At 35.1% G+C, this 139,409-nt stretch overlaps 16 protein-coding genes, 2 long non-coding RNA genes and 4 pseudogenes across 31 annotated transcripts; 13 read left to right on the top strand and 9 right to left on the bottom strand.

Moving 5' to 3' along the window:
* LOC147950004 (uncharacterized) overlaps positions 1 to 700 on the bottom strand; it is a 1,996-nt pseudogene extending 1,296 nt beyond the window's left edge.
* Positions 701 to 15,825: 15,125 nt separating this feature from the next.
* On the top strand, positions 15,826 to 16,962 carry LOC104709278 (NAC domain-containing protein 1-like). The gene is made up of 3 exons (XM_010425922.2): positions 15,826 to 16,105; positions 16,204 to 16,472; positions 16,576 to 16,962. The coding sequence occupies exons 1-3, from the start codon at positions 15,826 to 15,828 to the stop codon at positions 16,960 to 16,962; spliced, it is 936 nt and encodes a 311-aa protein (XP_010424224.2).
* A 1,214-nt stretch (positions 16,963 to 18,176) lies between these two features.
* Positions 18,177 to 20,056, bottom strand: LOC104793487 (putative fucosyltransferase 10). The gene is made up of 2 exons (XM_010519844.3): positions 19,861 to 20,056; positions 18,177 to 19,771 (listed from the first exon to the last, which is right to left on the bottom strand). Exons 1-2 carry the CDS (start codon positions 20,009 to 20,011, stop codon positions 18,318 to 18,320), a joined length of 1,605 nt encoding a protein of 534 aa, XP_010518146.1. The 5' UTR covers positions 20,012 to 20,056; the 3' UTR covers positions 18,177 to 18,317.
* A 3,440-nt stretch (positions 20,057 to 23,496) lies between these two features.
* On the bottom strand, positions 23,497 to 25,454 carry LOC104793497 (putative fucosyltransferase 4). 2 transcript variants are annotated; one of them, XM_087460037.1, is made up of 3 exons: positions 25,110 to 25,341; positions 24,598 to 25,011; positions 23,497 to 24,289 (listed from the first exon to the last, which is right to left on the bottom strand). In XM_087460037.1, exons 1-3 carry the CDS (start codon positions 25,273 to 25,275, stop codon positions 24,216 to 24,218), a joined length of 654 nt encoding a protein of 217 aa, XP_087316163.1. In that variant the 5' UTR covers positions 25,276 to 25,341; the 3' UTR covers positions 23,497 to 24,215. The 2 variants fall into 2 exon arrangements, with proteins under 2 accessions (XP_087316163.1, XP_010518159.2); XM_010519857.2 differs by having other exon boundaries at positions 23,497 to 25,011; positions 25,110 to 25,454.
* Positions 25,455 to 26,694: 1,240 nt separating this feature from the next.
* Positions 26,695 to 28,931, top strand: LOC104766718 (DNA-directed RNA polymerases II, IV and V subunit 3). Its single transcript, XM_010519866.3, has 3 exons — positions 26,695 to 27,416; positions 27,621 to 27,858; positions 28,474 to 28,931. Exons 1-3 carry the CDS (start codon positions 26,968 to 26,970, stop codon positions 28,744 to 28,746), a joined length of 960 nt encoding a protein of 319 aa, XP_010518168.1. The 5' UTR covers positions 26,695 to 26,967; the 3' UTR covers positions 28,747 to 28,931.
* A 6,371-nt stretch (positions 28,932 to 35,302) lies between these two features.
* On the bottom strand, positions 35,303 to 36,619 carry LOC104793514 (protein IRX15-LIKE pseudogene; annotated as a pseudogene). Its single transcript, XR_015562674.1, has one exon. The product of XR_015562674.1 is annotated as a protein IRX15-LIKE pseudogene (transcript).
* Positions 36,620 to 39,310: 2,691 nt separating this feature from the next.
* LOC104793525 (uncharacterized) lies at positions 39,311 to 41,299 on the top strand. Of its 4 annotated transcripts, none has more exons than XR_015596239.1 (7): positions 39,311 to 39,457; positions 39,656 to 39,749; positions 39,989 to 40,047; positions 40,268 to 40,372; positions 40,515 to 40,667; positions 40,814 to 40,864; positions 41,065 to 41,299. It is a non-coding gene; the product is annotated as an uncharacterized LOC104793525 (long non-coding RNA). The 4 variants fall into 4 exon arrangements; XR_015596240.1 differs by having other exon boundaries at positions 39,317 to 39,457; positions 40,535 to 40,667; XR_002037426.2 differs by lacking the exons at positions 39,311 to 39,457; positions 39,656 to 39,749 and adding an exon at positions 39,764 to 39,876.
* A 7,762-nt stretch (positions 41,300 to 49,061) lies between these two features.
* LOC104709298 (uncharacterized) lies at positions 49,062 to 51,973 on the top strand. 2 transcript variants are annotated; one of them, XM_087509151.1, is made up of 8 exons: positions 49,062 to 49,240; positions 49,445 to 49,649; positions 50,378 to 50,427; positions 50,616 to 50,705; positions 50,795 to 50,874; positions 50,977 to 51,066; positions 51,175 to 51,318; positions 51,450 to 51,973. In XM_087509151.1, the coding sequence occupies exons 4-8, from the start codon at positions 50,619 to 50,621 to the stop codon at positions 51,763 to 51,765; spliced, it is 717 nt and encodes a 238-aa protein (XP_087365277.1). In that variant the 5' UTR covers positions 49,062 to 49,240; positions 49,445 to 49,649; positions 50,378 to 50,427; positions 50,616 to 50,618; the 3' UTR covers positions 51,766 to 51,973. The 2 variants fall into 2 exon arrangements, with proteins under 2 accessions (XP_087365277.1, XP_087365279.1); XM_087509153.1 differs by lacking the exons at positions 49,062 to 49,240; positions 49,445 to 49,649 and having other exon boundaries at positions 50,291 to 50,427.
* Positions 51,974 to 60,522: 8,549 nt separating this feature from the next.
* Positions 60,523 to 61,564, top strand: LOC147950005 (uncharacterized). Of its 2 annotated transcripts, none has more exons than XR_015562675.1 (2): positions 60,523 to 61,124; positions 61,290 to 61,564. It is a non-coding gene; the product is annotated as an uncharacterized LOC147950005 (long non-coding RNA). The 2 variants fall into 2 exon arrangements; XR_015562677.1 differs by having other exon boundaries at positions 60,526 to 60,896.
* A 5,074-nt stretch (positions 61,565 to 66,638) lies between these two features.
* Positions 66,639 to 68,491, top strand: LOC104793532 (UDP-glycosyltransferase 73B5). Its single transcript, XM_010519895.3, has 2 exons — positions 66,639 to 67,768; positions 67,878 to 68,491. The coding sequence occupies exons 1-2, from the start codon at positions 66,778 to 66,780 to the stop codon at positions 68,339 to 68,341; spliced, it is 1,455 nt and encodes a 484-aa protein (XP_010518197.2). The 5' UTR covers positions 66,639 to 66,777; the 3' UTR covers positions 68,342 to 68,491.
* Positions 68,492 to 71,461: 2,970 nt separating this feature from the next.
* On the top strand, positions 71,462 to 76,299 carry LOC104793539 (methylmalonate-semialdehyde dehydrogenase [acylating], mitochondrial). The gene is made up of 19 exons (XM_087460061.1): positions 71,462 to 72,043; positions 72,138 to 72,214; positions 72,302 to 72,373; positions 72,468 to 72,629; positions 72,712 to 72,790; positions 72,878 to 73,032; positions 73,139 to 73,202; positions 73,530 to 73,609; positions 73,782 to 73,847; positions 74,119 to 74,169; positions 74,257 to 74,408; positions 74,736 to 74,826; positions 74,960 to 75,040; positions 75,258 to 75,335; positions 75,417 to 75,452; positions 75,556 to 75,599; positions 75,684 to 75,762; positions 75,852 to 75,942; positions 76,034 to 76,299. The coding sequence occupies exons 1-19, from the start codon at positions 72,025 to 72,027 to the stop codon at positions 76,138 to 76,140; spliced, it is 1,584 nt and encodes a 527-aa protein (XP_087316187.1). The 5' UTR covers positions 71,462 to 72,024; the 3' UTR covers positions 76,141 to 76,299.
* A 240-nt stretch (positions 76,300 to 76,539) lies between these two features.
* Positions 76,540 to 77,357, top strand: LOC104709307 (glycine-rich RNA-binding protein 8-like). The gene is made up of 2 exons (XM_010425947.2): positions 76,540 to 76,854; positions 76,948 to 77,357. Exons 1-2 carry the CDS (start codon positions 76,597 to 76,599, stop codon positions 77,203 to 77,205), a joined length of 516 nt encoding a protein of 171 aa, XP_010424249.2. The 5' UTR covers positions 76,540 to 76,596; the 3' UTR covers positions 77,206 to 77,357.
* A 6,022-nt stretch (positions 77,358 to 83,379) lies between these two features.
* On the top strand, positions 83,380 to 89,628 carry LOC104793544 (dynamin-related protein 3B). 3 transcript variants are annotated; one of them, XM_010519912.3, is made up of 20 exons: positions 83,380 to 83,972; positions 84,074 to 84,356; positions 84,461 to 84,489; positions 84,604 to 84,705; positions 84,958 to 85,026; positions 85,191 to 85,250; positions 85,652 to 85,765; positions 86,104 to 86,152; positions 86,250 to 86,359; positions 86,947 to 87,039; positions 87,157 to 87,249; positions 87,334 to 87,471; positions 87,723 to 87,836; positions 87,918 to 88,013; positions 88,166 to 88,208; positions 88,383 to 88,522; positions 88,619 to 88,765; positions 88,968 to 89,020; positions 89,112 to 89,211; positions 89,291 to 89,628. In XM_010519912.3, exons 1-20 carry the CDS (start codon positions 83,601 to 83,603, stop codon positions 89,420 to 89,422), a joined length of 2,337 nt encoding a protein of 778 aa, XP_010518214.2. In that variant the 5' UTR covers positions 83,380 to 83,600; the 3' UTR covers positions 89,423 to 89,628. The 3 variants fall into 3 exon arrangements, 2 of the variants coding, with proteins under 2 accessions (XP_010518214.2, XP_087316198.1); XM_087460072.1 differs by having other exon boundaries at positions 83,416 to 83,972; positions 85,199 to 85,250; XR_015562698.1 differs by having other exon boundaries at positions 83,432 to 83,972; positions 86,947 to 87,043.
* Positions 89,629 to 89,768: 140 nt separating this feature from the next.
* On the bottom strand, positions 89,769 to 91,358 carry LOC104793556 (uncharacterized). Of its 2 annotated transcripts, none has more exons than XM_087460077.1 (4): positions 90,962 to 91,358; positions 90,520 to 90,691; positions 90,236 to 90,352; positions 89,769 to 90,095 (listed from the first exon to the last, which is right to left on the bottom strand). In XM_087460077.1, the coding sequence occupies exons 1-4, from the start codon at positions 91,069 to 91,071 to the stop codon at positions 89,922 to 89,924; spliced, it is 573 nt and encodes a 190-aa protein (XP_087316203.1). In that variant the 5' UTR covers positions 91,072 to 91,358; the 3' UTR covers positions 89,769 to 89,921. The 2 variants fall into 2 exon arrangements, with proteins under 2 accessions (XP_087316203.1, XP_087316205.1); XM_087460079.1 differs by having other exon boundaries at positions 90,187 to 90,352; positions 90,962 to 91,230.
* A 476-nt stretch (positions 91,359 to 91,834) lies between these two features.
* LOC147950006 (uncharacterized) lies at positions 91,835 to 92,222 on the bottom strand (the record flags this gene model as incomplete). The annotated part of the gene is made up of 2 exons (XM_087511852.1): positions 91,835 to 92,002; positions 92,142 to 92,222. Coding segments are annotated over 2 exons (249 nt in total), but the record flags the coding sequence as incomplete, so codon positions are not given.
* Positions 92,223 to 103,485: 11,263 nt separating this feature from the next.
* On the top strand, positions 103,486 to 105,150 carry LOC147950007 (uncharacterized). Its single transcript, XM_087511855.1, has 4 exons — positions 103,486 to 103,720; positions 103,799 to 103,897; positions 103,971 to 104,515; positions 104,608 to 105,150. The coding sequence occupies exons 1-4, from the start codon at positions 103,486 to 103,488 to the stop codon at positions 105,148 to 105,150; spliced, it is 1,422 nt and encodes a 473-aa protein (XP_087367981.1).
* Positions 105,151 to 111,793: 6,643 nt separating this feature from the next.
* Positions 111,794 to 113,284, top strand: LOC104793566 (uncharacterized). Of its 2 annotated transcripts, none has more exons than XM_010519955.3 (4): positions 111,794 to 112,166; positions 112,317 to 112,402; positions 112,517 to 112,719; positions 112,874 to 113,284. In XM_010519955.3, the coding sequence occupies exons 1-4, from the start codon at positions 111,892 to 111,894 to the stop codon at positions 113,012 to 113,014; spliced, it is 705 nt and encodes a 234-aa protein (XP_010518257.1). In that variant the 5' UTR covers positions 111,794 to 111,891; the 3' UTR covers positions 113,015 to 113,284. The 2 variants fall into 2 exon arrangements, with proteins under 2 accessions (XP_010518257.1, XP_010518265.1); XM_010519963.3 differs by having other exon boundaries at positions 111,797 to 112,166; positions 112,520 to 112,719.
* On the bottom strand, positions 112,904 to 113,805 carry LOC104709322 (uncharacterized). The gene is made up of 2 exons (XM_010425958.3): positions 113,411 to 113,805; positions 112,904 to 113,039 (listed from the first exon to the last, which is right to left on the bottom strand). The coding sequence occupies exon 1, from the start codon at positions 113,690 to 113,692 to the stop codon at positions 113,423 to 113,425; it is 270 nt and encodes an 89-aa protein (XP_010424260.3). The 5' UTR covers positions 113,693 to 113,805; the 3' UTR covers positions 112,904 to 113,039; positions 113,411 to 113,422.
* A 1,357-nt stretch (positions 113,806 to 115,162) lies between these two features.
* Positions 115,163 to 117,487, top strand: LOC104793580 (salicylate/benzoate carboxyl methyltransferase-like; annotated as a pseudogene). The gene is made up of 4 exons (XR_015596242.1): positions 115,163 to 115,287; positions 115,755 to 115,830; positions 116,238 to 116,891; positions 116,970 to 117,487. The product of XR_015596242.1 is annotated as a salicylate/benzoate carboxyl methyltransferase-like (transcript).
* Positions 117,488 to 117,768: 281 nt separating this feature from the next.
* Positions 117,769 to 123,024, bottom strand: LOC104793587 (putative DNA helicase MCM9). Of its 2 annotated transcripts, none has more exons than XM_087460096.1 (20): positions 122,818 to 123,024; positions 122,637 to 122,731; positions 122,453 to 122,561; positions 122,215 to 122,353; positions 122,050 to 122,116; positions 121,692 to 121,866; positions 121,427 to 121,526; positions 121,051 to 121,148; positions 120,818 to 120,883; positions 120,633 to 120,725; positions 120,288 to 120,404; positions 120,124 to 120,196; positions 119,757 to 119,823; positions 119,547 to 119,628; positions 119,216 to 119,337; positions 119,040 to 119,107; positions 118,794 to 118,903; positions 118,404 to 118,451; positions 118,156 to 118,308; positions 117,769 to 118,018 (listed from the first exon to the last, which is right to left on the bottom strand). In XM_087460096.1, the coding sequence occupies exons 3-20, from the start codon at positions 122,541 to 122,543 to the stop codon at positions 117,963 to 117,965; spliced, it is 1,725 nt and encodes a 574-aa protein (XP_087316222.1). In that variant the 5' UTR covers positions 122,544 to 122,561; positions 122,637 to 122,731; positions 122,818 to 123,024; the 3' UTR covers positions 117,769 to 117,962. The 2 variants fall into 2 exon arrangements, with proteins under 2 accessions (XP_087316222.1, XP_087316218.1); XM_087460092.1 differs by having other exon boundaries at positions 122,637 to 122,739; positions 122,818 to 123,019.
* Positions 123,025 to 124,688: 1,664 nt separating this feature from the next.
* On the top strand, positions 124,689 to 130,169 carry LOC109127739 (uncharacterized). The gene is made up of 14 exons (XM_087460101.1): positions 124,689 to 124,963; positions 125,804 to 126,658; positions 126,741 to 127,106; positions 127,198 to 127,347; positions 127,441 to 127,529; positions 127,621 to 127,713; positions 127,800 to 127,994; positions 128,072 to 128,185; positions 128,280 to 128,477; positions 128,568 to 128,633; positions 128,748 to 129,034; positions 129,121 to 129,199; positions 129,290 to 129,687; positions 129,763 to 130,169. The coding sequence occupies exons 2-7, from the start codon at positions 125,807 to 125,809 to the stop codon at positions 127,891 to 127,893; spliced, it is 1,644 nt and encodes a 547-aa protein (XP_087316227.1). The 5' UTR covers positions 124,689 to 124,963; positions 125,804 to 125,806; the 3' UTR covers positions 127,894 to 127,994; positions 128,072 to 128,185; positions 128,280 to 128,477; positions 128,568 to 128,633; positions 128,748 to 129,034; positions 129,121 to 129,199; positions 129,290 to 129,687; positions 129,763 to 130,169.
* A 1,539-nt stretch (positions 130,170 to 131,708) lies between these two features.
* Positions 131,709 to 133,374, bottom strand: LOC104709329 (uncharacterized; annotated as a pseudogene).
* Positions 133,375 to 139,409: the final 6,035 nt, after the last annotated feature.

Consider the following 139,409-nt stretch of genomic DNA (forward strand, 5'->3'; position numbering starts at 1 on the left):
GAGCTGCGTTCATCTCTAGCGGCAACTCCCCTGTCGCAAAGAACTCCAGCACAAAGCGAATTACCGAAGGTCCAACAACATCCCAACACTGGTGATAAAAAACCGGCTGATAACCATCTGATCCTGGTGCTTTAAACTAACTCATACTACAGACTGAAGACTCCACTTCCCCACCCGTAAATTCCTTGTTAAGATCTCCCAACTCCTCTCTTGTTAAGTTAACAAACCCCACATGCGGTAGCTGCATGAACTCCTGATCCACATCATCTAAAGAGTAGAGACGCTGATAATAGTTTATAGCTAAATTTTCTAGCTCTTGTGTATTTGAGACCCATCTCTCCTCATTATACTTTAACATCTCAATACGATTCCTCCTACGTCGGATAATCGTCGAAGTGTGAAAGAATTTGGTGTTTCTATCACCTAGAACAACCTATTTTTCTTGAGATTTTTGAAACCAAATTAACTCCTCTTGTTCTAAAACCTCCTCCAGCTCTCGCAACACAACCTCCTCCCGTTGTAACAGAGCATCTGATTGATCTACTTGTATCAAATCCTGAACCATTTTAAGCTCATTCACAAGAGTCTCCTTAAGTTTTTGAACCAAGCCAAAAACTTCTTTGTTCCATTGTTTCAGTGTATCCCTCAGTCCTCTCAAGGCTTCAGGTGTTGTTATATCTCCATTCCAAGAGTTCACCATTAAATCCTTAAAACTGGTATGTTTTAACCATGCGACTTCAAACCGAAAGGGTCGCCGACGGGGATCACCTTTTCCTTTCGGCATCAGTTGTACGTAAAGGGGACCATGGTCAGATTCCATAAATGGCAGGTGCGTGACCACTGCTTCCTGCCATTTCAAGCACATGAGTATTACACATCACCCTATCCAAACGCTTAGCAATGAAGGTATTCACCACACGACCTCTCCTCCATGTAAACCTATTTCCCTTAAATCCCATATAAATCAAAGACATCTCGCTGATCCATTAGCCAAAAGCTAGTGAGTCAGTAGGCAACATACCGTTTCCTCCAGTCCGTTCATCTAACCGAAGAATCGTATTAAAGTCTCCTCCGATAATGAACGGCTCAGTAATCCCTTGAATCACTTCCCGAAGCTTACCCCATAAACCACTTCGCCGACTCACAGTCAGTGCTGCATACAACACAATTATATGCATTACTTCTTGACCACTCTCCACACACGCATGAATAAATTGGTCCGAAGACTCCATTATATTAACATCCCCACCCCTGATCTCCCTAACAGCCACAACCCTCCACTATGACCTTGCGCATCGACACGGAAAGAATTTTCAAAACCCAAACCTTGACATATACGACTCGCCTTATCACCTCTTGCATGTGTCTCGAACAGAGCCAACACATCCGTATTGAACTTTTTCAACATATAACGTATCAAATGTCGAAAGTTAGGTTTATTTACCCCCCGGAAATTCCACATTAAGCAATTCATCATGATTAAGCAATATATTTCAATCCGAATCACCGGGGCGCAGCATTATGCGACAACTTCCCCTGCTGCGTCGTGAGATTTTTCACCCCACCCAACCATATCAGTAGAGATCCCCTCATCCGACAAACTTGAATGTGAATTATTCATCTCTGCAGTCCTTAACAAAGCTGAAGATTCCCCATTAACATCCGCCAAAGCAGTTCCCAAACGCACATCACCAGGACGCCCCACAGTTCCCGTGTCCACTCTTAAGTCTAGATTGGCAAAGCCGAGAGGGGAGCAACAACGGTAAGCAGCTGAAGCAGGGGCAGGGAGCAGGAAACTGTGAGCGGGGGCGGGAAGGAAGACCTAATTTTTTTTTAATAAATAAAAATGCTTGAAACAAATTTATTTATGACTAATTTTATTAAAAAACAAAATTATAAAAAACATCTTGTTCAGAAACAAATAACGAAAGAAAAAAAAAATTAAATCATCTACGAGCTCTCCATATATGCTCCATAAAGGAATATTGAAAGCATATTTGAGTATATTGTTGATTATTTGGACTCAAGTCAAATATTTTTTTACCAGAATATTTTTGTTTCAAAATTAATATATTTTAAATGATAATTATTTAAAAATAATACCCCAAACTCTCTCAAATCCAGCGTCATAACGCTTTACTTTTTATAGCAGTTATCATTTTCTTTAACACGTGTGAAAGGAATAAAATTATTTTTGATTGGCGTTGAGCATGGGCGTTTGACACATAACGCTTGCAAAAACGCTTTTGCCAATCTACCTATTTGTCTCTTCCCCAACTCAGATAACTCCAGTTTACCATTTGTAGGCCCAAAAACCAACCCCTAGTGGGCCGTGCAACATGTTTTGGCTTAGTGCGTGGCCCGTTAACTCTGGACTGGGCCCCTATTGCCCGTTTAGTAGAAGGCCCATTATCACCGCCACTCTTCTTTGCTATGAAGTGAATACCCTTACCCTCTCTACCTTGCGGCACACGCTGATTAATTTGTCCTCGGTTATCAGTGATTTCATTTTCCTTATTCTCCTCCATCCGAATATCCCCTTCCCTTATCCCCGCTTCCAAACTACCAAATTTGTTAGATATCACAATATTCTCATTATTATTCTTTCCCGAAATATCCCGGAGATTACGACCCATATCTGAATTAGATCCACCATTCACTGGGTTGACCGGATTCTGCACTGGCGTTGACCGCCATCGTGATCGCTGGACAACCGTGAATCCCTCCTGGTCATGTGTCGAGACTCTCGTGATTCAACCACCACATTCATTGGTGGCGACTCGATCTCCTTCCCCCGCTCTCGCCGGGGACATGAATGCACCATATGACCGTACAATCCACACAACGAACATATATTCGTTAAACCTTCATAAGAGACAATATCTTTCTCCATTAACAAGCACTGTCCCTTTCAAAGACCTCTTGAGATCAACCTCCACGCAAACTCTTGCAAAACGAGCTCTTCCAAACGTCAGTGTCGTTTCATCCACTCGGAGAGGTTTACCCAAACCACTCGCAATACTCATCAGAATTTGTCGATGGTAGAAACTAAAAGGAAGATTCGATAAACGGATCCAGACCGGTGTCGTCACAATGTCGTCCCGCAAATGGGTCGAACTCTGAAGACCACACTTTCACCATGAGATAGCTACCAAACGCTCTCCACGGCCCTCCCGTCAACGCCGTGAAAAACTCATCCTCTAACTCAAAACGAACCATGAAATACTGCCTTGGTAGATCCATCACATACATCATACCTTTAGGTTTCCACAACTCTCGCAGCTTACGATTCATAGTCTCAATAGAGATATTTCTCCCCAGCACCTTCACCACCATACACTGCTTCCACAGCCCATGCATCGCCTCCAACACCTCCGAACCAATCGTAATAACCGGTTCTCCATCCACCCCATTTGGGAACTCCAAATTAACCCGTGATGAAACAAACGCATCGTCCAACACCGACTCCGGCACCGGCATACCACCGACTCCTCATCCAGTCACCTTCTGCACCCACAAGCCCGGCGTATCCGGAGGATCCCCCGGTGGTCGTGACTTCGCATCAATCTCCATCATCATCGTATCCTGGCTCGTCATCATCGTATCCTAAATTTATTAATATTAAGGTATTCATCTAGTTCTAGATATATATTTTAAAACTGAGACATGGACAGAGAAAATTTTCATATTATGTTATTAAAATACAAATTATGCTTATTCTCCCTAATTGTTTTCAACAAATCGTTTTCTTAAAAACTATTGTTGATAATATAGATAAGTATGAAGTAAATAATGTTTATCCTTGGTGGAAAATATAACGTTTTCATGTTAGACTTGTGAAAATTTAAAATTTATATACTAATATTAGAAATACCTTTTTAAAGGTTAAAAAACTTAATAATAGTAACTAAGGCTGAAAATATCAAATCCTAATCTTTTCAATATAATTATTTTATAAATACATAAATATCTTAATAATTTTTTAAAAAAAATGAATAATTAATAAAGTTGAAAAAATGAAATTTCATTTTAACACTGCTATTTAATTTTATTTAAATCGAGTTTAGAGAAGACCTTGGAGCCATGGAGTTCATCAAACATGTCATTAGCCGAAGGGATACGAAAACGATCCTTGAGAGCTCTTTAAGACCATGGTCATCGGTGGTTGCTCACACCAATACTCTTAGTAAAATAATAATAAAAAGAAAAGAAAGAAGAGAGAGAAGAAAAAAGAAGAATTGATTTTTCCCATAGCACTTTAAGAAACGGTTCTCAAAAGAAATGAGTCAGGTGTCGCTTATTTAGTGGAACACATACTAAAACATAAATAAATAAAATAAAAAAAATCTGTAATAAAAACAAACTTTTTTATTTTTTTGAGAAACATTAATTGTTGCTCCCACTAAAAATGCCCTAACATGCAGAAACACCAAGAGCTGTCCTTCTTCTTGACCAACAGTATCAAGGATGAATCTGTAACGTCCGCGAACCAATTTTTGGAATTTTGGTTATGGTGTCGATCGACACCACATGTGGTGTCGGTCGACACCGTTTGCTGACGGTTTGATTGGTTCGATTTTAATCGTCCGGTTTGCGTGGTTGGTTTAAGAGAAGCCCTAAACTCGAGTTTAAAAGGGGAACTCGACTTATTTCGTCCTTTTAGCCGTTTTTGGACAGAGAAGCAGAGAGAAGAAGGAGAAAACGTTTTTGAGAGAGATTTGTGAGATCCTTTGTTGTTCTTGAGAGATCTATTGCTGTGGAGTGAAGATCTTGTGTTAGGAACGAAGGAGAAGGCTTCTAAGTGTCGGATTCGTCGTTGTTGAGTGAGAATCTTCCTGCAAAAGAGGTGAGTGTTTGACAATGGCTGATATAAGCCTGGGATCTCTGTTGTTTTGGCTGTTTCTTTGTGTTTGTGGTGTTTTTCTTGTGTGGGTTGGTTGTTTTCATGTTCCCATAGGTTCCTGAGAAGTTTGGAAGAGTTTGAGAGGGTTTGGAAGCGGTTTGGAACGGAGGTTCGTCGTTCGGCTTCGTGAAGATCGATTCTGCAAAGGTGGTGTCGATCGACACCATGTTGGGTGAGTGTTGGTCGACACCGACCTAGTGTCGGTCGACACCAGTGACGATTAAGCGTCGGTCGACACCGACTTAGTGTCGGTCGACACCAGACTTAACCGAGTCTTGTTTTCCTGGTTTGTTGTGTTGTTTGTGTTTTGGTTGTTGGCTTTAATAATAGAATCTCAGTTGCTTGTGTGTATAGCCCAGTAGATGGGAGGATAACCTCACTGAGTGTTTATTAAATACTCATGCATCTCAATTTGTGTTTGCGGTGCAGGTAAAGACAAGTGTGAACGTGGAATCATGGCGATGAGGAGGAGGATGATCTAGGGTCTCATTTGTGTGTTGTTGGTTATTTATGGTTATGTGTTGAAACCTTGGTTAGAGTTATGATAGGTTGTTGGATAGAATGGTTATGAATGTTATTGTATTAAGGATATGTTGGTTTGGTATTGTTTGTACGTTTCCGCTGTGTAAGATGGTTATGGCTGGCTTAAATGATGTTTTGTGGTTTGGGTTGATTTAATTAAGTAGTATAAGATGCTTAATTATATATATAATATTTTTTTTTTTAAAAAAACGGGTCATTTCAGAATCAACCCCAACGTCAACATCTTCGTCACTTGGTGTTCAATTTCTTCTTTTTGGAAGTGGGCATAACGATTATGGCGGACATTGACTGGACCTGAGTGTTCCACAACACCAGTGCAGGCCCAACACTGTTGTCTGCCTAAAGCAAATTATTTTTTTTGCCCTTTAAGTAAAAAAAAATTTGCAAATATTGCTGCTACGAAGTTTCGAACCATCAACCTAAACACCTAAAGAAACGGCAGACAACCCCTATACTATAACGGTTTTCTTATTTTTGATGCCCCAAAATGCTGTATATATTTTGGCGCCTAAAGCCCTTGCTTCATTGGCTTTAGGTTAGGGCCGACCCTGCACAACACAATTCGATATTCAATCTAACGTTTAGGTGGCAGCTGTGCCAGGCCGGAGAAAATACCAGCGAAATAATGGAGGATATTTTGTAAATCCGCAGACAAGGTAGAATCGGTGCCATTTTCCTAGCTTTTGGTTTGGACACATAATGTGAGACAACAGCCATCAAACTCCCTCGTTTGATAGATCGACAGATTCGCAACAAACTTTTGGTGTCTGGAGATGGCTACGTGAATGGTCTCCAGACTTGGCTGGCAACTCGTGGCTAAAACACTTGCTATCAACCACTCTGTTTTTTCTGAAACTCTATTGTTTTGTAAAACAGTTTTAATTTTTTTCTACACCTTTCTAAACAGTTGATGTAAAAAAACCATTTTTTATTTTGAATATAATTTAACATCCCTACTATTATTTGATAAACATTTGTTTTGTAAGAAATTACAAGTATATGCCATTGGATTTATGACCTAATTAATTTATTTTTTAAAAAAGTACAAGATAATTTGAGAAGATATAAAAAGCATATTCTCTCTTTATTCCACTGTATTAACTACATGTTCGACTTTTATGGCTATTTCCTAAACAGAATTAAAAATAAATAATTAAAATACTTAAATGGTTGATCTTATCTAAAATATTCTGGTTTCTCTCCAAGTTTTTCAATAGACAATCAACATAATACCACAATTATCTAAGTTCTCTGTAAATATAGAGTATCATTAGCTATTTTAACTCATCAAGCAATCAACTTACTTCATAGTAAAAAAAAAAAAATCTTTCGGCATCGCTCGACTTCCACAGAGGTGATAGCCAGTTTTGCCGTCGGCGCTTCTTTGCCGCTTTTGATTTTTTTTTTGTTTTTTTTTTGTTATGAATAAAATCCCTCCACTTTCGATTCGAATTCATATCCAAATCTGATTTTCTTGACCAAAAATGTTGTGTTCGAAGGTTTTTGCTTTCGTTTCTTCACTTTTATGGTCCAGATCTGAGATGGTGGATGAATTGGGATTCGATAGCCGGTGGTTTTGATTCTGGTGGTTACTGTCAGAATCAAAGGATGATGAAGACACCCCTTAAAGAGCAATAATCAATTTTTCAGTTATATGATTTTCATGTTTGGTTTTCTTTCAAACGGTTAATTGTTATACTTATGTTATGTTGGAGATTACAATTTTGAGATCTTTGGAAAAATATGACGAACATCATATGATGCATCATCCTCTCCACTAAACTTTAAAAAAGGTAGAAATGTTACTGTCAGAATCAAATGTTACTTAGTCAGTTAGTCGTACTTAAAAAAAAAAGTACATGCATCATATATATTATATATGTTCTTATATAATGTTTTCATATTTATATTTTCTACTACTAATTTTATATCTAAATTCTTAAATTAATTTGATTTTGAATTTTGCAGGAAAAGTTTGTTGGATTCTCTTCTTTTAATTTGATCTCATGTTTTGCGCTAAAAAAATTGATCTCATCTTTCAAAAATGTGATGTGCCAATGATTTTCCTTTAGACAATAAATAGAAAATAATATAACAAGATTAATAAAAATCTATGTTTGATATATTTTTCAATCCATATATTTAGTATTTTTTAGAATATTTTTTTTTCACAATATGTAGTATGAATTAAAAAACTATAATTAATAATAAAAACATAATTAAAAGTAACAGTTTTTTTGAAGTTAATGAGAATCGTATTAATTAAGATATGTAATCAAATAAATTGTTTATTCACTAGATATATAATTTCGCATTGATTTAATATCGTAAATTTAAGTAAACCAAAAACCAAAAAATCTTGGTTGTTCCTTAATCTATGAACAATTTTTCGAATATAAATAATTTGATTGGATAAAAGTAATGATGATAAAATCAATATCATATGTCGGCAACTAACATAACAAACATATTTAGATTTGTTTACAAAAAATAAATATTCGATTTTATATTTAAAACAATTATCATTAAGTGCACTTAATATAGAGAATATAATAATCTTGATTTGCAAGTAAAATCATGAATTTTTGTTAAATATCCTACGGCTAAAGCTAAAGACATGTCATAAAGTTTATCTTTCTCTACATATAAACAAAAATTAGCATTCAGTTTTCATGATGTAAAACACATGAGGATAATGGGGAGAACAGATACCCGAGAGGAGACGAGACTACTGTTCCTTGACCCATAAAATTAGATCAAACAGAAATATATTCAACATATAGTTCCCAAAATATTAAATTTCAAACTTCAAAACTATATAGTTCTTAGTTGCAAAGTCATTCTAAAACACTTTAAGATTTATTTATAATACATTGGTAAATATAATAAACATTTTAAAATAGGTATTTACGGATCAAGTAATGAATTTAATAAAGGGTCGGATAATATGATGGATTTAAAAAAATGAATATTTGATATTCAACATTTACCCTGAGGTAATAAAATTATAATACTCTTTACTCGACACTAAGATTAAAGGTAATTTTCCCGAGACGGAATGAATATGGGTAACGAGTATTAGTGGATATCCTTATACAACTAAAACTTATAACCCTAAATCAATTTATGAACTTGATGAATAAACAAAAATATGAAAATAAACTATTATTTTCATAATTTTTTAATCCTAATTTTGTTCATATCAAGGATTATATTGATAATTATTTAATATAAAATGGTTATGAGACATAAAATTTTTAATGGGATGGTTGGGACGGGATAGGATGGGATGGGATTGGATGAGATTTAACACCCCATAACAAAATTACTTTAATATTTTCAACAAACACGGGCTATCTTTGATTATTATGGATGGATTGCAAAAAATTGTATAATTTCCAGCTGATAAAGATGATGATCATGTTTATTTTTGGTATGGTTTCGATATCTACATATATACCAAAATATTGACAAAACACCGTAAAAGAGTTGCCAACTAATTTTTATGTAAAAATACTATTATTATACAATTAAATTTTTCCAACCAAAAATGATTTATTATTTCACTGAATATCTGTTGTTTTTTTGAAGTAATTTAATTTACTAATTAAGTACATATATTTTAAGAAACAATAATAAAATTTTGAGAAATTCAAGTATATATAAACTGAAACGGGTAAATTCGAATAATGAAATATTGAATAGTTTTTTGTTTTATAAGGAAACATAAATTTTAGATTAAAGTACAAAATAAAAAATATTGATAGATAAATTCAAGTATCAAGCTTTTACTAATTTGGATAAGGATCGACTATACGGGTATTTTTGAAAATAATTATATACTTTTTGGAAATTATAATTTTTTGGATAATTTCAACTAACTAAATTAAAAAAATTAACGGAGAACTCTTTAAGTAAATATTGTCTAACAAATAATTATTTAAAAGAGAACGAATATAAGACAAAATTTTTTGAGGAATACGGGACAAAACGAGATGAGACAAGAGGAGATGAGACAGGATGAGACGGGACAAGATGAGATGAGTTAGGAAGTGAGGGAATGGGACGGAACTGGACGTGCTTCGAGTTCTAGAGTAAATATGTCTAGGTTCAATTTTTTTTTTAATTTAAATGAAATTAACGCACATGTGCTATAACACTTGTGTTAATATAATTTTCTTCATTTTACGAATTCAACATTTATATGAAAATATTTTGTCCTATGCTGTAGCACGGATTACTACCTAGTTTTATTAAAAAAAAAAAACAAGCATGTCCCATTCACAGTTCTTTAGAGAACTCATCGGGTTTGGCTTGGGAAATAGAGTAGGGCTGAAGTCGAGCTAGCGTATGTTCCTGACCAGCCAACACGAACTTCATTGTCTTTGCTCGCCTATCACAAACCCTCATATCCCCAATTGCTCCAGCCACTGGATTTTGATAACTACATCGAGTTCAGTGAGAGGAAGCACAAACATATCGAGGATGAAATTCGTCGAATCCATCTCAGCAGAGACCTTCCGGTAAGTGCCCTTGCATCAAAGGGCATGGTGGTATACCACCTTGACATGGGGGTCGATTTTTATGGTTCTTGTTGGCCATACGCTCACTGACAAAATTGTGTGTCGAGCCGCTGTCAATAAAAGCGACTAATTGTTGATGGTTGATCATTGCGTGAACCCGAATTATGTGTGCCGAGTCCCACCCGGGCAAAGCCGGCAAATGATTTCAGATTTAACAGCTTCATGAAATTATTCCTCTGTGTCATATGATTCGTCGTCTTCACCGACCATAAGAAACAGTTGAGTAGTTCTGCATAGTGTAACGTTCGTCGCAACTAAAACAAAGGCCAAGGCTACGTTTGCGTTTCATTTCCTCCCAACTCAGTCGTTGGTTTTGATTATGGAATCACGCGAGTGTTAGGAGGAGGCATTAGTGTCGACGGAAGTGCGGCCGGTGTATACGTGCGAGGACTGGATTTCTTCTTTTGCGCTTGTAAGTGGTCATCACTTAATTGAGCCAAATAAAAAACTTATTGGAGTGTCTTCCGAGAAAAGATACAAACATGTGTAGCAACTGCCTAATGAAGGCGTCCCAGAAATGTTCCCACAAGTACCTCCTCCGACCAGTTAGTGACCCGATTCAGCAAGCGTTCAATTTTGCGTTGGTACTCTTGCAGTGAGCCGGTTTGCTGAATTTTGGATAGGACTTTGTGGGAGTGTGGTCCCCGCATAGAACCGAGGCGTTTCCAAAATTCAGCTTCAAAAATCTCCCAAGGTGTATCGTGGGCGTTGGTGCCAAGACGAGCGGATGTTGCTTGCCACCACTCATTAGCCTATCCAGTGAGATGATAAGAAACGGGCTGAACTTGTTGTTGTGGCGGTATCGCATGATAAGCAAAGTATTGCTTGTCCATGATGATCCACTCTGAATACCAATTGATAGTTGTGTTTCGTCGTATCACTACATTAATTAGTATCAAGAACAAGAAATAGAACATAAACAAGAGAATAAGACTTGGTTTTTGGGCAATTGATATTGTCTCTTTTTGGCTTTTATATTTCTTTAATTAGGAAACAAATACAATGAGATGGAGGGATCACCACTCCTACGATACAGGAAATCATGGAAAGATGAGAAAATGGATCCCAACAAATAGGAAGACCAATTCCACTTATTTGCAAAACGATTAAGAAACAGAGACTTATTCTCTTCAATCTAAAAACTTCTTGTTGGGCCTCCGAAACCCTCTTGGACTGTCTTCTCGGTGGCTACCTATTACCAAACCCAATGTCTTCATCTTCAATCTCATTACTTTGGTACTCATCATGAAATAATTGAATTATCAATTAAAAAAATATTTATTTGTTTCCAATTTTCCCAAAAACCATCAACCTATAAAAGATATTAGTAACGGTCCAATATTTCTATATCGAATATGAACATAAGTGGTAGTCCAAAAACTCATCATAATTAAATAAATTCACTTAAATTCTTCTTCTAAACTCTAGTGGTATATTTAAGTTATAATCCACTTTTTTCTCTTGGTTCGTCCCAACTGATTTTGAAAAATAAATGATGAGTCAAATTGAGCAAACAAGATTTCCTATCAAAATTATTCTATTAAATTGTTATAGCAAAGTGATAAACCTCCATAATAGACACAAAGTTATAGGTGATGAGTGATTCTTTCTTTGACATACTTGATAATGAGCTTTAAAGCATTGAAATGAGTTTCCCGGAGATAATACATTGTTAAATTTGGGTTTATTTTGGGCTTTCAATTAAAAATCAATTGACAATTACTGAATTGACTCTACCCCTTTATACATAAATAAAAGTTCTTTCAAACTTCTGATGTTGGATTTGGATTATATCCCAACAATCTCTCCTTCAAACCAAGGACCACATGTGAGATCTTAACACGTCTCCTCGAGATGATAATTCCATGTCAAACCGATCTCACTTGGACTGATAATAAACCTCTTCTTGGGCCCCCTTTACCTGGGTTAACAAGAGACATGTCCATATCCACTTTTCTATGTCCACCAGAACTTGAACCTTGGGTTCTGATACTATGTTAAAATTGGGTTTTTCTTGGGCTTCCAACTAAAAAACAATTGATAATTATTGGACTGATCCTAACCCTTTATATATTAATGATAGTCCCTTCAAACTTCTAATGTGAGACTTGAATTGTATCATAACAATCTTCCCTTCAAACCAAGGACCACATGTGAAATCTTTGCTAGATGGCATGAATGTGAGGTGCTTTGATACAATGCTAGATCATCAACATGTGGGCTTCTAGTTGAAACAAGCTCTGGCATACTGTCTTCGATTCCGTCATGTTTGTGCGGTGAGTGATGTCGGCGGTATATTTTTGTTTGTGAGAAAAGTCCTTTTACATTTCATGCGATGGAGATTCCAAGGAAATGATGCAACGGTCAAAGATCGAGAGACAGAGGATCAAGTACAAGAATAAAAAGACCAAAAAGAATTAATGATACAAGAGACGACAGAGACACCGTGAGATATATATCATCAACGCAAAGGAGAAGGTAGAAAATGTCTGGAGAAAGTTAAACAGAGAAGATCGAGAGGCAGAGAATCAAGAAAAGAATAGTACACAGATGGATCGAGGCTTGGCAAAGTAAATTTAGGGTTCTTCTAATTTTGCTCTTATACCATGTAGACTCATTAAACTACATAATATGGAGGTGATGGTGAACTGAAGTAGAAGGATTAATAAAATTAACATAGTAGTGTTAAAATGAAATTTCATTTGTTCAACTTTATTGATTATTCATTTTCTTAAAAATTATTAAGATATTTTTGTATTTATAAAATAATTATATTGCAAAGATTAAAATTTGATATTTTTACCCTTAGTTACTTTTTTTTTAAATTTTTACCCTTAGTTACTATTATTAAGTTTTTTTAACCTTTATCGTGTAATGGCAATTTCACGTAATTTTTTATTTTAAAAATTAGTATTGAAATTTTCAATTTTTACAAGTCTAACGTGAAAACATTATACTTTTCACCAAAGATAAACATTATTTTCTTCATACTTATCTATAATCAACAATAGTTTTAAGAAAACGATTTGTTGAAAACAATTAGGGATAATAAGCTAATTTGTTATTTAATAATAATATGAAAATTTTCTCTGTCCATATTTCAGTTTTAAAATATATCTGGAATTTTAGATGAATACCTAAATTTTAATAAACTACGGATGAGAACCCGCGCGTTGTGCGGAATTGTATGCTAATCAGTCCTGGCTTAAATTCTATGTAGACTCAGATGTATATTATTAATAAAAAAAACCTACATACATACTGTTTTATGAAATTATTTTAATTAACATCTTTTTTTTGGACCTAGTGTGTTTACACCCTTAGCATATGCATGTTCTTAGCCGGTATGATGCTAATGTATCTTTTTATGTATTTTTTTGTTTTGTTTTTCTTTTATATTTTTGATATATATGTATTTGTACATATGACAAATTGGGGATTAAAAAATATATTTGAGATTATATGTTCCCATGAAAGTGATATTTATGTGTATTTTTGTATTTTTTTTTAACTATGTTATTGTAAAGGATAGTATTTGGTCTGGTTTACCATTTGGTTAAAATGGGTCATGTCCTAATACGCAATTGTGAAAGCTTTTTATTTCACTTGATGGGCCTATTTGTTTTTAGTATTCCCAATGGTGCAATGCGGTACATCGCATGACTACTTTTTAACAAAAATAAAATATTATTTGTTTTGTATATTAACTATATTAATAACTGATATTTCATTTTTATTTTTTAAAATGTACAACCTTTATATATTAGTTAGTGTAAAAAGTATTTTGTTTGAGGTTTATTGTTTTATATTATATGAACGACAACATACAATTAAATATTGTTTGTGTTTATAGAATTAATTCATATTGTTTTGTAAAATTGGAAACTTAATATTAATAAAATTAATTATAAACTTAATACTTAATGTTAAAGGGAGTGGTTCCTATTGTTTTAGAAATTTTATTAGGATGGAAAATCTTGTTTTCCAAAATTAAAACTTAATATTAATTAATTAAATGAAAAACAAATTAATAATTAATGTCAATGGCATGATTGTAAATAGGTTCCAACTTCAGGATTTATTTGCTAAATGTCTCCAAAAATGTATATATAGATGGCTAATCTTCACTTGTTTATTTTAATAAAAATGTGAATTTTTTTTGAAAAAGAACAGTGTAAGAATAACAAACTAAACAGAGTTTGAGTTAAAAACAGAGGCCACAAACACAGTTCTAGCTTCAAAATGATAGCCACCATAGTGAATGAGCTTTCCAACAAATTTTATCATGAACTCCACCATTTGGCTTGTCCTATTAGTTGTCTCCATCTATCAAACCCTCTTGGTATAACATGCTTAACAAATCTTAACATGTAAATTTAAAAAAAAGAAAGGTTTAGCTAGTAAGAAGATGCAAAGAATAAGATATTTAATACATCAAAACATGTAAGAATATCAACCTTTTCATCGAGTAAGAGAAGGATTATTCCTATAAATTCATTATCTTTCTTGATATGTGCGAGCATCCCAAGAATGAAGTTGAGGGCCAACAACTTGTTGGGAGGAACGACCAAGTCGTAAACCATCAAAGCTCACATAATTTGTCTCAGCAGGAATCCCAACAACATCAACATCAAATATTTTCTCAAATATAAAGTTTCAGTTTTTTTGTATCAAGATGCAAGGATGAATTTGTGGTTGTGGGTGGTGTGATAGTATTTATAGTAGTCCTATAGAAAAGCTAATCGACATAAGGTGGAGTAAGAATGATTTATTCCAATTTCCGTTTTAACTGTGGACAATTAAAATCTCAAGCACGACATGAAAGTCAAGTATTGGAGTTTAAAATAGAAATGAATACATGATATTAAAAATCTTACTTGTGTATAACGCTTGATAACTGTTGATGATTCATGTATTTAATCAGATACATGATTATAGAATCGACCAAAGTGTATATTGTTTTTGTCAATGACGTGTCGAGAGTTTGGAAAATGTTTTCTAGGATTTCTTTTCCACACAACTTGGAAAAAAAACTTACCCAGTCATGGGACCTTGACGAAGAAAACTTAGAAAAAGATCATAGAAGCAGAATCGTTAATCAGATGATCTGGGAGACGACAAGACCTTTTCTTCAGCTCTTTGATTTAATTTTATCATACACGACCTTTTCTTCAGCTCTTTGGACTTTAAAAATTATATTTGGGCTTATATAAAGTCCAACAGATTTGTTAAATTATGCTGCTGACGTGGACACCTTAAATGAGAGAAAACTCTATTATTATATATTCCTTTCGTTTTATATTACTTGTCATTTTAGACAATTTCACATATATTAAGAAAACAATTAAATTTTTTATTTTATCTCTCGTTAATACACTATTTCATTTGATGTAAGTAATTAATAGTCTAAAAGTTAGAAGTAAAATTGAAAATTTAATACATAAAATTGCATCGTAAATACAAAACAGACAAATAATAAAAAAACAAAAAATTATCTCTAGGAGGGAGTATATGATTAAAAATAAGTCTACCACCAAAATCTTAACTTATGTAAGAGACATAATGTAATCTTAAATCTCTAAAGATCAATTCTTTTGTTTCGTTGTGAATAATATGAAACCTTTCTCGTTCCACACATCTTAAGATTGAAATATATATAGATGTATATCATAATTATAATTTATTGAAATTATATCCACCGTCACAAAACCCTTTACAAAAGGAGACATATATAATGTAAAGCTTATATTTTAAGGTACCACTATTTGTTTTACCTTAACGCTCTAGAGTTTCTTGATGTCGATGCCTTCAAGAAACAAGCGCAAAGAGAGATCAACACCGGAACCGCAAACGCAACCACCGTCAGAGATTGCCTCTTCTTCTTCTTCTTCTTCTTCGGCTGCTCATAACTTACCTTACCTTTTACCTCCAGGCTTCAAGTTTACACCAAGCGATGAGGAACTCTGTATTGACTACTTGAAATCTTTCTCACCAGACAGGAAATATTATTACCCACCGTTTAATATTCCTATCCATCACGTCAATATTTACAAGTCCAACCCATATCAACTTTCAGGTTTGTCTATTTTGATATATCTTTCTTTTAGTTCTTTAGGTTTTATATATTCATTCATATATGTAATTATATATTTCTATCTTTTTTTCCTTAACTAGTGGAATTCGAGAAGGGTAATGATGAAGAATGGTTCTTTGTAACGGAGAGAAACAAGATTGGTAAAAGTGGGAAAAGGCAGAAACGTGGTGATGACTGTGGAGGATACTGGAATGCAACCGTAGGTGCCAAGCAGATTGATGCTGGACAAGGCGACGTCGGCTACGTGACCGCACTTGAATACTGCGTTGGGAGACCACCAAACGGCGTAAAGACGGATTGGTTAATGCATGAATACTGGTTTGAGTCGTCGTCTGATGATAACGACAAGGTATGCATGTATGTGTTTCTTGGGTCCCAAGTTATTGAGATTTTTTTTCACTTTTGGATTTTCTTTTTGATTTTTGTTTCGATTGTTGCCTCTGTGTGTGCAGGTGGATTATGCTTTGTGCAAGATTTATCTGACTCCGTCGGCAGTAAAAAGGATGAAAGCAGAGAAAAAAGAGAAGCTGAAGAAAGGAAAAGGCGTATCAAAAGAGGAGGTTAAGCAGCTGGATTTGCAGCATCAACAGGACCAGTCGCAGCTCCAGCAGCCTCATGATTCTTTACTCACAGCACAGCAACATGAGCCGCAGCCACAGCCACTTGTGATCCCACACGATGATAACTTTGATGACTTTGATGAGCTCCCACAAGATTTTAAAGATTTCTTGGCTGAATTCATGAAGCCAGATTCACTCGATGGAGATGAAGAACTCGACGATAGTGATTTTCTTCAAGGCTTCGTCACAGATGGAATGATGAAAGATTACACTAACTGATCTCAGCCTTCATAATTACAATTATTCATTTTGCTTTTGAGTTCTTAAACTCAGAATCTAGCTTTATGCCTTTTAATTGCCATTGTTTGATCTTCTAAAACTCAAAATCTTGTAATTATTTTTCTTCTTCTCGCAATAAAATTTCAAACAACACAGAAAACGAAAAACAGAGATAAAGATAATACTCTAGTATTTATTTTAAGGGAGATTCTCAAAAATAACACAAAAATAATTATTTTTTCCAAACTTAGCACAACATCTCTAAAATTCCAAAATAGCATCAATTAATCTTTTAAAATTAAATTCTAAATTCAAAATACTAAACCCTAGCCCTCAAAAATATACCCTATATGTGAAATTGAAAACCCAAATCTAAAAAGCAAAATTCTAAAAATTAATTTTAAATATTTCAATTTGTTAAATAGTGCTATTTTTTTTTTAATTTATGGATTTCTATAGTTGTCAATAAAACTTATTTTATTGCTATTTTAGAGTATTTCTTATTAGTAAATGTCTTATCTTGTTAGACTTCAAACATGTATAATAGGAACAAAATGCAGCTTGAAAATCGTTGTTTTAAACAGTTTCATTGAAACTTTAGGAATTTACATGCAAATTTTTGTTTTTTAGAATTTAACATGGGTCAATTGAACCCCTTACCTCTCAAATAGGTCCGCCAGGCGCCAGTGGACACAAAAGTGCTTGTAAATTGTCGGTTTCGAGCAGAGTCTGTTAATCAATGTGTTTGTGACTTTGCCATTCAGAGAAAAAGATGAAGCCAAAGGGGTGGTGATTGATAGAATAACGAGAAAAGGAAGAACTAAAAATATATTTCTTGTGACACAAGAGAAAGCCATTAATATTGTGTTTGATGTGGATTCTTAGATGTGGGAAGTTCTTACACTTAAAAAGTGAATATTTTTTTCTTTCTTTATGACCACCAAAAAAAAAAACAGATTTTTCTCTCCAAATAGAATTGAATATCCATATTAAAAATTACCTTAAACTTACCCAATAAAATTATATTTAGGAATTTTAAAATAGCCTAATGTTTAATAACAAAATTAGAAAGTCGCTTAGAATTTTTCTAAACTAATAATGCAGCTACCACTCTATCTCGGTGTGGTTAATTGTTGACTCAAAGCTAGTTGTGTTTGTGTACTCTGTACTTTCCTCGCCGAGATTTAGAGGCTACTCTATGTGATATAAGTAAATGTGAATTGCTACTTACTATTTATATATTATAAACCATACAAAGCTTGAAATACAGAGGATGCAATTGTAACAGTAAAGCTTTTCTCCTTTGATTTAAAAACTCATTAATCCAATAAAATCAGATGTGTGATAAACAAGAACTAAAAATCATCATGTAGCTTAAGCCCTCCATACATAATATCCTCACAATGCCTAACAAAAGGAAGAATCTTCCCCGAGTTAGTTCTCCAGTCGGCTTCACATCCATGAGACGGAGGAGTAAGGAAACATGGCTCCATCGACGTAGATCGAAGACACGGCGGATCAGGAGTTGTGAAATTTGTTGGCTGATAAAGTAACCATGGCTTTAATCCTCCAAGACTATAAGAAACATATCCAAACGTAGACCTTGCGCTTGTGACAATGTTATCGGTTGAGCTCAAAAGATACATCTCAGCAAGCGCCTTTTGGTCGTGGATCTTCGTGTCTGTTTGCTGAACTCTTTCTCCACTTGGCTGATAAACTTCAACGATCTCTCCTGTCGAACTTGGTTGCTTCCAATACATTTTCGTTAAGTTTTCAGAGTACTCTGGAAAGAGAGATGTGACAAGAACAGCTTTAAGTTTTGGTGTTTTTGATATATTGACTTTTGATTCTTCTTGTGTATCTAGTTCAGGCAACAGTTTCTCTCTTTGCGTGCATGCTACGATCTGGTTCATGACGTGTTTGAAATATCCAGCAGGGTCTCCGAAAACCCGTATTTGAATCCCAAGTCGCTCGTCAGCTTTGGATAAATGATCATTGTAGTACGTAGTGACCATATCCCAGACTTGATTTGTCGGATGAAAAAGATACCGAGCCAAATGGTGAAAGACGGATTCTTTCTGTGGAAACAGCTTAGTTAGTTCGGTTTGGAAAGTTGGATTAAACCATAAAGATGGAACAAAGTAAACATTGGCTTGAACAATCAACCAAGGGACTTTGTTGATCAAATCCTGATCCTTTTGGCAGAAGAACATCTTATCACTCTCTCTTGAATCATGGAGGATATGCAGATATAAATGTGCCGGGATTGAACTCGAGTTGATGGAATGATTGTTCACCATTGTTCCGTAACAACGAGGGTATTCCTTGTTGTAGCCATAAACATAAGGATATTGCATCAATTTGAAGTCAAGAGGAAGCAACCATGAAGTACCTGGGAATGGCTCGCATAAGAGATCACTAACATCCTTGCGGTTGTCAACAAGAATGATTCTCTCTGTCAAGAGAGCGTAGAGGAACACAGAAGCAAGAGTAAGTATTCTGTTTCCAAGCCCGTAACCTGCGACCCAAACAATGTATCTACATTCACCATTTTCTTTGCTTGCATAATTCTCATCACGATTAAGACTCTCTGTTGCGTCTTTGTATGCTTTTGTGTCTGGACCGCAACGTCTGTGAAGCATCTCATAGCTTCTAAGCTTAGAGATCAGATATTCAGAAGGCTTGTATGGGGAAGGCTTGCGGTACAAGGAAGTTTTCTGATACCTACTCAAGCAAGAACCTTCATGGAAATCCGCTGTTAAAAGCCCTCCTATCAGTGTATCCCTCGGTGTTTCAGATTTCTTTGCATCTATTACAAGAAAATTGATATATAGAGTCAGAATGAAGACTCTTCGAGTCAGCAATAAAACACAAACGATGAATGATTTTATTTCTTACCGTTGGTTGTAGCATCAAGAAGTTGGTTGTTGAAGTTCTTTGAGAATGGTAGTATAATTAGTAAGCAACTAAAGACTACTATTATCAGAACTTTCGTCTTCAACCCCAATGCCTTGAAAACTTTGCCGTAGATCTGAACTTTGTGATACATGTTGACTTTAGTTTGATCGGCTGTAACTATGAGATGATGCAAAAAGAGTTTACAACTCTTATGTAGTAGCTTGATTACAACATCTATTGCCAATCATAGAGATCAATTAAATAAGAAATTTTAATATTTTAATGTGTCATTGTTAAGTTGTGACTATCAACGAACTTTTGAACGTGATTCTACAATTTTTTTATTGGAAAAATGTCTAGATTCCAAATTATGATTTTGTATGTTTGTATTTGATAATTAACGAATAAATTGCCAATGAAGAGCTGTTGTGAATTATTAACGGGCGTTACAATGTCGAAATCTTGGAATATAAACAAAACTAGGGATTGTCTGGCACATTGTGCAAACTTGAATTTATATAGTGAAAATGTAAAAATATATACTGAAGAATGAATTAGATAAATTCATGTTTATTGCTTAAACGATTTACCATAATCAAAGTCCTAAATTTAATTAACCAACGGTCAAAAATTACAAAACAATTGCACATAAGTCTTGAGACAATCTGAAATGGCATATGAACTTGAAAAGATCTAACAAAACTATGGTGCGGGTCTTGATTTATATATATAGGTTCACTAAATGTGTACATGAACGTAGCATCGAAGTCGCAAGTGATAGAGACGACTAACATAAAAGACTACTTACGAACATAAAACCACGCAATTCATACGTGTTCATAGGTAACGATTATAGTTTTATACTCCATTTTAATATACGATATTTTAATTAAAAACACGCATATTAAAAATGACTATTTCAAAAAAATTTAACTAATCATAAACAAAACTATATAATATAAATTATTAAACTAATCTTAAAATTATATAGAAATTTTAGGACATCCTATATTATAAAATAAAATAACTTATCTAAAACATCGTATATTACAAAACGGAGGGGATATAAAAATAATCATCATTGATTTGGTGGCGATATCTATTTTTTTTTCTCTCTAAATAAGTCATAATTTTGCCAACATTATTCAATCATTGATGGTTGTCCCTGCATCTAATAATTATTTAAGTTGACGCACTAGAGAAATATATATCAAATGTGGTGTTATGGACCATGATTTATGAACATTTAGAAAAAAAAAAAAAAAAATCATGTATAGAGGTCAATATTTGAAAAGATAATATTCTCTTAAACAGGACCCTAAAACATATTCAAACCGGATGGAATCATCTCTAACATATAATCCATCTAATGAATAATCAACAAAGCATGTACTAGATTTAAGCTAGTATTTTGTAAATAGAATCATTTTGTAAACAAGATGTTGATGATGTTGAAAACCATTGGATGTTCTAGGCTGAAAGTTGAAGATGCACTTTGTATCTCAACAATCAAAATCAATGTACACCCAAAATAATATATATCATATCTTATATTTATATACTAATATCATACTCTCTCACTTTTTTTTTCTTACATCTAACCAGTTTCTATTCTTCTGGAGAGATGGTTCCTCCTGGTTTGAATACATATCATCTTTAGCGCATGTTATTTATTAAAAATCTCTTGAACAACATTTCTCTTACAAATGCTTAAATGTTCAAAATTTGATGTTCTATGTCCTACAAACTTTTAAAATCTTGATTACTAAGGAAATGGGCTTCCTCCAGCTTGAAAATGTTTAGGAAAACCTTTAATAAAACATTGCAATTGATCTTCATATTAATTACGGTTCCCCACCGGATGCATGAAAATTTTTGATATTTATTGTATAGTTGAATTTGTGATATATGATTTGTATAATTTGATTCATTTGGTGTATATAAATTCAAATGACGGATAATAAAAATATTTTCAATGGATCATTAATAATTATTAAAAAAAAATATCTTATATGAAACTAGAAAAATTCTCACGCGATGCATGGGTAAAATAAACCTAGTAAAATATAAAGTATTCTAAACTGATATATATTGAAATGTATATAATTATTTTAATATAGATTCAATAATAAGTAGCATAGATATTGTGACTAAGATATAGGTATTCATTGTAAACTAAAAATCTATTAGGTCTAATGAATTATGATTTAAAACTAAAATTTTATATTAAAAATTTATCAAATAGATAAAAAAAAATTGCAATATTGATATCGAAATAGGAATTCCAAACAACATTTACCAACTCCAAAACATGAAGAAAAATTAGAAACGGAAGGTACAGAAGATTTGACATACCTTGTGTCACTTATAAAAGTGAGAATGTGTCATGTGCCTAAAAGTTTCTTCATCTCTCTCTAAATAAAAACCACATTTCCCATGTTAGCCCCTACATATGCTCCAAATTTTGGCTTAACTTATTTGTTTCAAGGCCAACAAAAATCACATAAAGATAAAAGTTAAATAAAAATTGATATAATAAAATTAAGAAAATTATGTGAGATGTTGAATATGATGTTTGATGAAGACTTTGTCTTGTTATTTATAGAGAAATTTGTGGTATCATTAATATCATGAGAGGGTTTTCAGGTTTTTTTTGGTCAAACATCATAAGAGTTATCGTTACATTACAAAGATTAAATATACTATATAAAACATAAATTGTATTTGATTTAATATATTAAAGTGTATTCATATGATATAAAAAATTATGTTTTGAAACATCATGGGAGTTAGATTTTAAAGAATTAATATGCGATAAATTTTGATAATGATTATTATTAAAAAATATATCCTATATTTTATTATCTTGAAATTATTTAAGGAAACGAGAATTGACCTTTTGGTTTTAAAAATATATATCAAAAAATTATTCTGAATTCCTAATTTTTTTTTTAAAAGTAAAATGTTATGGTAATTATAGAATATATTGATAAATCATAAATGATACCTCATAAGTTTTAATTACAAAATATGCTTTCCAATAAAAAATAAATTGTAGAGTAATTAATACATTAATGTGTATTAAAATGGTTATTGTTGTTTTCTAGAAAACATTATGAGAGTTACATTTAAAAAATTAATATACAATAAATTGTGATTATGATTATAATTAAAGAAAAATAAATAGTCATGTTACAGATTTTAAAGAAATATTGAAGATGTTTACCCTTTATTTAAATATAGAAATATTTTTTGAAAAAAATAAGGAACAAAATTCACTCTGTTGATTAGATGTTTAAGATAGAAAAGAGTGATATATAAATGTAAAGAGGTTTCTTTATAGAACTATTGTCAATATAATCAAAAATATTGTCTTTTCTATCCGCACTCTAAGATGTTTTTTTTAAAACAAAAAACAAAAAAATACCATTTCATTATCTTCGAAGGGGATAGCGTTACATAGGAGAGCTCAAATATTGGAAGCTGTTGAAAGTACATAGAAAACCATTGGAAAGTCATAAGGTCAAGTAGAAGTTTTAAGGAACTTGGAAGTGGGTGAACCGTAAGCATCCTAAGGAGGATGATTTGGCGAAGGATTACCCATTTCAGAGCGATCTAACATGATAGAAGAAAAAATAAATAAAAATGATGATATTTCTCCTATGTTTTAATAACTCAATAATCCAATGAAATAAAATGTGAGAAACAATATCTATAATTCATCATAAACCTTAAGCCCGTATATATCCTCACAATGCCTAACAAAAGGAACAATTTTTCCCGAGTCAGTTCCCCACTCGGCTTCACATCCATGAGATGGAGGAGTAAGAAAACATGGCTCCATCGACGTGGATCGAACACAAGGCGGATCAGGAACTGTGCGATCATTTGGCATATAAAGTAACCATGGCTTTAATCCTCCAAGACTATAAGCAACATATCCAAATGTAGACCTTGCGCTTGTAACAATGTTATCGGTTAAGCTCAAAAGATACATCTCGGCAAGCGCCTTTTGGTCGTGGACCTTCGAGTCTGTTTGCTGATATCTTTCTCCACTTGGCTGATAAACTTTCATAATCTCTCCTGTCAAATTCGATCGCTTTGAAAACATGTTCTTTAGTTTTTTAGAGTACTCAGGAGACAAAGATGTGACAAGAACAGCTTTACGTTTTGGGATGTTCGTTATATTGACTTTTGCTTCTTCTTGCGTAGGCAGTTCAGGTAAAAGTTTCTCTCTTTGTGTGCAAGATACGATCTGGTCCATGACGTTCTGGTAGTATCCACCTTGATCCCGAAAAACTCGTATTTGAATCCCGAGTCTTTCCTCTGCTTTGGATAAGTGATCATGGTAGTACCTAGTTACGATACTCCAAACTTGATTTGTCGGGTGAAAAAGATACCGAGCCAAATGGTGAAACACGGTTTCTTTCTGCGGAAACAGCTTAGTTAGTTCGGTTTGGAATGTAGGGTTAAACCACAAAGATGGAACAAAGTATACATTGGCTCTAACAATCAACCAAGGGACTTTGTTGATCAAATCTTGATCCTTTTGGCAGAAAAACATCTTATCACTATCCCTTGAATCATGGAGGATATGTAGATATAGATGCGGCGGGATTGAAGTAGAGTTGATGGCACGTTTTTCCGACATAGTTCCATAACAACGAGAGTATTCCTTGTTGTAGCGATAAGTATATTTCATCAATGGAAAGTCAAGAGGAAGCAACCATGAAGTACCTGGAAATGGTTCGCATAAAAGATCACCAAGATCCTTGCGGTTGTCAATAAGAATGATTCTATCTGTCAAGAGAGCGTAAAGGAAGACAGAAGCAAGAGTAAGCATTCTGTTTCCAAGCCCGTAATCAGCTATCCAAACAACGTATCTGCATTCACCAACTGATTCGTTTGCGTAGTTTTTATTATCGTGACCAAGGTTCTTTGTTGCTTTCTTGTAAGCTTTTGTGCCAGGACCGCAACGTTTGTGAAGCTTCTCGTAACTTCTAAGCTTAGATACCAAATATTCAGAAGGCTTGTATGGGGAAGGCTTGCGGTACCAGTAAGTTTTATGGTACCTACTCATGCAAGAACCTTCATCGAAATCAGCGGTTAATAGCCCTCCTATCAGTTTGTCCCCTGTTGTTTCGAATTCATCTGAATATATTACAAGAAAATATGAAAACAGAATAAAGTTAAATGGAGGATTCTTTAAGTTAACAATGAATGAAAAAAGATGGATTAAAAATATTTACCGTTGATTGAAGGATCAAGAAGTTGATTATTGAAATTGTTTGAGAATGATAGTAACATTACAGACAGAATTAGTAAGCAACTAAAGACGAAGACTGTTATCAGAATTTTCGTCTTCAACCCCAAAGCCTTAATAACTTCGCCGGAGATCTGAAACTTGTGATACATGTTGACTTTAGTTTTTTGATTGGTTAATAATTATGAAGATGGTTTCAAAAAAAAGTTTTCAAGTCTAATATATAAGGCCCTGATTACAACTCGTATAAATCATTAGATAAAACTTTGAATATTCTAAAAATGTGTCATTGTTAGTTGTGATCATATCATCAACGAACTCCAAACGTGACTCTACTTTTTTTTTAGTGTATGGAAAAGTCTTTAGTTCCAAATTGTGATATTTTGTACTTAAGAATTGACGAAGAAGTTTCCTCTAGTGAATTATTAAGAAGCGTTTAAAAAAATGAATTGTCATGCACGTTGTGAAGACTTGATATTAATATACGAAAAAATGCAACAACTTTTTTAACTACGTATTATATTGAGAGTCATGCCCAATGAAAACATACAATCATGTGCGCAAGTGACTTTTAATCGTTACCATACTCAACGTCCCAAACTAGATTAACCAACGGTGAAAAGATTCTAAAAACAAATACAAGTCGGCCACGAAACATCCTCCAAAAGGCATATGTAAATGTAATGGTTTCAAAAGTCATACGACGTCGACTCTTAAGGCTCAAACTGAACTTTTAAGGTTCTAACAATAAAGTTATGGTCCGGATTTTCATTATATTATGTAATAGGTTCATGAACGTAGTTGCAAAGTCACAAACGCGCAATTGATATGAATCTCGATGTCACGCGCTTCACATAAAAGATCCATGCGTTAGTGAGGATAATTTAATCCCTAGAGTATACAAAATGATATGATTGAATTGGCTCAGTTTCAATCTAAGGTGTCTTTAGAAATCCTCAATCCTTGGTACTACTACTAGGTCTGGTCTGGACACTACGAAATATCTGAACATATTATAAATTCCATATCCACAAAATAAAGTAAAACCGAACCAAAAACTGAATAGGTACTCGAATAATTCGATATATAATTATATATACCCAGAAAATGTTAATTATTTTTAGATTAAATATAATCTAGTTATCCAAAATTATAATTCTATATCTAAAAATATTAATTGTTAACTAAAATAGCAAAAATAATTAAAATAAATGAAAAATCTTAGTTATATTTGTCAAAAATTAACCAATTATGTTTTTTTTTTCAAATTTAACCAAATTTTTGATATTTTTAGTACCCAAATCTAAATTCTAAAATATCCAAAAGGAATTTAGAGGCAAAACGGAATCATCTGCCTGAATTATCCAGCCCTACTCTATATATTCTGCCAAAGTTCAACTTGCATAAATAAAGATGAGTCTTGTGAGTTGTGACCATTAATTTAATGTTCAAATATCACAATTGTGATTGGACGACAATGATTCTGATCCATTCATATACATATATATATATATACATACAATAATGATTTTTGTTTTATATATAACCCACCATACATCAAAGTCGTATGTAGTTAGAAGAAACTTAGAATTGTATTCGTCGAGAAGTACAAAAGCGAAACGTATGAAAAAAAGAAAAACTCTGCTAGTTGAACCATTTCAAAAAGGTATATAAGAGAAGTCCGAAATAGGCCCAATAAAAACAATAAGTCAGGCCCATTTAGGCCCAACTTAAATCTCCCACAGAATCGCTTTCTTCTCCGGCGAAGAAACTGAAAAATTCATTTCTCTAAAACCCTAAAAAGCTCCAAGAGTCGTCAGAAACCACCAAGCTTTTTTTTAGCAATGGACGGTGCCACTTACCAAAGATTCCCAAAGGTCAAGATCCGTGAGCTTAAAGATGACTACGCCAAGTTCGAGCTCCGTGAAACCGACGTTTCAGTGGCCAACGCTCTCCGTCGCGTTATGATCTCCGAAGTACCCACCGTTGCAATCGATCTCGTCGAAATCGAGGTTAACTCCTCCGTTCTCAACGACGAGTTCATCGCTCATCGATTAGGTCTCATTCCTCTCACCAGCGAGCGTGCTATGAGCATGCGGTTCTCTCGTGATTGTGATGCTTGTGATGGAGATGGACAGTGCGAGTTTTGCTCTGTTGAGTTTAGGCTTAGTGCTAAGTGTGTTACTGACCAAACCCTGGATGTTACTAGCAGGGATCTCTACAGTGCTGATCCTACTGTTACTCCTGTTGATTTCACTGTCGATTCGGCTGTCTCTGATTCAAGCGAGCAAAAGTATGAACCTTTCATCATTGGTTCTTGTTTTGCTGATTATAAGATTCTCCATTTTTGCCTTACGAATCGATTGGAATCTGACAGTGCTATACAAAATTTGATATTGTTTAACCTTTGCGTGACTCTTCTTGCTCGTGGTTGTTTGTGTGGGTGTGTTCTGCTTACTACTCTTTGTTAATGAAGCTGTTTTTGTTTTGGTTTCAGGGGGATTATCATTGTGAAACTGCGCAGGGGACAAGAGTTGAGGCTTAGGGCGATAGCGAGGAAAGGAATCGGGAAAGATCATGCGAAATGGTCTCCTGCAGCTACTGTTACGTTTATGTATGAGCCTGACATTATTATCAATGAAGATATGATGGACACTTTGACAGAAGAGGAAAAGATCGACTTGATTGAGAGCAGCCCAACCAAAGTTTTTGGCATTGACCCGGTCACCAGACAGGTTAGTTTCGATGTTGTCAAAGAATGACTTCTTATCAAGTTTGTGGCTTTGAGACTTGCATATATTTTGTTGTATGAGTTTACTCTAGGTGTTTAGTCCGCTCAGGTCATTTCTTTTGTTATCTATCTGTTAGATAGCATTAATGAGCTCTTTAGTACCAAGTTAACTCATTGGTTATGATATTTTTAGGAGACTGACTTCAGTCATCCGAATGAATCTAAATAAGTGCTAAACTATTTGTAACATCTTGATACATCTTTTTATGTCTGTTTTTCACTGCAAATTATATAAATGTCAATTGATTGGGGATGGCATGAATGTCAGGGAAAGAGGATAGAGAAAGGAGAAATGTGTGTTTGAGATTTCATGTTGGTGTTTTAGTGTGTTCATCTTGAAATTTTTCTATATTTTTTATTCGTCCAGCTATTACTAGGACTCGCCACAGCTGAAGTTACTTCCTTTGACTTGCGTGAAAACATGCATATGGATAACTTGTTGAAATTTTGTCTGTCGTTACCTTTGTGGTCTATTGTTTAAATTTTGTAGCTAACGTAGCCTATTTATGTCAGCTTTTTTCTATCATTGCGGTTGTATTTAATGTTCTTTGATTCTTAGGTTGTGGTGGTTGATCCTGAAGCTTACACTTACGATGAAGAAGTGATCAAGAAAGCTGAAGCCATGGGGAAACCGGGACTCATTGAGATCCATCCTAAAGATGATAGTTTTGTATTCACTGTTGAATCCACAGGTGCAGTGAAGGCATCACAGCTGGTACTAAATGCCATAGATATCCTAAAGCAGAAGCTTGATGCAGTGCGTCTCTCAGATGACACTGTTGAAGCAGATGATCAGTTTGGTGAACTTGGCGCCCATATGCGTGGAGGATGAACTCGTGGTTAATTCAAGCTCTTTGTTTTACCCGGTTGTTTCGGGGTTGAGTTTCTTCTAGACCAGACTAATATATTAACCGTAGCGGCACTGTCTTGTTAGATAACAACATTGTGTGAAGTGGCAGTCTTCTGTTTGTCTCGGATCTGTTCCTGAATCTTGTTAAGCTGGGTTATTGTTAGTCACTAGACTTGCTCGTAACGAAAAAAGAAATTGAATAGGGTTGAAACTATCAACGTTAAGAATTTAGGATTAAATTCAATAGAATGTGGAGAGCATTAGCAAATGGTATGGTATGGTAGTGTTCCAATTGACTAAGAACTGGTTTATATTCTTAAGTATGTTTAATTTAGAAATTTTACACTCGTTCCGAAAAAAAGAAATATCGAAACAAAACCAACTAATTTTTAAGAATATACCATATTCAAGTTGTCTAATCGTTAATTTCATTATTTTAGAAAAATTTAATATTAGATATAATTCGTATGGTTTAAGTTTTAAACTTTTGTAACTTAAAATAAATTACATATATATTGTCTGAATTATTATATTCTTTTTGGTAGAAGAGAGGAAACAAATATCTCCCCCTATTTAATTAAAACAAACTGAAAATTACAATCCGTAGGAACTCTGTCACATTAGCATCCTCCAACAAAATTGAATGGACTATATCATGACATGAATCAAAATGATGAAAATCTAACTGCAAAGAGAACGCATAGTTTGCTAATGTGTCTGCTAAATGATGAGTCTCCCTATATACATGGGAAATTAGGACTAACTAATTAGTTATGGCACAAACATAGCAAGAAAGCTAGCGGATGAACATTACTAATTCATGTTATAGGTATGAGTTATAATCAAGCATTTAAAGTGACTTGTGTTAACATAGTAAAAAAAATTATTACTATTAACTTATGAAATTTTTAAAAAGTCTTCTAATATTAATATACATTGTTATTGACTTATTGGAAAATTTCAAGCACTGGGTTTGAAATGATTTTAGGGTGTTTAATATTTTCTTAGGTAAAACTTAAAACTACAAAGATTTAAATCTCATGGCTTTAAATGAAATTTACAACAAATCATCTAACTTCCTTAAAATCACTCAAAATCATCAAAATATGAAAAACCTTTTTAAGATAAAATCAAATCATCTAAGTATAGAGTTGAATACACCCACCTCAATGTTTAATATTTTCAATAATATTACATTTCGTGTACCTTATAAAGTCTTGGGTTCAATAGCATTAAATATTTAGAAGATTTTTAAAAAATTATGATTAAAATAACATGATATATTATTTTAATGCAAATCATTTTTCAAATATTTAATTGATTAAATACATCCCATATTGTTTTTGTGTGTTTTTATTGGTATTTAAAATATCCAAATGCAACTACGTTATATAAGGTTTTGCAACTATCACATTAAAATCATCACTTGCAATGGTTTTTTTTATTTTCCATGTTTTGAAATCTTATCCAACAAACTATCCAAACCAAAATGAATCCAAACTAGTGCCAAGCTCGCAAGTTCGAAAACAAACCATTCCTACAAATTTGAAACCATCAACATGCTTTTGATACTTGAAACCTTGTCCTTCGTCCATGTGAAGATTTCTAGTCCCAAAACGATATTGACAACTTCAAATTTGTAGTTAAAGTGTTGTTGCAACATCTTTTACCTACATTTCTTGTGTGTGTGTGTTTATTTTGTTTTATCATTTATGTTGAGGAATAAATGAGTCTTTCAGACACCATACATCCCTATTTATAATTCAATCAGAGATGACTACATCATTTTCAATCAATACAATCTTTTTAGATTTTTTTTGTATCTATTTCAGTTTTGGACTCCATAAACTTAAAAGGGTGGAATCAATTCAGTGTAATACATTTTTATTAATATATCTATTATGTGTTTCTATATATTTATATATATGGAAAGTAATCTACGTTTCATTTGTTTGAATTTCTTTTGTAAATAATGAAAATATTTATTATCCATTCTAGCATGAAAATATAATCTTCTTATTATATAAATCTTAGTTTACAAAGTTAGTAACTCATATGATTTCAATATGAGTAAAATTTATAGATAACATATTGACATGTGTCCAAAAATTCATAGTAAACACTTGGTTTTATGTTAGTAATTAACATGATCGTAACACATGTCAAATATATTGATCAAAATTTGATATATGTCAATTATAACGATCATATTTTGACAAATATCAATATTCTAACTTGGTTTCAAAGTAAGTCATTAACATGAGCCTGACACATGTTAAGTTTACCGATCGGATTTTTACACTTGTCAAATAATTTTCTTACGAAAGAAGGAATACTAACTAAAATTGACATTTGGGTCAAATGCTTGTTTATAAGAAAGTTGGTGTTGTGAATTTTAATTTATTACAATCTGGTTTATATTATGAAATAGATAGTTGAATTGTATTGCAAAATAGAATGTATAAAGTTGAAATCCAGTTTAAAACAAAATTTATCATATTTATCTAAATACAATTATGTCGCTTAAAATTCAAATATCAATTTTTTTTTGCATCTGTGTATTTATGCGGGCCCTTATCTAATAATATATAAAATTATATTATTGTTTTCAAAATTGCAGTAAACACATGAAAACATATTTTTAATTTTTTTATTAGATTTTTGAACATTAGTTATGGTAGAAACATCAGAAACTCCTAATCAAAATGTGTAGATAATTAAACAGAATTTGATTTACACTTGCAATCTAAAAATAATCAGGATATGTAAGATTTAACATGGAGTAACTAGATTAGCCGAGAAGTAGTCCGATTAGACGGAGGATACTCATATAACTGATTTTTTAAAGAGATTATTCATTAATCATAGCGGATAGTGGGGGTCTAACGACTAGTCAAGAGTAATGGGAGCTAGAGAGAGATTTTTATAACAAAGATTACAACATACATAAGCCAGAAAAAATAAAAACATCTTCGGAAGCTAAATTTCAGTTAAGTGAAACATATGGAAACGAAGAAGAAATGGAGCAATATTAGAAAGAAAAATGGGAGATAGCTAAAGGATCAAAACACAAAAACTGATTTGTTGAAACGAAATCACAACACCAACTTTCTTATAAACAAGCCTTTAACACAATCTTCAATTTTAATTAGTATTCCTTTTTGTTAATAAAAATATTTTAAATATTTTTGATACTTGTCAAAATCTTATCATTAGACTTCACATGTGTCAGATTCATGTTAATGACTAATTTTAAAACTAAATTATGAAATGTATCAAAATCTGATTAATATGGTAGACACATGTCAAATTCTAAATATATTTAACATATGTCGTGATGATGTTAATGACTAATATAAAACTAAATTTAACATGTATCAAAAAAATTCCAATAAATTTTACACATGTCACAATCATACGATTACTAACTTTGTAAAATAGATCTTATATATAATCAAATTTAGCATTTTTATTAACAAGGTTAGAACTATACATATATATAACACCATTTATATTTTTAATTATTAATTTAATAAAATAGTTCAAAAACTTGCTTTTGATTAACCTTTATTTAATCTTCGATTTTCTTGTTATGCGGGCTAGGCTTAACTCAAGCATCTGACTAGTGTTTAACCATTGTTTGAACAAGAGTTGTAACTGAGAACTTTATTATCAATCAACGAGATGACAAACAAAAATTAGAAATATTTTTCGATGGATACTCTAAGGCAGATAAAAGAGTTTTAAGTACTTTTGCAGGCATCAATTTGGGAACCTTTCCTACTGGCTACCAATTGGTTTGCCTATCAATCCAACCAGAATCTATTTTTCCACTTTGCAGCCTTTCCTTGAGAGAATCACCAACAAGATACATTCTTGGACTGAAAAATTCCTCTTCTTATGTGGTTTATGGTATGGTAAGTTTTTAGAGTAGCGTCTTGGTGCTACCGAAACACTTTTATGCCTAGGTGGATTCGTTGTGCTCTACTTTCCTTTGGAAGAATAAAACAGGAGGAACAATAGCACATAAGGATATTTGTATACAAAAGGATGAAGGGGGACTTCGTATTCGTTTGTTGGAGGATTTTGAAAATGTTTTTAGGCTGAAGGAAACATGAACTTTCTTTTTTAATTCAGGTTCTCTATGGGTTGCCTGGCTAAAAGAGAATATCTTCTTGAGGAAAAGTTACTGGTTTAAAAGGCCAAACGTTTTTCAAAGACGATAAACAATATGTTGCAGCTAAAATCAACTATGATTGAGTTTCTCAGCTACCACATATATTAATTCTTCCTCACAATCTTTCGTATCAAGCAAAAACCACCACTATCCTCAAGCTCTTCTTTCAAACAGTGGTCTTTTATCTTTGGAGAGAGCTGAATTCGAGGGTCTTCTCTGCTGATCTTTCCACCACCGCAGCTCTTCATTTCCGTCATTGATCCCGTGATGAGGAATCAACTCATGTTTTTCTCGGGTCCTAACTTGCAAAAATTTTCTCTTCTTTAAACTAATTTTAGTCGTACATCTTTTTCTTTTATAAATCTGTTTATAATCTCACAGGTCTTATGATTATTATCAAATGTTAGTCTTTATATTTTGTAACTTACAATTTTCTCTTTGAATGAAATCTTCATATTACAAACCAAAAAACAATAAACAAAGTTACAAAAGTCATTTTATGAAATCTTCACATTACAAACCAAAAAACGAAAAACAAAGTTACAAAAGTCATTTTATGAGATCTTCACATTACAAACCAAAAAATGATAAACAAAGTTACATAAATCATTTTAACGTGGAAAAAAAAAGCTTAAAAATACCTGAACAATAATAAAATGAAGTATTTTTATTTTAATAAAATAATATAAAGTATTAAGTTTCGAAATAAAAAAATAGATGGGTATTTTTAAGTTTTTTTTTTTTTCTTTTTTAACGTGCGTTAGCCCAACCAAAAATCTTCACAAACTGGAAAGAAACCTAGTGGGCCATGTATGGCCCATAACTATATAGCTAACGAAGATCTCAGACCATAAAATGCACTCTCGCAGTATCACTGTCATTAGTGTCACCGACACCTATATCTTCCTCACTCAGTAAGTCAGTATTCTCAAGCTTACTAGATACTAGTCACGTGTAGCACGTGGTAAAGAGACCAAGAGTGCAGCTTAGACTAACCTTTTAAGACTTGAGACCTGTTCTCCGATCCACAAGTAATATTCTTGAAGAAGGTTCTTCGGTTCTTATCCGCACGCGCTTCCATGCACTCAATAATTTAGATCATAACTTATATTGTTACCTTTAGTTGCGCGTCTCCGTAGCACTCTTAAAGCTTGTAAAAAAATCACATTTTTTGGTATCACCTAGTTCATAAACTTTAAAACAATTTCATCACTTATTTCAATATTTGTACAAAGTGGTGTCGTCCATCGATCACACCGAGATAAGAACTCGTCATGCACAATGTATAAGGTATTGGGCTCCTTAACTTAATTTTGTAATTATTGTTGGTGGGTTATCTAATACTAGTAATGATTTGGATTGTGTCCCAATAATAAAGGTTTATGGATCCACCATCTCAACTAGTGGCATTCAATTTTTTTTCATATAACCGGAAAAAAACATGAATGGAACTCAACCCATCTCTTATTTATAAATCGAAAACATGATTAGTTGTCACTTATAATAACTGTGTATGGGACGAAACAAATAAATATGTTTTTTAGTGTTTCTACAACGAAATCGAAAGTGGTAAAATGTAGTATGTGATAGAGCTGGAAAAGGAGAGGCCACAATGCGAGATAAGTCCCGCTTTCCCAGGGACTTTTGTCACCACCGACACATTTTTAGACCATTTTAAAGTATATACTTCCAATCTACAGTAAACAGTTTGACCCCAAAAAAAAAATTTGATTGCAATAAACCTTACACATGAAATTAGTGACCGAGATTTGAAGGTTTGGTTCATAATCGGTTTATAGAAGTGAACCGATTAACAACTTTGTGAAATATGCCTGATTATAGAACGGTTCATCGAAACAACCTATTAACCGTTTTTTTTCTTTTCTAAACCAATATACACCTAAGTCTACAAATTATACCAAAATTTCTAAAAAATTGTTATCTAAATCGAACTGAAGAAAAAAAAAGTTGTTATCTAAATCGAACCAAACAATCTGAACTAAACCAAACCGAATCGATCTATTTAGTCCAGAATCGCAAGCCTAGTTAAATATGATCAAACTTTCTTCAAAAAAGTGAAAAAAATAATTCAAGATAACATTTAATGGGTAATTTATTATGGGAGTAATATTTTTAAAAATTTATAGATTCAGGCATATAAATACGGTCCAAAATTAATTACTACACTCGAAGTGGTCTTTTTCCCAATTTAATACGAAGTAAAGTTTCGTCACAAGTTTGTGATGCATTTCATCAGTAGAGTGACATTGGTGCATTTTTTTTTTTTCGAATTTTGGTTACATCTTAATTCAAGTGTAACCGTTCTACGAAATTCAAAAAACAAATGAAAAGTCAAAAGACTAAACAAAACCAAAAATAAAATAACAAAAGACTTCAAAAGCTAAATTTAATTACAAAAGAGCCACCAAAAGTAAAAAAAAAAAAAGAAAACAAACCCACTTTGACACTTTCTTTCACTCATCATCAACACCAACCTCATCGCCACCACTCACCGCCGTAACACGCTCCCAAAATTTCGTCGAGTTCCAACAAAACCCATTACCAAAACCCTCCCTTTCCTCCTCCTCCGCCGCCGCCACAACAAAATGCCCTAAATCTCCGACGACTTCACTCAGATTCTCTTCACATAGAAACTCATCACTGTAAACTCTCTCAATCTTTCTCCCAAATTCATGCACAAACACATCAGTCTTCTTCTTCTTCTTCTTCATCTCCTTCTTCCCAAAATCTTTACTTTTTGCTAACACCGCCGTAGTAAAGATCGGAGCCATCCTTCCCGGAGAATCAGAAGCATACCCACGAGGCCCATCAATCAAAATCACATCCCAATCAATCTCATAAACAAAATTAGGCAAATTGTTGATACCCAATTTACAATCCGAGAACAAAAGATTCTGAACGGGTCTACACTCGGGTCGGGTTTTATAATAACCAAGAAGCTTCCCAGCTTGAGATACTTTAGTTGAGTAGACAACATCGTAAGCTTCAACTCCAGGGTTACTCTGTTCGAACTTAGAAACAGAGTAAGGACTCTCATCAACGAAGACAGTACGACCTTGGAAATTTATAGATCTCCAGAGAAGAGACTCGTGGGTAAGACCAAAGACTAAGAGGTTACAAGAAGGGCCATGAGAGTGAATGATGTTGGAGATGGTGGAGAGTTCAAGGAAGGACATTGATGTATTTGGTGGTGATGAGGAAGTGTAGTGGAGGAGTGCGGCGGTTACTGGTGATGGGACGGAGGAGAAAGGAGATGAGGAGAGAGAGTGAGAGGTTGTGGTGGAGTGGATTGAGGAGGAGAAGAGAGAGAAAGAGAAGAGGAGAGTGAAGAAAGAGAGGAAGAAGATGAATAAGAGACGGTGGTGATTCGCGGCGGCGACGGCGGAAGCTGACTTTGAAGTTAGTGGAGAGTGGTGGTGGAAGAGAATTAGATTAGTGTTTGTGTTGTTGCTCTTCATTTTTTTTTTCGATAAAACAAAAAATAGAAATAATGAAACTCGAAATGTGTGTTTTGTCTCTTTAATTAGGCTTGTAATAAACCGTGACAGTTTTAGAGATGGAAATGTGTTGCTTTTGTTTCTCTTGGGTTTATTCCGGTTATGAATCAAGAACGAGGTGGGTTTGAAAACTTTGAAACCGATGTTGTTGTCAGCTTACATAGCAATTGCCAAAGGTTCCACTTCATTCTTTTGGTTTACTAGGATAGTATTCCCCCTACACCACATATATTTTTTGTATTTTTTCTGTTATATACTATTCTATCTCTAAAAGATAGATGTTTATAAACTTTTACATATTTTAAAAAAAGAATGATTACTAAATTTAAATATATTTTTTCTTTGACTAAAGAGATATTATTTAATTTTAAACTAATAACAATTCAAAATTTTAAATATTTTCAATGATTATTTCTTGAAATTTACAAAACATCAATCTTTGTGGGACAAAAAAATATCCCAAAACATCAATCTTTATGAGACAGAGGGAGTATATTTTTATGTTTATTTTTTTGTTTGTTTATAATTTTATGTCTGTTAGCTCATATAATCTATAGACTATCATTATAAATCCAAAATTTTTCCAAATCGACCAACATGTATAGGCAGATATTTCAGAAGCCGCTCCTCATAATGCTAAGGAGTACACTTACACTTGCTAGTGCCCCTATAAGACAATACTCATAATACAGTCTTTAGTGAAAAATTAAAACACTATCCATCATTCTACGAATTCAAATAATAAACTCAACATACTTAACCACTTCCAATAAAGAGAGTTCAGATGTATAGTCTCATATAATAAAACTTTGAAGATTTCATCAAAAGATCCAAAATAAGTTCTGCAAATCTCTAATCCAGATAATTTAAACGCATCATAGAAAGTTTTACAACATAGACAATTATCGAGCATATACTCAACAACTATTGAAGAGTAAATAAAGAAAAAGATTATTGCATATCCGCAAATATCACCCTCACCTTAGCCTTAACTTGTTAGAGACTTACAGCTTGGTTTTCCATAAATAAAAACATATATTCATGCATCACAATACTCCTGTTGAGCTTCAGCTCAATCCAACCTCGTCTGCCAAAACAAACAATGCAACTTGTCACAATTTATTTTATTCTGCCAAATCAGTCTCTGAAACATACAAATAAATGAAGAACTAACAAAATAGTACCTTAAATCACTCCACCAAATTTATTGGAATAGGAATCCTACTGTTCATTATCTATTCAGTAGTACCTTAAATCTCTCCACCAAATTTCGTCCCAATCGGAATACTCTCGGGACTCCAAATGTGTTCATGAAGTTTCTGCAGTAGAACTGTTTTTGTTTTCTGGATTCCTGCAATTACTTTATCAGGAAAAAACTTACATAACTTCTTGAATATGATTCCGATTGAATCTCCGTCAGCGGCTGTATATTCTTGACAGCAAGACCTTTCCAAAAACACTTTATTTGTGATCTAAGTCCTTTTGGCTCGACGAGAATCAGTCTCGTAAAACACAAACTCAGATCTGCCTCATTTTGCTTATTTCTCTTCCTTATTCTTTCTTTTGCTTCCCTCCTCCACTACTGATACCAATAAGAAAATGGAAGCAAAAATTCGATTAGTTAACACCATTAAATATTTTAAAAATTGTAAGACAACAAAAATCAAGTCATAGATAGAGGTCACACTTCTACAACTTATGCTTCTCTTGACAAACCAAACCAAATTAAGTCTAATGTAAAACAAGTCACTCTCTAAATACAAAAATTTACTATGTCTAGATTTTTTTTTATCATTCACCGGTATTTGGTTTATTTATCTTCATCATCATCTTTATTCTCTCTGGTGTTGGGCCACCTCAACTCATTGCTTTTAATGCAACGTTTTTGTTGACTATATCTATCCTCTTTTCTCAAGAAATAAAATGACACAAAGACTTGTTCATGACTGTTCTTTATTCAGTAACTCTCATGGCTTCTTCTCGAGTTTTTCTTGAGCCAATGTGGATTTTACCCAGCAGGCGCCTGGAACCATGTACACTTAGGGAAATTTCAAAGAAGAAAACAAACATTCTTATGTTATTTATTGTGGAAGTTAGTAGGCCAAGTTGAGGAACCCATACCTTTGAACTGTTTTTTCAGTTTTTACTGAGGATTGATCCCATACTCGTAGAGTTCACACTTCCACTACTAAAATCAGATCGAATAAAAAACAGAATTTTCTCACTTCCAATTTACAAGACCTACGAATTGAGATACAAACCCCTACTCTTGCAAAAACCCAATTTGAAACGAAACACAAAAACAACATAACCAAGGAGGAAGAGGAATAAATCTGAATAATAAAAAATAAAACTTTGATAAAAACCATACACTAGTAAATATTAATTATATAGCTACATTTTTTGCTACAGAAAAAAAATAATAACAAATATTAACTACAAATAGTTACAAATTAGTGACGAAATTTTAGTTAATAGATATTGTAGCTAATTGGTTACTATGTGTAGCAATATAATGACAAATAGTAACAAACATAAATTATAGCAAATTTGTTACAAATTTGGAGACACAAAATGTTGTAACATTGTTGCACACAACAAAAAAGGTAACAAATTGTAGTAAAAAGATTATTCAAATAATGTATATTTTTCAAAAATAAAATATGAACAATTTACTACAAAGTAGTTGTAACTACAGTGACAACTTGCCTCAAAAAAAACATCGCAAAAATATTTACAAATTAATTGGATCAATTGTTTTTTTCTTTCGTCATTTTTGCCAATAAAACCAAAAAAAAATTAAGTCTACAGCAAAAAAAAAAAAACCTTATCCAGTTATCCGTTCTTTCACGACAACAAACAGAACATTAGAAAGAAAAAAAGTTTTCTCCAAATTGAAATCTAGGTTTTTCCGACTCTACTGTGAAGCTCGTCGTCGGCCTCCTTTCGCTTCAATTTCGATGTCATATCTTGGCGAAGAAGTGGATAACATGTATCGGTTAAGTGTCTTTCTAACTCAATTTTTATTTGCTTCATTCTCTTATTATCTCTCTACCCAGATCCGAGTTTGCGAGATCTCAAGCTATCCTAACATTAAAATCTTCCAGTTTTGCTGTTAAATTTTTCAACTACTTAAGCTTCAGGTTCGTATTTATTTTTCTTATTCTTCTCTGCGATTTGTTCCTTTTGTGTTTAGATGAACGATTGACTCTCGAGTCTGATTGAGCCTCCCTGTGATGGATATAGTTCGGATTCGATTTCAAAGTAGAATTTTGATTGCTTGTAAACCAGTAAGTTCATGATCAGGGCATTAACTACTTGCTGAAACTTTTAAGCTCACTCGATTTTATTTTGCAGCAGATGAGTCAAGCTTTTGATTGTTCAATACTTATGTTTATTATATGCTTTTCTAGAAAGGTAGATATATTGAATATGGTATCTATGATATTGGATGAACCATATGATATGTCTATTTCTCTCATGACATCTATTTAAATTCTTAAGCTTGTAATTTGTTTTCTTGTTTTAGTGCACAGCGCTTGCATGATTTGGGCGATGAGTCTAAGTCGCTTCCTCTGTGGAGATAAGGTTGGTGAACCCTTGTTTAAAACAGCCATTGGAAGAGAATTTTTGTATTCAGAGGATTTTACTTATGTTCGTGTGAGTTACTTTTGTTTGACATTTTGCAGGTTATTACTTATTAGACTAAGTGGGGCTTTGTTATTACATATTATACTAAGTTATTGCAAAAGAATAACTTCAGAGACAACTTATTACTTTTTATTTACAATATTGTTTGGTTTTGTAGACAACTTCAGAGAATAAAGGCTTGACTATTCTGATCTTCAAAGAGCTTTTTTATTATTTTAAGAACAGTTGTTGACTAACCAACCTTGAAGAATCACGCCTCAAGGTGAACACTAGGTTTTACTTTTTAGCTTCCAAACTGAAGATAACCAAATGTGGTCACATGATTCTGATTCTGAACCTTATTAGCTTATATGGTCACATGATTCTAAACCTTATTAAAACAAATGTTCCCTCTCCATGGCCAGCCATAATATTTACTTTGCAGGAACAAAGAGCAGAGTTGAAACCAATTTTCCTTTACATGGCCATGGTTGCTCTCCTAAACCATGGTTCCTTCGCTTGGATGACAGTAACTGCAACATCGAGAAGACCAATTCAGACACAACTTTGTAATTAGGGTATTGCTCTTTTACTTTGCTATCATTGGTTTGGAATATGAATACCTTATGCTTCCAGCCTATGCTGCGTTTTAGACTTCTTGGGTCTGTATTTTATGATTACCTTTCTTGTCTCTACTATGATACTTCTGATTTTTTTTTTTCAGGTGAAATGGGTAAAGACTTTCTTTCGGAATGACACCAAATTCTGGAAATAAGTAAACAACTCTTTCCATTCTTAAACTTTTAAAATGATTCTTCTGATGGTTTATACTCTTCGGCTGCAGTTAATTATATAGGACTTCAACATTCTTCGAATACAACATAACTTATACATTGCATTTGTGTCGCTAGCTTTTCAAGTATATTTGGCATATCTGATTTGTTTTCCTAAGTCGTATCATATCAATGCCCTCAGGTCCCAATGAAGAGTGAAGTCACCAGCAGATGTGGAAAGCGGAGAAGGATGAACTTGTTGTCTCAGCTTTCTTTCATCCCGCTTTTCTGTGTTACAAGACTTGCCTTCTAAGTACTTATATATCTTCTATTTGTAAGTGGTTTTTAACTCTGTTTGAGAGTTCAAAACTCTTTCTTTTTTGAATGTATGATATTACACTAAGGTTTAACATCAATAGTAATTGTGTACTTTCATTTTTCTCTTTGATTTTTAACATATTTTCACATATATTGCTAGATATTTTCACATAATTTATTTTTGGATGAATTTATATAAAATTTTTCAATACACTCTACAAATAATTTTGTAGCTAATAGAATGATTATTGTTACAACCACCCTTGAAGATTTTTGTGAGTATGTAGGCACAACAATTTTTGTCACGTTTCGTAACCATTTGCTACTAATACGTTTGACGGTAATTTTCTCAAACCGGCAAAGATATCTGTATCAATTAGTAGCAAATGGTGACAAGTTCGGCTGTATCTAGTCTATAGCAAATAGCGACGAATTGCGATGAAGGGGTTAGTTTGTGACGAGTAAATAATCACTAATTGTTTTTGTAACAAATCTGTAACAATTTCTATTTGGCTACAGAAAACAAGTTATTCCTACACATTTTTTTGTAACTATACAACACAATTTTACTAGTGATAAGAGCAAATTATCGGAAGAAAGTAAAGTAGGGTTAAACAATTAACCTTGAAGAACTTGAGAGATGAAATGGAAGATCTGTTCATGAATCTAGAAGTCATTGTAAGAGATAAAGAAACCCGAAAAAGTAAAACTGATATTTGTCTTCGTCTTCGTCAGCGACTTTACAGCAGATGGGAAAAAGAAGAAGAAGATATCGGGTTTTTTTTTGGGGTGTAGGATGTTTACACAAACAAAACCCTAAACTTAATTTTCTTTTTTTGTGGGTTGGATTAGAAAAATCGTGAAAAGTGTTTGATTCTGCCTTGATTTTGTGTGTTTTGGTAATTTCCTAGGATTGATCTTGTATTCGGGTTCACGATTAGATGTTTTCAATTGAAGTCGGTAATTTCTCAATACTTTGTTGTTTCGTTACTTTGATTTTGGAGATGTGTAATCTTTGTAAGTGCTCTGAGATTGTTTAGTGTTTTGTGGCTACACCACTTCACGTGGCAGGAATCTTTTAGTTATAAGGTAAGTGAGAAGAGTGCCATAGATGAATTCAAGAAGCAGAAGAAGATGATAAATTTAGTGTGGAGACCTATCTCCACTCAATCCTCTTCAATTATTGTAGGCTAGCATCTTTTACTTAAGCTGTTTAATTGTATGGTTTTGTTCAGCTTTAAAAACATTCCATCTTACATTGCATTCTCATGATGAGACAGAAACTGGAAATGATGTCCGAGAAGAAGCTCAGTGTAACAAATCAAGTGATGTTTCTGAAGAATTTATTGAAGGAGGAAGGAGTGAGACAGTCTCGGTTGTATATGCTGGAAAGCATTCAGTTTCTCTTGAGGTTCTTTTTTTTTATCTGTACTTGAAGTTTCTTGTAACCTCTTGTTTCAATTACTTTAACTGGCTTTTTTGTGATTGGTTTTAGGTTGGGGCTTCTTTGATTAAGTTCATTAGAGGAAAAAAGTAAGATTTCTAGTCCCGACGTATCAAGAGCAGCGTCGGACGTCAGCTTCGCTATATATTCAAACAAATGAGACATATTCATTTAGTATTTAGACCCATTAAATGTTATAAACCACAAAAATATTTAGATTTATTTTAACTACACGTCTACGAACTGTAGGCAATAGCAAAGTTATTTATTTTAACCAACACCAGCGAAAACAAAGAGCAAAGTGGAGATGATCTCAGCGAGGTACGTTCTTAGAGAAGCCAAGCTGAAGAATTCACTAAAATAACCAAAGGCAACTCGAGCCACTGTTGTAGAGGAAAGAAGAAAATGATGTAAGTTTTTTTTGGTTAATAAAGGAGATGATAAGACTTGTTGCATGACCTTCTCTTTATATACGGGACTCTTCGTATATTAATTTTAGATTATCAAAATTTATAAATAAGATTAAGCATTTAAAAAGTTTGTAGAATTAAAATTTAATATTTTTATTTTGTTCAAATTTTATTGTATATTTTATGCATTTTAAAATTTATAAGGTAACTGAATTAATATATAGTTACCATTATACAGATTTATATAAATTCTTAACTTAATTTTCTCTTATAAAAAATATATACTTTATGAATTATTTGTTTTGTATAGAGATTTTTGAAAAGAAATTGTTTTTCTCTTCTTTAAAATCATATTGATAATGTAATAACTGGAAAAATTAGCATATAAACAACCAAATAAGTTTACGACAGACAAAAATATGTTATAACAAAAATGATTATGTTGTTCCAAAGAAAAGTCACAATCTTATACCAATTCAATGTGTGCCTAGAGCTCTCACTTGGTTTACTTTATTGACTTATTAATTTTACATGAAAAATTTACTCCTACTTCATCTTTGTATTCATTTTTTTTTTGAACGAAACATTTTTGTATTCTTTATTAAAGAAATTTATGGTGATTAAGCATATTAAAGAAATTTATGGTGATTCAGCATATTATCTAGACATGACCAAATTATACCCAACAACTCTTTCAATTAACGCATTTTTAGAAAACTTTTTCCATAGCTATAACTGAACTTGTGAGCAAGAAATCTCACTCTAAAATTTGCATATGTTCTACACAGCAAAATAGAAGTTACTATGATTAATACAACACACTTCTTTATTTAGACTTTGACCAATCTTACGGTCCATTAACACTTGTCATTAACAAAACACTTCTTTGTCGACAACTCATCTTCTTCTTCATCATGAGTTTCTTCTTTGTTCTGCTTTGTTCTTCATCTTCTTCATCTCACATAAGCTTTCTCCTTGCATGTCTAAAATACAAATCTATACGAAAATAATAAAATTTAATTTTACAAAAATTTGAAGGCAGATTTTCGAAGCAAAGATCTAATTGGGATTTGCGAAACGAAACGAAAGATCTATTGTAAAAGATAGAGATAGCTGTCATGTTGGATTGATCTTCATCGTCGTGTCTCTTACATATTTTAGAACACACGGTGAAAAGAAGAATGATGCCCAAATATCAAAATATCGCTATTTGTTTTTTTTGGAATATTTCACTTAATTGAAATGTTGACAAGTTGGCAAATATTAAGGTGATATGTATTATTGTTATAATTTTATTGGATAAACATTTGAACTGTCAACACCTTGTCCTGTGACTTTTGCCTGAACCGATTTTTCCGAACTGAACCGGACCGAGATTTAGACATATCAGTTTGGGTTTGGTTAGTGATCGGTTGCAATCGGAAACATTTCTGCAAGTAGTTCGGGTATGTTTTCGGTTGGGTTCTATTATGCATAACCGAACGGGTAACCGATTCATCAAAAACTTCATCGATCTGTCGCCTTTTTCATCATCCAACAGCCGAGGTCTTCATCATCTAATCGTCTTTATAATTGATTCGGTTCAAATCGGAAGCTTTTTCCATTACCCAAAAACCCGAAAAGCCGAACCAAAATTTTTTAACAGTTAGTTCGACAACATTTTTCATTACCCGAAGAACCAAGAAACCGAACCATGTTGATCCGAAATACCCGCAGTCGCAGACCTTCTGGCAGAAATACTCTCTCGTTCGTTTTTCTTTTGTTTAGTCCACTTAGGAGTAAAATCAGGTGAGCTGTATTAATGTTATAATTTGATTGGATAGAAATTTTTAATGAGGTGTCAACACATGCTTTAAAGTTGAGGCTGAGGTGTCATGCTTTGGAGAGAAACACTTCTTCTTTTATTTTTTATTGTATTGATTTAGATCAGATCTTCAAATTTAATTATAAAATTAAATATGAATTGGGTTTTTGTATTTATTTTATGTCAGATTATAAAACTTTCCATTCGTTCATAACTATAACTAAAGTTTTTAACTCCATTAGAAGAGAAAACAACAAGTCAAAGTGACAATAAAGCATTGTTAGCTAATACGTTAGTCATAGGAAGGAAAAAGCTACCAGTTCCGAAATTAGAGATCAAATATCATGGAGCAAACCAATTAGTTTGTTAATCTTTTTTTAAGTATAGGAGGTTAATGAGAATTTTAGAATCCGATTTAATGTGAGCTGATGAGTAGCCTCTAGACATGGCTGACTTGATGCCGTCTAGGATGGCTAGCACTTTGTTGTAGATTACACAGTCTAGGTCATGTACATAGCGACTGCAGATGGTGCACCAGTTTCGTATTCATAGGCCTTGTTTGGTAAGGTGATGAGATCGACACATGATTATGTGATCTACGTTCATAGGAACTACCTTGAAGCTCTTTTCCTAATCAAAATCGGCCAGGGGTGCCGTCAGAACATTCGATGGCTGCTTAGTCTTATTAGAGAGTCTAATCTATTTGTAATGTTTTTTCCTAAGTAAAAAAGAGAATAAGAAAAGGGTCGATTTAGGGTATTTCCCTTCTATCGGAAGCTGATGGATGGCCGAGTAAAAGATCCAGAAATTAGAAGGGAGACCGTTACAGTGGTTCAAGGTAGCTAAATTTGGAGGGAAAGGTAAGGAAGCATGTGGCTTAACGAAATCTTTGAGACTACAACAATTAATAAATAATTTTTTTTTAGATTCATAGTTGATTAAGGTTCAACTGTAACGGTCAAGAATACAATTAAGGTTCATAGTTGATTAGATGTGTCTTAGTTTTTCTATTTGTTAATAACATCTCAATTAATAAATAATTTTTTTTTTGTATATATTCCTTGTTTTCCATAGACTTTCATGAATTGATTACTTTTATGTTTTATCAAAACAACAACTATAATCCTTGGTGTGTATTTCAATGACTATAAATTTTGTGTGAAGAAAACAAAAACAATATGAAGGTAAATATCTCTTCAGTACAAAATATATTTTAATTATTTTAATGTTAACTGATTTTGACTTTCATTTTGTGGTTATTGTTCTAAAACAATTAAATATATTTATTACACTAAAACTCTTAAAATAAATAAATAGAGAATTTGTTAGAAATACCCCTTTTGAGATATCCTTTTTCAAAAATACCCTTTTTTTGAACATTTTCATTTTTGCCCTCTTTTACATAATTACAATATGTAAAATTAATTTTTAGAATTTTTTTCTAGGTTTTGGTTCTTTATTTTACATTTAGGGTAAAATTTTAAAGGGTTAAGGTTTGGTAGAACCAGAAACCTAAACCACATTATAATGACTCGTCTCTAGCAACCTAGCAAAGGTCAGACAACATCCAAACGAGTCACTAGAATATCCTCCTCTTCATTGCCTTGATTCCAGGATCACACTTTGCCTTTATCTGCACCGCAACCACAAATTGAGATGCATGAGTATTTTATAAACACTCAGTGAGGCAATCATCCCATCTACTGGGCAATACACACAAGCAACTCAGATACCAATGTCAAAAACAATCAACAAACAAGACATACAAACCAGGAAACAAGTATCGTCTTCAGTGGAAGGGAGGTCTCGACTGACACCAGCCAAGTGTCGACTGACACTGGCTAATGGTGTCGACCGACACTACCCCACAATGTCGATCAATTCTGCTCCATGGTGTCAACCGACACCCTCCTTGTGTTGATCGACACTGACTCCACAGACGCGATCTGCTCAAAGTTGAGAGTCGAATCTCGCTTCTCATCACCTCCAATCCGTCCAAAACTCAGTCCCAAAGCCATATGAATCCGTAGAAAACCTATAGCAACCATAACAATCAAGGGAACACCACAAACAACACCAAACAAGAAAGCGAAAGGAAATATTAGGCTTAGATCAGCTAAGGTCATGCAGTCACCTGTTTCCAGGAAGTATCTGACCAACAACCACGAATCCAACCCTCCTAGCAAGCTTCCAACACATTCCTAGCAAGCTTCCAACACCCTCCTAGCTTCAAATCTCTCAAGAAATGCAAGCAATCTTCCCAAAAATCACCAGACTCTCAAGAACACTCTTTTCTGTCTTTTTCCCTCTCAAAACTGTGCAACGACGACAAAAACAACTTCCCAAAACCCTTTTCGTCGACCTTCCACTTAAATATCCCGGTTCTATGGTTTCCTCAAACCAAACCGGCCCAAATCGACAATTAAGTCAACCTAGTCAAACCAGAAAATATTGGTGTCGATCGACACCATCCTTGGTGTCGATCAACTCACATCCCCAAAACGCACATTTTGGTTCGCGGATGTTACATAAATTAACATGTATATACTTTACGTGGAACCGACCTAACCAATGGTGCAAAAAGATGTTACATTGTAGTTAAACATGTATATGCTTTAGGTCACGAGTGCTAATTGTTCTATATCTAGATAGATGTGAGAGATTGTGAATATGTGACATGTTACATGAGCGGCAAGCAATCCCATAGTTACAAGTCATCTCTCATACTCCAAAAACATTATGTAGTCAATTGCTCAGGATCCAATAAATAGCTTTGACAAATTGATCCGACTATCCAACAGTCCTCGATATTATAATATAAAAACTTCCATCAAGTATTTACTTTAAATATCCCTTTGATAGATCTAGAAAAGGGGAGGAATATATACTTTTCTTATGTTACAAACATTTGTGTATCCCTCACACGGCCATACATGACCTATAATGTCTAACTAGATTCTTGTTCCATTCATTTGACCATTATTTTTGCCATGGCTCATGTCTATCCGACCACACATGCTTTTCGAAAATGTTTCAATGTCTTTACGCCTTAAACTATACTTAGCTTACTCAAACATTAATTTTAATCTCCATATGTACTTAACACTCTCTTTCTCGAGCATTAGATTCTTAATTTGAGTACTCGCTTTGGCTTATTTTCATTATGACTTGAGCAACAAATAATGTACAAGAAAAGAAACCTAAGTCTCATTTCTGTTTTTTAAAAATGTTGTTTCTTTAGGACCTCACTTGCCTTCGTCAATAAGGATGACTCCCTATCAACCTTGTACAAGTTTACAGATGACAAAGCTCTGTCCGCTCCTTAATAGTTGAATTGCTCTCTTTTAATCTATCTAGATCCAACACATCTAATTCAACGCTTCGACGAATCTAACTTAAATATTTACCAAAAAATATTAGGGGCATTTTTAAAAATACTTCTTTTTGCATGCATGCCCATTTTTAAAAATACCCTTCCATATTAACTATTTTCATAACTACCCCTCTTTATGTACTAAATGACTAAATTACCATTTCATTAAGTGACAATAAGAAGATATAGTCACCAAAATCGAGAAAAATTCCCCCCAAAAAATGAAAAAACTTTCCGCCAATTATTATTATTTCCCACCAAAAAAAATTTCCACTAAAGTCGAAAAATTTTCTCGCAAAAAATATAAAAAAACAAATTCTGCCAAAATTACGAAATCTGATTTTTCTGCCATAAATTTTGAAATTTGTACATTTAAAAACGTTGTAAACACCTTTTAAACACCATTTCAAAACCTTTTAAAAACCTTGTAAAACATAAGGTTTTTATAAGGCATTTACAAAGTTTTTACAAGGTTTTATAAGGTTTTTAAATCGTTGAAAACCCTATAAAAACCTTATGTTTACAAGATTCTTGTTCCATTCATTTTGACAAAAAAAAATTTGGCGGGAAATTTTTTCCGAAATTTTTTTGGCGGGAAAATTTGTTTTTCTTTTTATTGATTATTATCATGTAAGGATAAAATGGTCATTAAAAATTAAAAGAGGGTAAAATTGGAAATGGCCAAAAAGGGAAATATTTTTTAAAAAAGGTATATTAAAAAAGGTATTTCTAACAAATTCTTAAATTATTATTAGTCATAGATACAAAACATTATTAACTTATATATATTACTTTTTATTTTTGACTATTACAATACCTTATATAACATAATATATTTATATGTCATTGACCAGTAAAATACAAATTAATTTGTATATATAAGGTGAGCTATGCTTTGATGTACATAACAAAAGTTGGTGAGAAAGCTAAAACATAAAATAAATAAAAAGAGCGTTTTTGACTCTTCTTCCTTCTTAGCTTCCGGCGATTATCTCTCTGTTCTCCGGTGCATCTACTTTTATCAATCAGGTATCAACTTATTTAAGCACATTTATCAAAAATTTCATGTTACGTTAGCAGATTTAGCTTCCACGAGTTTGTTTCATTTGTTTGTTCTCTTTTTAAATTTTCATCATAATAATACAGTATTATATTCAATTTTAATTTCCCTCTTAGATCTTGATTTTTCATTTTCAGATATAATAATATAAATTAAAAATATTTATTTTGTAGATCCAACATCCTTTGTTATTATAATGGATCCTCTTACGGTCACAACAGAAGTTGAGCTCGTCCCTGCCACTGTTACGGTCACAACAGAAACTTCGGTCGTTCCTGCTACGGTTACCGTCACAACAGAAGTTGGGGTTGTTCCTGCTACCGTCACGGTCACAACAGAAGCTAAGGTTGTCTCTGCTAAGCGATCAAAGACTACAAGGTTTGTTGATATACATATGTGGGATTATGGTGTTTTAAAAGCCCCACTTTTGAAACTAAACTTTAGATCCTAAATTTCATGTCTCTATATTGTTCAAAATTTTGTATATTATGGGTCTCTATTTTTTTTTTTGACTCCAAGAATTATTTTCAAAAAAACATTTTGGGTAGCCTAGTCTAATATGTTGTTCTTCCTTCCTTTTAACATTGTTGCTTATTCAATGTCCTTTTTTCTCCTTCTTAAAAAAAAATCTTGAACAAAAAAAAAGTTTTTCTTCTTTTAAAAGTCTCATTTTTATATTATTGAATACAAAATTTCCATAATTCATTTGATTTATAGTTTTTTAAAATTTTATAGTTATTAGATTCGATGTATTTAGGTTAACAAATCTTTTATAGATAACACCATCTTAAATGAGTTTATTTTTATTTTTGGTATAGTGGCATAGACCAAAAAAAAAAAAAATCTACCTCTTATAACACTATTATACTATATTTCAATATTTCATCATCAGATTTCATATATCTATTTATCATTAGTTTTTGTATATTTTTTTCTTTCTTTGAAATTTTGTTCAAAAGCTAATAAATCTAGAGTTTCCACTTCTGAATCTTGCCTTAGGTGTCCACCCACGACCATGAATTTGTTTTAACCATACAGGCTATTATTTTATTTTACTATCTTATGAACTGTCTTTATCTATTAACCGGGTAAAAATGGTTTTGCAGGCACTTAACCTCTTCCTAGACGCCAATTCTATCACTCTCAAAGCGGTCAGGTGATTCAAGTTTCTTGACCAACTTCTTTTGAATATTCTATGACTTGCAAGTTATGATATTTCTTATGAACTTTTGTATATACTTAATTGGTCCCATTCAAATTTGAATATTGTTTAGGTGTGACCATGTTGTCTCCGTTTTATTGTCACTAACCAAAAAACCTGCATGTTTTTTTTTTGTTACCAAGCCAATGACACTTGATGAAGTACTCTCTGACCGAGATAGCGACAATGAAGCCGAGAATGTGGCTGAAGCTGAGGCTGAGTCTCCAGATCTGGTATACTCCATGGTTTATAAAACAACCAACAACAAAATAATATATGAAGTTACTTGCTAATGACCTATGAAATTTTGTAAAAACTACAGATGATTGATGATTCTATGAAAGAGAATGAAATTATGGAGATTTTCATTCAACTGTGGAACTCTTTTGTAAAAAAGAATAGGTAACATTAATTTTTACGTTGAACTTATAACGTCAATTGTTATGTATTGATTAATGGTTTTGTTTAAAAACTTTTTGGTCAAATAAAAATTATAAATTACAGAGTTCTGGCAGATGCTCATATTCCTTGGGCATGTGAAGAATTTTCAAAATTATACAGGAAAGAGTTGCACGATAACTTCAAACTCGACATGTAAGTATTATCACTCTAAAATTCTATAAATACACCAACATTTATATACAAACACTATACTAAATTGGTTTCGTACATTTATTGGATTTGTTTTGTTAATAATACCAGGTGCTGGCGATTATTCATGATGAAACAATGGGATTATGGAATTCTTGACGCAACCACCATAACCAAATGCAATACCATCATCCAGAAATACTCGGCCACCTCATATATAGATGTTGAGGAAAATTATCATAAAAGCAATAAGAAGTAATTAAAAAATCTCCGATGATTTAAACGACGCGGTTTATTTTATTGCAGCTTTATATATTTGTTATTATTTAGGAGCACAAACAAATACCATTTTTTTAATTATTTTGTTTTGTTTTCTTTTTTTCTAGTGAGGACAACAGAAAAAATACAACACATGCATCAGATAGTGAATCTAGTATGTGTAGAAATCAGGAGAAACATGAAATGGATTTTGGTGTAAAAGCTCTCAACACTGAATCTTCGCAAGTTGTGGACATGGCCACACTTTTTCAAAGGAGTATAGGAAAAAGGCTGGTCAAACAAACTCCGAAGATGAAAGAAATGATAGATACAAAACAGGATACTTTCCTTACTCGTGGAAGTAGTAGCCGAAGAGGTCGTGGTGGTGGAGGCCGAGGTGGTCGTGGTTGCGGAGGCTCGGGCGGTCATGGAAACCTCATCTAGTGATCTCTAGTGGGCTAGTTCTTTCGTTCTATCTTTTCTTGTCTTTTTTTTTTTACTTTTAAGTTTATGTTGTTTCTCCCATCTAAAATTAAGTGTATGCTTAATCACTTCTTCTCTCTAAAATGCTCTTTCAAAATGTTTGATCCAGAAGTCATAGCCATGTAACAACTTCTCAACATTTTCATTTTAATCATCTTTTAATTATGAATTTTTGTCCTTCTTATAATTTACGAAGTTTCTTGTCCACTTTTCCTATTTTTAGTGAGTCCACTTTCTTTGTATTATTTTATATAGACTCAATATGTTAAAAAAATCTTGTGTTAACAAAAGGTTTTGGAACCTTATCAATGGATCTCATTCTAATGTCTTGACACCAACAACAATAATAATAGTGTAGATTTGCAAAGTGATAAAACGGCAGGAGTTAACATTCCCAATTACTTGTCTCTAATGTTATTTTCATCGACATTCCATAGTCTATGTTTTTGTTTTTATCAAGTTCTTGAATATTCAAATGTACATTTCGACATTAACAACAACAAAAACATTGATGATATAGATGTTTGACAACATAAAATCAAGTGTGTATAGTTTTTTTAGGAGAGAAAATAGGGAAATTGGCAGATATAACCTAAAAAAACTTTAATTAACTGGCTAATTAACTATTCTAACCATAACTCTCTCATATTTTGTATATTTTCAATAATAATGACAATTCCTCCTCTCACGTGCACATATTTTATCTTCACTTTTCTTTTTCTTTTTTATCCTCTAATTTTTTAATTCATATATTTTCATTTATCTGTTTATAGTTTGCAATAAAATTTATTCATTTTTAGATTTCACAATCTCACTCTAAAAACAAACTTTCTTTCAGTTTATCTAATTTTTCCATTTTTCAAAACGAACAATTTTAACTCACTATATAGCTATATAATAAAATTATTTGTAATATATTGAACACAACAACGTTCTATTTCATGTTTTCTTTTTAAAACATCATTCTCAAATTTTGAGTTATATTTATATTGCATAATTACAATATTTAAATTATAATTAGAAGTATGCAAACGATTTATATCTTACTTTTTTAGCGTTTAATTTGGTTATTGGAGTTGACAATATTATATTCTTTAGGATATATTCTTATTCGATATGCGTTTGAGTCGAATGTTTGGACTCTCTATGTTGTATCCTTTAGGGTATATAGTAGTTTAAATTAAGCAAATATTCAACTCGACATATAAGATTTTCTGTGACTTGTTTTATACTTTTCATTTTATTTTATTTCATTATTTTAATTTATTTTACTAAAAACGTTTCATTCTATACTATTTAGTTTTGTTCTATACTAAATTTTATAGAAGTGTTGTAACCAAAAACTATTCTATATATTACTGTCACCATCACTATCACCGCTACTACCATAATCATTGCTATCATTTTCGCTATCGTCGTTGTTTAACACGGTTGCTTGGGTTACCTATGTTGTATCACTTAGGGTTCTATGTTTCATACTATTTTTTCCTACACTATTTCATTATAAACACTATTCATCACTTAAAGTTTTCAACCTCCGATTTTAAAAATTCAAAATATGCCAAATACAGAAGAAAAAAGTTCTATTTTTTAAGATAAATTTCAAAGTTTTAGTTAGTTTTGTTGAAAACCTATATCAGATTAAAATGTAATGGGGTAAAAACTATTTATCCAAAAAAAAAAATTGACCTTCTATTCCAACACTTTGTTGGCTGCGGGTGTCATTCATGTTACCCCTTTCTTGTCTTTTCACACTAGTCAATAGTTATTCACTTAATTTTTAAAGTTAGTTTGATATATTCTTCGTTTGTTTTTGTTTTGGTCATCTGGCAAATTCACCCAGAAAAATAAGTATTTTAACATTTTTTTATATATAATGGGTGAGGGAAGGGGAATCTCCTAATAAAGGGAGTAAAAAATAGAAAAAATTCCCTAATAAGAGAAATTAATAAAATAGAAAAAATATCATACTAAAAGGAAGAAATAAAATGGAAACCAGCCCACTAAAGATTATTAGATGATTTGTGTTGTAGATCCAATTTGTTATTACAACAGCCATGTTAATGTGTTCCTCCAATACGTGGCTGTTATTTATCAAGGTTGTCTTTCTGGGTATATTTCTAGGTGTACCAAAAATCAGATAAAGAGAGAAATTACCCTACTTTTCAGACGAAAGCTCACTGCCTTCGATAAAAAGACTCTTCTGATGAATCACTCTTGAGAAACATATCTCATACTATGGTTCTCATATTTTCATGAGCTTTAACATTGTCTTGAGGTTTACTACCTATATTAATCCTTATCATCTCCACTTCTCAAGTACTTATCTTTTGAAATGTATATAAAAAATATGTAACTTTGGTGATATTTATAAAATGCTATCGATTTTGAAAAAATAAAACAAGTGAAAGTGAAGATAAAGCATTGTTAGCTAATACATTAGTCATACAAAGGAAAAAACTACCATATCTGAAATTAGGGATCAATTATCATGGAGCAAACCAACTAGTTTGTTAATCATCTTTTCGAAGTACATGAAGTTAATAATAATTTTAGAATCCAATTTAATGTGAATTGACGGGCAGCCGTTAGATATGGATGCCTTGATGTCGTCTAGGATGGCTAGGTATTCTTTTTAGATTAGAGGCCACAAAGCGTTCAGCTGTAGATCTTTTGAAACTGAGGGACAAGTTTGCAGTTACACCTATTCACCCACTACCACATTCCATGCCGCATTTGTTTCAATGTAGATTGCATTTGCATGCCGCATTTGTTTCAATGTAGATTGCATTTGCATTTGGAGGAGAGAGATGAAGAAACATGTGGCTTAACGAAATCTTTGAGACTACAATAACCGACTTAAGAATACAATTAAAGTTCATAGTTGATTAGACGTAACTTGGTTTTTGTATTTGTTAATAACATCTCAATCACAAAAATTTCAAGAATTGATTACTTATATCTAGAGGTGTCAAACGGTCCAGCCCACGTCCATCTAGCCCACTCCGCCATGGACAATTTTTTTTTGGACCGCTGCGCACCAGCCTGTTTAGGACCGCAGTCGGAATATATATGTCCAGACCTGCCCCGCAAGACCCAGCGGGTTAACGGTCCGGCCCGCGGGCATTATGTACATTCTTGGTTTTTAGTTTTCATTCTTAGTTTTTGTTCATTTTGATGTTTGATTTGTATGATCAGCAATTAGCAGCTCTGTACTTCTTTTGATAGGAAATCTTGGAGTTGATATGATGTATGTGTCATGGCATGGATTTCTAATTTGAAAGAAAGTTTGAAACACACAATCAACAAAAGAAATTGTGAATTTTGTTGTTGATCATGCCATCAAAAATGGTTTTTCCTCTTAAAGAATAAAGATAATGCTGATAGTTGCAGAGAAATCAAAGAATGATGAAAACACGGTTGCAGGTTTCAAGAGCAATTTTTTTTTCACAGGTTGCTAATTTATTCTTCAGTTATTATGGCTACAGAACTTGGATTCTTGCTTTGACGATGTCTTGCATTGAATCATTGTTGCTAGTATTGTCTACTGTGATGGAGAAAACTTTTTTATCAATTCCCCAAACCTTTGATTTCTCTAGGATCTCCATCGATAAGTGTGTACATGTATGTGGAGGAGGTAAAACAGTAAACACTAAGATCTTATTTTTCAGCTTCCAATTTATGTCGATGTAATGTGCTATTAAACACATATAGCCCTCATGAGTGATTGCAGTCCACAAGTCAGTAGTGAAGCTAATCCTTCCAGGAACATTAGCCAATTCTCTCTTCAAGTTACCCATCTCACTCTCATAAAACTTGTAAACATCTGCTGCAGCTGTATTCGGACAGAAAAACTTCACATCCGCATTTAAATACTTCCAAACAGCCCTAACTCTCTCATATTCCACATAAGAAAATGGGAGATCATGCTGGATAATAGACTTAGCTACCGTTTCCCGGAAAACATGTTGATCAATCTTCCTAGCTTGCAATCTTGCTTCTGAATCAACCATCATCTTACCAATATCCCCATCTCTAAGCATAAACTTACATTTTTCCAAATGGCGTCTGTATGTGTTTGTACCATTTTTGTATGCATTGAATGCATAATCCTTTTTGCAATATTTGCACACAGCTCTTTCTTCACTAATACCCAAGCTGTTAACCTTCTTAATCACTGAGAAATGATCACATACTTCTGAGTACTGCTTTCTTTTTTTTTTTGGTTTTGATGACTTTCCCTTGTCAGAATCTTCATCAACATTAATAAATCCCTCATCATCATTAGCATCTTCGTCAAGATCATCATCATCAGCAACCTCAATGACTTTTCTTTTCTGAGTTTTCTGAGTTTTAGGTGCTTCTGGTTCATAACTCACTTTTTGTTTCTGTTTCTGCTTCTTAGATGCTTCTGGTGCAGCACACACTTTTTTTCTTTGCTTTGCAGATATTTTTGATCCGTTAAACGCTCTGCTCTCATGTTCAGCATTTGCAGCATTGATAAATCTCTGAGATTCCAGGTCTACTGATCTCTTTTCATATGAGTCATGCGACTCTGGTGACTCCTATCAAAACAAAAATAAAAAATTCTATTACTAAAACATAATTTGAAACATGAATATATCGTTTATCAATCATACATGATCAAAACTGCAACTTAGAACACTAAACTGAAAAATCAAATGTTAGAACACTAAAACTGAAAAATCAAACGTTCAAAACAGAATGCAATCAAAGGTCAAGGATACATAAACCTGCAACTTAGAGCACTAAATTGAAAAATCAAAAGTTCAAAACACTAAACCTGCATAAACCTGCAACTTAGAACACTAAAATAAAAAAACAAAAGTTCAAAACAGAATGCAATCAAAGGTCAAGGATAAGTATGAAACATTACCATTACAGATATGTTCAGATGTGTATTGTTTCAGCTTCCAAGCCTCCAATGATACTAACAATTCACAAACGAAAATTCTCACCTCTATGTTTGAGACTTTGAGTCGTAAGTCGTAAAAAATAAAAAGACTTTTCAGTTTCCTTGTTAAACAATGAAAACACTCTTAATTTAGGGTTTTCGATTATAAGTTTTATTCTAAAACCTTTACAGACTCTAAGTGAAACAGAAGGTTCAAAGTTCAAAGAAATGTTTCGGTCGACCCGCAAACCCGCAATCCGCAACGGGTTAGCCTGCTCCAACCCGCGACCCATGGTGGACTAATCCGCTATGCCCGATATTTCATGGACACAAAAAAAGATGTCCAAGCCCACCCCGCCATGATACTAAATGGGCGAGGCCCGCCGGCAGGAGGCCCGCCGGCAGGAGGCCCGCTTGACACCTTCTACTTATATCATAACAACAACTATAATTCTTGGTGTATGTTTGAATGACTACAAATTTTGGGAAGAAAAAAAAACAAAATGTAGGTAAATATCTCTTCCGTACAAAATATCTTTTAACTATTTTAATTTTAACTAGTTTTTGTTCTAAAAAACAATTAAATAGATTTATGTTCAATTGCATTTACACCACTTTGTCCTAAAGTTTTTACACTTACACCCACTTTGAATAGAAGGTGTACTTTTGAGTGTGTTTGGCATAAGTGGCTTATTTTTAGGACAATTTTGACCTTTTATTTGATTTTGAGTAGATAAAAAATTTGATGGAGGATAGAGTTTTTTTAATCCATGTTTTTCTCTGAGTTTTCTAACAATTCTACCACATTCTAAAACTAAACTCATCATCTCTACCACATTTGCTAATCTTTTTTAAGAAACTTTTTAATAAATATCATAAGGATAATAGATAAATACTAAACTAAACTTCCTCATTTCCTTCCTTAAAACAAAAATAAAGGTTTTTTCAATTTGTTTTGCTGTCTTTTCAACTTTCTCATCTCTTTCTTCTTCCATTAACTCTTTCCACACATTTCTACAGAACACTTATCTCATTCTTTTTTTTTCTCATCTCTTTCTTCTTCTCATCTCTTTCTCATCTCTTTCTTCTTCCATTAACTATTAATTATCTCTACATTTCTCCAAATCCAAAAAATCTAAACACAAAAAACCTTTTTTGTTTATAATGTTTCCAACTTTTCTTTCCAAAAATTCCTTTTTTTTTGCTCTTCGTCAACTCTTTCAGAAGCTCACCTCTATTTTCTTTCCATGACATTCACTGTTGTCACTGCTGGAGCTATTGATTTGGTGGACCAATTAACCACACCAGATTGTCCACTATTAATCATGTGATGGACAAGTTATTTTACAAAACCAATAATTTATTTACTCGATAAACTAATTTTACACTTATCTAAAATCTCCACTTGTCCACTATCAATCATGTCATGTACTACATGATTCACAAAAAACCCCATAGACATCATACTTGACAAATGGACAAGTATTTTAAGCTAATGGACATGTTTGTATTGCTCAGCTTGTCTATCAGACAAACCTTGTCCACATAACTAATTTTGTCTTCAGACTTATGTTATTCCACCCACTAGATCTATATATATATATATATATATATATATATATATATATATATATATAATTTGCAAACTCTATGCAACTTTCAGATTGTAAAGTCTACGGTCCCACTTGCTATCTAGTTCCAAGAATTAATCTCCATCCATTTTGCTTATTCATGTGTTATTTCTAACCCATTATATGCAGGGCAATTTAGTCAATTTATCTACTCTGTGTGGTAGATCAGAAAATGTGTTTTACTTTGTGGTAGAATTCGAAAATTTTAAACAAATATGGTATAATTGACAAAATTCCCTTTTTCTTTCTCTCTCCCTCTCCTCTTTCTCTTTTTCTCTTCCTTTTCTTTTGTTGTCACTTTAAGTAATTATTATAAAAAATTAGATATTTATGTTTATACAATAAGTTATAATTTTTTTTCTACATTTTAAGATTCATATTAATATATTGTGGATGAACTATTGTAAATTAGGATACAATGACAACATCAATCCATATATCTATGATCATGTGGATACCAATCAATTCAGGTGTCCATGACAACACGTCCATATGAAAACATATTATTGAAGTAATACCCATCAATTCATAATAGAAGTAATACCCATCAATTCATAATAGAAGTAATACCCATAAATTCAGGTATCCATGACAACATGTCCATATGGAAACATATTATCGATAGGGGTTATAGTGCAATTTTTTAGATAGTAAAGTGTGTCAGAATACAAATAGAAAGTTATAAAAATGTCAGAACTTAGAATATCCCTAAATTATGTTCATGGGATTGCTAATGATAGATTGTATATGTCAGAATATAAATAGAAAGTTATAAAAATGTTAGAACTTATATCCCTAAATTATGTTCATGGGATTGCTAATGATAGATTGTATCTTAGAACATTTTGTTCTAATTAAGTAGATAATGATAGTTTATATCCATAATAATACATCTACTTGGACTTATTAGTTTATAAACAACTTTTAAAATTAAAAACAAAGAGCTTGATGCGCTAAACAAAATTCACGGATACAATACATGAAAAACAAACACTCACAAATCAAAGTTTTTAAAAACTTATCCAAATGGATAACTATATGTGAAAGAAGAAAGAAGAATATGTTGAGTTTTACGTCTACTTGGACTTATTAGTTTATAAACAACTCACAAAGAAGAATATGTATTGCTTGGTTGAATAAATGGAGGGATGGTGAGTTGAATTTTTTTGTTGGTTGAAAAATTGGAGGAATCATGTTTGAGAAAGAAGAAGATGTATTGTTTTCTCTCTCTATGATTAGAATCATGAGTTGATTTTTTTTTAATTCTTATTTAATTAGAAAAGAGTTAGTAGTTGGGGTAAATTGTCTTTTTATTTAGTAAAAGTATAGGGATAACATAAAGTGGGTGTAGATGCTATTACTTTGTATGGAAATGGATATAAATGCAAAATTCTCATAGATTTATGGGTGAATTACACTCACACCTACTTTGTCTTTCAAGTTTTTCACTTACACCTACTTTCCTTCTTTCCTATACTTTTACAAGTTTTTGCCAAGGATACACACATATTTTGGACGATTTTGCCTTTCTCCTCTTTCTCTCCTTCTTTTCTCTTTTTTTTTTTTCTTTTTGCTGTTAACACTTGAAATGGTTATCATAAAACAAATTATCTACTTATATATATATATATATATTATGTTATGATTTTATATTTTCTACATTTAAAGATACATATTGCTATATTTTTGATGAATATTTAGATTATACAGTATCCATTTGTCGTTGAACATTTGTTCAATGATAAGTGTATAATAAATTGCAGTATTATTAATAGATAGTTACTTGTGTTTATTCATACGTAATAGAAGTAATGCCCATCAATTCAGGTGTCTATGACAACGTGTCCATATGAAAACATATTATTGATCGGGGTTATAGTGCAATTTGTGGATACAATATTTATCCACATGGATAAATATTTGTGGATACAATATTTGTCAAACTTATCCAAATCCCTCATATTAATCGAAAACACAATTATAAAATAAACATTCGTTTTGTGCAAAATTACAACAGAATGTCGTTGGAGTTATGACAAAATAAATAATCTTCGAAATGGGTAAAAATGTAATATGGCTTATACTGGATTCGGATAAAAGTGCGGATCCTTTTGACCCGCTTATGTTATTTTCGGATCCTTTTCATTAAATCGTAACTGTTGATTCATTTTTATCATGTCCATCAATTAAATAAACCTAAAAAAAGTTATCCTCTCTCTATGCTTCTGTCGCCGTCTCCATATCCAAATTCTTTTTCCTAGAAGCTTACACAACAACTCTTGATCAGCAGAACTAAACACGAATTCTCTCTTTATTTGGTGAATTCAGCTACATTTGTTACCTTTTTATTTTCTTCTCAATCTATTTGTTTCCTTCCAAACCATAATCTCTCTTTCGCTTTTTAATTAAATCCAATTCTTCTGTTAAATTCATGTAAACAAGGTCAGTTTTTTGAGGTCACTGGTTCGTACTTTTTCCCTACTTTTTTAATGAGAGTTTTGGAGATGTACATTATAGTTATCACAGTAGGAGCTTTCTTCTTTTGGGTAGGTTTGTTTTTTTTAATCTATACTTTGTCAGCTTAATTTTTATTCTCTGAGATTAACCGCTGAACTCAAGATCGGAGATGATACTTCTCTATTCTGTTTTCCATATTATCCTCTCTATACCTCAAAATTAGAATTTTAGTAATACGAATCCATTCTATTCTATGGTGATAATGAATTATTTACTCACATATCTACGGAGCATTACACATGCCATTTTTGCCAAAGGTACTGACAAATTGTATTAATAATTTGTTGAGAGTGTGTTATCCCTATGACGCCATCTGAATACAATATCCAACTTAAGCTTGCTTCTTCTCCTTCAATCATCAGCATATGCCTTTTTAAATTGCCGTGATCTAGCAATTAACCAATACTTTCTTGTGGTTTCAGGATTTGGATGAAATTTTGCTGATTTGGTTTCAAATTACAAAGAAATTGAAGATGAAGAAGGCTTAGACAAAGATGATAATTCAGATGGAGAAGATCATGGAGAGATACCTGATAAGTTTGCTCTGATGGATGTAATGTCTTTAAAGAGATCATGAAGAAGACCAAAGGAGATGATACATTGGTGAGACGTGAGATAGTAACTAGATTCTTGAAAACCGTGGTTTTGATTTGATTTTATTTAATGCTTATATTGATATCCAAACAAGTTTAGTTAACTTTCTCTACTATCCTTATAACCAAACACAATTAAAATACTTTAAATATTCATATATATAATGTTCTATAATAAATATAGATATTTAAAAGATTCATTCCAGATTAAAATAAAAAATTCTCCTATCATCTCTTTTTGATTTTAAATTTTAAATGTAGTGAATTTTCATATAATACATAATGTTAATAAAAAATGTGTATTTTTCTGCATATATTGTGATTTGAATTTTTTTAAACAAACATATATTACTCAATTAATATAAAAGTGTGTGTTCAACATATATATATAGTAAATTTACTATATAGTAAATTATAAAATTTTAAGAAGTTTATAATTTATAACTGATATATCTAAACTTAATAAAAAGTTTAAAATTATAAATATTTAAACATATTAAATTTTCAAAATTACACAAACGAATTATATTACATGACTGGTTATATGACATTAAAGGATTGAATTAATAATACTAAAAATAAACTATCAGTAATATAATATTTCAATACGGGTTACATCCTCATTTTAATGTTTTAATAACACCAATATAAAATATGTCGAATCAAACTGATTTAATTAAGATTGTAGTAAACAAAAATTATTGTGAGGTATGCTACAATTTATATATTAAATAATTAAAATTAACAAAAGAGTATACTGTATTAGCAAAATTAGTATTAAAATATGTGATATGTTATGTAGATTATAGTTCCCAGTCCTCCATACAAATTCCATGACTTAGGTTTTCACTTTGAGCAATGTGGGAAAGCGATCCGTGTTTAGAAGGTGCACCTTGGAATGGAGGTTAGCCAAATGCGTCAGTGATGACATCTTAAATGTCTTTCTAATCTCAATCAGTACAATTTTAAAATTCATAATTTAGTTGTTGGAGAAATTGTTGTTTGTTCAATTCTGAGAACTGGATGGAATCTTATGAGAATCATCGTTGAGGTGAATATCGTTTTGTTGTGTCTTTCTAGCACCATAGATGCTACTCTATATATAATTTATCTGTTTTACATTTTGTTTCAAATTTTATGTAGACGGCAATTTGTGTAACCTGTTTTTGTAATGTTATATGTACAAAAGCGAGCTTCACGCATAAACTCATTTCATATTCCTTTTATATCGTATAAAAAAAATGTTATGTAACCTGTTTTTTAATGTTCTATGTACAAAAGGGAAATGATAACATCGAACAACACTAAAATGTTTTTTTTTATATTGGATTAACATATAAACATCTTAACACCAATACTATTTTACAATATAATTAACATATAGAGGTTATGTAAAACTTTACATGTTAATATAGTTAATATAACAAAAAATTTGCTTTGTCTATATAAGTTCACCAGAATTCCAAAATTTTAATCTTTACATTTATTTAAAAAAAAATGTTAAAACAAAGAGTTGTCCTTACATATTCATTTTCCTATCTTTTTCTGTCTATCACATAAAATATAAATATTAAATTTGGAAATGAAATGTTAGTATGCCACTTATGAATTAAGCCATTCATTTTTTCTTTCAAAGAAAAATATTATTGGAAAATTATTTACCCGTTTAATTAACATCAATATTAGAATATTGATTCGAATATGCTTATCATTTAACCAACTGTCCTAATATGAAAAAGGGAATGACAACGATGATCAACACAAAAATAATTACTATATTACATACTAACAAAAATAAAAGCTAAAATACAAGACGGGTGGGACAGGATCAGACGCCAAGCATGGAAGCTATTAACTTCCGACGGAGTCTTTCACCCTTACATGCTGAAGTCGAAACTTTCATTTGGGCAATGTATTGCGTGATCGGACATGATTACCGTAATGTGGCATTCTACTCAGACTGCGCTGATTTGGTGAAGATGGTGTCTTCGCCACACGACTGGCCGGCGTTCTTGACATATCTTGATGATATCAAGATGGACAGGGAGGAGTTCTTTTCTTTTTCCTTATCTTTTATTCCAAGAAATTCAAATGTAAAAGCAGATCTTTTGGCACGCTATGCGCGCACATCTCCGCATAATGTTCTGTATGTAAACAATTTCCCTTCGCATTTGCTCCACTAAGCTAATCTTTTGTTGACAAAAAAAATAATAATAAAAGACGGGTGGGACAGGACATAACGGGATGTGACGTGTTTTCTGTTCTAAGTGAAAAATACTATATAATTTTAACCGAAATTGAATCAAAAGAATATTGAAAATATTTAATCATAAGATTTATTTATTTTTAAAATATACTCTTAATATCATCTGAACTATATTAATGTTTATGCACATAATTTTATATCAGAAAATTTAAAATAAATTATGATTAAAAGTCCAATCTATTTATGGTATTATGATGAGAAGTAGTGGATGTGAGACAAAATTGAGTCATTTGTATAACAGAAAACATTGTACTTAAACGATTTTGAAAAAAGGTTGACTATGTGACATGAACTACTTTGCGACGGTATTTTGAGAATTTTGGGTTTTTTTTACAAAAAATATTTAAGAGTTTTAAGAATTATAAATTCTACTAACTATATAAATTAAACATTTAAATGGAGAATACATGCATTTCGTCTAAATTTTTTAGCCAAAATTTATTAATAACATTATTAATAGTTAATTATTTAAAAGAGAATGGTTATGAGACATAAAATTTCTAATGGGATGGACCGGGACGGTACGAAATAGGATGGGACTGGACGAGATTTAACTCCCATAACACAATTACTTTAAATTTTTCAACAAACACGTATTGTGCTTGATTATTATGGATGGATTGCAAAAAATTGTATATTTTTCCGTTGATAAAGATGAGGATCATGATTATTTTCGGTACGGTTGCGTTATCCTACATATACACCAAAATATTGACAAAACCCCGTAAAAAAGTGGCAACCTAAGTTTTACGAAAAATATTAATATTATACAATTAAAAATTGACGATCTAAAGGGGTTTATTGTTTGACTGAATATATGTTTTACCAGTGTTTTTTGAAGTATTTTAATTGACTAATTAATTACATAAACTTTAAGAAATAATAATTAAATTTTGAGAAAAATCCAGTTTATTTATGGTATTAATACGAGAAATAGTATACATAAATTGAAACGGGTAATTCGAATAATCAAAAATAATATATTGAACGATATTTTTTTTTTAAAAAGAGACATAAATTTTAGATAAAAGTACAAAATCAGAAAATATAGGTAGATAAATTCAATTGTCAAGCTTTGACTAACTTAGACAAGGATTAACTATGCGACAGGTAATTAACCACTTTAGAACTGGCACTTTGAAAATTTTTGTATTTTTGAAAACAATTATATATTTTTTGAAAATTATAATTTTTTGGATAATTTTAACTAACTAAAATATATATATATATATACATATATTCAACGGAGAACTCTGGTATTATGTCTAAATATCTTACCCAATCTCTTTTAGTAAATATTGTTTAACGAGTAATTATTTAAAAGAGAATGAACATAAGATAAAAAATTATGATGGATACGGGACAAGACGGGACAAGACGGGACAAGAAGAGATTGGATGAGACGAGACGAGATGAGACGGGATAAGAAGAGATGAGTTGGGACGTGAGGGGATGAGACGGAACGAGTTAGTGTATAACACCCGAATTAATAACGCACTTGTGGTATAGCAAGCGAATTAATATATTTCTTAATCATTTTACGAATTTAAAATTTATATGAATATATTTTGTTCCGTGGTGGAGCACGGGTTAATACCTAGTAGATAACTATTTGTATCAACTATTACACTATATTTTTTTAAAAAAATTGGAACAAAGAATACGGCATAAGGGCATCTCCATTAGTGGTAGCTTAATAAATTTTGTAGAAACTTTGAGCATTAAAAGTAATTAAAAAATGAAAACAACAATCAAAACTTAACCATCGATGCTAATTTAAGGGTTTTTAGAGTTGTATCTTAACTATAACGTGTCCGTTTCTGATTGGCTAATTTTTTTTTTTCATCTCTCCTCTGTCGACTATTTCTTTCTCTCTGCCCACGGCAAAAATCTCCCAGAAGGAGTTTGGTTCAATTGATGATTTCCCCGGCTTCAATGTTGGCGTTTATTACAAAGTCAGAAAGTATTCTTTATGTTCTCTTCTCTCCGTCTAAGCTATTATTGTTCGTTTGAAATGAGGGTTTTCTGATTTGGGACTTTCACTTCTCTAGGCGAGTTCAGGATCTCCATTGCCCAAAAGTAGAGTTCTCCGGTATCTTCTAGAAGGTACAAAAGGTTCTCAAGCTGAAACTACCGGAGAAGATGTGGCTTGAAGTAATCAAAATTATTCTCTGTTTTTTTTAAGAAGCAGAGAATTTGATGAAACTAATAACAAGAAGATTCCAATAAGAAGATGAAGAAGACAAAGAAGAAGAGAAGAAAAAGACATACTTGCATACATGTAATTGTAATAGTTTAGGATCAACCATTGGACACATAAATTTAAAAATTTCTTATTCGAAATTCTTAACTCAACATTTTTCAATCAAGCAACTTTGTTTAGTGGCCAACCGACGAGGATACTCTAAGATATGTAGTCTTTCCCGACTTGTCTTAAATTACATAGATTTTTTTTTTTTTAAATGATTGCCTTATCGCGTTTTGTCACAATTGACAGGTTCGGAATTAAATAATTTTGTAGGTTTTATTGTTTTTTTACAGTATTAATTCGTCAAAACACCCAAATGGTTTACCAATCAGAGAAAGTCGTTTGATTTATCAAAATAGTACGCGGAATCATCTGATTTTTAGTATTTTCTTGTGGAAATGCATGGCCTTCAAATTACTCGTCTGCTCGTCACTAAAGTAAGAAGTCAAAGTTTGCTTCTACGAGAGACATCATCACATGTATCATCATATGTTCATATTCGATTCCCAATTCATATAGCCAACCTACCAGAACAATGCAACACAAAAGCAAAACATGACGTATGCAAAGACGTGACATTCACCACGTGGATAACTTTATTTGATCTTCTTCCACTGTCTTCTTCTACGTGTACGCGCGTGCGTGTATACATATATAATTCAATCCAGACAAGAGTAAGAAAAATAATCCAATCCAGACAAGAAACCCTCTTTGTTTTTGTCTGATCACATCAAACATTTCATTTCCGTTATTCTTTTCTGTTTCATCCTGTAAAACCCAGAAGTTGGTTTCTACAAGCAAACATGAACAGAGAAGTTTCTGAGAGAATTCATATTCTGTTCTTCCCCTTTATGGCTCATGGCCACATGATTCCAGTTCTAGATATGGCCAAGCTTTTCGCGAGCAGAGGAGCCAAATCAACCCTTCTCACAACTCCAATCAATGCTAAGATCTTGGAGAAACCCGTTAAAGCATTCAAAGTTCAAAACCCTGATTTCGAAATCGGAATCAAGATCTTCAACTTCCCTTGTCTAGAGCTTGGACTGCCTGAAGGATGCGAGAACGGTGACTTCATCAACTCATACCAAAAATCTGACTCAGGTGACTTGTTCTTGAAGTTTCTTTTGTCTACCAAGTATATGAAAGATCAGTTGGAGAGTTTCATTGAAACAACCAAACCAAGTGCTCTTGTGGCCGATATGTTCTTCCCCTGGGCGACAGAATCTGCTGAGAAGTTCGGTGTGCCAAGACTTGTGTTCCACGGCACATCTTTCTTTTCCTTATGTTGTTCGTATAACATGAGGATTCATAAGCCACACAAGAATGTTGCTACGAGTTCTACTCCTTTTTTCATCCCTAATCTCCCCGGGGACATAGTTATCACGGCAGACCAAGCTAATGTTGCTGACGAAGAAACACCAATGGGAAAGTATATGAAAGAGGTTAGGGAATCAGAGACCAATAGCTTTGGTGTCTTGGTGAATAGCTTCTATGAGCTGGAATCGGCTTATACTGATTTTTACAGAAGTTTTGTGGCGAAAAGAGCTTGGCACATTGGTCCCCTTTCGCTATCCAACAGAGAGTTTGCGGAGAAAGCCGGAAGAGGGAAAGAGGCCAACATTGATGAGCAAGACTGCCTCAAATGGCTCGAGGCTAAGCCACCTGGTTCAGTAGTTTACTTGTCCTTTGGGAGCGGAACTAACCTCACTAACGAACAGCTGTTAGAGATTGCTTTCGGTCTTGAAGGCTCTGGACAAAATTTCATCTGGGTGGTTAGGAAAAATGAATACCAAGGTAATGTGTTCCTCCGATCCTCAGCTGTTATCTGTATTTTTTCAGTATATTTGCCTCAATGTTAACATAGTAATTACTTGTTGGATGTATGGTTGGGACAATGGGACAGGTGAAAATGAAGAGTGGTTGCCTGAAGGATTTGAGGAGAGGACAACAAAGAAAGGGCTGATAATACGGGGATGGGCGCCGCAAGTGCTAATACTTGACCACAAAGCAATTGGAGGGTTTGTGACACACTGCGGATGGAACTCGGCTATGGAGGGCATTGCTGCAGGGCTACCTATGGTGACATGGCCAATGGGGGCGGAACAGTTCTACAACGAGAAACTATTGACAAATGTGTTGAGAATAGGAGTGAACGTCGGAACTACCCAGTTGGTGAAACAAGGAAAGTTGATAAGTAGAGAACAAGTGGAGAAGGCAGTGAGGGAAGTGATAGCTGGTGAGAAGGCAGAGGAAAGGCGGCTATGGGCTAAAAAGCTGGGGGAAATGGCTAAAGCCGCTGTCGAAGAAGGAGGTTCTTCTTATAATGATGTAAACAAGTTTATGGATGAGCTGAATGGTAGAAAATAAAGTAAGACAGAACATGTTTAATTTTGTGAGATGGATCGTTTGCCACTATTTGGTAAGAGAAATTCCGTATTATGTCAAATAGAATAAAACTGGAGGACATGTAACTTTTAGTATATCTATGATTGATTCAAGTATTTCTTTACTTTTTAATTATTGTGATCATGATCATTATCACCCTAAATCACTTATTTGTTCTATTCGAATTAGAAGATTGACTAAAGGATCTAAGTATATGACATAAATATATGTAAATATAAGTTTAGGGATCTAAGTGTAAATATCTCAAACCCTAGTATCCTCCTTTGTTGTATAAATATGTAGCAATTCATTCACTTGGTAATATAAGAATTATTCAGATTTTATATGGTAATCGCCATCACTTACACACGACTCCACTGCCACAATCACTGAACCCTCGATCTCGTCGTCCTCGTTGCTGGTTTCTCCTGTTGCTGTTCACTTTCCACCACCGGCGATTGCTCCCCCATCTAATCATGGTCCGACGGCCCTAGCTCCTGGAGTTTCTGATAATCCGCCGTCTCTTAACCGTGATATACGCTTTACATATCAACGACGTAAACCCCGTGTCCAACACGGTCCACTACCATCGACTTTAGCCCCACAACGCGACCAAACACACCACGATCAGGTTCAAGACCGATCTTCATCATCATCCTCTTCTCGGGTTGCGTACTCTGTTGCGACTCCAGTGTCCTCCTCCACGTTGTCACCACCTTCATCTATAGGACCCTCGTACTCTGATCTTCACCAGTCGACGTCTTCCTTATCCCATGTATTATCCTCTAACCCTACCTCTTCTTCTTTCTCTACTTCTAACTCAGAGCCCACTGCTCCCCATGGAAATGAATCGCAACCCACGATTCAGCGTCACCCTCTTCCTAACGAGCCCACTGCTCCACGACAAAATTAGTTGCAACCCCCAACTCAGCCGCAACCCCTTCTACATCCCCCACCACGCCAAGCTACACCAATACAACCACAGAACCAAAATAACATTGTTGAGCCACCACAAAATGAAAACTCGAGCCAAAAACAACATTACTAAACCGAACCGCAAATACGACTTTCATGTTACCTCTAGGACCATTTCCAAAGAAGCGAAAACAATAATCCAAGCTTTAAAAGACCCAAATTGGCGACGTGCAAGTTCAACGGAGTATGATGCTTTAATAGGAACTCATACTTGGGATTTGGTTCCACCTAATGCATAGCAGAATGTTGTTGGTTGTAAATGGGTCTTCACAATCAAATATCTTGCTAATGGTGATCTTGAACGATACAAGGCTCGCTTGGTTGCAAAGGGATATCACCAACAGTACGGGAAGGATTATGCAGAGACCTTCAGCCTTGTTATCAAGTCGACAACAATCCGTGTAGTACTTGATGTTGTTGTGAAGCTTGCTTTACCAATCAAACAGTTGGATGTCAATAATGCTTTTCTTCAAGGTGAATTAACTGAGGAAGTTTACATGTCCCAACCGTCTGGCTTTGTTGATCCCGACCATCCGCATTATGTTTGTCGATTACGGAAACCCATCTACGGTCTCAAGCAAGTCCCGCGTGCATGATATATGGCTCTAAAACAACATCTACTTCATACTGGTTTCACTAATTCACTTGCGGACACTTCATTGTTCATCCGTGCTTTGGGATCCACTCTCACCTATGTGCTTGTTTATGTCGACGATATCATCGTCACTGGCAATCATTCCGCTATTGTTGAGAGTGTTTTTCAATCATTTGCTAAACGTTTCTCCATCAAGGATCCTACCGACATTCATTACTTTCTCGGCATCGAGGTCTCACGATAATTAATCTCATAATAATAACTGACTAAATCTTGCAATGGTTTAAAAAAACGTAGATTTTTTTCTTTATATAACATGATTTGAATTTTTAAAATCGGATAAAAATTAGTTAAAATAGAAAATAGTGTTTGTTTAACACTTAAACTATATAATATAGAATAAAACTAAATAGTATAGAATTACACGTATTTAATAAAATAAATTTATAATGGCGGTAATAACAATACAGTAATAGTGATGGTTATACGACATGGAAGTGGTTACAATGAACAAGGTGGTGGTTGCAAAGGTGGTGGTGATCTTGATGGTGGTGGCGGTGATGGTGGGATAGTAGTGTTGGTGTGGTGGTGATGATGACAGTGGTTGTGTTTAAAGTGACAATAATCGTAAAAGATAAAACATAAACAATCCAATCAATTGAGTTCTATGTATACCGGAAATATGTTTTACTGTGACAGTGATGGTGATGGTGATAGTAGTTGTGGTTACAGTGATGATAATTGTAAAGGATAAAATATAGGCAATCTAAACGACCGAATTAAACGCACATCGAAAACAAATGCTATATCCTAAAAACACAACATAGACAATCCAAACTACTGAATTAAACGCACATCAAAAAGAAATGCTATACCCTAAAAGACACAACATAAGCAACCCAAATGACCAAATTAAACGCACATCAAAAACAAATACTATACCCTAAAAGACACAATCTAGGCAACCCAAATAACCAAATTAAACGCACATCAAAAGCAATTTTATATTCTAAGAGACACAACATAAGCAATCCAAATGACCAAATTAAACGCACATCGAAAACATATAATATATAAATTGTTTACGTATTTATATTTATAACTGAATTTCTGTAAATATAAATTATAAATAAGTTTGAAACTTGAGAATAATATTAAAAAATGAAATAGTATGAATAACATATAAATCATTTGGGTATTTTCAATTGTTGTCTTATATATTGTACAAATAATTTTATAATTTTAGGTACATATTAGTTTGTGAATAAATATGGCTTGTTTTAATATATTCAAATCACAACATAAAAGAAAATAAAATTTATAATTTCTAAATGAGATTTTGAAATATAATCAACCTGTGCTAAAAAAAAAATACTGTAAAAAGATACAAATAAAATAAATGTAAGCAAAAAAAACATTAAATGGAAAGAGGAGATTTTAGAAATTTGACTTCATCACTTGTAACTGTTGGTCATACAACAAAGTTAATTTAGTCATTAATATATATAATATAGGGAATATGAGGGATTGATGGTTAGAGTGGTTAATTAGTGAATTATAGATTTTTTTTGAGTTATTGCTGCCAAATTCTCTTTGAAGATCCCAGTTTTATTCAACTTAAAAATTTCATTTCTTTTAATGTTATGCAAACATTTGCAGCCTAATTTTATAGCAAAATTATTCAACTTATTCATCTACTGTTTTGAAGATGAATAGGTTGAATAATATCCAACCTAATTTTATTCAGCTTAATATTTTCAACTTTTTCAATTTAAAGCGACCATTTGTAAATCTCTCAATTTAATTGCAAGAACAAACAACACAAACGTCTCATGACAGTCATGAGAGAGAGTCAAACTTAAGAATCCCGAGTCTTTTGTCCCCAAAAAAAAAAAAAAAAAAAAAATCGTAACTTTTTTATAGATCTAACGGTTTTATATCTAACCACGTGGCAATCAACAACGAAGATGAACGATCAACACTGAGTCAGCACTCAGTCATCACTCCAATCCAAAACGTATATGCTTCTCTACCAGACGACACCAAACTACTACGATCAAAGTATCAGCAACACCAAATCAATCAATCGAAGAAGATGTTGCTACGAATCTCTGGTAAACTCTCAATTCTCTTTTTTGTTATTCTTAATCGTAATCTCGAGACTTCGATACCATCGATGCTAGTTTTGTTGTACTGTGTTTTTTCCAGGTAACAGTCTGAGACCTTTGAGACCTCACTTTCTCGCTCTTCGTAGCTCTTGCTTATCAACTTCAATGGACCCTCCGGTGAGTTCTTGGGTTGATCTTGATGTGATTTTTACTGGGTTTGATTTTTTTTTTTTTTTTGATCATATGATTCTGTTTTCAATTCAGAGAGTACCAAATCTTATTGGAGGTTCTTTTGTTGATTCTCAATCATCTTCACATATCGATGTTATCAACCCTGTAAGCTCTTTTAATCTTTTTAGTCCATTTGCGAGTGTTCTTAGTATAAAAAGGTTTGAACTTTGAATTCGATTTTTCGTTTTACTTGAATTAGGCTACACAAGAGGTTGTTTCCAAAGTTCCATTGACTACTAATGAAGAGTTTAAGGCGGCGGTATCCGCTGCGAAGCAAGCGTTTCCGTTGTGGAGAAACACGCCGATTACTACCAGGCAGCGTGTTATGCTCAAGTTTCAAGAGCTTATACGCAAGAATATGGTAAACTGCTACTTGGTTTAGGTTGTTTTTTTGATATCTTGACATGTCTTTGGCTGAAAGTTTGAATCTTTTTTTTGTGTAGGATAAACTTGCTATGAGCATTACGACCGAGCAAGGGAAGACGTTAAAGGATTCCCATGGTGATATCTTCCGTGGGTTAGGTTAGTTTTTTTCTTTTCTTACTGTAGGTTTGATTTATATGATTGACAAGCAGAGGAGAACCTTACTGATTAGTTTTTGGTACGCAGAGGTTGTGGAGCATGCCTGTGGAATGGCCACTTTACAGATGGGTGAATATGTTCCTAATGTGTCTAATGGAGTTGATACATATAGTATTAGGGAGCCATTAGGTGTCTGTGCTGGCATTTGTCCCTTCAACTTTCCAGCCATGATTCCTTTATGGGTACCATGCTAATGCCCTTTTATGATAACAGATATGTATATCCTTAATTGTTTATGATTCTCTCTTCCATGAAGTCCGAGTATTTACTGTGTGTTTGTTAGTGCAGATGTTTCCAGTTGCAGTGACATGTGGTAATACCTATATTCTTAAGCCATCAGAGAAGGATCCTGGTAAAGTACTCAAATTTTGTTACCCTTATCCCTTGGGATTATTTTACTAACTAATGGTCACTCCTGTCATGTTTCATTGATGAATGAAATTTTCAAGATTTATAGACTTTCTGATCATGTCTTATCATGAGTGAACATTCACCTTTCTAGCAATGCCATGTGATGCGCTGAATGCTCTTAGATATATCACATTTTCTATATTAGTTAACCGTTGTCCACTATTGAAACGAAGTTCTCTTCTAGTGATGGATTACTGTTAATAAACATATATAGAGAAAACAAAATGTGGTATTGAAACTGGTTGTTAATGTTACTTGCTTTGGGCAGGTGCTTCTGTAATACTTGCGGAATTGGCAATGGAAGCTGGATTACCTGACGGGGTTCTCAATATCGTTCATGGCACTAATGTAGGCTATTTCAAAAATTCTCGCTTAGTTTTCTATTTGTAGTAGGATTTAAATTGTTGCAGAGAGGATTCCCCTTAAAACTGTCCCAAAATGTAATACAGTATGTAGAGATTCCGCAGTATTACCTTCACCTCTTTTTCATTAACAATAATAATGCTTCTCTACATGCCAGGATACTGTGAATGCTATCTGTGATGATGAAGATATAAGAGCTGTTTCTTTTGTTGGGTCGAACACAGTAAGTATATCTTTTGTTGTGCTCTTTTATAGCATGTAGACTTGGGTTTGCGGTTGACCAAGTTATGATTGATAATATTTATAAAATTACATCTAGTCAAATTCCTGTGTAATTAGTTCAGCTAGATAACATAACATACTACTCTATTGCAAAGATAGCTAAATTATACCTTTAAACTCTTCTAAATCTGATGATGGTAGAATTGATTTTCTTCTGAGCTCAAATTTTTGGTTTAACTTGTGTATTCCGTATGGAATTGTTTTGTTTAAAGGCTGGAATGCATATATATGCAAGAGCAGCAGCGAAAGGCAAACGTATTCAGGTAACATCTTGCGTCTTTTCCCCTGTAAAATTCCTCCTCAGTATTAGAGACTAATAATGTCAAATTGCTTATAAAATACTGACTCAGTCAAATATGGGGGCGAAAAATCATGGACTTGTCTTGCCTGATGCCAACATCGATGCCACTTTAAATGCGCTACTTGCTGCTGCGTTTGGTGCCGCTGGACAGAGATGCATGGCACTGAGTACAGTGGTATTTGTAGGAGATGCAAAATCATGGTACTGCTAACTTTCTTTCCTCTATATTCAAATCACTCTAACAAGTTTTAACCTTCTCCAGTATCATATATTCATTTTTCTTGTGATAAACACGCTTGCATGTAACCCTTTTTCCATCCGGAGGTTTTGGAATTCCACAACCTTACTATGCATAAACCATATATAAACATATTTGGGCAACACTTCTTTTATTAATTTAGAATGACAGACAACTGTTTGTTGACCTGGATTTAAAAGCTTAGTAACTGAAGAAGCTGTGTGAGGCCAGTTGATTTTCATTTGATAGTATAAAAAAGATTAGCTTTTAACTTGTCTGATACTAACCAGGGAGGATAAACTCGTAGAACGAGCAAAAGCCCTTAAAGTCACATGTGGGTCAGAACCAGATGCAGACCTGGGTCCTGTGATTAGTAAACAGGTATTTTTGTGCTCAGACCTCTGCCTACTGGTCATGACTACTGCTGAACTTACGTGTGTAATGACCATGTTTAGTGTTGTGTTTGTCTGTTGTTTGATATATATAACGTATTGCTAAATTTTTATATGGCTAGGCCAAAGAAAGGATATGCCGCTTGATTCAATCTGGTGTGGAAGATGGTGCTAAATTGCTGCTTGACGGAAGAAATATTGTGGTATTTACACAATCTCCTAAGTTACTGCTGTTGCAACAGTCTCATCATGTCTTAAATACAGTCCATTTTTTTACGAAATAGTAATCATCACGAACTACAGAAATATATTGGTCTCGTTGTGTTGGATGATATCGTTGGATTAAAAATCTTTGTGTAATCTTGAAGTCAACAATGGATTAGTCCGAGAAGTTTATACATCTTCTCTCCTAACAAACAGGTTCCAGGATACGAGAAAGGGAATTTCATCGGTCCTACCATTTTATCTGGTGTTACTCCAGACATGGAGTGTTACAAGGTATGATTATTCTGTACTTCAGCAAAATAATCCATAGTCTGCTTGAAACTTACATTTCTTTTGTCCTTTGGCACATTGCAGGAGGAAATCTTTGGTCCCGTTCTTGTATGCATGGAGGTCAGATTGGAACAAGATAGTTTTATTCCAATCATTTCATTCACTTTTTTATATATTCGTGTGATTTTATGACCTCTGATGCCCTTTTGACATTCATTTACAGGCAAGCAGCTTTGATGAGGCCATATCCATAATAAATAAAAACAAGTAAGCACCCTTTTTTTTATATCTCAATACTAATATTATTCCTCGCATGTTTTCTCAACAATTTGGTATTCACGCTTTCAACAGGTATGGGAACGGTGCTGCGGTTTTTACTTCGTCGGGGGCAGCAGCAAGAAAGTTTCAGATGGAAATTGAAGCAGGACAGGTATAAAGAACTTAGACCTGATAAAATACTACAGTTTTTGTATACAACACTAGGTTGACCTGTCTTTTGTTGTGGTTAAATGTTCCCAGATCGGTATTAATGTTCCAATCCCGGTTCCATTACCGTTCTTCTCCTTCACTGGGAACAAGGCCTCTTTTGCAGGAGATCTTAACTTCTATGGTAAAAAGATTGTCATCAAAACTAAACAGAAGAAGATGTATGCATACTCTTTCTCTTGGCTTATATACTCGAGTTTGGAATATTGTTGCAGGCAAAGCAGGAGTGGACTTTTTCACTCAGATCAAGACAGTGACACAACAGTGGAAGGATATTCCAACTTCAGTATCTCTTGCAATGCCTACTTCGCAAAAGCCATAACTACAGCCAATTTCATTTGAACCCTTTGTTTGTTCTTTTTTTTTTTTTTTGTCACTATGATAAACTGGTAGTCAGCTAAATTATCATGGGGAAAATAACAAAATAAAACTTCATATTTGCATAATTCATGAAATAAAATCTCAAATGAGTAATTATCTATGTGTGACGTTGCTTGAGTTGTTTTAGACACATAAAAATAAAGTCTAGGATTTGTAAAATACTTAATACTACTATACTAGACGTTAATGTGTTTCTTCCTTCACAATTCCAAATTCAAAAATCCCAAAAAAACGATTTAATCTAGTATTAGGAGAATTTCGAGGTTTCATTTGACTTTCATCGAAAAAACAATCAAATACACATGAACCTCTTTACCTTCCCAATCATCATTTAGTAGAAACTAGTTCCAACAACGACACTTGTTTCAAAAAAAAGTTTACAAGTAGCATTTACCACATGCATAAATTAGATAAAGACTTGAAAGCTTCTCACATTTTCTATAAATTGACTGAACTGTTTCTTACCCCCATCACTCACAAATCGTTATGTTCTTTACTTAGAAACTACCAACTTTTGTATTTCATCTTTCTTTCAGCAATGGCGTCGTCGACAGATGTCAAGTTCACGTGCTATGTTGGCAACCTTGAGTCGGACACAGATGAAAAAGATCTTGAGAATGCATTTTCTCAGTTTGGCGACGTCATATATTCTAGAGTTCGATAATCTTTTTCACTTTTCCCGCATTGGTATTGAATGAATTCTTGATTCATCTATAATATATATTTTTTTTCTTTCTTTGTTTGACAGGTCATTTACGAAAGAGATGATGAGGATTATGATTATGACTATGATTATGATTCTGACTACGAATGTGCGTTTTCGGTCTCCATGACAATAAGAAAGGTATATGGATTTGTTAGTTTCAAAGATGAGAAATCCATGAAAGATGCCATCAGGGGAATGAACGGTAAGAAGCTCGGTTCAAAGACCATTAATGTGCAAGAGTCTCACTCATCTCGGAGGAGTCGTCTTCCTGCTGGACGTGCTGGTTCAAAAAGGGTTTAGATCAAATATGGTTATATACGAAATATAAGAAATAAGGTGTTAAAGTCCTTGTAACCAATAATGATCAATCAATATTTATTGAAGGTTGGTGCTTTGAATAAAATAGTACAATTGAGAAGTTTATTCATAAAATCTCTCTTTTATTTTTCAAATACATGGAAACATATTGACATGATAAAAATTAAAATGAATATTAAATCTTGAAATAATGAATTATTATCATTATTCTCCAAGTAAGTATCATATCATACTATCATTTGTGAAATGGAGGCATAAAAAAATAAATATGATGAACTTAAGTTTTCTTTATAATTAATGAAATGATTTTGACATGCTATTTTAAGAAAATAAAAATGATATTGACTTGCATAAAATAAATCTTAAATCTGGAAAATAATAATTTCTATCCATTATGAATATTTAGTTGACTAATTAGGAACCATTTAATATTTTGTTAAGAGCATGGAGATTTGCTTGTATATTTTGTATTTTTTGTTTCTTGAAAATTTCACACATTTTTTTCTAGAAAATTGTAATTAGCTTGAGATCATGTACAATGCTTTATGAACTATCATAAGGATCATGAACTAATGTCAACCACCATATCCTTATACTCTTTTGTTGAATTGGATTATACAATATGATTATCATTGACTTTATTGATGATTTGTGATTCATGATAGATTTTTCACTAACCAATTTAGTTATGATTTTCCTAATTGAAATATTGTATGGGTGGTTAAGTGTTACAACACCAAATCACCTTCGGGTGGTATTGGAGGCGAGAATGTGAAAGAATTTATTAGAAAAGAATTAATGACATAATTCATAGATTTTCTTGTATTGTAAAAGATTTTCAAATCTTTCTTTGTGATTCTAACTACTATAATTTGTATCATTTTATTAGATTTGAATAGAATTTTAATAGAATTGAAAATGGATAAATTCTTCTAGTTTCCATCTAACAAAATAGTAGACTAGTTTCAAACAACAGAAACAAATTGAAAATGGATAAATTCGCTCCTTCATCCTCTATCCACGAAGGCTAGGAGTTAAAAATTCAACAGAAACAAACACTACAATAGTTTATTAGAGGGTGAATGTCATGAAAACCCACTTTGGATGTGAGTTCTGTCACAAAAACCTACTTTCCACTCATGGTATACTTTCCCAAGTTTTTTGCTTATGTGTCCACTTTCCTTTTACATTTTTGCTCTTACTAACAACTTACCTCTCTTTCTCTCCTTCTTTTCTCTCTTTTTCTCTTCTTTTTTGTTGTTAACACTTTAACAAAGTAAAATATATTTATTTGTTATCATAAAACAAATTTCCTCTTTATTTATATAAAATATGTTATGATTATATATTTTCTACATTTTAAGATACATATTGCTATATTTTTTATGAATTTTTAGATTATACAGTATCCATCAGTCGTTGAACATTTGTTCAATTATAAGTGGATAATCAATTGCAGTATTGTTAATAGATAGTTACTTGTGTTTATTCATACAAAATATACATACATAAATTTGGTTAGATCTTTATCCATAGCATCCATAACACAACATAGACCAAATAAGTACAAAACCCTTTAATTCTAAATTTTAAATCATAAAACATAAACCCTTGAACCTAAAACCAAAACTATTCACTTTAAAAAAAAAAACAAAGTTTAGTGGATAGAAAAACTATGGATAGGTCTCCATGGATTTACAAAGCATATCTAGACATTAAGCTGAAGAATAGCAGTTGAATGGTGGCTATGGATGTGATCATGTGGATATTTTTTTGTGGATACCAATGTAGACAGACCAAATAATCATCATACAACATCCACACAATTAAATCCATAGACACCATGAGCTCCTTGCTTCATATTTTGTGTTGGTCCAGAAACATATACACTCATAAGTGGTTAATAAACAAAATAAAAATTAACAACATTGATTTATTTAGAACATTGAATATCAATCATGTGGATTAGTAGTTATGGATACTTATCTTATAATATCTTGCTCATTCTTTACATGAGCAGAAATTTGTCCAAGATAAATTAGCCACATAGATTTCTTTTAGCTAAATGTTTTTGTACTATTTTTCAGCTAGAAGTAGGTATATTAGAACTTAGAAGTGTCACTAGAAGCATACTACACAATAAACATGGTCATTATTAATCTCAAAGCCTATCCACCAAATTCTGACCACGTGGACAAGCAATCCAGATGAAATTTATTGACAAGTTTGTTGCATGTTCAAACATCACTATAGTTTAGCCACTTAGATGTCTTTTAGCCAAATGTTTTTGTACTATTTTTAAGCTAGAATTAGAGATATTAGAACTTAGAAGTGCCACTAGAAGCATACTACACAACAAACATGGTCATTATTAATCTCTAAGCCTATCCACCAAACTCTGACCACGTGGACAAGCAATCCAGATGAAATTTATTGACAAGTTTGTTGCATGTTCAAACATCACCATAGTTTAGGGTTTAGACTTTAGATGGTATATAGATTCAATGTCTATGTTTTGAGTTCAAGTTGTATTGTCTAAGGTTCAAGGTGTAGGATTTAGGGGTTAAGGTTAAAAGTTTAGGTTTAGGTATGTGGATGATGTGTCTATATTTTTAATTCATGGTTTAGGATTTAGGGTTCAAGGTGTATGGTTTAGGGTTTAGGATTTAAGATTTAGGGTATAAGGTTTACGTTTTTGGGCTTATATGGATTTAGTGTCTATGTGGTATTAGGATTTAATATTTAGGGTATAAACCCTAAACCCTAAACCCTAAACCCTAAACCCTAAACCCTAAACCATAAACCCTGAACCCTAAACCCTAAACCCTAAACCCTAAAAGAAATCCTTCTAGCTGGAAAATAGTACAAAAACATTTAGCTAAAAGAAATCTATGTGGCTAATTTATCTTGGACAAATTTCTGCTCATGTAAAGAATGAGCAAGATATTATAAGATAAGTATCCATAACTACTAATCCACATGATTGATATTCAATGTTCTAAATAAATCAATGTTGTTAATTTTTATTTTGTTTATTAACCACTTATGAGTGTATATGTTTCTGGACCAACACAAAATATGAAGCAAGGAGCTCATGGTGTCTATAGATTTAATTGTGTGGATGTTGTATGATGATTATTTGGTCTGTCTACATTGGTATCCACAAAAAAATATCCACATGATCACATCCATAGCCACCATTCAACTGCTATTCTTCAGCTTAATGTCTAGATATGCTTTGTAAATCCATGGAGACCTATCCATAGTTTTTCTATCCACTAAACTTTGTTTTTTTTTTAAAGTGAATAGTTTTGGTTTTAGGTTCAAGGGTTTATGTTCTAGGATTTAAAATTTAGAATTAAAGGGTTTTGTACTTATTTGGTCTATGTTGTGTTATGGATAATATGCTATGGAGAAAGATCTAACCAAATTTATGTATGTATATTTTGTATGAATAAACACAAGTAACTATCTATTAACAATACTGCAATTGATTATCCACTTATAATTGAACAAATGTTCAACGACTGATGGATACTGTATAATCTAAAAATTCATAAAAAAATATAGCAATATGTATCTTAAAATGTAGAAAATATATAATCATAACATATTTTATATAAATAAATAGAAAATTTGTTTTATGATAACAAATAAATATATTTTACTTTGTTAAAGTGTTAACAACAAAAAAGAATAGAAAAAGAGAGAAAAGGAGAGAAAAAGAGGTAAGTTGTTAGTAAGGGCAAAAATGTAAAAGGAAAGTGGACACATAAGCAAAAAACTTGGGAAAGTATACCATGAGTGGAAAGTGGGTTTTTGTGACAATACTTTAGGAGAAAGTGGGGTTTCATGACATTTGCCCTTTATTAGATGTAGCAATTTTATTTAATGCAAAACTTGAAAATTAAAATCTATCTATCAATGAACTTTTAAATCGTAAGTAAATGCAATACTTGTTCAGAATACACATTATATTCCCTTCTTAAAGTCTTCATTCGACTTAAGTAATTCGTGTAAGTCTTATTGTTGGATAAGCTTGAATTATACAAGAAGATTTCCTAATCGAGTTATGTTTAGGAAATAAGGATTACATATGTCTAGGAGTTATCTAGACACAATGTATTTCCTATTAGGAATTGGTTTTAGTGTTTTATATAAAAGGGGACTTAGGGTCTGCAGAATTACTTAGAGTTTTGGTGAGAGAGATTAACATTGAGAGATTGTGTGAGCTTGAAGTTTTTGAGTTATTTTTCTTTGAGCTAATAAAGAGAGTTATTCTTTTAAACATACTTGTGATTTGATCTTTCTTGCTAAAACAAAAGTTGGTATCAGAGCTTTTTATTTAGCATTGGTAGTATCTTTGTCTCTAGCGTAGCTTTACTTATCGAACCGTTTTTGTCACTCCACCCCCGTTTGATAGCTTCAACTAATATAGCCTGCAACTCTTGACACCTTCATATGTCCAAGCATTATATGGATTTTTCTTGGTTTTTGTTTTTGTGTGCGACCCTTCTCCGTTATCCATTCTAAAGAGAAAAAAAACAAAAAAAAAACATAAAGAAATTAATAAACATGGGAGTGTAAGTAACTATATAAAATTAAAACAGAGAACTTACGAAGGATGACTCTGGTTTTCTTCAAATTGTTTCGTGAGATGATAGTTGTTTGTTTTGCTTTTGAGAAGTGAAAGGATCTCCAATATTATATAGGAGAAGTAAGTGTAACAAATACTACTTTTTAGGGATTTTATGATATATGATTGATAAGAGTGTATGGTAATTTAAAATTTGAAAATGTAGAATATCCATAAAGAATATTTAGTTGATAAAATTTTACCAAATCACAATCTGAATTAAAACAAACACTAATAACGTCTCTCATTTAACAATAATAGTCTCATTTTCAATATCTCGATGTTTAAAGACGTATGTGTCAAAGGATGGAGGATGGAGGTAAAGTGGTAAGTTGGACGGTGGTTATCAAGTTTCCGGGACCATCCTAAGGATGAAGGTAAAGTGGTGAGAGAGATGCTTTTTCCGTCGTACGAGCACTTGGTGTTGTCGCCATCATCTCTCAATTGTCTTCGTCTTTCTTCTTCTTTTCCTTCTTCCTCTGTTTTTTTTTTTTTTTTTTTTTTTTAATGTTCCTGCTCTGTTACCCTGTCAAAGGTTCTGCAGAGAATTGTATATCTTCCTCATTCATCACCAAACAATATATATACATAGAGGGATATGTTGCCCTACGAGAATATTACATACGTGCTATACAATGGTAACTCTAAGCGATAAAGGAAAGGTCTTCTAACATGGTCCAATAGTATGCTCTGTACGCAATATCCAATTAGTTCCCAGATCAAGGAGATCAAAGTAAAAGACGTTAAATAGAATCACATACCAATACATGATTCTATTTCTAATATTTTGTGAAGGGATCAAAATCACCGAAATTTCTCCAATACATCGGCAGAGAGGAGACAACGACATCGACCAAAAGCAAAACAAAAAACACATGGTTGGAATCGAGATGGTATAAACGAAGAGAATCAATCGAAATAACGCAGCAGATTATTTGAGGAACACTACAAAATATAGAGAGAAAGCCTTCAAACTAGAGCGTGGATGTGTTTTCTGGCCATTTTTTATTTTACGTCCAAAATACTATCCAAATCCCACATCAAAAGGTCAGACTTTTTTCTTCACAATTTGCACTAACAATTCTTTAACATTCTAGTTAAATCAAGTTGCTGTTATAAAATACATAACATCCAATAACACCAGAATTTAATAGCAATGAAAAGTTAACGACTTGAATAACACTGGAATTCAAATGAATTTAAAAGACTACTTAAAAGTACTTAATCCAATAACAGATGAATTTAAAAGACTTGATAAAATGTTTAGTCCAATAACACTGGAATTCAAATGTTTAATAAATTTTTTCACATTCTCCCGTCCAATACCCCCCTAAAATGAAAATTTCTTTTTTTTTTTTTGACAAATGAAAATTTTCTATTTTAAACACTTCAAAATTATACTCATTCCGTTTTAGAAGATGAATACGAAGTATGCTTAAACTTACCAATTAATAATGTTTATTTTTTTGGGACCAAAACAACCAATATTAATTAAATTAAATTTAAAATATTTAAGAAAAACCGATAGAAATTATTAAATGTTTTACAATTGCGGAGGAGATATTATCACCTAAACAGATTTGACCCAACCCAAAAAGATTCAATTTAAACTCTAATTTTTTAACTCTCAAAAGAGTTTCTTCTTCTTCTTCTTCTTCATCACGAACCTCTCTCTTGCAACAAATCTTCTCAAAACCCTAAGCCCTCTTTTCCAAATCCTCTACTTAGATCATTCACTTCAATGTCCGTCGACGATCTTCCTCCGTCTCCCTCGGCTTCCGCCGTTACGCCACTAGGCTCCTCCGTGATTCCGATTGTGAACAAGCTTCAAGACATATTCGCTCAGCTAGGAAGCAAATCGACGATCCAACTCCCGCAAGTAGCCGTCGTCGGGAGCCAAAGCAGCGGCAAATCCAGCGTCCTCGAAGCACTCGTCGGCCGTGATTTTCTTCCTCGCGGTAATGATATCTGCACGCGACGACCTCTCGTTCTCCAGCTCCTTCAGACGAAACCTCGCTCCGAAGGTGGATCCGATGAAGAGTGGGGCGAGTTTCTTCACCACAATCCTGCTAAACGTATCTATGATTTCTCCGAGATTCGCCGTGAGATTGAGGTTTATATATATTCTCATTCATTCATTCTCTTGTTCCAAGTGTTGGTGTAGCTTCTTTGTCACAGATCAGTTTTGATGATGGTTTAAATTGTTTTGTGTAGGCTGAGACTAATAGAATATCAGGAGGGAACAAAGGTGTATCAGATAATCCAATTCGTTTGAAAATATCTTCCCCTAATGTTTTGGATATCTCTCTTGTCGATCTTCCTGGTATCACTAAGGTTCCTGTTGGTGATCAGCCATCTGATATCGAAGCTCGTATAAGAACCATGATCTTGTCTTACATTAAGAACCCTAGCTGCTTGATACTTGCTGTTACCCCTGCTAATTCCGATTTAGCCAACTCAGACGCCTTGCAAATCGCTGGAAATGCTGATCCTGATGGTAAGCTTTTTGCATCATCAAGTCAATTGCGAATTTTATTCATTTCATTTGATATACAGGATTATTCACCTTTCGCTTTTGCATATCAATTTTACTGTCCTCAGGTCATAGAACCATTGGTGTAATCACAAAGGTGTGGTTTCTCTCTTCATATATTTGCTTCTGAAAGTTTCTTGTTTTTTAAGACTTAGCTGTGATGGCAAACTACTCTATTTCTCATGGCTGCTCTATTTTCTCTATGATTCAGTTGGATATTATGGACAGAGGTACTGATGCTCGGAATCACCTTCTTGGAAAAACAATTCCTCTTCGACTTGGATATGTGGGAGTTGTAAATCGTAGTCAGGAGGTAAACCCTGTTTTCATAAAACATTTACAAAATGAATATGATGCATATTGTTGTTGTTCTATCATAATGAGCTTATTTTGTGCTATCATTATACCTCGTCGACTCCTCTTTTACCTTATATATTCTACCTTTAATTAATATGTGTTCGTTGTTACCAAATTATACTATATTCAGTTTGCCTTAGCTCTTGCTCTGTCGCCTCTGCACTTTACCCAACAAAAGAATTTATTTGGGTATTGATTTCCTTAACAGGATATTTTGATGAACCGTAGCATCAAGGATGCTCTTATTGCAGAGGAAAAGTTCTTTCTTAGTCGTCCTGTAAGACTGCTTCATTCTTTCTATTTGCTTTCTCAGTGATACTTTGACTGTTCTGATACGGGATTATTGGTATAGCTGTCCACTAGCTGAAAATCGGACACCTAATTATTTACTTCTGCTTAGATTATATATATATATATTTTTTTTGTTTTCTAACTAAACAGGCTTACAGCGGTCTCACTGATCGTTTGGGTGTTCCTCAACTAGCAAAGAAATTAAATCAGGTATTATCTGCAGTCGATCTTCAAATTTCCTTGTTATGATTATCTTATTATGCAGTCAAGACACAAGCTCCATAAGAGATACTCTTTCTAGGTCTCGTGTTCTAATTGACAGTAAATTGGCTTTTGTATCATGTTTCCTAACCATACGTAGTCTGATTGTGCCATTTCATATAGAAGGAGTTAGGAACTTTAGGATACTATGTTGCTTCTCCTCACTGTATATATTTAAGAAAAATCGGCAACATATGCTCATTATGGTTGTTGATTTCATTTTCATATGGTGAATGCTCTTTCTGTGAATTATTTTCTCCTTTTCTAGAGATGGCTTTTCATAGGTTTCTATTATCTGTAATATTAGAAGCTGTCTAATGGGAGCTAGTCCCTTTTCCATTTTTTTGCAGATCCTTGTCCAACACATCAAGGCAATGCTTCCTACTTTAAAGTCGCGTATCAACAGTGCATTGTTTGCTACAGCAAAGGAGTATGAGAGCTATGGGGATATAAGAGAGTCCAGGGTATGGTTTCTTTGCTCAGTTTTCGTTGTGAACACAATTTTATACATGTATGTGATTGTCTTCTTGACATTTGTGGGAGCCTTTTCAGCTTATTTTGAGTAGAACGAGATATGAATAATTTATATAGTTAGTGTTTGAACGTGTTCAGATATGTAGAGAAAGGTGTCTGGCACAATTACTAGACATTTTTTCTTTTGTATCTAGAAATGCTTTCTAGTTACATTTGCTTCTAATATATACTTGCCTCATAATATGTCATTTAAAACATATAGAAGTTTATCACTGTGGCTATTTAACTTACAGCTTTCTCTGGGTCTGTATTTTTTTGAAATTCATAGGGTGGTCAAGGAGCTCTTCTCCTCAGTTTTCTCACAAAATACTGTGAAGGTAATATCTGAAGATGGGTTCTCTTTCTGTTTAGGCGACAAGTGTTAGTTTCTTAGGTTGGTATTGGTCCTTATCACGGTTTAATTCTGCATAACAGCATACTCATCAACCCTGGAAGGGAAAAGTAAAGAAATGTCTACATCTGAGCTTTCCGGTGGAGCAAGAATTCTCTACATCTTCCAATCAGTCTTTGTAAAGAGCTTAGAGGTTTGTTTGTACATTTTTATAGTTTTCCCTCGATCCTCATCTCAGTTATTAGATGCCTTTTGTTTTGTTGTTCCAAGTTTGTGCATTAGGCTATATCTTAGTTAGGTGATGGCATCATAATTTAATTTAATTTAGGGTATCACTTGTGTTCTTCAACTGGAGGTTCATTTTGTTGCTATTGACATAGAACATATACACGTATGGGTGACTTTCTATATAAAAGATAATTAATTGATTCGTAAAACCATTAACTCTGTGTGAATATCTTAGTATAATTAGTGTGGTTATTGACCTAGAGGGCAGACAGTTCGTTTCAGGTTTTAAGCTCTTGGAAGCGTGCCATGTATGCAGTTTTTTACGAGTAAAATTACTTCAGTTAGAAAAATAATCAGTGTTTTGTTTTTGTGTTTGTTCAATTCCCTGCATCTTTCGAAGTATCTTATCTGCTATCGCTTGAAATTGATCTATATCTCTGCTATATAGTGATCTTTTACATTCCTGTAGCTACTAATGTTGTCAGTGGCTTAGTGCTACTTGGTACGGGTTTAGAACTTAACCTATTTGTTTCCTTCACTATGCTTCTGAAGGAGGTTGATCCGTGTGAAGACTTAACAGATGAGGATATTCGGACTGCAATACAAAATGCAACTGGTCCTAGATCTGCATTATTTGTTCCAGATGTAGGTCTTTATCCCCAAGCCCTGCTTATCAGTACTTTCCACATACTTAAATTGCTTGAGCTTTCTACTTTTAGCTACTCTGATAAGTATCTCTTGTTTTCATTCTCTTCTGCATAGGTTCCATTTGAAGTTCTTGTCAGGAGGCAAATATCCCGTTTATTAGATCCCAGCCTTCAGTGTGCTAGGTTCATTTATGATGAGCTAATAAAGGTGTAATTTATCATGTGCTACGTTATTATACTTACTGTTAAATTTACTTGATCTTGAATTTTAAATAGAAAAATTTCTCTACAGATTAGTCATCAGTGTATGATGACTGAGTTACAGCGGTTTCCTGTCCTGCAAAAACGCATGGACGAGGTTATTGGGAACTTTCTGCGAGAAGGTCTTGAACCTTCACAAGCAATGATCCGGGATCTTCTTGGAATGGAGGTATGCATGAAGAATTTAAGCTCCACGCGATACTGATTGCATGGCCAGTTATGTTAAATATGCTGAGATATCTAAACTATATACTGATTTTTGTTTTTCCTGTCATGCGGGTGGAGTAGCAGGGGCATTAAGTTTGAGATAATCGATTACTCAATTTTACTGAATAGAGCCTCTTTTAAATTTGGATTCTGAATGATGCTGGTTGTGAATGCTGGAAATTCGGTTTAATTTTTTAAGCTTACCATTTGCAGATGGATTACATAAATACCTCACACCCAAATTTTATTGGGGGAACCAAAGCTGTGGAGCTTGCAATGCAACAAGTAAAATCTTCTAGGATTCCGCATCCTGCTACGCGGCCAAAGGTGGGCAATTGTCTTAGCAAAGCATTAATATTGCTTATGTGTTTCTACAATTTTTTTTACATGTTCCTTTTGACTAAACAGGATACAGTGGAGCCTGAGAAGGCAGCGTCTTCTGCGAGTCAAATAAAAACCCGATCTTTTCTCGGCCGGCAAGCTAATGGAAACGTCACTGATCAGGTATGTCATTTTTTTGTTTATGTTATGTGTGTATTTGACTCTGTTACATTTATAGTCTGACTCCTGCTTCCGAAAGCCCATAAAGAGAGTACAAAGATCCAGCTAAAGACTTCTTAAACCATATAACATATTTCCAAAACATTTTTTCACAGGGTGTTCTAGCTGCAGCAGATGCTGAAAAATCCGGACCAGCTGGTAAATGTTATTACATTCATTTTTCAGCGTTTCATGTATGCATAGTTAAATGAATATATGTAGTTCTCAGACGATTTTAGACTGAAATGATAGAATTCATTGTCTAAGGTATGACTTACATACGAGCATACATGTCTGGTCTTTATTTGTTGAAGAACCCAATGCTCTGTGTAGGAAACACCTGGACTGGTTTAGCATCAATGTTTCGGGGGAGTGATGTTCAGGCAGCTTCTAAAAACAACTTACTAAACAAACCATTCAGCGAAGCTGCTCAAGCTATGTATCAGAACTTGTCAACAATCTATTTGAAGGAGGTATAATATCTTGTGCCTTCTCAAGGTCCTCATACTTTCCCAATACAGTAAAATTATTTACTACCTATTCACCTCAAAAATGTTTGGTTTTTGAAGCCTCCAACTGTGTTGAGGTCATCTGAAAATCATTCAGAACAGGAGTCAGTTGAGATTCAGATAACAAAGCTATTATTGAAATCCTACTATGACATTGTAAGGAAGAATGTTGAGGACTTGGTCCCAAAAGCAATCATGCATTTTCTGGTTAGTCTCTCCTCCCTCTTATAAAATATTCACATTGTGGTATTACTTGAGATCTTCAAAGTTTTTAGAAAATTTCAACTGTCAAGCAACGTTCATTGATGACACTTGTAACTAATAGTGTCTGTCGATCTTCTACTCCACCTGAAGTAACTCAGCTGTGAGGGGATTTGTAACTATTTTATGTAATTGATAATATACACAGGTAAATTACTCAAAACGTGAGCTGCACAATGTTTTCATCGAGAAGCTTTACAGGTGATGAAAGAAACCATGTGTCTCATCTGATTTTGTGAATAGTCTTTTTTCTTTTTCTTTTATGAACTAAAAATTCTGGTGGATGGGGCAGGGAGAACTTGATTGAAGAACTCTTGAAAGAGCCGGATGAGTTAGCGATAAAGAGGAAACGCACGCAGGAGACTCTTCGCATTCTTCAGCAGGCTAATCGGGTAAGTTCAAAGGGGTTTGCCTTGAAGAAAATGCAATTTAAACTTGTTAAAATGTGTCTAATTGATATGCTTAAAACAGACATTAGACGAGCTACCTTTAGAAGCGGAATCAGTTGAGAGAGGTTACAGAATTGGTTCTGAAGGGAAACATGAGGAGTTGCCGGGTACAAGAAGATCAAGGACAGAAACTAATGGGAACGGACGGTTCTGATTTGCAGGCATTTCACATTCATTTGGTGATGGAAAAGATTTGTTCTCTCCCCTTGAAATCGGTTGTGCGTGGGGGAGGTATAGTGAAACACATGATTAACAAAGGTTTTGTTGTTGAGGGTATTAGTAGCTTATTTGAAGATGCAACTTATACTTGTTTCTCGGAGCCTTGAGAAGAATAAATAAAATTCCTAATTTCACTCTTCATACCATTATTCTTCAATACATCAAAGTAGTGGTGGGTCACGAAAGAAAAAAAAAATATAACATTAACATTAACGAGCTTGTTGCTTGATTCTATCAGTAAGTTTTTTTTTTTTAAGTGATAGCGGAATAAATCAGTTTGCTTAGGCAGATAGCATAACAGCCAAATTAATCTTTGAGAAGGATCCTTTCAGACTTCAATACAGATCCCATGTAACTCATTTGTAGTTAATAATGTGAAATAAATACAACAACACTCAAGAACGTTCCGTATCCGATGGACGGAAATGAATGTCTCAGTCTTTGTTTGTCTCTGATGAAGCAGGCTTTCCAGAATACTTGTCAGGCCAAACCTGTTTATTCTTCTCGACACTGTTCTGATTTTGAGTAAATATAGTAAGCCCTTGTCTGAATGCTCCAAGCGTAACTCCATTGCCCACCAAGATGCTTGTCACTCCCATTTTCGAAACCTGTTTTTTTTTTTTTTTTAATATTCACACACACACACACACCAAAGATTCAATCTTAGTGCACGCACAAAGTAAAAGAAATAGTCCCTACCACGCGACATAAAGTTCAAACTAGCCACAAAGTAGTAGTTTGTATTAACTGATTTGATGTTTCTGTCCTCATCATCGAAGAAGAGCATCGCAGTAAATGGCACTCCCGTCCTTGTGTGAATCTTCTGAAAATGTTCTGTCTTGTGAGTCCAACTTGAGTAAATTTCCTAAAACAATCCCAGAAGTATTATTATTATTACCCTATGCCATACAGATATCAACAACAACTTCCTATTCCTTTCCAAAACGTTTTGAACTACGGCTAAGACAATGAACCACATAGAAGAAGAGAGAGAGACACAAAGGAGAGAAGAAGAAGATGATTGAAACTAACCTTGGCAACAAACATGGGCTTAATGTTGAGTTTATCAAGAAATGTGATAGCAATATCAGAAGTAGGAGATCTGGAAGCAATAGCCATTTCAATTCCCTTTTCTTTCAGAGCACTCAGTATACCTTTTGCTTGTGGATACAGAGACGGCATTTCGCGTTTCGAAAGGCATTCGCTGAAACAAACGAGTCACACAAATCCATAACATAAAAAAAAAAAAAAAAAAAAAAAAAAACATTCGAAACTAATTTTTAAAAAAGATTCAAACTTCTTCCAAAGCAGTATCAAAAACAAACTGTGTGATCGATCAATTCACACTCTTCTTTAAAACTCTTTACTTTTTCTCCAATTCATACAACTTGATTACCAATTTGACAAAACGAAACAAGTTCCACAAAAATTGGGGATGGAATTTTGAATGAAGAAAAGACTAAGGAAAGGGTACCAGTAAAAAGGCCAGAGAGTGTAATCGAGATCAAAGACGACGAGTCCCGGAAGAATCTGAAACATTCCCATTATTTGCATCGCTTCATCTTTAACCTTCTCGTCCGCCATCTCTTGGCTTCTTCGTTTTCCAATTTTTTTTTTTTTTTTTTTTTTTAACTTAACAAATCCAATCGGAGACGCTAATGGGACATTAGAGTAGACCTGGTCTGGTCCGGGATTAACCTTTCTGCTTCTCTATGGCATTCCCATACGTAAACCTTTAAAATTGAGATCCTAGGTAGATTTTATTAATATTTTAATGCAATACTATTTTTGTTTTTAAAGTGAGCAATGAGATGGTTACAGCTAGGGGAGAGAGTAGCTGTGGATGTCTTAATTTGTCTTCTGCAAGACACAAGATCTCTCTCCTCACATTTTTATTTTTTATTTTAAATTAAAAAGACAATGATCAAAAGATCACTAATGGGCTTGCTCTTAGTGTTACGAAATCGACCCTTATTTATTTGAGTGATTTGCATATACACCTAATTTTTGAAGCAATTCTGGGACTATTTTTACATTATTCACATTAATTTTAGATAACTTTACCCTTAAACTTATAACAATAAGATAATCAAAAGAAGAAAACTAACTATAATTTGAACTATACAATTTTAATTAATAGTTTAGATCTGATGGCCTACATTTAATCTGTTTTTTTTTCTCTATTCTCTCTCTCTCTTTGAAGTGTTTTTTTTTTGTTTCTTTTTTTAATGGATTGTATAGCTTTTTAAGAAATCTTTAGCCTTACAAAATTCACTAGAACAACAACTAAGCCTTACAAAATTTACTAGAACAATAACTAAGCCTTATAAAATTCACTCATTTCGTCTCAAAACAGGCTAAAACCGACAAAAATTTGTTTCGAAGCAGTAAACGGGTTGTTACTACTTCTAGAGTCAAAATGTGTCACAATCCAAAGTATATGACTAATAATAAGAGTTAGAGATGGGTTAGGAGGCTTTAGACAACACTTATATCCATTTCGTCCCAAAACAGGCTAAAACCGACACAACATTGCTTAGAAGCGGTAAACAGCTTTATTAGTGTTTCTAGGGTCAATATATTTCACAAATCAATGTATTTGACTAATTATAATAGTTAGAGATGGATTGGAAGTGTTTAGACAATAATTCTACCATTTTTGTCCAAAACAGGCTAAAACCGACGAAACTTTGCTTTGATGCAGTAAACGGCTTTCGTAGTGCTTCTAGAGTCAAAATGTGTCACAATCCAATGTATTTGACTAATTATAAGAATTTGAGATGGATTAAGAATCTTTAGACAACACTTATACCCATTTTATCCAAAACAGGCTAAAACCGAGAAAACAAGCTAAAACCGACAAAAATTTGCTTAGAAGCAGTAAACGGCTTTGTTAGTGCTTCTAGGGTCAAAATGTGTCACAATCCAATCTAGTTAACTAATTACAAGAGTTAGAGATGGATTAGGAGTCTTTAGACAACACTTATACACATTTCTTCCCAAAACAGGCTAAAAACAACAAAACATTGCTTAGAAGCAGTAAACAGCTTTGGTAGTGTTTCTAGGGTCAAACTGTGTCACAAATCAATGTATTTGACTAATTATAAGAGTCATAGATGGATTAGGAGTGCTTAGACAACACTTATACTCATTTTGTCCAAAACAGGATAAAACCAAGAAAACAAGCTAAAACCGACAAAACTTTACTTAAAAGCAGTAAACGGGTTTGTTAGTACTTTTAGGGTCAAAATGTGTCACAAATCAATGTATTTGAATAACTATAAGAGTTCGAGATGGATTAGGAGTGTTTAGATAACACTTATACCCATTTTGACAAAATAGTTACACTTAGTGCACGGTAAATCATCTGTCTTATGATTTGTTATATCTAAAGTGTTATCACCAAATTGCTTGAAATCTTGCTTTGTTGCTTTGTTACAGTGTCACTTAGACACAATATCATACTATCTGGGTTTTGTTAATGGTTTGAAGAGAGGTGGTGAGATTGCGTTAAAGGGCGGTGATAACAGTTGATAGTTTGTTTTTATGTTTTTCTCGTCTTTTTCTAGTTTGTTATCAAGGTTATCTATTTGTCGTGAAATAGTATGTAATATTTGACTTTGATAATTATTTTGTTCATATACAATCTTAATGTCAGCCATATATATTAAATCTTTATCATCTTGGTTTGCTCCGGTTCTAAAAGGTGTAGCTATTACTTGTCTTTGGGGAGTGTGAATTTTGATGTCTTTTGAAAGTGTGTGGACTGATTTGTGTATTTCTCCGTTAGCCATTTCCCATGTGTGGTATAATGTGGAACTAGTGCTTATTGATTCATTTTTATATGGGTAGTATATGCCATTTTCTAAAGCATATGTTTCAAACCATGTGAAAAATGGAATATTTACTTTTATATTTTCCATATGGTTATACCATATTTCTTTAAAAGTGGTAAGTTTTTCTTTATTAAAAGCTTGAAAGTACCATTTTCGTTTATCTCTGTTTTTATCTGATAAAAATTCTCCTTTAAGATAATCTTTGTCTATTGTAAATGTTTTTATAATAACATTTATTGATTTAAAATCTGAAGCTGTTGAGGAAGTAGGAAAGTTAGACGATCCCACTTATGATTGTTGAACTGGTTCAGCTATTGGTGCTTGAAAAATAATAGGTTTTTTTCCCTTGAGTTTTTGTTAAAATTTGTTCTCCACTTTCCTTTGATTCAGTGCTAGTTTGGCCAGTTCTGTACTCAGAGAAAGATGAATGTGGGTAGAATGAATTAAATTTCAATGATGGTGGATCTCTAAAAGAACCAAAGTTTAATAATACTTTTCATCATATTGTTCTGTTATACTTGTAATAGTTCTTTGTTCAAAGTTTCTTGGTGGTTGAGTAATATTAATCTTCCATTGATCAGGAATTGTATTTTCTGTCCATTTTAATTGTTTAGGTGTGTATGTAGAGGTTGGTGTATCTTTACTATGTACAGCTAATATTGTTGTTTCGCCTTTATCATCTTGCAATAAACAACGTGGGTTAAACTCAGATGTATATTGCTTAAAGTAAATTTGATACAACAACAAATAGCCATGTCTTTCTTGCTGAAATTTAATTTCAGGCAACTGTATGTTTAGAACTAAAGTATTAAATATTGTAGGATTATGTAGGCTTACTTGAAAATTGGGTGCACAATTAAAATATATAGCTCTGTTGCATAAGTTTGATTATACTGCTCCCAATAAGAAGTCCTCAAATTTTAAAAGTGTTTTATCTCTTCATAACATGAGTATTGGAGAATCAATCCATGTTCTAGATAAAGGTTTAATTGCTATTTGTATTAGACCAAAATGAATATAATAAAATTTAGTTCTTTTATATATAATTTTCTAAAGCCATAGAAGAAAGTAGTTTAATTTCTTCAAATTCATTTTGTAATGATAAAGTTTGTTCATGTTCTTTGATTAAATATGCAGTTCTAAAATCAAAAGCTCCTATTTGATATATATTTTGTGGATTAACATGCAGTAGTTGATCTTTTGATATTTTTTGATTTTTTTTTGGTCAAATAATCGATTTCTCATTCCTCAATTAGGGTTCATTACACAAAAGGGCTCTTTTTGCAAGAGATCAGCCCGCTAATTGAGATCTCTAGACAAGAAATTGAAAGAGCAGAAAGTAAATTGCGATGATAGGGTCAAGATGTCATGTAGAATCCCGTGGAACTCCTTCGATAACTCTTGATTAAAGGTTGTAATTTTTGACATAAATTCTCTTGAATTAATTGTTTTTTGAGATGTAGAAGATGATGCATGCTTAGACTTAAACAACTTCCTAACCGTAGATGCCATGTTTAATTGATCCTTAATCTGATGCTAAAAATGCAAACTAACCGATCTTAACGATGACGAATGACGCATGGGCTTACCAACAGACTCATTGCCTTCTGGTCTTACAGTCTGGAACACCTATGCTATCAACTCTCTTGACAAGGTTCTCGAAGGTTGGTTTTTAACACTAGACTTAAGGTTAGATTAAACACAGTTTCTTTTGGCTTCGATGTTTTAAGAAAAACATATATCATACCATAAGCAAAAATCTTTTGGCTCTGATACCATACGTTCCAATAACAAACCCCAATATAAAATATAGTTATATAACGTTGTTGTAAAACTCTAATTATACGACTTTAAATAAAACGAGTAACTCAAAATATAGACAAGTGGGATGATTAAAACTTACTTTATTAAACTTGATTTGAAATACACGAGTATATATACAAGCATTGAAAACAAAATTATGAAAACTAGAGAGTATGATGTGTAGGGAATTTGTGAAGGACCGCTGAAATTTTGTTTCGGTTATCTTCGACACAATTTTTAAACAACCAAATACCCAAAAACCCGATCCGACCCGAATCGAAAACCCGAACTCGCAGGCACTTGTTGTTTTACATCGTAAGAGGAGAAGGAAGTGTTGGCATGTGAGAACGTACGAGAAAAAAAAGAGAAACTTTTCCTTCTTCCTACTTCAGAGAAACGAGAAATGCTGGCGAAGAAGAGAGAAACGAGAGAGCTTTTCCTTCTTCTTTGTTGTCTTTGATTCTTGTGTGCCAAATCTGCAAACCAAAGACAACAAGTTAGTGGTGTTTCTATCTCTCTACACTTCTTTATTTTCTTTGCAGTCACATCTAATTTAAATGAGCTATTTTCAGAAAAAAAGTAGACACATTTTAGGATTTTTCAGAAATTTCTCAACTTTGGCAAGTTCAAGATTCTACTATGTCATTAAAGGAACCTTCTTTCTGTAGTGATTGCCTTTTGTTTAAGCCCCAAAATTTATACTTTTTAACATGCATATGTTTGGTTTATCAAATGCAAGTTCAAAATCCTCCAATGTCATTAAAGGAACCTTCTTTTTGTAGTGATTGTTTTTTGTTTAAGCCCCAAAGATTATACCTTTTAACATGCGTATTTTTGGTTTATCAAATGCAAGTTCAAAATCTTCCAATGTCATTAAAGGAACCCTCTTTCTGTAGTGATTGCTTTTTGTTTAAGCCCCAAAGGTTATACCTTTTTTTTGTTTTTGACAATCAGTTATACCTTTTAATATGCGTATGTTTGGTTATCAAATGTGTAGCATGAGTTGGAAGTGGAGAAGGTGACCATCTCGGGTTCTATGATACTTGTAGTGAATTATTGATTATGCAATTGATTTATTAATTGTATGGGTTCTATGATACTTGTGGTGAATTGATAGTGCACTAGTTGATGATGATTATTGGTTTATCAACTGTATGGGTTCTATGATACTTGTGGTGAACTAATAATGCTCTATTTTATGATGATTATTGGTTTATCAGCTGTGTGGGTTCTATGATACTTGTGTTGAATTGATAATGCTCTAGTTGATGATTATTATTGGTTTATCAACTGCATGGGTTGTTTAATGAGTCATTTTGCATCATCTTTTGTAGCACATTTACATATTGGCTTGAGAGTGGATGATTCTCGTCTATTTTTTATTAATTGATGATGATAATCCGTTTCATTGGTGCATGGTTAAAGTTCATCACATCTGGTGGACATGTTCTCAACGTCTTACGATCAAGCACAAAAACGATGAAAGAGGATTGGAAAGCTTTGTGTTTCGCCACACGTAGTGGAAGAAGGCAAACAGTTTCACTCATGCCTAGGGTTTTATGACCCCGGGGAAAAAGTGATGGTCAAGTGGAGGACGTTGTCTACTGAGAACCTCAACAAATCAGAAAGAGAATACAGTATCATGGAGGATTGCGATAAACACAATAACATTCTCGATTGGGTCACTTTCGATAAGGATGATGGATTTTACTACACTTCCGAAGAGCGTTAGTGTTTCACGCTAGAATAGCTTGTGAAATGCTTTCGAAACATGAAAACTAGTCGTCAAATACCCTTTCCAAAACTTCTTCAAGATTATATCGCCAATACCGGTATGACAATACGAAAAGACATCTATTCTCTTATGTTGAAGTTGATGGAGGAAGTTGCTAAAGATTTGAATCACTTGCATAAGATGGGTTTTATGCATCGAGATTTGAACCCACAGAACATAGTCATAATATGTGGAAAAAAATCTATCACGACAAAGATTGCTAATTTCTGTACCACCTACACCGAACCTATCATCCTAGACCCAAAATCTAAAGATGAAACAATAAGTAAGTTAATTTGTTTTGATGAATCTATAATTTAATTTGTTTTGTCGAATATGCTAACTTATCTCTTTGTACAGGTCATTATGATACAAGTTTTCAACCTGCAGAACAGATTGCAAACAATAATTTGAGGAAGTTAGATTCTTGTGTTAAAACTCGAGAAACTTCAAAAGTGGATGTCTTTAGCTTTGGTTGCATTCTGTTTTATTCCTTAACTCTCTGGGTGAGAATCCGTTTGGAGAAGCAAAGGATGCATATATCTATCGGAATAAACTCGCGCTCAACCACTATAAAAGTGAAGAAGCTAAATATCGTGTCTCCAAGTTGGTGGATTTATCCTCCTAGGACACATCAACAAATAAAGTAGTCTATAGCTACAGTATCCCAAACATTACCACCTATTCAAACAAAAACTTTGCCTCATAAACTACCAAGTCCTACAGAATTAACAACTTCATCCTCAGGAACAAAGAAAAGTAGAGGCAAAGAAAAGATCAAGAAACTCCTCGAAACAATTGCGATGAATTTATCCTCCTAGGACGACGAAGATGATATAACACAGGACAACAATACGCAAGACGACGATCCATTTCAAAACATATCTATTAAAAAAAAATGGTTTACACTCCTACGCAAAACCTTACTCCTAAGTTAATTTTATAAAGTGTATTTGTGTGTGTGTATATATATATATATATATTGATAGTAGAGCTCTTAAAAATATTTACTTTCTAATAAATCCTGCTTGTACTTGTACTATAATTGTATATTTATTATATTATTTTGTAAAAGAAAGAGGCAATCTCTTCTACCGACTCCATCAAGACTCCATTTTTCAAGGAACCATGAAGACAAAAACCCAATTATGCAACAGTTCAACTGTCAACAAAAGACTTCAAGACCAAGAAATGAAGACTTCAAGACTATACAACAAGACAAAGACATCAATCAACAAAGGAATACTCATCTCATGCAATCCCAAAAGATTTTGAAGAACAAAACCCAGGATAATAACAAACCCCAGGAAAAATGAGTGAACATATCTTGGATAACCACATGAATTACACTTCTTAATTCTTCTTAATGTTACCTATAGTCTATAGATCACATATCTTAGATAACCACATGAATTACACTTCTATACACTACTCAAGCACATCCACTAAACTATGACCATGTGGTCATTAAGCCCTAGAAATAACTGAATTTAGAAAATTAAATACAACTTTGTTTTGTTTTCGTAAGAAAAAGAATCTCAATACTGCTATGATCGCTCGTATTAGCGGTGGATGGCGCCGTAAATTGACCAAGTGATTCCAGACCAAGCGTTGGCGACATTAGTGGCGGTTGCCGCCGTGGATTGTCCAAGTGGTCCGGTCAAATAGCTTATTAGGTTTGATTTGATTCCATAGTAAGGAAACCTCTCCGCCATGTTCGCACCTACAAGTCCAAAAAGTGTTCTTGCAAATTTCAGAATTAGTGTTGTAAACAAAAAGAGAAGCAGCTCAGGATCTCAAAGGCTTAACGATGATGAACCTGGCGGCTCTTCATCGACTGGTATTAGATCTTATGGCGGTGATCCCACGGTGGTCAACGGTGTCGGTGACTTTTTCACATGGGTTATTGCCATTCGTAAAACCCCTAGAAATTGAATGGAGGGGGGGGGGGGGGGAGAAAGAGAGATAAAAGAGAAACAATGAAGAAGAAGATGTGTGAGTTTTTTTTTTTTTTATTTAGTTAGAAGAAATTTAGTTAGGGGTTTATTGTCATTTAATATAGTAAAAGTATATGTGTAGCATAAAGTGGGTGTATGTGATATTACTTAGTATGAAAGTAGGAGTAGATGCAAATTTTTCTATTTATTTTAGGAGTGATGATAATTGCGTATTTGACAATTTAATCCAAGTCCTAAGAAAAAAAGCACATATTTTTCAAAATACCATCAAAATGGAATATTGGAAATAAAAAATAAAATATCTAAACATTGATGCATTGATGATTCTATTAACAAATGTCAACTCTTTTTCAATTACCATTTACAGTTGATTTAATCATTTTTTTCAAAAAACCATTAAGGTAAATTCCTAGGAAAATAATGAAATAAGACATGAAAATCCATATAACATCAAAAATATGTTGTTTTTATTGCCATTTTAGATGGATAAAATATGATCTATAAAGTTTAGAATACACCTTATGAGTTTAGAATGTGTATTACATATATTGTACATGTTCTACATAATTTAAATAATGTATTCTACACATTCTATGTGTTTTATAAAATGTAGAAGTTATTTATGTTCTATTGTAATTAGAATACTAATACATATTCTATAGTTTACTCTTTGTTCTACAAAAATTAGAATATATTTCTTCATGTTCTGAAATTGTTAGAAAACATAATCTTCAATTTGTTTTCTCTATATTCTATGAAAATTAAAATGTACATTCTATTTGATTAGATTCCTATAAACAAAAAACTGAATCGCGAAAAAAGTAAACTGCATATTATGTAACTGAATTTTCAAAATAAATTTTACATGTTAATACTTTGTAAATTTTAGTAGTTAAAATTAATAATAATTTTTTAAAGAAATAACCTATATAAAGAAACCATTTTAAGTATTCAATTATGATTATAGTGGTGCTGATGATGATAAATAATGAATGATAAACCATATAACCACTGGGCCAAGGGGCTTTCACAAGTTCTATTGTTTTGTATTAAAATTTTTACATGTAAACACACAAACACAAAAAAAGCTTATATATAAAAAAATAAAACTCTAAAATTGATATATTGTTTTCTAGAGTAATCCAAAATTGTAGTTAGATTTGTTTGGCTAATTTTATTTCCATTTTCTGATCGAATATTGATGGTTTAGTCTTTCTTAATATAAACCTTTCATTTGTTTTTATATTTGATTAATAAGTTCCAAAGATATAAAGTAACAACAACCACAAGCCAAATGCATCGTTGCAAGATTTAATTAATTAGCTACAATTTTTCTTTTAATAATTGATAAAGAGCATTTATCTTAAAATTTAGTAATAAATTATTTAATATCTATTATATATCCAATTAATGATGATTTAATTTAATTTTTGATTGGTTATTATTTTGAGAAGAAAATTGAAATATAGTCATTTAATTCTAACTGAGAAGAATTCACCTTTGTCATCGACGCCTTCGTTGCTGGAGAGATCGGTGTGAGACATGCTTCTGGTTTTCCGAAAACGCCTTAGTCTTCAAATTCTTGTCGTCAAAGAAAGGATTCTGTCTGGCCCCACGGTGGGCGCCAAATTGTTGATGTACGAAACCGACAATATTAATAATACGAATCTTAATGGGAATAAATCGGAGCTAGTCCTTTTATTAACGTTGAATTGAAGAGAGGGTTTACGGAAAATGACAATTAAGGAGCTAAGCGCAGTTAATACGAAAATAATTGCTCTTCTCTCTCTAATTGCCCAAAAAGTGGATCCTTTTCTCTGACAACGACCTCTGGTATTTATAGTGGGCCATTGTCCTAGGGTTTCTTCTCTCCCTCTGTAAAATGACGATTTTACCCCTGGGGCCAGATGGGCCAAATCCAAGTCCTCAGGCCCAAAACTTCATACGATCTTCTGTTTGGGTTTCTATAAATGTTGGGGGCAAAGCCCATATCCAACAATGGTCCCCCCTAGTCCGATGTGCGATGGCTTGCTTGAGCCCGTCGAGTGCAGTTATGTGTCTCTAGGTCCGTCCTGCAGAAGGAACAAAAGATTTTTAAGAGCTTGAAGGCCTCCCGGAAGGTTCCTAGATGAATAGTGCATTGCACACGTTTTTTGAGGCATTCGGGAGATTCCTGGATGAATAGTGTATTGCGCACGTTTTTTGAGGCATCTGGGAAATTCCGAGATGAATAGTGCATTGTGCACGTTTTACTAGGTCTCTCGGGTTTTAGATGAGGGTTTTGCGCGTTCTGCACGTTTCTCGAGGCGCAGGAAGTGGAGGAAGCTTAAAATATAGGGTTTTCCTTTTTACCTCGGTCGACGCAATGGTCCCCCCATTTATATATGTTCCCTTGACCTATTTTTCTTTTTACTTCTATCTTTGCTTCCTTCTCCAAAAGGTGAATTCTCTTTCTCTCTCATCTTCTTCTTCCCTTTTTTTGTGTCTGTAAGACCCTGGTCTCGCGCCGTGACTCTCTTGCCGGTGTCGCCTCCTTGCGGCTGGATCTGACCGCCATGACTCTCTCGCCTCGCCACCGCCGCTGGATCCGCCGCTGGATCCGGCTGCCGTGACTCTCTCGCCATGGCTCTCTCGCATCGCCACCGTCGCTGGATCCGGCCGCCGTGACTCTCTCGCCATGGCTCTCTCGCATTGCCACCGCCGCTGGATCCGACCGCCGTGACTCTCTCGCCAGTGTCGCCTCCTTGCGGTTGGATCCGATCTGCGCGTGCTCAGCCCTTCCACCGCCACAGAGCCGACCAAAGCCGTGAGTCGCTCTGCCTCCATACGCCTCTTGCTGGAAAGCTCAGCTCTTAGCTCGCCGCCAGCCGCTCCCCGACCAGCCAGGTCTGGCCAAATCTGCCGATTGCTTCTCACCCGTTGCACCTCCTTGCTTGTCATCCGGACAAGGACCGTTAGGCATCCTGGTTTCGCTCACCGCGCTTCGCCATCCGGGCCAGGACCGTTAGGCGTCCTGGTCCCGTCTACCGTGCCACCGCGCCTTGTCATCCGGGCCAGGACCGTTAGGCGTCCTAGTCTTGCCCTCCGTGCCTCGCCTTCTGGGCCAGGACCGTTAGGCGTCCTGGTCCCGCTTGCCGTGCCGCCGTGCCTAGTCATCCGGGTTGGGACCGTGAGGCGTCCTGATCCGATCCCCGCTCGAGACGCGATGATGGCGTGTAGTGGGCGTACAACGGAGAGAATATGTTGACGGCGCACTTCGTGAAGCGGTGGTGCGGTAGGCTGCGGCGAGACGGAATACTTGGTGGCGAGATTGACATGGGCCGTGCTGATTTTGATACGAGGCGTGCTGGTTCCTTGGGCGAAGTAGCGAAGAGGTGAGCTCCAAGATTCGCGGTGGAGAGGTGGAGACGTGCTTGGTGGTTTCTCGGCGATGCGTAGGCGAGATTGATGGTCCTGCGAGATGTGATGGCGAGCTCGCACATGTGTTCGATTGACGAGATGGTGTTCTTGCAGGAGTCTCGCTGAGATAGGATGCAGTACGCAGGACGCGATATGCTGTACATGGCGCGCAGTATGCGGGTCGTGGTGCGCAGTATGCAGTACATGGTACGTAGTATGTGGGACGCAGGGTGCAGTGCACAGTACGCAGGATGCAGTACGCAGTGCGCAGTGCACGGTATGTGGTACGCAGTGCGCAGTGCACGGTATGTGGTACGCAGTATGCAGTGCGCAGTGCGCGGTACGCAATACGCAGTTCATGGTACGTAGTACGAGGGACGCAGGGTGCAGTACGTAGTACGCAGGGTGCGGTACGCAGTACGCATTGCGCGGTACGCGGTACGCGGTACGCAGTACGCATTGCCCGGTACGCGGTACGCAGTACGCATTTCATTTGGTTGTGCTCGTTCTATCCGGAATCTATTGCGCTTTCAATATGTCTTTGCTCCCATACTGATCGGTTGTTTGGTTGTTTTTTTGCAAGGTCCTGCGTTATGGTTCCTGGAGGTGATGTCTTTGGAGATGTTCCGGAGGAGCTTGGGGACGATCAGTATCGCGCGTGTGAGAGTGGCCTCGACGAAACTAGAGCGGACAATCCTTCCTGGTGGGACCCATCTGAAGGGGGAGGTGTTGTGACTGATCTCGCGGATTTGACGGACGAAGATGTTCGGGAGCTCGAAGTGATGTTCCCTACGGATACTCGGGCCCTTAGTTTGATTCCCTTTCCTTCAAGTCAGTGTTGTGAGAAGGTGCTCGCTCACGAAGAACGTACTTGCTCGGAACGTGCTCGTAGGTCTCTCGTCGCTGGCTTGCCTGTAGGTAACAGAGTTCCAAGACGCCGCAGAGATTGTATGAGAGAACGCATCCCCCGCGATACTGGAAGTTCCCTATGCAACGAGAGGTATATATCCCGCGTTACTGGCCTCTTTGGAACGCCTGACGATCTCCAGGTTATGCTGCCGAACGCTGATGAACGGCCATGGGATTGCCCAGCAGGTTACCTCTGCGTTTACGTTGACTGTTTTACCGACTAAACCCAGAATTTCTAACGAGTTACTGTGCGCGACGGAAGATTGCATTTTCGCAGCTGTCGATCTCGTCTATCCGTAATGTAGTTGGGCTTACAATAATGGGCAAGTATATGGACATCGAGATGAGTGCCGACCTCTTCGAGCTGCTCACTCGATTTACGCACGACAGTTCAGGGTTATGCTGTGTTTGCTGTGCAGCCGGTCTCACGATCGTGAGCGGCCAGAAGAGTCATATTCACGATTGGCGAAGACGATTCTTCTACGTAGAAATAAACGATGCCTCGGTCGAGGATCCCGACACGATCTGCCCTCCCAATTGGAACTTCGTTCCCGGTAGCCGTGGCTGGGTTGGGTTCTTATCATTTTGTTTTTCTTGACTTTGTTTTCTGATTATACATTCTACTTTCGCAGGACAAAAGTCGTCATTTTCGGCTGCGTGCGACTTGGGAACTGTTGACAAAGCTGCTTCCTTTATCTCGTGGCCGGACATCATTTCTCATCTCAAGACTTGTAGGTTTTGCTGGCTTTTCTTCGTCCTCTAGACTTTTGTGCTTTCGTATTTAAGGCTCTTTTTATTTTACAGGTTCGCGAACCGGATTGCAAATGGGAGACTGTCCGATGCCGTGCTATGCTGATTTGTTCGATGCCGAAGATGCGCCAGCTGTTGCGACCGACGTTGTTGCACCGAACGCCGAGACCGGCGTGGAGATTGTTGTTGTGGATGGCGAGGATGGCGAGTTGCCCGTTCCCATGGGTGAGCCTAGTCATAGATCTCGATCCGCCGAGGTTGCTGCAACTCGCGCTGCGAAGATGCCTTCTTTGGTGTCTCGTAGGAGTGCTCCAGCAGCTGGTGGTGGTGATCGTTCTCGGAAGAGGACGTCACGCTCGAGTCCTCGGAGTGATGCTGGAGGAAGTTCTAGGCGTCCGCATCACACGGAGGATGGTCATGTTGGGATTGACCACTCCTTCTCCTTTCGCTACGACGTGAAGGACCAAGCGTTTACCGGCGATTCGAAAGCTTGCGCGGACCTCGCCAGCAAGATTCATGGTGATTTCGTCCCGCTTCCTACCCCTGGTGATCTGGCTTGTCCAACTACATACGAGGAAGCCGTTCGTCGACAGTTTCAGGTTAGAACCCGATCCCTCAGCGGATAACTTCTTGATGTGGATTTTAGTTAGTCGTAATCGGACTGTTATATATTTTTTTTTTGATCCCTTAGGCGTTGAGCTGGATGAATCGTCTCGCTGGAGATTACGAGGATAAGGTACGTGTTGCTAGGAGGGAAGCTTCACTCGCTCAGGACGCGTTTGTTCAAGCTGAACGGTCGAGCAAGGAGAATGCAGCACTCGTCAAGGAGCTGACGGCCTCCCTCAAGCAATCCCAACGGAAGCTGGCTACCGAGTTGGAGCGACTCAGGAAGGCGAGGGACAAGCGCGGGGAGCGGGAGCGTGCTAAGGCTGCTGTTGTGATTGGGACACATTGCAAGCGTATTGACCGCCTGAGGAGGCACGTGATTGCGTCACGCGAGAAACAGTCCGACTTGCTCCTTCTTAGCCAATTGACGGGGACTAGACATTGTCTTGAGACATTGATCAAGAGGGGCATTGCTATTCCCGAAGATAGGATGTTGCGTCTTGCTGCTAGTGAGGAGGAGTTCCGGACGAAAGTGAACCGAGTTGCAGTGCCTCCACTCTTCGATAGTGATCTCGAGCCATTCCCGGAATCTGCTGATGGAGGTGGCGACAATGCTGCAAACGAGTGATATGTCCTCGTCTTTATTGCTTGTTGTTATTGCTTTTGGATTTTTCTTCTGTTATTGCGAACTCAACTGTTGATTGCTTTTGCATTTCTTTTTCGGATAGTTGCAACCATTTTGCTGTTGCTTCATAAACTTGGTTATTTGCTTCCTATTACGCGAATGTCGATTATTGCCGATTTTTTTTTAGTTTTCTTCATCATGATGAGGTTACTTCTGAATTATCGCACAAAGTTTGATTATCGCGTACAATAGAGATGCAACGTTTTGGTTTATTACAGGGCATATTTTGCAGTGCAGGACGTCTCCTGGCTTACCCTGGATATGTTGTTCCCCGAAACATCTCGAGTAGACAAGACGGACTTGTCGTACTAGTTTAGGTGCGGTACGCGTGACCGGCTTACCCTGTGGGTGCTGCAGGAATTGCGGGTGTGCGAGTCGGGGTCTCGGCTTACTCACTCCGGTTCCTACTAGCTATGCGAGTCTGGGCTCGGCTTAAAATGTCCTATCGAAGTAAGGACGTGGATTATTTCACCACTGCACCCATGCGGAGCGCGTTTTAGAGCTGTGCGCCTGGCCAGGGCGTCAGAATGAGAGTCGATAGATTGCTCAAAAGCATTTCATTGTGAAACTTATATATATATATATATATATATATATATATATATTTTAAGTTATAGTTGAACCTCTTGAAAGGCTGCCTATGTACCCTCGAAAGGGATCAAACCATTCGTAGTTCGGATTACACTTTTTTTTTTGAACTAATGATAATAACGCTTCAGGTTGGCGGAATTCCACGATCTTGGGACTGGGGTGCCATTCATCTCGAGTAGCTGGTAGACACCGGGTTTGACGATCTTGGAGATTAAGTACGGACCCTCCCAATGCGCGCCGAGTTTTCCAGCGTTCTTCTCCTTCGTATTCTCGTGACTTTGCGGAGGACGAGGTCGCCCTCAGCGAAGTAGCGAGACTTTACTTTCTTGTTGTAGAACTTCGCGGCAGCTTGTTGGTAGTTCTGGATGCGGAGTAGAGCTTGGTCGCGTTCTTCCTCAACGAACAGAAGTCTATCACATAGCATTTTGTTGTTCAAGTCGGGATTATGAACGAGCATGGAACGTTGGAGCGTGGGGATTCCTACTTCGGCTGGTGCGAGTGCCTCCATGCCGTAGGCGAGAGAGAATGGTGTTCGTCCAGTAGATGTGCGCGGGGAAGTTTGATGAGACCATAGGACGCCGTCGAGTTCGTCAGCCCATAGACCTTTCTTTGCATCGAGGCGTTTCTTAATTCCAGCGAGGATTGTCTTGTTGGTTGCCTCGGCCTGTCCGTTGCCCTGCGGGTATTGTGGGGTTGACTTGCTAAGACGTATCCGCAAGCCAGCGCAGAATCCATCGAACTGAAGCGAGATGAATTGGGGGCCGTTGTCGCAAACGATCTCGTATGTGAGCCCATGCCTGCAGATGATATTTTTCCAAACAAAGTTCTGGACTTCATTAGCTTCGAGCGAGACATACGATTCTGCTTCGACCCAGTTGGTAAAGTAGTCCATCATTATGAGGAGATACTTCTTTTGATTTGACGGAGTTAACGGACCGACGATATCCATCGCACATTGCATGAAGGGGTAAGGTGGGGATGTTGTTTGCAGAAGCTCTGTCGGAGAGTGGATGAATGGTGCGTGACGCTGACACTTTTCGCACTTGGATGCAAAGGCGGTGCAATCGGCGACCATGGTTGGCCAGAAATGTCCGTTACAGCGGATTCGAAGTGCTAGAGAACGACCTCCAGAGTGGCTTCCGCCGGTGCCTTCGTGAACTTCTTGCATGATGTCATTGATGTCCTTCGTATTAACGCAGATGAGAAGAGCGCCATTGGCATCCCAACGAAACAAACTGCCATCCAACATTGTGTAGTGTGCACTTTTAACTCGAAGACGCTGTGATTCCCACTTGTCTTTTGGCATAATTTCGTCCGCGATATATTCTATAATCTCGGTCTGTCAGTCATCGTGCGAAGGAGCAGTGGTTGCTGCTGAGTGCGTAGCTGGAATGTTTGGCGTGGTGGAATCCGTTGAGGGAGATCTTGTGATTGCTAAGACGTTGTTTGGTTCTACTGAGTGTGTGGCATCGAGGAATGCAGCTGGAACGGGAGACAAAAGGTTGACGTCGATGCTTGATTGGTCGATGCTTTCTACAGGTATCACTCGGCGGAGATCAGGGTCTGATGTGGAAGCGAGCGTCGCAAGTGCATCAGCTGGGGCATTATCACTTCGAGGGATTTTGACGAGCTCAAAGAATTCAAACTTTTGGGACAAGTTACGGACGACTTTGAGGTAGGCATCCATTCAAAACGTTTGTTTCCGCGAAGGAGCTGGTAAAATGGTAAGCACTTGTCCGTTGAGCGAAAGATGAATCGATTCAGTGTGGCAATACGCCCAGTTAGGCGTTATACCTCACAGGTGTTCCTTGGAGATGGAAGGTTGATGATTGCCGAAATCTGCTTCGGATTTGACGAGGTATCCTAGGAATTCGCCGGAAGTGACCCCAAACGTGCATTTTGCCGGGTTCAGTTTCATGCTTTACTTGTTGAGAATCTCAAAATATTGTTTCAGGTGTGAAACATGGTCTGCAGCGTGAGCCGACTTGACGAGCATGTCATCAATGTAAACCTCCATTGTCCGCCAAAGTTGACTTGCAAACATCCGATTTACCAAACACTGATATGTTACTCCCGCGTTTTTCAGCCTGAAGGGCATGACTCTGTAACAAAAAGTGCCTTGTTCGGTAATGAATGATGTCTTTTCGCGGTCGTCTATGTGCATCATTATTTGGTTGTATACCGAGAATGCATCCATGAAAGATAACTGTTCGTTTCCAACTGTGGCTTCGACTAGCTGATCAATGCGCGAAAGAGGAAAACTGTCTTTCGGGCAAGCTTTGTTGAGGTCTGTGAAGTCGACACAAACTCTCCACGCACCGTTCTTCTTCTTAACCACGACCGGGTTTCTCAGCCAATCTGGATAGCGAACTTCAGTAATTGATCCCGCATCAAGTAGTTTTTATACCTCGTCATTTACTGTGGTTGTACGTTCTACTCCAAGCTTTCGACGCTTTTGCTTGACGTGCTTGTAAGTCGGATCAACGTTAAGTTCGTGGCTGGTAACACTGGGGTCGATTTTGGTCATGTGATCTATCGACCAGGCAAATGTGGTCGCGTTTTGACGTAGGAACTTAACGAGCTCGTCCCTCAGGCCTATTGGTAGCTCGGCGCCTATCCCGACGCAACGCTTGGGATCAGACAGATCGATGTTGACTTGAATCACAGATTCTTTCGGTGGTGGTGTGCGTGGGTCTTGCAGTGGTGCTGATTCGGCAATCACGAAAGCTCTCGCGTTTTGCATCTTCTTCTCGATGATGAAACAAGTTCGTGCCATTAGAGGATCTCTGCGCAGCGTATAGATTCCTTACGCGTTTGGGAACTTGACACATTGGTGGTAGGTAGAAGCCACAACGCGCATCTTGTGAAGCCACGGTGTTCCCAGAATGACGTTGTAGACGATGGGTTTGTCTACAATTGCGAAGTTGAAGCAGTGCATCGTACCGCCAACATAGATCGGAAGCGTGATAGTTCCAACAGTCATTATAGTGTCTCCATCGAATCCCGTCAAAAGCTGCGTGTCACGTGTTGTTTTACGTAGATCGATTTCCATCTGGATTAGCACATCTTTGAATATCACGTTAACCGAGCTTTCCCCAATTATCATTTCTACGACAAGGGGGTCGTTGTTGGGACTCGCGTTAAGTGTGTCTTCTTCAGTAAACATAATTGGATCGGAGGATGTTTTGAACATGTTGGTGTGGGAGGGCAAGTTGCGCTTTACTTCTGTTTCGCGGCAGTAGGCGTGGATCGACCGTACAGAGTCGCGGCACGTTGACAAGCCGCCCATGATCATGTTGATCCTTCGGCGAGGTGCTGGTGGTTCATCGTGTTCTTCCACGTCATGGTTTCATTTCGGGGGAGGAGGCAGGCGAGCGATTTCTCGTGCTCGGTCATTTTGAGCTCGTGCTCGGTCATTCTGTAATGTTGCTTCCTCTTCACGCTGCCTTTCGTGTTGTTGCTGATCCTCCGTAGAATGTCCTCCAAATTTGTGGAATTCGCAATAACCGCGTTTGCCCTTGTAGGTATGACCATCAGTTTCACGATCGTACTTGTTCCAACGTTTGCCTTGCTGGTGCTCGTTGCCTTCGATAGCGAACATCGTTGCCTTCCTTCCTTTTTCGCCTTTGGCGTAGTCTCTGGTGTAATGCTGTCGTGGCTCGTAGTATTCTTCTACGGCCATGTTTTTCGAACTTGGAATTTTTTCGGGAATTTTCGGTTGGTCGGGGTTCCTTTCATCCTCCTCGACTTGGATGTACCGATTAGCACGCGCAAGTACTTCGCCTAAGCTTGTGACGGGGAGGATTGTTAAGTCGTCTTTGAATCTGGTGCCACGAGCGAGTGCGTTTTTCAACGCACCGATGGCGGACTCGTCGCTTATAGCGAGTTGGGATACGACACCTTTAAATCTTTCCATGAAAGTCCGTAATGGCTTGGTAGGCTTTTGATACATTCTCCACAAGTCAGCATTCGACGCGGGCGCACGAATGAAGCATTGGTGATGCTGGAGGAAGGCGGTTGTCAGTGCTTCATAGCCGTCGATCGAATTAGCCTTCAGCCTCGAGAACCAGTTCAATGCTTCACCAGTCAAGCTCTCGACGAACAGCTGACAACTTCCCGCGTCCTCCTCTTCTGGTGAGAAGTACGAACTGCCGATGTGAATGGACATCGATTTCAGGAAGACCGTGGGATCCCCCTTTCCGTCATACGGTAGTGGCTTGTTCTTGCTGGTGTCAGGATATCGTCTAACTCTGACACCTGAAACCCTTGAGATGAACGGCGAACGTCGTGCTTCTGCCAGAACGGTCTCCAGCTCCGGTGCCGCGCTTGTTACACGATGCATCTGAGACGTAATCTTCTTCAGCTGGGCTTGCATCTGCTGAAGTTCTTGCTTGAGGGCGCGATGCTCTGCATTCTCTGGTTGACTTAGCTCAGCACGTCGATCCATGAGCATCCGGTCAGCCTGAAAGTGCACTCTCGGCTGCTCGCCATTGGGTCCAACGATGATCGACGGGAGCCGGGGTCTTCCGTTAACATGGTGCTCAGCTCGCGGGGTGCCGAACTCATCTTGCGGAGTGTTGTGCTCAGCTCTTGGAGCGTTGTGCTCAGCTCTTGGAGCGTTGTGCTCAGCTCTTGGAGCGTTGTGCTCAGCTCTTGGAGCGTTGTGCTCAGCTCGCGGAGTGCGTGGTGCCAGCGCGTCTTGGTCTCGAACCCGTCGGGAGTCAGACTGTGGTCGCGTATGGTCCATCGGTGCCGCTTGGCCACTCATACGGTCCAGGGTTTTCCGTACAGCTTCATCGAGCGCGGCCTGACTGATAGTAACGCCTCTTCGCGCACGGCCGGGAGTAGCGGCTACGTGGTTGGTTGGAGTGGTGCCGTTGGATGCACGATCAGGCGGAGTAGTGCCGTTGGTTACGCTGTTAGTCTGGGCGACGTGCGTAGCGCCTACGGCTTCGCGGTCAGCTGGATTGTCGCCTACGGCTGCACGTTCTGGAGGGATAGCGCCATTGGCTAGGCCATTGGTTGGAGCGACGCGCGTAGCGCCTACGGCTTCGCGGTCGGTTGGATTGACGCCTTGGTGCTGGTTCGTTCTCGAACGGGTGCAGCCCCATATGGTTGGCCTCGGGGGCTCCACGCGAGCTGCGGGAGATCGGGGCGTAGAGGACTTGACGCCTTCGTTGCTGGAGAGATCGGTGTGAGACATGCTTCTGGTTTTCCGAAAACGCCTTAGTCTTCAAATTCTTGTCGTCAAAGAAAGGATTCTGTCTGGCCCCACGGTGGGCGCCAAATTGTTGATGTACGAAACCGAAAATATTAATAATATGAATCTTAATGGGAATAAATCTTTTATTAATGTTGAATTGAAGTGAGGGTTTATGGAAAATGACAATCAAGGAGCTAAACGCAGTTAATACGAAAATAATTGCTCTTCTCTCTCTAATTGCCCAAAAAGTGGATTCTTTTCTCTGACAACGACCTCTGGTATTTATAGTGGGCCATTGTCCTAGGGTTTCTTCTGTCTCTCTGTAAAATGAGGATTTTACCCCTGCGGCCAGATGGGCCAAATCCAAGACTTCAGGCCCAAAACTTCGTAGGATCTTCTGTTTGGACTTCTGGGGGCAATGCCTATATCCAACAATCTATAGCTGCAAATGCAAACAAATTGTCGTCTTTTTAATTTGTACTTTTAAACCAAACAAAGAAAAGTATAACCTCTATGGCTCTATCTGAAAAATACAATTATTCATAGATATTTATGATGTGAAGTTTTCGTAAATGTATCCGGAAAACATAATTATTCAAAGTATGTTATGAATAATCTAAAAGTTTCTATCTAAAATGTAATTTCAAAAATGTTAATACAGATAAGTAAGATATATAAACAAATATATTAATAGAAAAAAAAAAAAGACAACCACATTTCTTGGCGTGTTCAACATCTATCACGAAGCGTTACTACACGTAAAAACCTTTTATCTTAAGCATACGCTTCACCAATATCACACACAAAATAAAAACATTACTGTGTATATATAATTGAAGTTGCGTCTATGAAAATTTCAGAATCTTGATTTCAAGAAAACGGTTAGGAAAATGTATCCGACTCGGAGAATGCAGAGTGGAGGTTTTTCGGTGTATAGGCAGGGCCTTACGGAGGTCTTACATATATACAACAACGTAGAGAGAAAGACGTCTATGAATCCATATCCGGCGATTATTCGATTTAGGAGAGACTATCCTAACCAGATGTGTCCACAAGGTCTCAAGTTATCAAATCCGGTTAATGCTGGGAGATACTTTAGTAATGTTTCCAACGACTCCAAGATGCAACCTTCTCCTCCAAGCCAATGGTTTAATTTTCCTTCTTGGTAATTCCCCTCTCTCGCTTTCTTTCTCTCTATACACATCGAATGGAACAATAGGGTAGCTTATGATATACGTACGTACGAACCTATTTGCATTAGATTATTCAATCTTGATCAATGCATAAGGGACTAAATTTGGAGAATAACTGGCAGGGGGAGATGGGTTATAGGTTCAGCGATGTCCTTAGTGTTATCTTTCTGGAACAACAAAAGGATACAGAAACTGAAACGTATCGAAGGTAACGAATATAGTCATATCTCATTATTCTTCTATGCATTACTCATAGCTCCTCTACTTTATATATAGGCTTATTTTTCTTGTGTTTGCCATAAATTGGACTGATGTGATGTAGTAGAGGCGGGGTTGGTTGTAGAAGGGGTAGAGGCTGTAGCAGAAATGGTGGAGAAAGTGGCGACAGCGACCGACGAAATGGCTGAAGCAATGGCAGAGAAACTACCCGAGAAAAGTAAGATGAAACAAGTAGCTTTGGTTCTGGAACACATTTCAGAAGTTGCTGCTCATGAAGCACATCTAACCCAAGATTTCCTTCACAAGGTACACTTTATCATTCAAACTGGTCAATGAAATTTATAAAATCGAACTAAATTTTCAACATATGCTTTAGGGGTCCCTTTTTTTGTTTTTTTTTTTGGGTCAACATATCAAAACTTTTGATTGTGATTAGAGAAGTCAAAATTTAAATATGCAGGTGGAAAAAGTCACGCAAGACTTGGATGACTTAGAGCAAATGATAGAGCCTTTGATAAACAAAAAAGTGCCAAATACTGAAACAAAGCAATTACAAGCTAAAGAAGAAGAAGCAAACTCTGAGTCGCCTTCACGCCACTAATCTCTTCATCATCTTACTTTAGACGCTAACAAAAACAAAAAACAAAAAGAAATTAAATAAAACTTCCTCAAAACTATGTCTATTATTATTTTTTTTTCTTTTTATTCTTCTAAAATATATGTTTATATTATCAATGGTAATTTATCTTTCTAAACCAAAACCATTTTTTTTTAAATGATTTGGTGTATCTCTCTTCTAGGGAGAATGTTGTAAAAGAGAGTGATTATTTGCCTCAATTATCAAATACCAAACTAAATGATTTGCGATTCATGGACTTAGGCTACCACAAGAATTATCAATAATTTTTTCTGAGAAATTACAAGAATTATCAACAGAGAAAATTAGATGCAAAAAATTCATGAAAACAGTGAAAAAAATGAAAAAAAAATCACATACAACAAAAGAGATCTAGAATCGAACAGTGGTTGGGCCAAAGCAGCTAAGGCCCATAACTCTCTCCATGGAAGCATCAGATTTAGGCATAGGATGACTATTGTCTCTGACGACATCATCATCATCAGAAGAAGAAGGTGGACGTGAAGTGACAACGATGGCACGTAGACGAGCCTTGACATCTTTGTTGAATAAACGGAGAGGATAGTTCCAACGAGCTTCCACGGCGGCAACCGCGGTAGCCACCATCCACGAGGTGTTTCTTATAGTCGCAGCAGCGCTCATGACTGCGATTGAAGTTGTTAGGACAAGAGCGTTACTAAAATGTGTAGGTTTTTATTTATTTATTACAAGGTTTTGAAGAAACCAAGTGGCTGCGTTTGCCGTAGGTTTTGAGAGACGGGACTCTCTCTCTCTCCACTTCTCCAAGTAAACTAAATTCTTCATTTATTTACGAAAAACTATTACAGCCCAAATAACATTTTTTTTTTTGTCAAAAAAAAAACATTTTCTTTTTTCTTACATTATATTATTTTGTAATAACTTTTTTTATCATTGATAATCAGGAAAATCATATGAAATAATTTTTTTTTTTTTGGTCGTCAAAAGAAATTATGTACATTGAGTTTTATTCTAATGATTTTTATTGTAAGTAATTACTTTTGTTGTTTAATTTGTATTTAAATATATCAGATTAGATGTTAATCTTTTTAATAAAAATGATAATGTAAAATATAAGAATTTACTTAGTTGGTTATAGGATGAGTTTTTACTCTATCATTTTCTTTTTCAGTTTCTCATTCTTCTCAATTTCTTTTCTTTAAAAACATCAACTTCATTCGTTATTATAAAATCGAATACAAGAGTTGGTATTTCAAAATTACAGCAGCTTTATGCAAAATCATCAACACATGAAAGCACATACACTAAACATCCTAAAGAAAAACGATAAGGGAGTGAAAATACACTAACCTTACAAAACAAAAACTTTACTTCCTAATGGATTTACAAATTTGCAATTTTTGTTCTTTAAACTCAACTCCTAGCTAGCTGATGATGACTTCCTTTGCACACAAGAAAAATAAAGCACCCAAGAAAACTAAAGCTATTATTATTCATTCCAAAATTGTTTAATATTGTTATCATCTTCTCTTGCACTACTTTGTTGCTGTTTATTTTGAACCGATTCATATCTTGTTTTTGGAGACTTGATATTCTCAAATCCCAAATTCATCAAAGGAGACACCAAGCGATTCAAACTCGAGCAATCACCATAGTTATCCCCCAACATCTTCACAATTGATTCCCATTTTAGAGTGTATGGCCCATTGACAGGAAAACCGTGTATTGTTTTTTTCGTTCTGTAATAAAAAAAAAAAAAAAAAGAAAGATTTTTTGGATTTTAAAATTACTTACGTTAGAAGATGTTATTGCCTAACCACTTTGATTGATATTATAGTAAAGTATCCTGGTTCTTCACGGCAATTCTATCTTTTAATTCAAAATAATTACGTTTTTTATATATTTATAAGTTATCCTGTTTGCTAAATTTGTTTTTTATATTCCGATTTCAGCTGTCGTAAAATTAAAAATAGATACAAATATAATGTTAAGTGTGAAAATATATCTGTGTGGTGCTACTTCATGCAAGTGGCTCTTATTAAGCATGTGATAGCTAGTGATAGTTTCGAGAACACATACCAAACTTATTTTTTAAAGTTTTTAAGCATATATATAGTATGCATTATCCCAGATAGTTCAAGCCATATTTTCTAATCTTAAACCATATACGTTTTTTTTTTTTTGTGTGCAAAAAACCATATACGTTGGATCGAGAAAATTGTATACACGCATATTGTGCGCATCATGTCTCCCTCAAGGTAATGATTTGTTTTTTCGATCTTCAACTGAAACGGGATGATTAATTTCTTGTAACTATGTAACTGTCCCACTGTTTCTTCTTGTTTTTTTTTTCTTTGGAGTTCTCTCTTTAGAGCTACAATGTGGGTAGATGAGATTGTAATCAATTTTTTTTGTTGATATACACTAAAACAAACAAACCCAAAAGGTATAATGGGAAGATGTGTTTAATCATGGTCTCTTTTTGTAGTGAGCTAGGCACTGTGGATTGTTTGGTATGGTTGTTTAGATTAAGTTTGTGGTGGAAATCTTGACATAGAATTTTAAATTAGTAAAAAGAATTAGTCTCATATCGGGTTTGGATAAATTGGTTTGTATTCGGTTTCATTAAAATGCTCAACCTAACCATTGTGTGTTTATGAATCTGGAATCCTAATTTCCTAATTTTGAATTTTGTCTGATTAAATAATGTTTGTGTATACGTTAGGGACTCACTGGTGGACGCTCTTAGTATGAAAGGAGGAACAGGAGAACACAGTTACGCTACTAATTCACATTATCAGGTACTTAATAAACACTCTATGACGAATTGTGATGATATAGGAATTACGTACTATATTTTGATTCATATACGTTTTGACAATAATTAATTTTTTTTGGTAACCTTTAATTTAACAAAATTTCAACCAAATTTTTGATTATGTTTGTTGATATATACCACTAAAGTTTTTCCATTTCTGATTGTAAACAAAGAAGTTTGTAACTTAGTAACATGTGAGTTTATTGTTTATTATTATGCCAATAGGCCGATAGATATGTAATTTATTATTAACAAAATAGCTCTATTCATAAGCTCTGAGTTTCTTTTTTTTGTTTGTTTGTTCATGACTTGGTCCTTCTTTAAAACTCATTCTAAATTAATTAAAGTAGTATGACAATTTATGATATAATTTTGGGGGGGGTTTTACAGAGAAGTGTTTTCTATACGATACAACATGTGGTGACAAAATTCCTAAGAGAAATGCTAGAGAAAATGGGTTTTCCTGATTTCATCAAAGTAACAGACTTGGGTTGTTCTACTGGACAAAACACGGTGTTGGCCATGTCCGCGATAGCCAACACGACCATGGAGTCGTACCAACAAATGGGTAAAAACCCACCAGAAATCTATTGTTATTTGAACGATCTTCCAGAGAACGATTTCAATACAACCTTCAAGTTGGTTCCTTCTTTCCTAAAGAAGCTAAAAATGGAAGTTAAAGAAAGGTGCTTTGTCTCGGGAGTCCCCGGTTCTTTCTACTCAAGGCTATTCCCAAGAAAGTCTCTCCATTTTGTTCATTCAGCTTTTAGTATCCATTGGCTCTCAAAAATTCCAGACGGGCTTGAGGGCAACACAAAAAGCATTCATATTAAACATCCATACACTCCAAATGTCTACAAGAGTTATTTGAATCAGTTCAAGAATGATTTTTCGGTTTTCCTAAAAACACGTTCAGAAGAGATAGTGCATAATGGACATATGATTCTCGCGTTCGTAGGCAGAAAGGCTTCCAACGCTTTATCCAAAGACTGCTTCCAAGTTTGGTCGTTGTTATCCGATTGCCTCCACGATCTAGCATCCGAGGTATATATAACCATCTTTTTTTCTTTAATCTTTTAAACACTTCTCTACGTACCAAGTAATACATTGTTGGGAGTGTAGGGGTTTGTGAAGCAACCAGAGATGGAATCGTTTAACATGCCATTCTACAATCCAAGTGAAGACGAGGTGAGGGATGTTGTGTTCAAGGAAGGTTCCTTCGAGATCAAAAAGATTGATAAATTTGACCATATTGTCCCGTATAAAATTGACCTTGAGGAAGAAAATGATGAGGACCAATCATTTCACATGGAAGCTGGTATAAAGCATGCAAGGTGGGCAAGATGCATCACCAAACCATTGCTTGTTGCTCATTTTGGAGATGCAATTCTCGAAGCCGTGTTCAACAAGTACGCACATTATATGGCCAAGTATCTTAGCGTTCCAAACCATCGCCCTAATATGACACTCTCGTCTTCGTAATTTCGTTGATTAGGAAATAAGGTCATTGTTTTGATGTGGTGGGATGATTAAGTGACCCCATGAAACAAAAATGTCAGTTTCAAAATTCTAAAGATGGACTTAAATTCCACGTTGCATTGAGTTTCGATTTAATATTATATTATTTGTCTTTTTACAAACTTGATGTGGATGAAGATGGTGAGTGTATTATTCTATTATTCTTAATTTTATATAATTAAAATGCATTTTCTGGAGATAAAATGTATAGTTTACAAAAAAATGGTGACTTGGAAGGGTTTTATTTTTTGAAGAAACCTCAATGTATTTTTAAGTTAGGGATTAAGTGTACTCAAAATTTCTAATACAGATTTTGTAACATTAAAAATTATTGAAGATAACTACATTTTTGGTGTTCATGATTATTTGGATGAAATTAGAAGAATGTTTCTTTTGACATTGGTTAAGGCCAATCATGCTTGCATATATTTCTTTTTTTTTTTTGATAATGCTCTAGTGCTTTAGAATCCGTCTGAAAACCTACCTTATCACACAGAACGCCCTCTATACATAAAAAAAAAAAACTTGCAGGAGAAATGTGAAGGAGATTACAGCTGCAAACCTCTCTCTCTCTCTGCGGGTCACTAAGCCAGAATGCTAATAGATGTCGTCTCCTCTTAGCTTTTCAAGGATGATCTTCTCTTGCTTTGCGTCTGTTTGTTGCTTTATGTTAGGGAATACAAATACAAAAACTTCAAGTGTTAATGCTCCAGTTCATGACTGTAAGTAACTAAAAGCAGACTTTGGTTATACGTAGGCACAAAAGTTAAGTAAGCTTGAAAAAGGATACGTTCATGATCTGGTTCTTCGGAGAAATTAGAGTGCAGTGCATTCCCCATACTGTCTATGATGGCTGAAATGGTCATCGATGATTCAATGCACAAGATTGCTGTTATTGCATCTAATCGTGTGACCTCATTTCTGAACATAAGCCTTGCGTGAGCTGTGACACCATTATACCATTAGTATCCTTTTTCCCCTTCTGTGTTTTGTAGTAAGAGTATTGATTAAGACTTAAGAGTACAACCGAAGTGATACCTTGAGCCAGACGTATCAAGCTTTCCAACATCCGCACGGTTGTTCTAGCTGCAGTTCAGAGTATAATCAAATTACATGCAAAGTTTCACCCCACCTTCGAAATCTATCTTTAGTTGGTTTTCCTGTACCCATGGGACCTAGAGATTTTCTTGACAAGACTACAGAAGAGCTCATTCCAGCCATTTCGGTGAATGTTTTTATTTGAAATTGATACATTTATACCTTGGTTACCTCCAATATGAATGTGTTTGCAGAGCAATTTTCTATATGAATAGAGGATTAAAAGCTGGACACTGTTCTAGTGTTCTACGATGGTCAGCTTCCCACACCCCATGTTAATAATACAAAAATAGCATCTTCGGAAAGGAAAAAGTATTCCTCAGGAGATACCTGCATTATGTGTCGATGATCTTCTTTGGAGTCGATAATAACTTGAAATAATTTCTTCTGCTTCCTTTGATAGAACAGGCCTGAAGTTTTTTTTCACAAACTGAATGTATCTGCATAGGTCAGGATATAAGAATTCAATAGCAACCATGAATGTATTATTAGCTAAGATCAAATGCATATGCCATCTCAGACTTCTCCGCAAGGAACAATTGTAACGCTTCTAGATTACTGAATGATCTATGATACCTTTGAAGCACAGGTAGTGGCCAAATAGTTGTCAGATCATCCACATACCTATCTTCCTCTATTTGCACCTATGTTGATGTCATCAAATTATCGAAGACATAAAAGTTATATTTTTTTCACAAACATAAACTCTGCGTCAGCACGCAACACAATAGAGATTCTTTAAAGGAACATACCTCAGCAAGGATGTGAGAAGATACAACTGCATCCCATTCGGGATTTTTTGTATCTAAGAGAACAAGCACAATATCAAATCTGCTCAACAAGGGACCGGAAAGTGCAGTATTGACAGAAAGAGCTAGATTCAGTTAAGAAATTTCAAATACACCAAATAAAATTCAAATGCAGAGGAAAAAAAAAAGGAATGCTCGACAAACTAATGATTCAAGGAGAAAATGCCTGCATTTTTGAAATTGATATCACTAACTTGAATTTGAAAACAGTAAGTGTGTATGTAAAGCAAAAACATGTCTGTTCTTTGAAGTCAACTATTTCTGAAGTGGATACATTGATCAGGATCATATTGTCCTTTAGGATTTGTAGCACCAAAGACGATTGTCTTTGTGCTAAGAGTCGTTACAAGGCCAGCCTTCAAATTAGCAAGAAAAAATAAGACACAGTAAAGAGAGAAGCTGATTTAGTTGTACAACTTGAATAATGGAGCTGATGCTGTAACTAGAGAATAAATATAAATGAAAATTATATAGAGTAGTTTACCTTCGCAACGCTAATACTTTGTTGCTCCATTGCTTCATGTATGGTTGCTCTGTCATGCTCTCTCATGCTTCCAGACAGAAAAGAAAAAAACGCTTTAGCAGTTGGCAAGTCTCCCAAGGACGAAGCAATAGAATCAAACTCGATGAAAAATAAAGCAATATAAAAAATTCAGAAAAAATCCTAGAGTGTTTGTCATTATAAGTTGAACAGTTTTTACCAGGTACTGTTTGTCTGTGATAAGAGTCTAATGATTCACAAGAACACTTCAAGTTCAGCGAAGATCAAACTTTTCAAGCAGATAACACTACAGATTAATGCAAAATATCCTTATAATAAATGTTTTTCCCCTCTGTCATCTGGAGACTACCTATCAAATTCATCAATACAGCAGAGTCCACCATCTGCAAGAACAAGGGCCCCAGCTTCCAACATCCACTCTCCTGCAAACAAATTAATAAGACTAAACGAGGGGGAAAAAAAGGTGTACAAAGGACCCAACACAAGAAGTAGGCAAAAAACTGCAGTGCTTACCTCCATCCTTCACTGCAGTTACAGTCAATCCAGCACTTGTGCTTCCTAGTCCCGTTGTGATCACAGCTCTGTTGCTCAGTTTTGCAGCAAACTTCAAGAACTGAGATTTTCCAGTGCCTGGCAGATATTAACACCGTAAAGGTGGGTCATTTGAAAGTGCACTTCCATACAGATTTTAATCAAATAGTAACAAGAAAATACACAAGACCTTTTATTTTTTTTCGAAACTCATGTAAGGTACTCAAGTCCCAAAATAATTTAGTTCCGGCGAAAACTTTGGAACTCAACCAAAATTTAGGGGCATGCATATACAGAAGAAAAATATACTCAGTGGTTGACAACAACCTGGATCACCAATAAGAAGCAAGTGAGATTCTCCCCGAACTTTTGTCCCAGAAGCATCAACATGCTGCACACCTCCAATGAGTGTTAAGGCAACTGCATATTACCAAATGCACACGCACCATAATGTTTCTAGACAGTTCAATAAGAGAAGATGTTGGCACAAAAAAAAAATGCATACAGCCTACCTGCAAGCTTAACAGTGAAGAGTCCAAAGACTTGGGGGCAGATACCTCGTAAGATAGCATTTCTCCCTGACTTAATCAAATATTAAAGAGTTTAGCACATATTCTACTTTAGATCTTCCATATCTAACTTGGCTAATAAGATCAAAATGGATGGCAATACAAGGGATTAGTTGTCCAAAATAATTGCAAGAAAAAACAGGCAGAATAATTTCCAAGTAACAGTGAGTTTTTACCTTTCAAAGGAGTATCTTTGAAGTGGCTCCAAAAGTTCTTAAACTTCTCGATCAATTCATAAGATATATCAATTTCTGATTTAAGTTCATTAGTTCTTCTGGAGAGTGGCAGGGTTCACAGGTGAAAAGGGGGTAGAAATTGTGTCAATAATTGAAATTGTAATGCCTTCTAGTAACTCACAATATGAGACAATGTAATCTCATCAAGACCCAAAATAAATCTTGGGGAAATTGCTTTAAGGGGAACTAAGAGCGACTTGATGATTAATTTTTTGAGGCAACAAACCAATACAATTTTTGTGCAATGGTTGGTATAGATTTCCTTGATAGAATTGATTAAAACAGATTGATTTATCACATTTGCTAAGCCATATACCTGACATGATTGCCAATCAACATAGGTTCAAGGTCGCAGCGAACGTCTTTTAAGTCATGAGACCATTTTGAAGTCAAGATTCCAGAGACAACAACATCATCTGCGTAAAACGAAAACAATAGATATCGTACTGAGAAAAGCAAGTATCAGAAGGTGGAACGGTTATGTTGGTACCTTTAGAATGGATGCTTACACAGAGGCTGGGAATTAAGAATATGTAATACATAGAATAAAACAAAAGCAAACAAAAGCCATGGTGTTGTACCTCCAGCTTTAACATTGTCAACAAGGTCATCTTTCAGGACGACTAGAATGGACCTTGGGATAACCCCAACACCCAAAACCTGAGTATTTTCTTGGATTTTGATTTCTTGGTAATCATGGCGTGTTACTGTATCATCAACAGGATCAAAGTTTGTGCCTTCACAAGATTTAGACCGCTGTCACCAAGAGTTAAAAGATTTGGTAGAGATGTTAGATGAGTTGCTTTGGAGAATATGAAAAGCTAGGGACATGATTTCAGAGACGAGTGTTTTCGCAAAACATGTAGTACTACAGCAAAGGAGCATATAGGGTAGTAGACTAGTAGTAAAAGAATGAAATGGTGATACAATATGACAAACCTGAGAAGGACAAAAGGGTGGTTTCACAATTGAGTTAATTGATTCCAACTCAGGGAAAATAGGAAACCTATAATATAATAAGAAGGAAGCAAGTCAATCAGCCATAGGGACAAGAACAAGAGGTGTCAATCAAATGCATAAAACAAAGAAGAAAAAGAAACATACATGAACTTGCATTTACGACATCGGTACATCCTTTCTCCTTCATACATTTTGACAGCCCCGGAGCGAATCACCGTGCCTTTCAACATCAGAAGAATCCCACGGTGCTTTACTCTAACTCGGCCAATACTTGGGAAAGTCTCTGTGGGAATCAGAAATAAACAAATAAATCTCTTCCCAATCCCAATAGAACAAAAATAGAGAGACACACACACACACATATATATATATATATATATACCAGAGCTTCGTTCTAGAGGAGATCCACTAGTGTCAATACGAACATGTATAAATCTCTTCTCAATCCCAATCTTGTTCTCAAATTTCTTCATATGCTCCAACGCGATTTTCTAAAAAATTCGTAAGAGTTAAAAAAAAAAAAAAAAAGAATCGAAAGCAAAATCAGGATTGAGTTGAGCACATACGTGAGCTAAAATGGCTGATTCGTCGAATTGACGAAGATACTGTTCAGGATTGGAGAAAACGAGACGCGATAGAGAAGGATCATCGTCAACGAGTTCTGCGAATCTAAAGATATTGTGTGTGTGAGGTGAAAAACGAATCATGGAGAGATTAAAAGGGAGGGATGGAGAAGTGAAAGCGTACTCGATGAAGAGAGGGTAGTGAAGTTTTGGATCGGGAGATAGAGAGATGTCGCGGAGCTGATCCGAATAGTGCTTCACTAGAAACTCAGTCATTGACTCTATTTGCTCCGCCGTCTGTGTCGGCGATTCCATTCCCACCTTTGACGAGTGCGCCGGCGAAAGACAAAAGGTCAATTAGGTTGATTTTGGCGGGAACTTAATACGCCGTGTAAAGGGATAAAGGAAAGGGTTACATTAATTATCATAATTTTTCCATTAACGTATAAATTGGGTTTTGAAAGTTATTATTAAGAAAGAAAAAATTAATAAATTGGATTTTTATTCAGATTCTTGCAATCTTTGTACGCTGATGGAACCTCTGTACTTTATTCTAAATAAATTACTTTTGCTGAAAAAAAAATAGTTACTAATAAGAATTTTGATACGTTATTAATATAAAATTTTGACATGTATAAAATTTAATATTTAAAAAGAGCGTTTTGAGATTATGAAAAAAAAAAGAATTGTTTAAACAATATAAATAATATAAAAAATAATTATAAAAAATTATAAAAATTAAACAGTTTTAAAAAAAAATTATAAGGAGATTATATTTCATAAAATTTGAAATTATAATATTATTGATTTATTTTTAATTTTAAGTTATTAATTTAACAAAAAAAATGGAATAGTGATTAAGGAAAATGTATAGTTAATAAGCAATTCTAAAAAAATATAAATACTCACTTCTGTATAAACATAGATCGTCTCACATTTTTCATCTAATAAAATAATCTATATATAATAATAATCCGAATAAATGCGACCTAAAGTTCTGTTTTTTCAATCATACATATTGGATATTTTCCGAAAAGTCATGATGGTTCATTACAATGGTTACTTATGAAAAGTTACAACGGTTCACTGTAGAGTTGTCTTTATTCGAACATTCGTATGTTTTGAAATCTATATATATTTGTCTGTTTGAACTGTTTTCATTTTTTTGCTATGACACAAAATAATATAAATTTTCATTCTCAACAGTTTTTACAGCTTTCTAAATTATTATTCTCTATCATTCATTCTTTTAAAAGAAAGAAATCCCACCAATTCTTGATTTCACAAAAGATTTTTGGAATAATGAATATAATTTACAACTTTTAGTTAATTTTAAATATAAAAATTTAATAAAAATACCTATGTTTTTTTTCAACAGTTAGATGGATTATATAGTGTGTTTTTGAATTTGACATTTTGAATACGGTAATAAAGATGTCTTCTATTTGAAAGCAGTTTATATGGATTATTAGTTATAATCAATTGCAATCTGTTGCGATTTTTCGTAGTACCTTCTCGTAAATTTTTTGTTTTTATTTGTTTTTTTTTAAATCAAACGGTTGTATGTGTACATTATAGAGTTGTGTCATTTCACTATATCTATATATACATTTTTGGAGACATTTAGCAAATAAATCCTAAAGTTGGAACTTATTTACAATCATGCCATTAACATTAATTTTACAATTATTTTTTATTTTAAATAATATCAAATTTGGAATCTAACTTAAGAAGATTTTCTCCTAATCAAATTTCCAAAAATATCATACCAACACCCATTAGCATTAAATATAAAATATTTAATTAATCTATTCTCTAAAAAACTGTTCATAATAACTTATCTTCATGTGTTTGAAAGCCAAGTGATTAAATTGCTGATAATAACTTTAATTTTAAAAAATATTTGGGGTCTGAACTTACACAAATTGTTATAAAAAAAAAAGGGCAATTGTCATGGATACCATCATTTTTAGTTTTTGGGTCAAAAATACCACAAGGCCCAATAATTTCCATTTCTAACATTTATAATAAAAAACATCTGACGAAAATACCCTCACATTTCTCAAACCCTCATTTGCGTTTCCTCTCTCTCTCGAGAGACAAAAAGTTCTGATCATCGGACTCTTGTCGCCTCGCCGGTATAAATCGCCGGCAAATCTCGCCGGGTTCTCATCGGATTCTCGTCGTCTCTCCTTTTCGGGAATACTTTCCTTCGACTCGCCGTTTCGGGAATCGCAACGCCTTAATCAACAAACTTGCGACGCCTCCAAGAGATCTGATTCAACAAACTTGACTCTATTCGTTTCGTCTCGTCAAGGCTGTAGTTAAAGGTAGCCACCATTCTCTCGGATTTCGTTTTAGGATTATTTTTCTTGACTTGATGTGTGTGTCTAATTTTGATTTTGTTAAACCCTAAATCAATTCGATGCAAAATTAAGTAAGATTCTTGTGGGTTTCAATTAAATTCTTGTTTTTTTTTGTGGATTTCATGAAACAATATCTTGGAATTGTTGTGGGTTGTAGATTATTTCAGTTTTTAGGTTTCATTGCTTTTATGATTTTGATTTTGTTATTCTCGGTTCGAAAATGATAGACCATTTTTTAGTGTGTTATGATTTTGAGTGTGTTATTCAGGAAGGATTAAATAAAAATAAGGGAGTAAAATAGATAATTCATGATGGATTACACTTATATGATTTTGAGTATGTATTCACCTAAACAAATTTGGTGAAAAAGTCAGTAGATTCTTATGATTTTCTAGTAAGAAAATATTCTAAATTGTGGGTTACAATGTTGATGATAGTCATGGCTAAGAGCGGGTTGATGTAACAAAGGGGATGATAGTTTTGTTGAATACAATGGCGATGCTAGAGTCTGATGCTAGTTTTTTTAAATCCATGAAAGCATCTATATAATTTAGGATCACTTTCCTTCTCTTACCCTTCTTTTATTTGTTGCAGAATATGGGTGTGTGTGTGATATTAAATTCCTTAAATCCAGTAAAAACCTAAACAAATTGGCTTTCGTTCTGTTCGTTAAACAATGGGAATAATAGAGTTGGGTTTTATTTAGTTGTCACTCTTTGACTAGCTACTATGAATTTCTATTTTTTTGTGTAATTTTGTGTGTGATTATGATGGCTTTCCTGACACGTTCTGTGTTTTATGCAGGTTATGGGTGATTCTTTCCCTACAGATATCAAGCTTCCTGAACTTTGTTTCAACATAGGAGAGGAACCGAGATCAAAGGTGAAGATAAATCAGTTTCCAAACTACGATAGCATCACAAAAGTGCAAAGCATCCTTTCAATTGCAAAGTATGAGAGGATCAAGAATTCCTTCCTAGGACCTATGTTGAAGGTTATCAACAGAGGACTGATGATGTCAAGGAATATGGTGCACTGTTTTTTGAGCAGGAGTTTAAAAGTATCAAAGAAAAATGAACTATGGCTGCATTTTGGAGGACAACCTATGAGATTCTCAATAAGAGAATTTCATATGGTCACTGGATTGACATGCAGTGAATGGGGAGGTGATGAAGATCAACGGCAGAATCGTTATAACTGGGCTAACACTGAAGATGCTCACACATATGAAGATGTTTTGGATATTCTACGAGAAACTGATCCAGAGGCAGCAGATGATAGGTACTCTCTTGCGATGCTAATCCTTATTGAATGCATCTTTCTGCAGAGGTACAAAGGTAACAAGCTTCCCGCAAAAAACCTTAAGAGAGCTCAGCATCTGGATGTCTTGGCTAATTATCCGTGGGGGAAAGATGCATATAATATTATGATTACATCAATAAAGAAGAATGTCCCTTCAAATCTGAAGAAGCATAAATATGACTTACATGGATATCCATTGGCATTGCACCTTTGGATCCTTGAATCAGTTCCTATGTTGAAGTCATCTTTCAGCACATTGAGTGTGATTGGGCGACCAACAGCATATTTGTGTAAAAAATACACACATACAGTTAATCCATTGATTGCTCAAGTGGAGAACATTGAAGCATCAAACCATGTAAGTTATATTATCTTTAATTTCAAGAAGGACTAATACTAATTTAGGACTGTCTCACTAAACAGAAATTGTTTTTGTACAGCTTAAGGTTATTCACATATTACCATCAATACCGGATGATGCAGAAGATACAGTCTTCTTGGAAGACACTCTTGACCAAGATTTGAATTTGTTGGTAGACGTGTTGAACAATGGCTACAAACTGACATTTCAAGACTGGCAAAACAAAGCACTAGATTTTGGGGAAGTGATGGAAGACATTGCCATCAGATCATATCAATTTCATAACAAGCAGACCCTAAAGCCTCCTTCGTCTGGAGTTTCACTAATGGAGAGACTAGACCAACTGTGCAACATTGTTACAGATGGATTCAAATATATCAATTTCAGGTTGTCGAAAATAGAAGAGAGTCTGGGAAGATATAAACCTACCAGTACAGACGATCAGGTAAAGCATTTTTTTTTTCAACTTCCAGCTTCCTCTTTAAGAAATTTTTTCCATGCATGTAACTGCTAACCGTTTTCATTTTGTGTTGTAGGATCTACACCAAGATAGTAGAATGCCTCCATTTACAAACCCTCCATTCCCCAGTTCTCCAATTACAAACCCTCCATTCCCCAGTTCTCCATGCGCTGAACAAAATTCAGAGCATGTGACTCAGGTTTCTGACTATCAGATTTCTAAAGAGGTAAATAATTGGTTTCTTACTTGTAAATTGAATTTTAGGAAAAGTAGTCTTAATTATGTACTAATGCTTCCTAAAAACATTTTGCATTTGCAGAGTGGTGATGGGATCCGTCCTACTAACAGTTCTCCAATTGCAAACCCTCCATCCCCAGTTCTCCATGCGCTGAACAAAATACAGAGCATGTGACTCAAGTTTCTTACTTGTATTTTCAATATTAGCGAAAATATTCTTAATTATGCACTAAAGCTTCCTAAAAATTATTTATATTTGCAGTGTGATGATGGGATACGTCCATCTAACAGGTCTCCCACTGTATAAAAAACAGTGCATGTGGCTCAGATTTCTGAGACTCAGATTTTTGAGGAGGTAAGAATTGGTTTTGTACTTTTATTTTGAATGTTAGGGAAAGTATTCTTAATCAATGTACTAAAAGCTTCTAATGTTTTTTTCAGCTACAATTGTTGCAAGAAGTTGAAGTTAGGTATGAGAACAAATGGAGTAAAGGAAGAGTGCAAGCAATTCTTGAAACAGGAATCATTGTTTTGATGGACAAATCAAAGAAACAAGATTTTTTTGGAAAAGAACAAATACGGTTCTACCATAGAGAGAAGGAAGGTGAACCAAATCCAGAAGTTTTAACTGTTGAGGTGAATGAAATGATACTTAGAACTTTTTAAAAATATTCTAACACATTATATTGACAAATAAAATAATTCATCTCCAGTTCTTTACTCCAACCGAAACCCAAACGGAGGAGTTAACTGAAAAGCTCAATTTAACAAATGAGGAAATGACCCAAACTGAGGAGATGACTCAGAAGCTCGATTCAGCTGTTGATGTAAGATTTATTAAACAACTTTTTCCAGTTATTTAATTTTATAGGAAAGTATTCTTAAGCTAATAAAGGTTCCTAAAACGTTTTTTGCTTGTAGGGTGATGAAGAGAACCTTCCTCAGGAAGGTGATGACGAAGAAGATGAAAATCAAAGTAATCATGCGGATGAAGGTGAGAATCTAAATGCTGGTCTTGATAAAGAAGAAGATGAATAACAAAGTCATCGTGTACCAGAAGGAGAAAGCCCAAATGATGGTGATGATGAAAAAGAAGACAAACAGAATCCACAAGAGAAGGTATAACATGACAATGAATTTTAATAAGGCAAACATAATCATCAACACCATCTGTTTTTAACTTTCTCATATGTGTTTATGTTACAAAAGGACATCAAAGATAAATCATGTGACGAGGGACCATCATTCGATCTTAAGTGTTTTAATTCACCTGAGGTATGTCAATTTAATTCACTTTTTGTTTTTGTTTGTATATATCATTGTTGATTTTTGTAAAAAGTACAAAGAAGACATTCATAAATATGTTTCTTCGTTACATCTTGATTTCAGGAAAAAAAGTGAAAGATGGATAAGAAAAATAATATTGTTATTCCAAGAAAGAAGCAAAGAGTTGATGGTGATGGTGAGAAGCAAGAAGTTGATAGTGATGGTGAGAAGCATGTTCCAAGGAGAAGCAATCGACTCACAACTCCATCATTTTCAACCATTACTCCATATAAAGCACCAAGAAACCCTGCCACATCTGCTATTCACCCAAAGTTCAACCCTTTTCTATCTCCAACTTTCCATGACATTGAAGAATTAAATTCTTGGAAGAGCTCAAATATCAGACCAGGGTTAGTGTGATGTTTTAACAATTCTCGTCAAATTTTAAAAGTAAATTTTTAACCAAGTATAAGAGGATGTTTTTTGATAATATCAGGGTGATAACGGATACAGAACCATTAACCTCACATTGGTTAAATTTTCTGGGGAGACCAGATACGAATTTGCAAGAAACGGTACTGCTCACAAATTTTGTTTCGGTTTCTTTTGTGTTGGCTGGACTCATGAATGCTATCCTAAAAGTCTTTTTCTTATTTTAATTGTAGCATATTGATGCAGCTCTGGAATTACTTTGGTTAAGAAGAGACCAGGATCCCATTTATTTCTATAACAAGAGACTTCTGAAAACAACCTTTGTGAGGCCAGACTACTTTTCAAAATTGAAAGCTGCATACTTCAATTTCAAGAAGGATAACTTTAAATCACAGTATGTGTTTCCAGAAGAAGTCACTGATATTGTGAGTGGGAAGTTGCCTTCTGTTTGTCTGTCTACTAAGAAGTGGAAGGATCTCGATAGAGTTTATGGTATTGCCTATAACTCTACATACAAACAGTACATTGGTATGGAAATAAGCTTCAAGTTCAGGAAGATTACTTTTTTTTTATTATCGAACTAATGAGAGTAAAGGAGACTTGGTGAAATCTCATGTTATACCATTTGCAAGTAAGAACTTATTTGATTATGATGTGATTCTTATGTTGAAGATATATATCTGATAATTATTTGTGTGTATTGCAGAGATGATACTTTATCCTTAGGCACTGAAAGAAACAGAGAAAAAGTTGATGTGACTCCATTTAAAGTCTTGGGCCCTAAAAGGTTCTTACGTCGCATTAAGATTGATGCACACTGTGGATTATTCATTCTTAAAATGGTGGAATGTCACTCAATGGGCGTCGAAGAGATGATGAGTAGCCTTCAAGAAGAGCTTTCAGAAGATATAAGAGCCAAGTTATGCTTTGATATCTACCATGATATCATACTTAAGAAGATTGAGATTTTTAGAGGTTGATTTTTGTTATCAGATTGTAGACTCTTCTATGAATTTATAAATTTACAATAGATTTATTGGAATCATATGTTGTGTGTTTTGGGATTATGATTTAAATGTTAAAGATACTTAATTAATGGTGTGTTTTGTGAAACTTTTATAATTTTGAATGATATTTGTATAGATTAGGTAAAGGATGAAAGTTATTTAGGAAGGATTTAGGTAAAATCAAGATGGCATTCCTCAAAAAATAGAAAAAATCAAGATGGCATTTCTCATATGCGCATCTTGGGAGCTCGGACCCTCGAGGACGAGGATTTTCAAGTGGGAGAGTAACCAGTAGGCCAAAGCCTGTTATTCGAGAAATAGATATAAACATAATAATATATACTTAAATATTTATGAAGGGATTACAAAAAATCAGGATGGCATTCCTAAAAATGCGAGGATGGAACCCAAGGGGTTCGAACCCTCGAAGTGGAGGATTTTCAAGTGGGAGAGTAAACAGTAGGTCAAAGCCTGTTATTCGAATATTGTTTCATAACATTAGTAAATATCATTAAATATTTATGAAGGGTATACAAAAAATCAGGATGGCATTCCTAAAAATGTGAGGACGGAACCCAGGGGGTACGAACCCTCGAAGTGGAGGACTTTCAAGTGGGAGAGTAACCAGTAGGCCAAAGCCTGTTATTCGAATATTGTTTCATAACATTAGTTAATATCATTAAATATTTATGAAGGGTTTACAAAAAATCAGGATGGCATTCCTAAAAATGCGAGGATGGAATCCAGGGTGTTCGAACCCTCGAAGTGGAGGATTTTCAAGTGGGAGAGTAACCAGTAGGCCAAAGCCTGTTATTCGAATATTGTTTCATAACATTAGTTAATATCATTAAATATTTATGAAGAGATTAGAAAAAATCAAGAAGGCATTTCTCATATATACATCTTGGGGGCTCGAACCCTCGGAGACGAGGAATTTCATGTAGGAGAGTAACCAGTTGGCCAAAGCCTGTTATTCGAGAAATAGATATATATACATAATAATATATCCTTAAATATTCAGGAAGGGTTTACAAAAAAATCAGGATGGCATTCCTCAAATGCGCATCTAGGAGGTTCGAACCCGTGACTTTGTTAATTTACAAGTGGGAGAGTAACCATTAAGCCATAGCCTATTATTCAAGAAATAATTAAAAACTTTCACATATAAATAGAAATAATAACTATTTATTTTAGGAAGGATATTTTGTTATTTAGGATAGCATTTCTTAATAGTATAAAGATATGTAATGTATGAAATAATGATGCAGAAATGCATTCCCAAACTATAAAAACACAACAATGTGCATATAAGAAACTGAAAGCATTCATAAATAACAACATAAAGGTAACACAAATTGCATCTGCTAAGAAACTTAATTATATTTAGGAAGGATTTTCTGAAATACAAGATGATATTCCTTTACTTGATATAAAAAGATGTTGTCTTAATGTTTCTTAGAATAGAATGACTACCCAATCAAATGAATACTATTAATTCAAATTAAAGAATAGATTACTGTATAGTATGAAACACATCATCCTTGTTGTGTCATCCTCTACCACACCTACAACAAAAAAATGAAAAAAGTTAAAATACATATCCCAAAAATGTCACAGATTCAACATATAACTTTGTTGTAACTAATCATATGGGAAGTCGGCATGCACTCTTATTGTGTCCTGATGTGCCACATCTACTGCACTTGTGACTCTGAGACTTGGAACCTGGCACCCCAAATTCTCCAACAGATCGCTTTCTTTTTTTTGGTGGTCTCCCACTGTTTGGCTTACTAAATGGAGGTGCACAAAAGAATTCTTCTATAACATCAGGGAAAGTCCAATCATTTATATCTCCATTCGGGTGTATGCTTTCAGCATATACTTTAGCCCATGTCTCAGTCAAATAGCAAACATGAACAAACTGGTTTTCATCCCTATTTGAACGCTTCGCAGCAGCAATAGCGTGAATGCACGGAATTTTGTCGATGTCAAAAACACAGCAACTGCAATGCATGTTCTTCAAGTGAACAATAAACTTGTTAATGTTGTCCTTCACCTCAAACTCGTCTTCATCAACTTGGAAAACGTCAAGTTTCATTGCATCTGAGAACCTTAATACCAACTTCTTCACCACTTGCGGCGTGACAAGCTTGTCATGTTTAGCAGCCTTTTCACGTCTCTCACGAAACCACGAAGTCAAAGTTAACCTGATTGTCTCCAGAAGAGAAAGAACTGGCAACTCTCGTGGTTCTTTCAACATCGAATTAAATGACTCTGCAATGTTTGTTGTCATAATATTGTAACGATTTGAAGGAGCATAGGAACGAGCCCACTTTCTGAAATCAGCTTTTTGTAAATACTCAGCCAACTTAGGATTTGCATCTTGAATCTGGATGAATATTTTAGCAAACTCTTCACGAGTATGAGCGATGACTGCAGATTCAACAAGTGACAAATAAGATTGACCCTTGAAACTTACTTTGATGTTGTTTCCAAGGTGGTATTTGCAGATTTTGTGATGTGATGTTGGATACAATTCTGTAAGTGCTTTTGCAATGGACGATGCACGATCAGAGACAAACACAAAATCTGGTGCATCAGGTATGATAGTACGAAGACACCTAAAAAAACAATTCCAAGATTTATCATTTTCTGAATCAACAATAGCAAAGCCTATCGGGTATAGGTGATGATCTCCATCTTGTGTTGTAGCTACTAATAAAGTTCCCTTAAATTTCCCCTTCAAGAATGTGCCATCTACTGCAATCACTCTTTCAGCAAATCAAAACCTCTTATCGATGGACCGAATGCAATGAACACATATTTGAATTTAGTACCAGAATCCCTCTCAAGATAAACAACTGATCCTGGATTTCTTTCTTTAGCCATGAACAACCATTTTGCTATGTTGTGGTAAATGTCCTCAGGAGTTCCTCTAACCAAAATCTGAGCTGCCTCTTTTGCCCTCCAAGCTTTTTTGTATTTTATATGAACACCATGATCTAATCTAACTCTCTCAATTATCTGTTTTGGCTTGAGTCCAGCCTTCTTTTCTGCAAAATGACTGCAGATAAAAGAACCAAGAAGTTTTGCAGTGGCTTGCCAGTGGTTTGCATTCATGTAAGTTGTATCACAATTGTGTTCTCCCATATACTTAATCACTACAAGGAAATAAGATGACTTGAGCTTTGTTGCAGGCATCTTCCAGTTGTAACTAGGATCAACACATCCCAATATCAATCTCGTTCTGTCTGACCACAAGATTTGAACTCAAACTTGAACTCAAGTGCAAACAGCCGCATCTTCATCATCAACTCTGCTTTGTTTTTGAAATATTTCCCCACATGTATATAATCAGACGCTTTAGTGTGATGTGAAAAACTTATAGGAATACCATCATAAATCACTTTTTCAGCAATTGAACAGGTATCAATATGTGATTCAGAAACTGTGGCGCCACTTCCACTTGGTTCATGAAACTCCTACAAACATAAGCACATTTTAAATGTAACAATTAGGGAATGCCTTCATTTCTGATAAAGACGTTAGGATGACTTTCCTGACATAAAGATATCAGACTTCATTTCACCATATCCTTCTTAATGAACAAAGAAAGATTATAACTAGATATATGACTTTATTATATATACTCACATCAATCACCTATTACAAAAAGCACTTATGTATTCTATGATTTGTAAGACATTGTATTTTGAGTAAAAAAATAGAGCATAGTTTACCTTGGTTAGATAACGAACTGATGAAACAGATATATCGCTATTCGAAAACTGAAAACCTTGAATGCATCGGGTGTTCTCTAAAGTAGTTGACTGAGTATTACTTTCAACATTGCCAGATTCAATAGGCAGCTACATTAAAAGAAAAAAACAACATCAAATATAGGAAAGACATACTACTGTAGTAAGAAAACTACAGTTTATTCACTTATTGTTACACATAAACGATTCAACTCAGGGTCATCTTGAAACTTCCTGATAAACATTTGTATTTGACGATCATTTCGCAAATACATTGGTAGAGAGTCTTCTACCATCAGATTGATACTTGAAGAAAGCCTATAGCTAAGTTTGATATCATTCACTAAACAATCAAGTCCATAATCTTCAATTAACATCTCAGCTAAAACCTTATAAGAAATATTCTCATCTACTTCAGTAAGAGATCATCCTTTTTTAGAATCAATTGAAAAATCCTAGACTCCTCTATCGTTTTGTTTCCACTCCCCACAAACTGAATATAACTCAATCATAGCCACTAATCAAGTTAGAGATCACCTTGCGATCGAGGCTAGATCTCGATCTGAATCGAGAGGAACCACTACCAAATTGAACTTGAGAATTGAGAGGAACCACAATCAAATTGAGCAGGATCGATCACTAAGCTGACATCAGAGCTAGCCAAAGTTGACAGATATCGCCGGAAATGATGGAACACAACGACGGAGCTAATCGGCGGAAGATATCATCAGGAAAATTTCGAAGAAGATCGAATCGAAGAAGAAATAATAACTGAAGTCTTAACCCAATTTGGGCTTATAAAATGTGAGGGTAAAATAGTCATTATGTTTATTAATGAATGGTATAACTGGAAAAATAAGGAATGTGTGGTATTTGAGGAAGAAAAACTATTTGGGTGGAATTTTAGGGCATTTCTCAAAAAAAAATTACTTTCAGTAGCTAATATATTAATATATAGATTTTCGATCCATACTAATAAGAAACAATTGATATAAATCAAACTTTACAAAAAAAACACTCCACCATTTTAATCGACTTGCACAACTATAAATACAAAAGTGTTAAATGATATAGAGATAAAACAACCAAAATTACAAATTAATTATAGTATACTTATATAAAAAATAGAATATATCATGTAATACTATTATCTCTACATTGTAAATGAAAAAGAAAAATCACAAAAAATATATTTGTTGACTAAATTAAATTTAATGAATAATAAGGATATTTTAACTTGTATATAATAAACCACTACATGTAGACAATATAAATTATACACTATATAATGTATTGATGTAAAACTATAGTAGATTAAAAATAAAAAATACATATTATATACATAGATAGTTAATATAATAAATAAATTTTCTTTTGCATTTTTTTAAAAAAATATAGTCCCGCGTTGTACCCCGGTTGAATATCTAATTTTATTTATATTTTGTCATCACAACTTTCGTTCTAATAGGTGTATGGCGTCATTGACGTGTGTCTATTTTAATAGTCATGTCTTCTGAACTCTCTTTATATTTTTCTCTTCATCAGTAACCAACAAGTTTGTTGAAACAAATTTTTCACTTTATGTTGAATCTAAAATTGAATATTAATATCTAATATTCAACGTTATTCTATAATTTAACTAAAATTTAAGAAATGATTATAGCAATAGAGAAAATTAATACAACTTAATATAGAATTTACAGTTGGGTCTATTTATCGTAACTTTCGTTAAAAACTTTTTTAATATTTAAAATTTATTTTATCATGTTTTTGAAAGTTGTGTATTTTAATTTCAATTTTTCTTTGATATAGTGTAACATCCGCGAACCGGAAACTGCAATTTTGGTCTGAGTGTCGATCGACACCATGGGTGTGTCGATCGACACCATCTTTTTCGGTTTCGACCGGTTTGATTTAATTGTGGTTTGATTCGGATTGGTTCAATTTGAAATCCCTAAATCATCATATTTAAGGGTGGGTTGACAAAAAGAGTTAGTAAAGTTCTCTTTTGTCGCCGCTTAAGTGTTTGAGAGAGAGAAAAGGAGATTTGTGAGTGTTCTTGAGTTCTGGAGAGATTGTAGTGGTTTCTGGGGAGATCTATTGCTCGGATTGCATCAGAAGATTGCTAGGAGTGTGGTACAACTGTGTTTGAGTCAGATTCTCCTGCAAAAGAGGTGAGTGCATGACCATGGCTTATCTGAGCTTGAGAAATCTATGTTCCTTTGTGATTTTGAGTTGTTTGATTGATTCCTTGTTTGCTTGTGGTTGTTTTGGTGTTTCTACGTCCTTATATGGCTTATGGATGAGTTTGAGATAAATGGGAGTCTTTGGGAAGCGGCGATCTGCGAGAGAGCGTTGAGGAAGACGATGCTCGACATCAGTGTCGATCGACACCTTCGGTGTGTCGGTCTACACTTGTGCGAGGACGGCTCGGGAATCTTTGGGAGTGTCGATCGACACCATGTGGAGGTGTCGGTCGACACAACTAGGGTTTTCAGGAGGTGTCGAGCAGGTGTCGGTCGACACCAAGGAGGTGTCGGTCGACACCAGGTTGTCAGTGTCGATCGACACTGGTATGGCGTCGGTTGACATCAATCTTTATTGGTCGACGTTTGCTTGTTTCCGGGTTTGATTGTTACTGTTGATGATTGCTTGACATTAGATTCTCAAATGCTTGTGTGTATAGCCCAGTAGATGGGAGGATTGCCTCACTGTGTATTTTTAATAATACTCATGCATCTCAATATGTGTTTGTGGTGCAGGTAAAGGCAAAATGTGATCGTGGAATCATGGCGATGAGGAGGAGGATGTTCTAGAGGCTTGATTGATTGTGGTCTAGCCATTGTTAGGTTGCTAGAATTGAGCTGATAGAACATTGTAGGATGTTGGAACTTGGATATTTCTTTGTTAGTTTTGGAGTATTGTTTTGTTGGTCATTGGATTGTTAATGTTGGAATTTTTATTGGTTTATTGTAACTGTTTTGGTTATCCGCTGTTGTTGATTGTTGCTTGGTTGATAGTGGGTATGGGACCACTAGTAAATTAACAAAAAAAAAGAAGGGTTGTTTCATTTTGGTATCACAGCCCTTACGGTTCTAGGACTAGGGTTCACTATGCTTTTACTGTTGCTGTTTGGGATTTCATGCTAGAGTTGATTATGTGATTTAGTCAATTGTGTTTGGCATGAGGTCCTAGAACATCCCCTTCGAGCCTACTTCGTGATTCCATGGTGAGTTGTGATCTTGTGTAATTAGAGTTGTTGTTGCTTAGCATTCTGTTCTTGGTGATACAAATGGTTAGAGGTGTGGATGCTGTTGGTCGCGGGTGTGGTCGAGGTCATGGTCGTGGTCGTGGTTGTGGTCGGGGGCGAGGTCAGGTTCCCGAGGCCAGTGTGAGTGTGACCTAGAGTATGGCCAGTGAGTAGATAGCGGAGTCGCAAGTTCATCCTAGTGTGTCTGGAGACCAGGCTGGTTTGGGTGACGGCGGGGCGAATGGGCCCGGTGCCGGTCACGGTGATGCCCCGGGTGTGAGGGCCGTATAGCAGGGTGCTCCAGGCAGGGAGCATGTCTTGTCTAACTCAGGTTTTGGAGCGGCTTCCAGCAGCGGTGCCGCCAGTGGTTGGTGAGCAGGTTCCGGTAGTACCGCCAGTGGTTGGTGGGCAGGTTCCAGTAGTGCCGCCAGCTATTGGTGGGTGGGTCCCAGCGGTGCTGCCTGTGGCGGGTTTGCAGCTAGGTGTGCAGCCGGGGGCCGAGGTAGTGGACACTTAGTACGTGCAGATGATGGTGCAGCTGCAGCGAGTGGGAGCGGGATCTTTCTCGGGAGGTACGGATCTGAGTGTAGCTGATGAATGGAGGGAGCGGATGGAGGATCTTTTCCGTTCGTTTCGGTGTCCCGACCAGTTTAGGGTGGACTTGGCAGTGCATGTCTTTGGAGGATTTTGTGAGGGAGTTTAACTCCAAATATTTTCCTCAGGAGGCTATTGACCGCATGGAGGCACGGTTCTTGGGGTTTACTCAGGGTGACCGTACAGTGCGGGAGCTGGATGCTGAGTTCAGTCGACTTGTGGGGTATGCAGGTCGGGCTTGGGAGCCAGAGTCGGCTCAGGTGCGGAGGTTTTTGTTGGCTCTGCAGGATGATCTCAGGACTCGGTGCAGAGTGCGGAGCTATGCTATGAGAGCGGAGCTGGTGGAGGTTACAGCTGGGATAGAAGACGACTTGAGGTCACAGTTGGTTGTGGTCAGTCCTTCAGTGCAGCCACAGCGGTCCCAGCCGCATTCTTTTCCTAGCAAGGGCGGCAAGCATGCGCAGGGGCAGAAGTGGAAGTTTGAGGATATGAAGAGATCGAGGTACAGTGGTCCGAGATGCTTTGGGTGTGGTAGCAGGGACCACAAGGTGACCAACTGTCCGCAGAGAGGTGAGCAGTGGGCAGTGACGGAGCAGCGGGCGGTGATGGAGCCGCGAACAGATACTCGGGTGTGTTACTACTACAGGGAGACCGAGCATATCATGCCTCGTTGTCCCAAGTTGCAGCAGATGGCAGTAGCAGCGGTGCAGGCTGGAGGTCAGCCAGGAGTGCAGCAGGGTGTGCAGCTGGTGGGTTGGATCGAGCTGACATCACGGGTGTACTCGACTGTGGAGACCGGTGGCACTAGCGCGGGAGCGATCACAGGTATAACTTCTGAGATTCGAACTTGGTCAATTCATTAGTTCAGATTATGCTTGTTGTTTTGCTTGCGATTGAATGTTAGGTTCTCAACACATGAGGTTTGTGTAGGGACCTTGTTAGTGGGCGGGTTTATGTCCTATGTTTTGTTTGAATCTGGTGCAACTCATTGCTTCATTACGCTAGAGTGCGCGGAGAGCGCTTATATCAGCGGAGATCCCGGTGAGAGCACGGGTGTTTTCAGGGTTGTAGGAGGGATGTTCCTCAGAGTCTTCGGTCGTGCGAGAGATGTGGAGATTCTGATTGCGGGAGAGTCAAGACCGGCAGATTTGATTATCAGTCTAGTGGAGTTGTATGATGTGATTTTGGGTATGGATTGGTTGCATCGTCATAGGGTGTATTTGGACTGTTACAGGGGCAGAGTTGTCTTTGAGCGCCCAGAAGGGAAGTTGGTTTTCGAGGGAGTGAGACTGACTTCGGGGAGACTCGTGATCTCGGCTATGCAGGCCGGGAATATGATCGAGAAGGGGCGTGAAGCCTATTTGGTTACAATCTCGATGCCGGAGTCTGTGGGGCAGTCTTCTGTCAGAGGTATTCGGTTTGTGGAGGAGTTTGAGGATGTGTTTAAGCCGTTGTAGGGGTTACCAACATCTCGATCTGATCCCTTCACAATAGAGTTGGAACCGGGGACAACGTTGTTGTCTAAGGCGCCTTACAGGATGGCTCCAGCAGAGATGGCGGAGCTAAAGAAGCAGTTGGAGGATTTATTGAGTAAGAGCTTTATCCGTCCTAGTTGTTCACCATGGGGAGCACCAATGATGTTCGTCAAGAAGAAGGACGAGAGTTTTCGGTTGTGTATCGACTATCGGGGTTTGAACCGGGTCACTGTGAAGAACAAGTACCCTCTCCCGAGGATTGATGAGTT

Source organism: Camelina sativa, chromosome 1, assembly GCF_030686135.1.
Source record: "Camelina sativa cultivar CO46 ecotype springtype chromosome 1, ASM3068613v1".
Classification (NCBI taxonomy): Eukaryota; Viridiplantae; Streptophyta; class Magnoliopsida; order Brassicales; family Brassicaceae; genus Camelina; species Camelina sativa.

Excerpts from the sequence above, each read along its gene's own strand:
- LOC104709278 (XM_010425922.2), top strand. The coding sequence starts at position 15,826 with ATGTCGATGCCTTCAAGAAACAAGCGCAAAGAGAGATCAACACCGGAA. Across the intron at positions 16,106-16,203 it reads CAACCCATATCAACTTTCAG|TGGAATTCGAGAAGGGTAAT; the intron begins GTTTGTCTATTT and ends TTCCTTAACTAG. Across the intron at positions 16,473-16,575 it reads CGTCTGATGATAACGACAAG|GTGGATTATGCTTTGTGCAA; the intron begins GTATGCATGTAT and ends CTGTGTGTGCAG.
- LOC104793487 (XM_010519844.3), bottom strand. The coding sequence starts at position 20,011 with ATGTATCACAAAGTTCAGATCTACGGCAAAGTTTTCAAGGCATTGGGG. Across the intron at positions 19,772-19,860 it reads TCTTGATGCTACAACCAACG|ATGCAAAGAAATCTGAAACA; the intron begins GTAAGAAATAAA and ends TTCTTGTAATAG.
- LOC104793497 (XM_010519857.2), bottom strand. The coding sequence starts at position 25,275 with ATGTATCACAAGTTTCAGATCTCCGGCGAAGTTATTAAGGCTTTGGGG. Across the intron at positions 25,012-25,109 it reads TCTTGATCCTTCAATCAACG|ATGAATTCGAAACAACAGGG; the intron begins GTAAATATTTTT and ends TAATATATTCAG.
- LOC104766718 (XM_010519866.3), top strand. The coding sequence starts at position 26,968 with ATGGACGGTGCCACTTACCAAAGATTCCCAAAGGTCAAGATCCGTGAG. Across the intron at positions 27,417-27,620 it reads TCTGATTCAAGCGAGCAAAA|GGGGATTATCATTGTGAAAC; the intron begins GTATGAACCTTT and ends TTTTGGTTTCAG. Across the intron at positions 27,859-28,473 it reads TTGACCCGGTCACCAGACAG|GTTGTGGTGGTTGATCCTGA; the intron begins GTTAGTTTCGAT and ends TTTGATTCTTAG.
- LOC104709298 (XM_087509151.1), top strand. The coding sequence starts at position 50,619 with ATGACACTTGATGAAGTACTCTCTGACCGAGATAGCGACAATGAAGCC. Across the intron at positions 51,067-51,174 it reads GATAACTTCAAACTCGACAT|GTGCTGGCGATTATTCATGA; the intron begins GTAAGTATTATC and ends TAATAATACCAG. Across the intron at positions 51,319-51,449 it reads TATCATAAAAGCAATAAGAA|TGAGGACAACAGAAAAAATA; the intron begins GTAATTAAAAAA and ends CTTTTTTTCTAG.
- LOC104793532 (XM_010519895.3), top strand. The coding sequence starts at position 66,778 with ATGAACAGAGAAGTTTCTGAGAGAATTCATATTCTGTTCTTCCCCTTT. Across the intron at positions 67,769-67,877 it reads TAGGAAAAATGAATACCAAG|GTGAAAATGAAGAGTGGTTG; the intron begins GTAATGTGTTCC and ends ACAATGGGACAG.
- LOC104793539 (XM_087460061.1), top strand. Across the intron at positions 73,610-73,781 it reads ATATCGTTCATGGCACTAAT|GATACTGTGAATGCTATCTG; the intron begins GTAGGCTATTTC and ends TCTACATGCCAG. Across the intron at positions 73,848-74,118 it reads CTTTTGTTGGGTCGAACACA|GCTGGAATGCATATATATGC; the intron begins GTAAGTATATCT and ends TTTTGTTTAAAG.
- LOC104709307 (XM_010425947.2), top strand. The coding sequence starts at position 76,597 with ATGCATAAATTAGATAAAGACTTGAAAGCTTCTCACATTTTCTATAAA. Across the intron at positions 76,855-76,947 it reads GCGACGTCATATATTCTAGA|GTCATTTACGAAAGAGATGA; the intron begins GTTCGATAATCT and ends TTTGTTTGACAG.
- LOC104793544 (XM_010519912.3), top strand. The coding sequence starts at position 83,601 with ATGTCCGTCGACGATCTTCCTCCGTCTCCCTCGGCTTCCGCCGTTACG. Across the intron at positions 84,490-84,603 it reads CCATTGGTGTAATCACAAAG|TTGGATATTATGGACAGAGG; the intron begins GTGTGGTTTCTC and ends TCTATGATTCAG. Across the intron at positions 89,212-89,290 it reads TTCTTCAGCAGGCTAATCGG|ACATTAGACGAGCTACCTTT; the intron begins GTAAGTTCAAAG and ends TGCTTAAAACAG.
- LOC104793556 (XM_087460077.1), bottom strand. The coding sequence starts at position 91,071 with ATGGCGGACGAGAAGGTTAAAGATGAAGCGATGCAAATAATGGGAATG. Across the intron at positions 90,692-90,961 it reads ACTCTCTGGCCTTTTTACTG|CGAATGCCTTTCGAAACGCG; the intron begins GTACCCTTTCCT and ends CGTTTGTTTCAG. Across the intron at positions 90,096-90,235 it reads AGGACAGAAACATCAAATCA|GTTTCGAAAATGGGAGTGAC; the intron begins GTTAATACAAAC and ends AAAAAAAAACAG.
- LOC147950007 (XM_087511855.1), top strand. The coding sequence starts at position 103,486 with ATGGGCAAGTATATGGACATCGAGATGAGTGCCGACCTCTTCGAGCTG. Across the intron at positions 103,721-103,798 it reads CAATTGGAACTTCGTTCCCG|GACAAAAGTCGTCATTTTCG; the intron begins GTAGCCGTGGCT and ends CTACTTTCGCAG. Across the intron at positions 104,516-104,607 it reads CCGTTCGTCGACAGTTTCAG|GCGTTGAGCTGGATGAATCG; the intron begins GTTAGAACCCGA and ends TTGATCCCTTAG.
- LOC104793566 (XM_010519955.3), top strand. The coding sequence starts at position 111,892 with ATGTATCCGACTCGGAGAATGCAGAGTGGAGGTTTTTCGGTGTATAGG. Across the intron at positions 112,403-112,516 it reads GAAACTGAAACGTATCGAAG|TAGAGGCGGGGTTGGTTGTA; the intron begins GTAACGAATATA and ends GATGTGATGTAG. Across the intron at positions 112,720-112,873 it reads CCCAAGATTTCCTTCACAAG|GTGGAAAAAGTCACGCAAGA; the intron begins GTACACTTTATC and ends TTAAATATGCAG.
- LOC104709322 (XM_010425958.3), bottom strand. The coding sequence starts at position 113,692 with ATGAGCGCTGCTGCGACTATAAGAAACACCTCGTGGATGGTGGCTACC.
- LOC104793587 (XM_087460092.1), bottom strand. The coding sequence starts at position 122,948 with ATGGAATCGCCGACACAGACGGCGGAGCAAATAGAGTCAATGACTGAG. Across the intron at positions 118,904-119,039 it reads CCACTACCTGTGCTTCAAAG|ATACATTCAGTTTGTGAAAA; the intron begins GTATCATAGATC and ends TGACCTATGCAG. Across the intron at positions 118,309-118,403 it reads CTTGATACGTCTGGCTCAAG|CTCACGCAAGGCTTATGTTC; the intron begins GTATCACTTCGG and ends ATGGTGTCACAG.
- LOC109127739 (XM_087460101.1), top strand. The coding sequence starts at position 125,807 with ATGGGTGATTCTTTCCCTACAGATATCAAGCTTCCTGAACTTTGTTTC. Across the intron at positions 127,107-127,197 it reads CTACCAGTACAGACGATCAG|GATCTACACCAAGATAGTAG; the intron begins GTAAAGCATTTT and ends TTTGTGTTGTAG. Across the intron at positions 127,348-127,440 it reads ACTATCAGATTTCTAAAGAG|AGTGGTGATGGGATCCGTCC; the intron begins GTAAATAATTGG and ends TTGCATTTGCAG.